The sequence below is a fragment of the Antechinus flavipes genome, chromosome 1, assembly GCF_016432865.1.
Source record: "Antechinus flavipes isolate AdamAnt ecotype Samford, QLD, Australia chromosome 1, AdamAnt_v2, whole genome shotgun sequence".
Classification (NCBI taxonomy): Eukaryota; Metazoa; Chordata; class Mammalia; order Dasyuromorphia; family Dasyuridae; genus Antechinus; species Antechinus flavipes.
The window spans coordinates 708,811,709-708,932,021 of record NC_067398.1 but is presented as its reverse complement, the minus strand read 5'-3'; the positions used below and the strand labels follow the sequence as shown (position 1 = coordinate 708,932,021).

Here is a 120,313-nt window from a genome sequence, read left to right as displayed (position 1 = left end):
ACTTTACAGACAGGGAAACTGAGTCTCATAATCTCCCTAGGCCACTCAAGAGGTTCACGGGGCTTGGTCCCCGCGAAGGCTCTTCACAGACGTAAGAGGGACCCAGGGAAAGAGGAAGGACAGAAGCTCTGCTAGCTGAGATGAGAGGACTTTTTGGGGTCCCCTCCGGCTTTCAATCTTTGGCCCCGTGACCTCTCTGGGCCTCAGCTTCAGCCTTCCTTTTGTCAGAGATCGTGAGCCAGGAGGGGCCTTTCCCGAGAGACCCAGCCTCGCTTAGGCAGCCCCTTCTTTTCAGGGGAAACTGAGATTTAAAGGCAGAAACCGATTTTCCCGAGATTCCCCGAGTGGCGTCAGAGCTAGAGACGTGACTGAGCACAGAGCCTTGGTCACTTCCTCTATAAAATGGGGGGATCCCAGGGAAACGGATTTAAGGGACCTCAAGAAGCTGCAGAACTCCTCAGGAGGTGCTTGCAGACCCCCAGAGGGCCCGGCAGAGATTTCAGGACTGGAGACAAGCGCTATAACCATCGTAGCAATGGCAGCACTGCAGTTACGCCTTCGGGTTTGTACATCTCATTGGATTTCTTACAGACGGCGGGCCGGGGGCCCAGGACACGGGCGCACGGTATTTCCCGGTCAAGCCGGTGGTACCCTTCAGGGGAATGGTCCCAAAGGCCCAGCAAGTGCCCTTTGGTATTAAGATAGCGATGCTGGAGGTTTCTGAATGCAGCCTGGCTGACGAGGAGGAGGCAAGAGAGCGGCCCGGAGGGACAGTGCAGTGGGAACGGAGGTGGGAGGGACACTGAGAATAGCCAGCTGGAAGAGTGGACAGGAACCATGGGAGGGAGCAACTATCATCCCTATTTTTACATTTGGGGAAACCGAGGCAGGCAGGTGTCTCGGTTGGAAGACCCGAGTTCCGATTCTGGTGGGGTCCCTTGCTACCTGTGTGACCTTGGAAGAGTAACCTCCTCTCTGGGCCTCAGTAGGCTGACCCAGGGTCTCTGAGCCAGAGGCTGAGTGTAGTTGTGGAGAAGAGGCTCAGTCTGGCAGGGCCCCTTGGCAAGGCCGGCCTGGGGGCTTCTGACTAAAGGCAACCTTCTATCCTCGACCCTGTCTCCCCCTCCAGATCTCTTGTGTCCGTTTACAGTTAAATGTAGATTTTCTGCTCCCCCCACCTCCCGCCATCAGGTGTAAATTTCCCAAGGGCGCCCCCCCCCCCTCCTTTTTAGCTTTGTCAATTGACTGACTGATTTGGAACTGAATGAAACCTCAGAGCGACACTGTCCAGACTCTGCATTTTATAATTATCCAGCATGTATCTATCGCTTTCACACTGCTTTCCAAGCATTTCATTGAATCCTCACAATGAATGGGAGATTAGTGCTATGACTATTAACCCCATTTTACAGAGGAGGAAACTGAGGCAGACAGCTTAAGAAGTAACTTGCCCAGAATTCCACAGCTGGGAAGCATCTGAAGCTGAATTTGGATCATCTCTAGTTCCAGTGCTATATAGATCCTCACAGTGATGGGAGATTAGTGCTGTTACTATTACATTTTATAGATGAGGAAACTGAGGCAGGCGGCTGAAGAAGTAACTTGCCCAGAATCCCACAGCTAGGAAGCATCTGAAGCTGAATTCGAATTCCAGTGCTATATGGATCCTCACAGTGATGGGAGATAAGTGCTATCACTATTAACCCCATTTTACAGATGAGGAAACTGAGGCAGACAGCTTAAGTAACTTGCCCAGAATCCCACAGCCGAAGCTGAATTCGGATCGTCTCTAGTTCCAGGGCCGTAGCCACTTGGAGAGCTCGCTGCTATTCTAAAGATGAGGAAATCGAGGGCTGGGGCTGGAAAGGGAGAGAAGTCTTGTCCAAAGTTCAGAAGCTAGTGAGCAGCCGGCAGATACTGGAGCTAACTGCCTCTGCGAGGGGCGTCATCCTCAAAGGGAAGGGGGGAGGGGGCTCTGCTCCCCCAGCCCTCTCTCTAGCTCCTCCACAGAAGCTGCGATCTGGCAGAGGAGGGGAAGGGAGGGGGCGCCTGGCACGGGAGGGAGCGCCGGGAGAGGAGGAGCATTTATTTTTAGATAAATTTAAAGCCTAATTTGGGAGGCTAAGATCAATCAAAGTGAGCGATGGCGCGGCCTCCCAGCCCCCTCCCCTCCCCTCCCGGGCCTGCCTCTCGCTCTGGCTCCTTTCTCCGAGTCTGTTCTCCCTCCTCGGTTCCTCCCTCCGGGCCGGGCGCTTCGCAGGGCCGCCCCGCTCGCTCCCACTGCAAGCCGCCCTCAGACCGAAGGCGCCCCCAGGCCGAAGGCGCCCGGCTCTCTCGCGCTGTGGCAAACCCCGTTATTCCAGCGCCCAAGGGCATTGCTGAGCGTTCCGGACGATTCCCTGGAATCGGGGGTGCTCCGCGATGTACTGATCTGAGCCCGGGGCAAAGGGCAGGGGGCGCTGGGGCGCGCAGTTACGGGTCCCCACCCCGCTGCCGCAAAGGCCTTCGGGACCCTCATCCGGCCCGGCTCCTCTGCCCCGATCCTGCCAGCTGGAAGGACTGAAGCAGCACCTCGCTTCCTCCCCCCTCTTATCCTCCCCCCCCCACCCCAGGCTCCCCTAATGTGGGCGGCGGTCCCTTGGGAATCTCGAAAGTCCCCTAACCCCGAGGCAGCAACTCGGAGAGCAGCCTCGTTCAAGGGTCATTGGGCAAAAAGGGCAGCTCTCCTTTCCTCCCCACAGTCCCTCTCGCCCGGCCTCTCCGAGGGCATCTCCGCATTACTCCTTCCCTGGGGGTGGGGGGGAGAAGGTACACAGCTTCTCCCCCAGCTTCCTCCCTGCTTTGGGGGGTCAGGTCTGGAGTCTCCGGGACCCGGAGTGGGGGCGGGGCGGGTACTTCTCTCTGGGCTCTGAATCTGGGCAGAGAGCAAGAAGCACTCCAACTGAGAAGGGGCTGAATAGCGCCCCCCCTCCCCGCCCCCACTCTTTCCCTCTGGATTCCCAGTTAAGCCAAAGTCCAGATTTCTTCCCTTAAAGCCAGCCTGGAGCCTCTAAAACCCCGGCCCCACCCACTAAAAGGCTTTTGCAGCCACACTGGGGCCATTAGCCCTCCGACTGAGAGCTGGCCCAGAGAGTCTGGGCTGGGGGGTCTGGGACAGAGCAAAAGCGCTCTTACCACCTTTGTTTCCTCCCCCCAACTGCGAAGCTTTGGGGCCAGATTCGGCCTTGCCCCCCCTTTTAAAATGAAACCCCCAAATCTCAAAGGCCCAGTAGGGTCCCAGCACTCCCAGTCACCACTTTTCTGCCACATTATGTGTCAGATAGTTCCCTTCCACCACCTGGCCAGGGACAAAGGGACTCCGGGAAGGCCACATGATTTCATTTGTCAGTGATTTTTTGGTAATAAATTTGTAATAAAGAAATGCCTTCAACTCCCCTACAAACACATTCAGATAGAGAGAGATAAATGAGGAGAAGTGGGTAGAGCACCAGCCCTGAAGCCAGGAGGACCCGAGTTCAAATCTGACCTCAGACTCTTAACACGTCCCGGCTGTGTGATCTTGGGCAAGTCACTTAACCCCAACTGCTTCCCCAGAAACAAAAAAACAACAACACATGAGGAGATGCAAGCAGATAGACATATCTAACAGGGTCTGGAGGAAAAGGTCCCAAGTCATCCTAGCTCTGGGAAACCTTAGTGAGAATCTCGACTTAATTTCATTTTTACAGAGTAGAAAAATGAAGCTTGAAGGCCTTAAATCCCACACGAAGGCAGGAAGTTGGTGTTCCAGCCCGTCTGCACACTGCACACTTATGGCTTTCTCAGTCACACTATGTACTAAGGGCTTCTGGGGTTCTCATCTGGGCTGTAACTCAGAGGTTCTGGGGCCTCGGCCTGCTCATCTGCCAAATGGGACCAACGAGATTCCCAGAAGTCATTAGTACCCGGGGTGCAAAGGACTGGCTTCTTAATTCCCCAAATCCCTGCAGCAGCTGGACCCTCAGCGTTCCCCGATCATCCCATGAGTCCATCCGAGAACCAGCTCTTGAGGAAGTTTGTTTCCACTTTTGGGTGTTTGTGTGAAGGATTGTGTTATTTAGGGACGGGGAGGAGCCAGGGCTTACCAGGACTCACTGGGACATCGGGGGGGGGGGCTTCCAGGGGCAAAAGTGACAGAAGCGGTGTTTGGGAACAGTAACTAGAGGGTCCTAGATTTAAATCTGGAAAGGACCTTTAAGATAGATCATCTTATGGAGGAAAAAACAAAAAACCGTTGAAAGGAAGTTAAATGACTTGACTAGGGTCACACAAGGAATAAATGGGGTTTAAATTCAGGTCGATCAACCGATAAACGTTTATTAAATGCCTACTATGTGCCAGACACCGCTAGCACTGGGGATACAAAGAGGCAAAAGACAGCCCCTGCCCTCACAGAGCTTACAATCTAATGGGGGAGGGGCCATGCAGACAACCAAGGACAGACAAGTCAAGTACCGGAGAAGTAGGAAGGTGCTGCTGTTTCTCCTTCGTCCTGGAACAGGACGTGAAATTGGGGAGGTGTCTCGGTGACATGTAGGCCAGTTGGATTTAAGTGGGGGAGGGCTGGGCAAGACCACCTGCCTCACTTTCCCCTCTAGAGCCAGCTGGTCCAGTGGGCAGAGGACCAAAGAGCAGGATGATGGGAAATGGCCCAGGATGCATTGCGGTTGAGAGGCCTTGGGCTTTTTAAGCTAAAGTCTTAGTTTGACTGAGGCAATGGCCAGATTAAGGGGGAAGGCATTGGAATTAAGGGGGGGGGGTGGAAGAGGTTTCCTGAGGAAGTTGGGGTTTTAGGTGGGACTTGAGAGGAAGCCAGGGGGTCAGTAACTGGAATGGAAGGAGGTGTCCGGCACGGGGTAACCAGAGACAATGCTCAGAGGCAAGCGATAGCCTTGTTGGTGGAACCATCTGGGGCCGGATCACTGGGAGTGAGGTGTGAGAGGACTGGAAGGCAGGAGGGGCTTTTGTTGTGAGGGACACTGAATGTCAAATAGAGGATTTTGCTTTTGATCCTGGAAGCGATAGGGAGCCACGGAAGCTTTGTGAGGAGGGGAGGGACTTTAGGAAAGTCCTTCTGGTGGCTGAATGGAGGATGGACTGGAAGGGGAGACAGCTGAGGCAGGTAGAGTCCTCTTCCCCCAGAAGCGCTTGCGAGAATCCAAAATTAAGGTGATGAGGACCTGAACTGGGGAGGGAATGTGTTGGAGGAGAGGAGAAGCTTGTGGGAGAGAAGTGACAAAGGGGAGATTATCGGGCATGGGCGCCATATTGGATCTGCAGGGGGAGGAAGAGGGAGGAGTCCTGGCTGACTCCAAGGGGGGCAGCCTGGGGAACCAGGAGCCATTGACAGTCATAGGGAAGGGGGGAGGGGAGAGGAGACAGAGTTGAGGGGACATGGGCGCCATATTGGACCTGCTGGAAGAGAGAGGGGGAGGAGTCCTGACTGATGCTAGGGGGGGGGCAGCCTGGGGGACCAGGAGCCATTGACAGCCATAGGGAAAGAGGGAGGGGAAAGTACCGAGTTCCATTTTGGACACGTTGAATTTAAGGTTACCGGACATCTAGTTTGTGATTTCTGAAAGACAGTCCTGGAGGTCAGCAGGGAAGTTAAGGAAAGATCGGTAGATTTGAGAATCATCAACATAGGGATGGTCATTAAACCCACGGGAGCCGATGAGATCCCCAAGTTAATTCACAAAAAGGGAGAAGAGGATCCAGGACAAAACTCTCCAGGACACTTGTGATTGGAGGGTGTGATCTGGGGGAGGAGCCAGCAAAGGAGATCCAGAAGCCATCAGAGAGAGGCAGGAGGAGAAGCAGGAGAGAGGGGTGGTGGGAGCTCCCCGAAAACCCCCAGAGAAGACAGTATCGAGCAGGAGAGAGTGATGGGCGTCCAAGGCCACGGGGAGGACAAGAACGAGACAGTCCTGACCCCACGCCCTCCTCTCCTTTTCGGCCCTTCATTAGGAAGGCTGCGTCCTATGGCTGGGACCGGGTAGTATCACCATAGGGGGCTCGACTGAAAACGGGAAGGGACCTCTGAGACCATCTAGTCAATCAATCAATAAACATTTATTAATCGCTTACTGTATATCAGGCGACCCCCTCCTTTTACAGTTGAAGAAAACAGGTCCAGACGGGTTAAGGGGTTTGCCCAAGAACCCACGAGTAATAGATGTCAGGTGTGGGACTTGAACCCACAGAGTTTTTCCTACTGAACCTCAATATCCACTCGACTCCTTCCATTCCCTCGGACCCTGCCAAGGAGTGACATTTTCCCATATGGTGAGATCTCTTTCCCTGTCCCAGCTCTGACATTTTCCCCATCTGTAAAATGGGCTTAATACCTCCAGCTCCTGCCTCACAGGCCCAAATGAAAGCGGGCATTATGGACATCAGCTGGGATCCTCTTCATCCGTGGCTGTGACCCACCAGTGGTCCCGATCCTCTGCATCTTCTCCACCCCCGGACCGTCCCAGATGTGACCATTCCGGGCTCTTTCCCAGCCTTTCCCCTGCCCCACCTCCCCGTCTCTCCCAAATGGCATTAACCTCGGTGAAATTTTTCTTTTGTCCTAATTTCTCTTTGTTGGTTTGATCGTCTGTCAGGCAGTAACCGAGTACGGAGACAGAGAGTTATTCTCCCGGCAAGCAATAAATATTCCCAGAAACAGACCGCCTGCAGGTTTTGTTGTTAAGGGTGGGGTGGCTGGGAAGGGGTAGGGGGTGGGGAGAGAGGAAGACAAATGGGCCTGTTGGACTATTTGAAGAGAACTCTCCTTCCTGGGCCAGCATTGATGACAGAGCTGGAACTGGCATGGGGCAATTAGGGCTTTGCCCCAGGGTGCCGGCTCTTGGAGGGGTGCTTCCTCCTCATGGGTGATTACAGTAAAGGGGCCAACAGCCTCAGATTGATTTGTCTATGGGGGTAGTGCTTTAGGAAGCTGATTTAGGAGCTGAACCACCGCTTTATTACACAACCACAACAGCGATCGCTGCCGCGATCCGGTAGCCGCTGAGGCATCTGCCAGATTTCTAGCTGTGATTCTCTGATCTCATTTGACTCTTTTGACAAGTTCCAAGGGGGGGTGCTCGATTCTTCTCCCCATTTTACGGGAATGGAGAATGACGCTCAAAGCATCTTTTCCCAGGTGAGTGAAATGTATCTGCCCCCGTGGAAGCCCAGAGCCCAGAGGGAGAATCTGAAGTGAAATAAATTACACCCACCCAATCAATCACTCAGCTCCACTTCCCAGGGTGACTTTGCTGGGTCCTTCAAAGGATCCTCCCGAGCGTTCCGGCTGGGAGGGCTCTCGGAGATTCTCCGGTCCACGCTTTCCATTTTATTTTTGAAAATACTTGATTGCTTGTCTTTGCATGGCAGCCACTTCTACGCTCTCCACCTCCCTCAGGAGGAAAGGAAGGCTCGGAAAGTCACAAGGTTAATGGCACGGCTACGATTGGAACCCAGGACCCTCACCTCTCCCTCTCCTGCTTTTTTTTTTTTTAACTGTCCCACAACTACTTCTTAAATATCCCTCTCGTTCCAGACCAATTGCAGTGCTTGGTCATGAAGACCTAGGCCAGAGGGAGTTGAGTGGGAGAAACAGTGACCACATTTCTAAGCCAAAGATCCATTATTTGGGGATCCTCTCTAGTCCTTCCCGGTATTCCTTCCCTCCCTCCCTGTTCCCTTCAGGATTTTGGATGGATCAATAAAGGAGACCATCCAGGTCAGCACCAGGGTTAGCTCTGAGCGGCCCGGAAGGAGCCGGCCAGTTCAATTTCCTGAGGTTTTCTTGGAATATCTTGGGTGTGATTTTCAGATTTCCTTATTAAAGTCGGCGAGGAGGGCTGGTCATCCCTGTCCTACAGATGGGAAATCAGGGGGGCTTAGAGAGAGACTTGCTCAAAGTCATTGAGCAGAGTGCTGGGACCAGGGATGGTGAGAATGGAAGGAGCAGATCCTTGGCAGTGATTTACCCAGAGTCACTTAAACTGGAAGGGGCAGGGAGGCGCGTCCGCCCTCTCCCACCTGGAGAGTCACCTACACAGGGTCAGGGGGCTGTGTCCGCCCTCTCTCACCTGGAGAGTCACCTACACGGGGTCAGGGGCTGTGTCCGCCCTCTCCCGCTGTGCTACACTGCCTGCCCCACACAGGGTGCCTAACAAGGTGCTTATTAAACCCTAAAGTTGTGTAGAAAGGTGATTACAAGAGAAGGCCCCAGGTGACCTCTCACCAGTAGGGGGCTGCGCCCAGTGCTGACTCCCTCTCCAGCTGTTTGGAGGCCCTGAGTACCTGGGAAAAGGGGGAATTCGTTGGCAGGATCATAGATTCAGGATTGGAAGGCAGCTCAGATATCCTCATTTTCAGATGGGGAAATAGGTCCCAAAGGACTCGTCCGGGGAGAAAGGGTCTGGACAATCCTAACCCAAGCCCCCTCCCCGCTTTTCTGCCCCGGAAGGGGGATCTGACAAGGGCATAGAAGGATTCTCGGTTCTCACTTGGAGGAGGGCAGTGGCCCACAAGAGCTTTGGCCAAAGAAAGGCCTCTGACCTGAGGGAGCTCTCCTTGGCTGTCCCTGCTACGGGCCCAGAATGGGCCGGCTAGCTCCGGGCGGGCGCTGGGGACGGGTGCGTGTCCTCCGGAGGCTCCCAGCGGCAGGGCGGCTGGGCCCGGGGGTTAGCGGTAGTCTCCTTCGGCAGGCTTCAGATGAGGCCTCTCTGAGCTCCCTTCCCCTGGTCCCGCAGGTGCCCTCGGACTCCCGCTCCCAGGGCCACGCCGGGAGGGGTAGGCCGTCCATCCATCACCTCTCCCAATCAGGGATGAGTAGCTGCGGCTGCCCCAGCCCTCCACTCGGCAGCCTCCTCCAGACACGGTTTGGTTAAGCCCCCGGCCTCACAATAGTGCGCCATATGGCCGTGGCCCTGGGGAGCGGGCCAGGGCCCCTGAGGAATGCGAGGCCATTATTTGCTGCTCCCTCCCGCCTGGCCCGGCAGCATTGTCAGGGCCCGGGGGGAGCGGGGGCAGCCGGGAACGGAGGAGAGGCTTATTTTGGATTAAGGGGCTGGAGACCAAGTGGGGGCAGCCAAGCGAGAGACAGACGCAGAGATGGAGACAGAAAGAGAGAGGAGAGAGGTGGAGACGGAGAAGAAAGGAGAAGGGGAGAAAGGGGGACAGAAAAGGAGAGAGGGAGAGAGGGAAAGAGAAAGACAGGGAGAGAGGAGAGGAAGGGAACAGAGACAGAGGAGAGGAGAGGGACAGAGAAACAGAGACACACAGACAGACATGCACATGTACACACACACACAGACAGAGACGGAGACAGAGAGGAGAATGAAAGAGAGAGAGGACAGAGGGAGAGAAAGAGAAAGACAGGGAGAGAGAAGAGGAAGGGAACAGAGACAGAGAAGAGGAGAAGGGCAGAGAGAGACACACACACACAGACAGACATGAGCATGTACACACACACACACACAGACAGAAAGAGAGAGGAGAATGAAAAAGAGAGAGGGGCAGAGGGAGAGAGAGAGAGAGAAAGAGAGGGGGCAGAGAGAGAGAGAGAGACAGAGAGAAGAGGAAGAAGGGAGGGGAGAGAAGGGGGAGGGAGAGAAGAGAGAATGAGAGGAAAATGGGGCAGAGATGAGGAGAAAAGGGCATAGATGGGGCATTCATAGAAAAAAGGGAAAGAAAGAAAGCGAAATAAGTGAGAGAATGAAAGAGAGAGGGGAAGAGATGGAGAGAAGAGAGAAAGAATGAGAGAGGAGATAGAAAACAGAAAGAAAAGAGAAGGGGAGAGAAAGGGGGGATGAGAGAGAAAAAGGGGAGAAAAAGAGTGGGAAAGAGAAAAGGGAGAGAGAACAGAGACAGACAACAGAGGGTGAGAGAAACAGATGCAGAAACAGTGAGATGGGCGGGAGGCTGGTAGACAGACAGCCTTCCTCCCCTCCCTCACATCGTAGGAGGAGAAAGCCTGGCAGGTGAACCCGGAGGCTCCCTGCTTCCTGGCCTGGTGGTCAGGGGCCACAAACCTCTGGGGGGGGGCACCAGGTGCTTCTGGTGTCAGTGGCAGGGGAGGCGCGTGAAGTCTCCCAGGCTCCCTGCGTTGCTGCTATCACAGCCCGGGGCAGGGCCGAGACCTTTCAGGTTTGGTGGAGGGGCGGGGGGCGCTCTCCCTGTCCCATTTTGTTGGGACCGTGTCCCTCAGAAGCAGCCTGGAAATGTCCTTGATCTGCCAGCCTTGGAGAAGTGCCCTCCAGGTGACTCCTCTAGCTCCTGCAACTCAAATCTGCCAGAAGAGCTGATTTCAGACCCCTTTCTCCCTGTCCACCCAGCAGCAGAACCCAGACTCGGGCCCGGCCCCCGCTCTCCCCTGTCCCAAATCCCTTGCTTTGCCGAGGTCCAGACGCTTGGCCCTGGTTCTGCTGCCATGTTCCCTTGTGGCGCCTATTACTAAAAAACCCTGTATTTGGTAACTCCTGGTGTGCCCTGTATAATGAGGAGTGACTTGGAGACCCAGGACCCCCTTTAGGAGACAGAGAATGAAGGAACAGCTTGGAAAGGAAGGGAACCCTTCCCCTCCCCCCAAACAAACCTCCTGGACCACACCTAGACTTCGCCCCCCACTGCTGGACATTTTTAGTCAATCTTCCCAGCTAGAGTCGTAACTAGGGCCAGGCAACTGGAGCATTGATGTAGGCTGTGAAAATTTCGAGGGTGCTGGTAGTACTTATACTCCTTTAATGGGTAGAAACAACTGCATTTAACCTTTAGTGAGCAATAATTAGTACAGGGATAGGACTTCTAATTTCATTTGTAAGGGGAACGCTTGGGTGAGAAGACTGCCTTGACTAATGATGGTCAGCATAGTTAGAATAATAGCTTAAAAGAAAGCTGTCCCTCCAGGGGAGCATCCTTTTCCTTCCTCCCTCCTTCTCTCTATCCCTCTTCTCTTCCTCCCCCTCTCCTTTCTCTTTCTCCTTCTTTCCCTTCTCTATTTCCCTTCCTCCTTCTCTCTCTTCCTTTATTCCTTCTTTTCCTCCCTCTCTCCCTTCTTCCCTCCTCTCTTCCTTTATCCCTTCTTCTCTTCCTCCCTCCCTCTTTTTTCCCCTCTCCCTCGCTTCCTTTATCCCTTCTTCTCTTCCTCTCTTCTCTATCTCCCTTCCTTCCTTCTTCCCTCCTCTTTCCCTTTATTCCTTCTTCTCTTCCTCCCTCTCCCTTCTCTATCTCCCTCCCTCCCTTCTTCTTTCCCTCCCTCCTTCCTCTCTTCCTTTATCCCTTCTTCCCTCTCTCCTTCTCTCTTCCTCCCTCTCTCCCTTCTCTCTCCTTCCTACCTTCTCTATTTCCCTCCCTCCTTCAGTCTCTTCCTTTATTTCTTCTTCTCTTCTTCCTTCTCTTCTTTCTCTCTCTCCCTCCCTCCCTTTAGCTCTTCCTTCTCTTTATCCCTCTCTCCCTTCTTCCCTCCTCTCTTCCTTTATCCCTTCTTCTCTTCCTCCCTCTCTTCCTTCTCTCTCTTCGTCCCTCCCTCCCTCTTTCTCTCCCTCCCAGTTCTAGCCTGCTTTCTTGCCACTATTCACTTGGGCACCAGCCTCAAAAATGCCAAGGAGCAGTTTCCCGGGGCCATGAAGTACTTACTGTTCAGATCTTTCTCCTCTAGACCACCGCTATTCTCTGTGCCCACCCTCGGGCCAGAATTGCTTCTGGGACTCAGTTTCCAGCCCTCCTTCCTTTCCTCACCCAGCTCCTCGCACGAGTCCGTCTCCTCTGGCCCACTTGTTGCCCCCAGCCCAGCAGGAGCCTGGGTCCGGAACCCCATGGGCCTGAGGGGTGATGGGGGGGCAGAGCTGGCAGAGTGAGGGTAGGACTAAGGTAGACTGCGCAGAACAGAGAAGGGGGAGTTTGAGGCGGCTCAAAAAGCCCTGATTGTACTTTGGGGGAGGTGGGGGAAGGAAAGAAAATCCAACATCAGAAATACATCCGCATTTTCTTTTTTTTTCCTCTCTTTTTAAAACAATATAGTGCAGACAGCACTTCTCACAGTAGAATATAATGGTCAATTTTAGTACAAAAAAACATTCTCAGAGATTTGTAAATGCACTTAGTGCTTGCACAGGCCTTGCAGAACGCTTTCTGTCTGAGCACGACCGGTGGGCGGGAGGGAAAGAAGAGCTTGGGGCCCGAGAGGAAGGAGGCAAGGGAAGCAGAGGGGCTTTCTAGAACGCAGACCTCCCCCCACCCCCACCCCGGGATTCTAAGCTCTTCACTCCACCAACAGACCTGGGGAATGGCTGGGGGCAGGGAAGGACTTAGGAGGGGTCCCAAGAAAATAGAAAATAAATACCCAAGGACCAGGAAATAAAGCCACTAACTTAGTTGGTGGCTATGGGCGGGGGAGGGGAGTGGGGATGACTCGTGGGACGCCTTTTTTAATTTCAGAAAAACAAAATCTGAGCATGGAAATAAAGGAGATAGCTTGGGGGGGGAGGGGGGAGAATGGGTCCTGGGCTTGCAAAATCTAATGTTTCTCTAATTCCTACTAGGTTAGGGAAGGAGGACGGAGAGTGGCCAGTGGGGGTCTGGGCTCCGACCAAAGGCCTCCCGTGACCCTGAAGACCACCCTGGATGGGGGGGGAGAGTGTTTCCTTCGGCCCCACCTGGGATGCCTCAGAAGGGAGGCCGCCTGGGCTGGGGGAGGAGGATGTGAATACTGCAGCGGAGCTGGCTTGCCCAGGGGAGGGGAGAGGGGGAGAGCAGGGTCAGGACAGTTGTGGGGCCTTCTCGGGTGGCTTTTACTTCTGGGCTCTTTCATTTCTGCCAAGGGGGCTGGGGGATTAGGGGCTGCATCCAGAGTGGACCGCCGGAGACGGACCAGGGAGTCAAGGTGGGGAGGGAGGAGGGTTGTCACAGTCTGGCCCCTCCCCCATCCTTCTCTCTCTCTTCCCCTCCCTCCCACCCCGCCCATTTCCCACGGATCCAATCTAGGACTTGAGGAAGCCCCATCTCCAGCCTAAGCGGGGAGGGCTGGGTAGCAGCCCACAGGGAAGCGAGCAGGAGGGGTAACTAAGACAGGGCGGCAGGGTCTGGTGGTCGTGGACCCTCCCGCCTGGTCTTTGGGGGCTCCGGCCGCCCCTCCTCCAGGCAGCGCCCCCCGCCCCCGTCCGCCAGAGGCAGCACTGAGCGATGCCCCGGTCCCTCCCCGCTCCCCGCCCCCACCGCTTCGGATGCTCAGGAGGTCGAGCCGTCCCTCCCGCCCGGCCGGCCCGGGAGCTTCAGTCCAAAGCCTCTCGGGCTCTCCCGGCCGCCCCGGAAGCAGCTTTCCGGCCCTCGGCCCCGCCCCTCGGGGGCTGCGGGGCGCGGCGGGACCCCTACGGGAGGGCGGCCCGCGGGCCCCCGCTGCCGGCCCGTTTCCCCGCCCTCCTCGTCTGTCGGTCCGGACCAGAGCCCCCCCGGCCCTTATCTGTAGACGGGCAGGCGAATGTGGGCGTGCTGGTGGTCCAGGAGGCGGGGCACCGACACAGTCTCGTAGCCCTTGCCCAGCATCTGCTCCTTGATGCAGGGCGGGTGGATGTCGTTGATGAGGTACTCCAGCGACTGCAGGCTGCTGCTCAGGATGGACGTGTTGCAGACCGTCTTGCTGGGGAGGCCCGACAGCCCGTCGGTCGGGTGCACCGCCAGCTCCCGGGCGCCCGGGCCCAGCTCGGGCGCGGGGTTGTAACAGTCGCTGTTGGGGGTGACCAGGATGCTGTTCCAAGGGGGGGCAAAGTAGGGCCCCACGGAGAAGTTGCCGTGCATGCCCACGCAGTTCAAGGGCGAGGAGCTCACCTTGTCCGCGGCCGCCCCGCTCAGGAGGTAGGGCCGGGCGGCGGCCCCCGCCCCCGGCCCGGCCCCGCCCCCGCACACCTCCGGGGACTTGCTCACCGCCCCTCCCCCGCCGCTGCCGCCGCTGTACAGCCGGAGTTGCTGCTGCTGCGGCGGAGGCTTCTGCGGCCAGATTAAGTAGTCCAGGCCGGCCCCGCCCGCGTCCGGGTAGCCGGCGGGCTTGAGGCCCCCCAGGGCCATGGCCGGCGTGGCCCCCACCACCAGCTCGGCCCCCTTGCGACAGTCGGGTAACATGGCGCTGACGTAGGCCATGGTGGAGCCGGCCATGGCCGGGAAGCCCGCGGGCGTGGCGGCCGCGGCGCGCTTGGCCGGGCTGGGGTGAGCGCCCGCTACCCCCTGGCAGGCCGGCTGCGAGCCCGGCGCCTGGCACTGCTGGTTGACCTGGTAGATGATGCTCTGGATGGAGGGCAGGTTGGATGGCGGCAGCGCCAGCCCGCGCCCGGCCAGAGGGATGACCGAGGCCGCCACCGTGACGTTAGGGGGCGGGACGGGCCCCTCCAGGGCCTTCTGCCCTCCGTGGTAGCCCAAGGGGACGGCGCCGGGGCCTAAAGTGCTCGACACGGGGTAGGGCGCGATGCCCACCTGCACAGCCGCAGGCGACAGCTTCGTCCGCTTGCCCTCCACGCTCTTGACCACGCCTTTGCTGGAGGAGGAAGAGGAGGAGGCGGCGGCGGCGGGGGCCGAGCCGGAGCCGGAGGAGGAGGACACCGCGGCCTTGACTATGGCCAACAGGCCCTGGTAGCCGCCGGCGTGCAGCGGGTAGGGGCTGTAGCGCTGGCCCGTCGTGTCGTACCCATTGACGGTGCGGCTCAGGTGTTTGTGCTGCGGGACGCGGATGTTGGTGGGGAAGATCTTGATGCTGAGGGGGCTGTTGGCCACCTTCTGGGCGTAGGCGTCCAACTCGGCTGGGCTCGGGTACCGCGGGGAATGCATGGAGCTCACCGGCTCGCCTGGGGGACAGAGACACAAAGGCCCGGGTTAGAGCTTGGGACCCGTGCCCGGCTTCCCCGGGGCTGACGGGCCCCCTCCCCGGAAAGCCGACCTACAGGACCCCGAGGCCCTCTGGGGCCTTTCCTCCTGGGTATTACGACCAGTGTTCTGCCCCCACTCTCCCAGGACTGCTGGGGCCCCTTCCTGTTTCCCAAATCTTACCAGGGGAATCCCCACCCCAGGACTTCTGATCTATAGTGACCTGGGTCCTTTCCTCCTGGGTATTATGCCAGTGTTCTGCCCTGCCCTCAAGCTGGGTCTTGTAGGTTCCAATATTCCCTTCTAAACCCTCTGGAGTTCTAGAGCCCCTTCAGCTCCTGTAAATCTGCAGCAGACCAACAAGTCCTTGTTTTCACCACCGGCTCCCTCAGGCCCCAGTGACCATCTTCAAGACTTACTTAACCTAAGGCCCTCCGGGCCTTGGCATCCAAGGTGCCCCTGAGGACTCCCTGCCCTGCTGGGAAACTTTCTTTTCCATCTGTCTGCCTCGATTAGAGAGAGAAGAGTGGGAGGGAACCTCCTTTTGTAGCGGCAGCCATTAGCAGAGCTTGGGACAGGGGAAGCCCTGCACAAACGCCTTTCATTCACTCATTTCTTCACTCATTCATTCATCATCTGTTCCCTCTCTCCCCAAAGCCAGCAAAGGTGAATACACATTACTCTTAATTGGAAGCAAGGGCAGGCCAGGAGAAAGGCTCTTGGGGCCTGGGTTCAAATCCCAGCTCTGCCAGGTACCAGGTCTGAGGAGCAGATGACTCGTTGCGTGGCTGGGGGAGCAGAGTCCAACGACAGAGGGGCCTGGCCCAGGACTGGCCCCACTGGGCCGAGGGGAACTGAGTGGGTGCTGAAGGGAACCAGGGAGCCCAAAGGGCAGAGATTAGGGGTGAGGGCGCTTCAGGCGGGGGGTACAGTCTGCGTAAAGGCCCGGAGGTAAGATGTGGAGGTCAGGGAACAATAACAAGGCCAGTTTTGCTGGAACCTAAGAAGACATGAGGGGGAGGATATGAAATCGGCCTGGAGAGGCGGGCTGGAGCCAGGCCGGGAGGGTTTTAAACGCCAGGCAGAATATTTGTTATCAGGGCTAGGCTTTTTCTTTCTTTTTCACAGTGGAGGGCAGGGGAAAGCAAGAAGAAAAAATGGATTTTGGTTAATTAAAAAAATAGTAATATATCTCTAAACAAAGAAAAATATCTCTATCTCCCAGGCAGAGGAGCTTGTGTTTGCCCTGAGGAACCTCATGAGCTTTCTGGCCAAGTCTTGTCTCCCCAGGGAGACTAGAAGCTGCCTGAAAGCACTGGGTACCCAGAGAGTGCTCAGTAAATGCCCCCTCACCTCCCTGACGTTGGTCCCTGTGAGCCCACTCCCTCACCCTGGTTCCATAAGCTCCGTGACTGGCTCTGGCTCCCCCTTCCCCTGCCATCGGAGGAGCAGAGGCGCGGGGCTGGCCGAGGAGGCTGGCTCCAGTGCTCGTCCCCCGAGAAGCCTCCTTGGGAATCAGCGAGTCGCTGTGACTCCTTCCCGGGGCTAGACTTGGAGCTGGAGGGGGGTGGCGGCCCCCGCCCCACTTGGCTTCTCCCAAGGGCTCTGGGACCCTGCCTGCCCGCCCGCCCGCCTTCTTCCCTCACCCTGTCTCTGCCGCTGACAGCAGGATGAGCGGGTGGCCATGCCTTATTTATGAACTGTCAGTAATGGGGTTGAAGAGTGTAATTTACATGACACATTAAATGTCCGAGCTGTTAGCCAAAACAAACAGCCGTCAACACGGGCAGGACGCCCCGAGACCTTCCCGCGCGACTCCCCTCTCCCCTTCCTGGCCCTCTCCTGCCCCCAGCCCCCGCCAGTGCCCCCCCAGGAAGAACCAAGAGCCTCCGAGGCTTGGGGGCCCTCACCTGGGAGGGGGGATCAAGCCATCTGTGCTGCCCATCCCTCAGGCCGGGAGTGACCCCCACGGTGTCAAGGACAGTGATGCTCCCGCCAGAACCAGAGCCCTCCCTGTGGTCTTAGACAGCTGCCCGAGGCTCGGGGCACTTAAGCAACTTGCCAGGGTCACCCAGCTGGTGGCAAGCATTTAGGTGCCGTCTGAATCTACCACTCTGTCTCTATTGCCCTCCTTCTCCTTTCTTTATGTCTCCCTTTCTCTCTCTTCCCTTCTTCCTTTTTTCTTTCCTCCCTCCCTCCCTCCCTCTTTTCTTTCTTTCTTTCTTTCTTTCTTTCTTTCTTTCTTTCTTTCTTTCTTTCTTTCTTTCTTTCTTTCTTTCTTTCTTTCTTTCTTTCTTTCTTTCTTTCTTTCTTTCTTTTTCTCTCTCTCTTCCTTTTTTCTTTCTTTCTTTCTCTTTCCCTTCCTTCTTCCCCTTTCTTTTTCTTTTTGTCTCCCTTTCCCTCCCTCCCTTCCTCCCTCCATCTTCCTCTCCTCTCTCTCTCTCTCTCTCTCTCTCTCTCTCTCTCTCTCTCTCTCTCTCTCCCCATACATATAATTATACAAACACACAAACATATCTACATGAATATACATGTGCACGCTTTTGTGTGTATTTGCTCTGTATATGTGAGAGTTGGAGCAGTCTGACAAAAGGAATGAGGGTTTAGGGAACTCCCAAATGAAGGAAAGTCTCTCCACTACGTTTGACACCTTTCCATACAGCACAGAGAGGTTAAGCCACTAGCCTGAGGTCACACAGAAAGCACAGGAGGGTTGGAATCTGGGTTTGCTTGAATCCCTCCCGGTCCAATTCACTCTTTACTATCCCACGATGTCTCTTTGTAAAAGCCAATAGGACAGAAGCTGGACCCTGGATTTAACTGGTGGTGCAGGGGAGCTCTCAGATGGAGAAGATGCCTCCACCACTCCGTAGGGCAGCTTTTCAGCGTCTGAGACTGGCTTAGGATAGCAAGAGCTCAGTGGTACATCCCATCTAAACGACGTCTGTCACTGGGGCTCTTGGCTGTCCTCTGTCCCTGCCCACGGTGTGGGAATACCTCCTGGCCTGGCTTCTGCATCCAGTTGGTACTCAATAAATGGGGGTATCGGATGGCTCCCTAGACCTGCCAGCAGGCAGAGGTCTTCTGTTTGGGGATTGCTATTGGCCCTTCTTCGGCCTCCATCCCTCCTCTAGAACAGATCTCCTCCCCTAATGCAGCAGAGAAGGGGTAGTTGGCTCCCAGACCTGCCCCTTTTCTTTTACCATCCCTCTCTCCTCAGCTAGCCCAGGAGGACCTGACGCCAGGAGCCTCGATGGCAGACACCAATGGGCACCGAGCAAGCAGGGGCATCGATTTCCCATTGGGCAGTTTTCAGTGCAATCTTTATCAAGCACTTACTGCATACACTACTCGCCATTGAGGGTACACAGACCAAAGCAGCCTCCCTCTGTCCCCGTTCACGAGCCTCTGGTTCGGGGCAGCGGCTGAGGAGTCCCAGCAGCCTATTGGCCTCCCCCGAGCTTAAGCGGCAATACTCTGCACGTCTCTGACCAGTGGGCACCTTCTGGGGCTTGCCAACCCATGAAGTGCCCTCCCCTTCCCAGAACGATCTCTCTCCTCACCCCCATGCGCAGAGTTCGGGCCGTCCTTTTCCTACAAAAACCCCAATTTTGTGTTTATTCTGTATAGACTTTGTACGAAGAGAGAGTCTGATCCAAACACTCAGCAGACGCCGGCTGAATTGGATTCCTATAAGTGGATGGTCGGGACTACATTTCTGGGCTTGTTCCGACTCCCTCCTTACAGTCCAATTTGTCCCGTACCTCGGTTTCCCCTCTACTCCACAGCCCTTCCACGAATGTTCCCATTCTGGCTTCGGGCCTCCTCCTCCGAGCCCCAGGGAGGCAGCCATGGCCCCTGGGCCAGTTTTGCTCAGGCCCGCCTGGCGCTCGGGGCCCGGGCTCCCCGGCCCGTCTTCGGCTCCGCCAGAAAAGGAGGTCATCGCTCCGACCTGCCCCTGGCTCCTGGATAAAGTTCTTCCTAAGTGGCCTAAAATAAAGTCAGTGTGGAGAATGGAAATGTCACTTGGGCCAAGGGGGGAATCTTTCTCTGAGATTGGATTTAAACTACATTATACAAGCAATTTCATGGGTGCTTAGCGCCACTCCAAGAGTCCCAGAAAAAGGAGGAAAGCTTTCCATTTACCCGCTATAAATCAGCCGCAGCTATAATGAGCACAAAAATGTCACTTTTATGCAATTTTACAGATGAACAAAACTGGGGAAATTAACTGTAGTAACCTACTGTAGTCAGCAAAAGTAGCTGCAGACAAAAAATTATATCTGTATATATTTTCGTGCCCCTCAAACCCTCTCCCAAGCAAGTTTCTGCCATTCTGGAGTGAAAACTCATTTGTCCTTCCCATTATAGTTTCATTTGGAGTTTATCTTGAGCATCCAATGAGCCACCAGCTGTGAAAATGATTAAATCTACAAAATCTATCTAATAGATGGAATAAATTAGGTGTTTAAAACCTCAAGGGGGGAAAATGGGGGAACGCCTGGCACAGAGTCGTCCGTAAAAGGGGGGCCCCTCGGGTCCCCCCGGGCCTCGGCCGTGGCCTGGCTCTTCCCTTAGCCCTGGAGGCCGGCGGGGCCTCGGCCTCCCTCTCCCCGCTCCCGGAATTCTGAGTGTGGCCGGGGGCACGTGGGTAGTCGGGGGGCAGAGGGCGTTGGAGACGGGTGCCGGTGCAGGTTCTGCTGTGTCACCCCGGCCAAATCATTAATATGGAAGAGTCTTCTTTTGGGTTTTTTTTGGTCCACAAAGAAAGTGTGATGGCTTCAGATCAGGGGGCAGTGACTTTGGGTTTTAAAAGACTCTGTTTTGATAATTGTATTCCAATGTAATTGGTCTCCTGTAATCCTTGGTACTTTATTTTATGTATTTACAAATATGATTTTTAAAGGGTCCAGAGGCTTCGGTAGATTGGGGGTCCATGACCCAGAAAAGGTTGGACCGGACAGGATCTCTAAGGCCTGATAATCGGAGGTTCTGATACCTTAAGAGAAGCAGGGGAGCCTGGGGGGCAGGGGTTGGTCCTTGGGGACCTGGGGTTCTCTGGGAACATGGTGGACCATACTCCTCCCCTAGAACAGAGGCCTTCTAAGGACGGGATCCATCTCAGTTTTGCCTCTGTAGCATCAGAGTGTGGCAAGGTGCCTACAAATAGTAGGTGCTTAATAAATGCTTATGGCGTTGGAAAGGACTGAACTGAAGTTTCTGTCACAGGAAGTCCCTGGAGGAAACGCCATCGGCTGCTGAGCGTTGTCCCCTTCCAAGCAGCTCAGTCCTGGAGGAACACCCGGTGGCACCTCCGAGTAAAATGGCCAGACCTCCTCGAGGGCGCCTTCCAGTGCCACATCTAACACCCGGTGGCTCCCTGCCTCGGTTTCCCCTTTGTAACAGCAGGCAACCAGGACTCTAAGGTTCCTTCCTCAGCATCCTCATCTCTTGTACAGACAGTTCTCAGGCTCCCAGAGGCGGCCCGGTTCACTCTGGGAGAGCTCTAACCCTCGGGCTTGCCATTTTCTCTCTCTCTCTCTCTTTTTTTTTTTTTTTTGCCAAAAAAGCAGAAATCGGCGCCTTTGCCATTTCTCTCCAGCAGCTCCCAGTCGGTTGAGGGTTCCTTTCCTGGCCAGCCTCCCCTTCCCAGCCCAGTCTAGCGTCTAGGCCCCTTAGCCTCCCCAAGCTCCGGAGGGCAGCTTGTCGACAGCTCATCGCTGTTGGGGAAGCACCCGAGCCAGGCCCAGATGGCGAGGAGAACGACTCCATTAGAGCTCGGTCCTGGGGGAGAGGAGGGCCCCGCTTGGTGGCTGCGGTCCTGGAGACGCTCACTGGGCTCCCAGGCCTCCCTTCCGGGCCCGGTGACCTCGGGGAAAGGCGGGGGCCCTGACCGAAGCCCAATGGCCGCCCCGTCCCCGCCCCTAGCTGGCCTGCGCCGCGGGAAGTCCTGGCTGTGGGGGCCAAATGCAATTGCACACACTCCATTCCAGTAAGTAATGGCACGGAAAAAGACCTCAGATAAGCATTTCACACGTACTTTATGAAGACGGGCAAACGTTTCCGCATGAGTGGGGTGAGCCTCCCTCTTCCCCGTCCCAGTCTCCCTCCTCCCTGTCCCAACCCCCCTCCTCCTGCCCCAGCCTCCAGAAAAAGCTGCTCTGGGCTCAGGCCAAGCAGGTGAGCTCAAGCCCCCTCCCCCATCACCCTAATGGGCCCATTGCACAGACACTGAAAATACACATCACAGAACTGAGGCACCGGAGGGACACGAGCGGCTCCTAGTCCATGCCCTGGCCAAAGGAGCTTCTGCCAGAACATAGAACAGCTGGCCACCAGCCTCTGCTTGAACACTCCTGGGACGGGGAGCTCATTACCTCCCGAGGCAGTCCGGCTCTCTGTTGGACAGCTCTGACTGCTAGGAAGGCTTCCCCCTGATATCAAGCCCTAATTTACCTCTTCTGTTCCCATTTCCTCTCCGTGGTCCCCTCTCCTATCTTCTGGAACAAGATATTGGTTCTTGCCGTACTGAAACCAGCTCCCAATCTCCTCTGGGCTAAATATTTCCTGTTCTTTCAACGGGTCCTCCTAAAAGGCTCCTTTTGTTTTACAGATGGGGAAACTGAGGTTAAGAACTCTCCCTAGGGTAGGATTTGAACTCGGCTCTAAGCCCAAATCGGATCATTTTTCTATGGAGCCAGCCTTGCATCCAGAATTCTCACTTGACAGGGGAAGAAACTGAGTCTTACAGAGCTGCCGTGACTCACCGGCACACAGTGGAGATTAGAAATCGGGACTGGCGACTCCACGCCGAGTTCGGGGTCCTTCCAGGGCGTTAATTTTATAGAAGTTAGTAAGAAGTGGGAGCTAAGTGCCCTCAAGGAGATCACAGTCTGATGGGGGGGACACCAGTTAGACAGCTGGAGGTGGGACACTCGGGGGGATCTCGGAGGGAAGGCGCCCCCTGCCTCAGTTTCCCTCTCCTGCTGGTGAGCTGCCTGGGGGAATGGGGAATGGGGATCATTCAAACTCGGCTCACAGCCTCCTAACACTAACTCCCCTCCTCCTCTTCCATGTGTCAGCTTCCTGGCCATTCCCCAGACACATAGAGCGCCCCCATTTCCACTCTCTCCCTCACACCCAGAATGCTCCAGCTTTCCCTTCTCCTCTCGGAATCCCAGATTCATTTGGATACATTCTGTATACTTTATGTCACTCCCACTAAAGACTAAGTTCTTTGAGCACAAGGCCAGTCCTCAGTGCTGTCACAGTTGGTGCTTAATAAATGCTTATCACTGATTGACTGTTTGAATGGTTAGGGGGAGGGAGACCTCTTGGACTCTACAGGGGGCACACATTCTGAGGCTCCTTCACCCCGACTACGAGGACAGAATCCTAAGGTTGAGGGGGCTGTTGGAGGTGATCTTGAGGAAGGAAGCCATCTTCCCAACAATCCCCTGGCAGAGAGCAGCTTCTGCCGGGCTCTAGAGCACTTAGTAAGCCCCACTGAATGAAATCCAAAATGCAAATTATCTTGTAATGACTAATATATGTTTCATGTTTACTTATCGTGTATAGATTGATTTTCTCTTTGGATACTGAGCTCCTTGATGGCAAGAACTATTTTATTTTTGTCTCTATCACCTAGCCCAAGAACTGGTATACAGTAAGCATATAATAGATGTTTGTTCGTGGATGATTTCAACTTTGTACTTCCCCTTGTGTCTAACAGGGGGTTCTGCGTGCAGCAGGTGCTAATAAATGCTCACTGAGTTGAGCTGAATGGCTCCACCTGACATTACAGAGGGTCATGCTCCAGCACTCTCACACTTTAGTCTAAGAGAGGAGAGAGCTAAGAGTTCTTGGTGGGTGGGGCTCCTGAGGGACTCCGCCTCCAGGCCCGGCTTGGACAAACAGACATGAAAAAATAGGATGTTCCAGCTCTATGATCATCCATAATTCAAAAGACAGGACATTAGGATTTGGCAGGGAGACTCTGGAGGGTGTAGACATACACACACTCCATACAAGCCAGATACGAGGGATCCCGCCACTGTGGAAGGCTGGCCCCCAGAGCCTTTCTGAACCCCAAGGATGCACACAGACTCCTAAGTGAGGGGCGCCCACTTGTACGCCCCAGTGGAGGCCAGGAGCGCAAGGAGGCTGTCTCCGATCTCCAGTAGCTCATGCTCTGAGGGGGAGACGTCCAAACAAAGCTGGTCAGCTTATGGTGGTTAGGCAGGAGCCACTGCCTATGGGAGCCAGGAGCACAAGGAGGCTGTCCCCGGCCTCCGGGAGCACGAGGAGGCTGTCCCCGGCCTCCGGGAGCACGAGGAGGCTGTCCCCGGCCTCCGGGAGCACGAGGAGGCTGTCCCCGGCCTCCGGGAGCACGAGGAGGCTGTCCCCGGCCTCCGGGAGCACGAGGAGGCTGTCCCCGGCCTCCGGGAGCACGAGGAGGCTGTCCCCGGCCTCCGGGAGCACGAGGAGGCTGTCCCCGGCCTCCGGGAGCACAAGGAGGCTGTCCCCGGCCTCCGGGAGCACAAGGAGGCTGTCCCCGGCCTCCGGGAGCACAAGGAGACTGTCCTTGGCTTCCAAGAGCTCAGGCTCCTGTGGGCAGATGCCCAAACAAAGCTAGTCAGCTTACACTGGTCAGGCAGGAGCCGCTGCCCGCGGGACAACTCACATGCGGGCGCCCGGGCACACCCTCCCACTCCAGCTCCCTCCTCCTGCTCCCAGCTCCATTAAGGCTTGTAGAGGTAATTTCAAAGGCAGAATGGAGACGAGGTCAGCGGCCATTTCTGCCGTTAAGTGAGTGTTATGGGCTTTTTACAGGTGTCTTAAATAGACATTGTTATTAACGAGTATATTAAGCCAATTAAAACCAGAGCCTCAGAGTGGGGCTTAATGTAGCCGGCAGGAGCCGTGCAAGCCCCCTCCCCATATTCCTGGCTCTCTCCCAAGGGCTGATTTCCAATGCTGGGCCTGTCAGTGGCTACCCAGATGACCTTGGGGCCCGGTGCCCAGAATAGCTTAGAGTGCTGGACTGAGAATCAGGAGAGCTTGGGTTCAAATCCTACCCTACCTACTAACTGGCACTGTGACTCCAGGCAAGCTCTTTCAGCCTCAGTTTCCCTATCTGTAAAATGGGACTATTGTGATGATGTAAAGTACTTTTAACCTTGCAATTGGATAAAAATGTCAGGAAGATTGGTTAATTGTTTAGGGGATTCTTTGGGTCTCCCATAATGTAGGCTGGATGCTTCTGGGGTTCCTTCTAGTCCTGAGCTACTCCCGGATTTCTTTTGTGTTAGCCTTTCAGGGCCTTGAAGATAATAACTACTAGTTCTGCATAAATCTTAACATATACTTTAACATATTTAACATGTATTGGACCACCTGCCATCTAGGGAAAGGGTGAGGGGATAATTTGGAACAGAAAAAGCTTTGCAAGGGTCAATGCTGAAAAATTCCCCATGCGTGTGTTTTGTAAATAAAAAGCTTTAATAAAATTAAAAAAACAACGATCCATAAATCTACTCAAGGAAGTAGGCGCCATTATTAACAGATTAGGAAACCGAGGCAAACAGAGGTTAAGTGCCTTGCCCAGGATCTGAATCTGGGTTTTCCTCACTCCAAGCCCAGTGTTCTGTTCACTATTTCTACATAAAAATGGAACTTTAGCCGCTCACTCTGACAGCTTGTACCATGGCGCCTCCCACAGGGTGTAGAGCTAGAAGTCTCAGGGATCATCTCATACAACCTTCTCGTAGCCCCCACGTGGTTTCCCCAAGATCAGCAGGTTACTGGACCTAAAACTGAGTCCAAGTCTTCGCAATCAAAATCTGCCGCTTTTTCCAATCCCTGAATAATCAGCCAGCATCTATTAAGCACCTGCTGTGTGCCAGGCTCTGAGGAGACCCACTTGTCCGGCTGTCTGCCTGCTCTGGGGCCTCTGGGAGAGGGAGGGTCCCCCTCAGTTGCTCTTTTCCAAGGAGACAGAAGCTCCCTCTTGGCACCGGAGGGGTTAATCTGGGCTGCGTGGGGGTGGCAGAAGGGTGGAGAGGTGGTGGTGGGGAAGGCTTCCGACCTCCGCCCCGCCATGGCCAGTGGGCCGCCCCACAAACCGCTGGGGAGAGGGAGACAATCTCCACTCTGTCCGAGCACTGGAGAAGCTGCTGGCTTCGGGCCTGCAACTATCTGCAAGGCCTAAACAAAGAGCCTCAGAGGAGCAAAGAGAAGTAATCCGGAGGCTGGGCCGGGGAGGGAGAGAAGGGCTAAGCCATGAGGAGCTGGACAGGAGAGGGAGAGGCACCTCCCGAGCACCCGGGGCCTGCTCTAGGGCTGAAAGCACAGGATTTGTGGGAAAGAGTCTTGGGTTCGGATCTTGTCCCCGCCTCATTTTTCTGATCCTCAGCTCTCTTAACTGATTAAAAATGGAATAATGACCTTTGCCGATGTGTGTGCGTGTGTGAGCGCCGTGAGTTTTACCAGTGGCAAGAAGGACCCTGGCCAGGGAGAGCTGGGGGTCTGTCCCCTCTGCGGCGCCCGAGATCATTACTGAAACTGGGGAAACCCGAGGGAAAGCAAGCGGTTATTGTCCACCTGCAAGCGCCTCGGCCCAAACGCCCACAAATCTGGGGCTTGGCTTTGGAAGGGACCTCAGAGGTCAGAGACAGAAAGGGAGGCCCCGGATGGGTGGGGCTGGGCCAAGAGCACACGGGGGAGCTTTGGCTTGAATGCAGGCTTCCCCCATCACATCCTGACCCTCCGGGCACAGGGTTCGAAGGCAGATCCCCAGGCCTCCCAGGCCAGGGTCCTTGCTGGGAAGGGCAGGATGCAGAGGCTGGGCCTGGGAGGCGAGATGCACATCTGCATTCTCCTTCATCCTGACATCCCTACCCTTGGAGGTGGCAGCATCCTGAATACTCAATTAACATGACACTAATTAGCTGGTGACATGGGAGGAATGCCTAATGAAGCCACCAAAGGGTGAGCTCTGTGGGAGGGGGAGACGGCCACTGCCCGGGTGCTCTGGGCCCGCGGGATGCAGGAGGGCAGGACTGGGGGAGGGGGCTGCCTCTCTCTGGCACGGGGGCTTCCTGGCTGCCCCGAGGGACTCTGCCCGCTCCTCACGGGGCCCACGGCCTCACGCTGAGACAGGCCCAGAGCGAGGGGAAGCAGAAGGCCCGGGGCACCCACGGCCCTGCTCCGGAGCTGAGGGGGAAGGCAGCCCCCTCCCTGAGATCCGTGGAGGGAGGGGGAGGAGCCGTGGGGAGAGGAGAGAGCCCCCTCCCACCAGCTGCCGATCCCCTGTGTTGTCACATGCCAGAATGACAGGCTTGAACCCCCGGGGGGAAAATTACAGGCCTCCCAATTTCCTCCCAGCCCGTCTCTCCTGGCAGCCGCCAAGCAGCTCCCCAGCGCTGTATTAATGACTGCTTTCTCCCAGTAATTACAGCCGGCTCCTGCCACCACGGCCTGCCCGCCGGGGCCCCAGGAGCCTGGGCTGCCGTCACTACAGACCGGGGGCCTGCTCTCGGGACCCCGGCCCCTTTCTGAAAGGGAAGGCTCTGAGCTGACCCCCGGGAAGCTGGATAGGAGGGGTCTCCAGGGAGCAGCCGGGAGCCTCTCCCCAGGCAGGCCCCTAATTAGCTCCAAGGGCCATCTCGGATGCTCTGCACCCGGCCCTGTAGGTCCCAAGGGAGTTGTTGGGAGGCCTGAGTTCCAATCCCGCTCTGCTACTTAAGCTCTGTGAGATTTTAGGCGAGTCACTCCCTCCACCCTGTGAAGGAGTGAGCTGGGACTGGGCAGAAGTCTCCCGGACCAGAGGAAGCCCCTCCCTGACCAGTGACTGACACCCACAGGGCTCCTGGGAGAGCTGCCCATTTCATCCCTCTCCCCATTTGGGTCTTGAGTCTGTCACAGGGGCTCCATGAGAACCAACCTGGCTCCAAGAGGCGCTGACACAGTGATGGGTTTGCATCCAAGCCCGAATCCAAGAGCAAGCACTTATTAAGCCCCGACTGGGAGCCAGGCCCCCCGCCAGGCACCCGAGGCACAAAGCCAGGAGGAAACAAGCTTGCCTTGGAGGAGCTTCTACCCTTCCGGGGGAGAGACCACTTGTCCACAGTGAAGCAGGCAGACAGATGCACAACCGGAGCACAAAGAGCAGAGGTCTGACGGAAGGGATGCTGGGAGGTTCTGGGTACAGGGAAATGGAGAACCCCTGGGGCCTGGGGTACATTTCAGTGACCCAGCATGGAGAACAAAGGGGGTGGACTTGAGGAAATCGGAGACCCCTCCCAAGTATGGGCAAGACAGGAGAGCAGAGTGCGGAGATGTGTACTGGAGTCAGGGGGCATCCTTTCAAATTCTACCTTTGATGATGATTCTTCCAGCCACGACATTTCCTGTTCTAAGGCCCTTCCCAGCTCTGACATCCCCTGTTCTAAGCCCCCTCCCAGGCCTGACATCCCCTGTTCTAAGCCCCCTCCCAGCCCTGACATCCCCTGTTCTAAGCCCCCTCCCAGCCCTGACATCCCCTGTTCTAAGGCCCTCCCAGCCCTGACATCCCCTGTTCTAAGCCCCCTCTCATCCCTGACATCCCCTGTTCTAAGCCCCCTCCTAGCTCTGACATCCCCTGTTCTAAGCCCCCTCCCAGCCCTGACATCCCCTGTTCTAAGAGCCCTCCAGGCTTGCACAGTCTCTGTTCTATGCTTTATGTATGTAGGGACCCTGCCAGGTACACCAGAACATCTCTCTGGAAGCCATACTCTCTGACTAGAGCAAGAAGTAATGGGGCAGCCCATGCGTACGGCCTGTGGGGCCAGGCTATAATGTATGATTCTGACCTCTCTCCCAAGTCACTTTTCACTAATTTTGCAGATAACCTCTAACTGGCTAAAGTTCTGAAATGAGAAACCCTGCCCCCACGGCCCATGGCCCATGACCCACGAGGAGACAAAGGGGTACGATGGAAGTGGTCGGAGTCTGGCCAATCAGACCCCGCGCTGTAACTTGGGTCGGGACCCCAGCTTCCTCTGGGTCTGTTTCTTTCCCTGTCAGATGGCGCGGGTCACATGGGCTCCCTTCAGGATCTGAATCTGTGACTTAGAAGAGTGAGCTAAGGCTCACTAAGAGCTGATCCAGTCCCCAGGCCGGCCAGGGCCAAGCCTCAGTGGTGATGGCCTTCAGCTGTTTATCTTTCTCAGAGTTTACTTCCTCCTGATCCCTAGCTCTGGATCTCTGGGTCTGGGTCTCTGTTCCCTCTCCTCTCCAGAGAACTTTGCCTTTTCTATCTATCTCTGTCCTCTTCAAGCCCCCCAACTCCCTCTCAATATCTGTCCTCTCTTTCTATCCGTCTCTCATTCTTCATTTCTCCCCATCTATCTTGTCCTCAGGCTCCAACTCTTTCCCCCCAGCCTCTCTCTGTCTTCATCCATCTGTGTGGGATTCCTTCTTCATTCATCTGAACTTTCTTAGCTCTCTCTCATGGTATTTCCATCCCTCTGTCCCTGCCTGCTTTTCTCCTTTTTCCCATCTGTCCATCCATCCATCCATCCATTTATCTATCCATCCAAACATCCATCCATCCATCTATTCATCCATTCATCCACCTAACTATCCATCCATCCACCCATGGCATCTATGTCCTCCTCTCTCTCTCTTCATCTGTCCGTTCTCCCTTCCCTGTGTCCCCCCCCCCCAGCTCTCTCTATGCCCAGATGTCTCCATATGTGGCTGTCTCTCTGTCTCTCCATCCTCACCTCAAGCTGTCTCTCTCGGGCTCCTTTCTGGTGTCCTTCCCCCTCTTCCCTTCCTCCCCCTTTATTGGGTGCTTGCAGGAGGATGACTCGGGACCTGGGCCTACCTTCCATTTCTCAGGCCGCCCTCAATAACAGCTCAATAATTGAATCTGCTCAGCAGGCAAAGATTTGTTTGAATTTTATTGGAATAGTAAATTGTTTTGTTTCTTCCGTATTTTATTAACAGAAATGGGAAAGCCATAGCCCGTGGCAATAACCCCCTAGCTTTCTCTAGTGGACTGACCTGAAGGAGTGGGAGCACTTAAAAGGACTAGGAAAGGGGAGGCTTTCAGCTACTCTTGATTTAAGTGAGCCATTACCAAGAAAACCTATTCTGTTGTAACATAGTTATCTAGATAATTAAAACAAACAAACAAACCCAAGTTCACCGACCTCAGGCTGAGAACCTCGGATCCAACTCAAGTCATTCATTTTTCATATGGGTAAACTGAGGTTCACAAATGGGGAGGGACTTAAACACAGGTACACAGATATACCCACCCCAGAGTAAGGTAAGGGGCTTCTCTCTCTTCCCCTCCTCTCCTTTCCTTTTCTCTCCCCTAACTTTGCTCTTTCTCCTTTCTTCTCCTACCATCTGTTCTTTCTTTTCCTCTCCTCCTCTCCTCTTTCCCTTTTCTTTCCCCTCCTCTCCTTTTCTTTTCTCTCCCCTCCTCTCCTTTCCTTTTCTCTCCTCTTCTCTCCTTTCCTTTTCTCTCTCCTCCTCTCCTTTCCTTTTCTCTTCCCTCCTTTCTTTTTGATTTCTCTCCCATCCTCTCCTTTCCTTTTTTTTCTCTTCTCCTTTTCTTTTCTCTCCCCTCCTCTCCTTTCCCCCCCCTCCACTCTTCTCCTTTCTGTTTCTCTCCCCTTTGCTTTCCCTCTCCTTCCCCTACCATCCCCTCTTCCTCTACCTTCCCCAGAACCCCTCCTTTTCGGTTCTCCTCTCCTCCCCTCCCCTCAGCAGTCACTGGTGGAGCATCTGCTCGGGCAGGGGCCCTGTGCTAGGCACGGAGAGCCAATCCGTCTCCCATGAGCTTTGGTCTCTCTCCACAGAGTGGGGCGGGATAATCCCTGCCCTGCCTCCCTCACAGGATCAAATGAGATAATCTCCTTGAAAGGGCTTTGTCACCTGCAAAGCGCTCCAGAAATGTCAGCTATTATTACTGCCATTACATGAAGACAGGGAAGGCTCCCTCAGACAATACAATAGAAGGGCTGAGACAGGGCCAGGAAAAGACGGGAGAAAAGAGGCTACTTGGGGGAGCCTTCGGCCTCACTCTAGCCTGTTCCCTTTCCTCCTGCTCCAGGCTGAATTGGGAGTCGGGTCCAATGGGATTCCAGTGCTCCAGCTTTATTGTAGTTGGAGCAAGATAGCTCAAGTTTGTATGGACCTCTAAGGTTTGCAAAGGTCACCTCACTGGCTCCTCACCTGGGAGGTAGGGGAACAGGTATTTCCCACCTGTGAAATAGGAGCTATTATTATTCCCATTTTACAGAGGAGGAAACTGAAGGTCTTCCTGATCCTGAGTGCAGCACCCTATCCATTGACACTAGCCACCTGTGTGATCTTGGACTTGTTACTTTCTCTTTCTGAATCCCGGTTTACCCAGCTGTAAAATGAATGGACTCTCTGCATCTGTAAAACGAGAGATCTTTTCTAGCTCTAAATCTCCAAATAATCAAGGAGCAGAGTCTGGGAGGATGAAACAAAGTGGGCATCTCTCCTTGTCCTAAAATACTCCCTTCTACTACTAGAGGGAAAGAGAGGAGGGGAGAGAAAAGGAAAGGAGAGGAGGGGAGAAGAAGGGAAAGAAAGAAGAACAGATGATAGGAGAGGACAGGAAGAGAGAGAAAGAGAGGACAGGAGGAGACAGAAAAGTTCTTAAACTGGGGTCTTCGAACTTAACGTTTTTTGGATAATCATATTTCAATATTCTTGACTTTCATTTATCAATGCATTTTAAAAAATTATTCTGAAGAGAAGCTCTTCTGGGCTTCACCAGACACTATCCAAAGGGTTCAGGTCAAAGAGATGAAGAACTGTGGGCTACAAGTGAATTCTACCAAACACTCTATAGAAACCATTTGGGAAAACAGGTAAAGAAGAAGATCTATACAAATTCCCTTTATGACACAACTGTGGTTTTGACACCAAAACTAGGGAGAGCAAAAACAGAGGGAAAAAAACCAAAAGATTTTCCTTAATGATTATTAATACAAAATTTTAAAATAAAATCCAAAAAAAAGGAGATTGCTGCTGCATTATATCACAAATTACTATTACGTCACAGCTAGGATTTACACTAGGAATTCAGGAGTAATTCAATATTAGGAAAAAACAATAAATATAAATGACCAAATCAATAACAAGACCATCAAAAATCATGATTATCTCAATAGATGCAGAAAAAAAGATATTGTTTTTACAAAATATAATACCCATTTTTATGAAAAACTCTAGAAAGTTTTGGAATAAATGGAGCTTAAAATGACAAGTAATATCTGTTTAAAACAAAAAGCAAGTATTATCTGAAATGGAGATAAAGTAGAAGTCTTCCCGGTAAGATCAGGGGTGAAACAAGGATATTTATTATCGCCATTATTATTAAATATTGTTCTAGAAATGTTAGATATAGTAATAAGAGAAGAAAATAGAAATAGAAGGAATTAAAACAGGCAATGAGAAAACAAAACTATGACTTGGCAGATGATTTGACAGTACACTTAGAAAATTCTAGAGTAGCAACTAAAAACTAGTTGAAACAATAACTTTAGCAAAGTAGCAGCATATAAAACAAATTCATATCCTCAGCATATATTACCAAATACCCCTCCCCCCAAAAAAAACTCAGCAGAAAGAAATAAAAAGATAAATTGCACTAGAAATGATTGTAAATAATATAGAATACTTGGGAGTCTACCAGCCAAGACAAACCCAGGAACTACATGAACACATTACAAAACACTTCACCCATATAAAGATAAATCTAAGCAACTTGAGAAAAAGAAATTGCTCATGGATAGGCTGAGTCTATATAATAAAATGACAATTTAACCTAAATTAATTTGCTTATCCAGTATCATACCAATGAAATTACCAAAGAATTATTTTATAAATCTAAATGGAATAATAACAAAATCTGGAAGAACAAAAGGTCAAGAATAACGTGAAGAAAAGTAGCTTAGTTGTACCAGAATTCAAATTCTATTACAAAGTGGTAATCATGGAAACAATTGGAACTGGCTAAGAAATAAAGTCGTGGATCAGTGAAATAGATTAGGTACATAATACACAGTGGTAAATGATCACAGTAATATAATGTCTGATAAACCTAAAAGTCCGAGCTTTGGGGGCAAGAATTCACTATGTGACAAAGATTGCTAGGAAAACTAGAAAGCAATTTGGCAGAAACTAGATATAGATCAACACCTCACATCAGATACTAAAATAAGATCAAAATGGAGAAATTATTTTTAGATATAAAGGATGATATCATAAATAAATTAGGGGGGCCTGGAAAAATTTGCCTGTCAGATATATAAATAAAGGAAGAATTTATGACCAAAATAAGAGATTTAAAAGGATCACATGAAGTATAATGGATAATTTTGATAACGTGAAATTAAAAAAGATTTTGCCCAAATAAAACCAAACGCATCTAAAATTAAAAGGAAATTTAAATTAACTCTGAGTGTGTATGTGTACGTATGTGTGTGTGTGTGCAGGTGATTTATAGGTTTCTCTGATAAAGGCCTTCATTTCTCAAATATATAGGAAACCGAGTTAAATTTACAAAAATAAGAGCCATTCTCCAACTTACAAATGGTAAAAGAATGTGAACGAGCAGTTTTTAGAAGAAGAAATCAAAGCTATCTCTAAATCACTATTTGATTGGAGAAATGCAAATGAAAATAACTGAGGTTCCCTCACATCTATAAGACTGGCTAATGTGACAGAAAAGAAAAATGATGAATGTTGGAGGGTATATGGGGAAACTGAGACACTAAGTAGAGCTGATGGAGTTGTGAACTGGTCCAACCAGTCTGAAGAACAATTTGGAATTACGATCAAATAGCTCTAAAACTGTGCATATTTTTTTGATCCAGAAACACCACTACTAGGTCTGAATATCAAAGAGACCAAAGAAAAGGCGAAAAGACCTATTTGTACAAAAAAAAATGCTTTTTTTTTGTGGTGGCAAAGAATTGGAAATTATGTGGATGTTTGTCAATTAGGAGATGACTGAAAAAGTGGTATAGGGTTGTAATAGAATACTCCTGTACTATGAGAAACAATGAGGGGGCTGTTTTCAGAAAAAACCCGACAAGACTCATAGGAACTGATACAAGGGGAAGTCAGCAGAACCAGGTGAACATTGTACACAGTCATGGCAATATTGTAACAAATGGCCAACATTGTACACAGTCATGGCAATATTGTAACAAATGGCCAACATTGTACACAGTCATGGCAATATTGTAACAAATGGCCAACATTGTACACAGTCATGCCAATATTGTAACAAATGGCCAACATTGTACACAGTCATGCCAATATTGTAACAAATGGCCAACATTGTACACAGTCATGCCAATATTGTAACAAATGGCCAACATTGTACACAGTCATGCCAATATTGTAACAAATGACCAACCGAGAAACTTGACAACTTCCTTGCCGGTAAAAGGGCTTTTTTACGGCCCCAGGTACCGCTCAGTTCTAGATCTAGGACCTCTGAGGCTCTGTCCGCCTTCTGGGTTGGGGGCAGGAGCTCCCAGGAGGGAGGGGTTATCACCTTTCTCTTCTGCTCAGCCTTTATGGAAACCCCGCCCCTTCCCAGAGGGGCACGCCCTAAGATACCAGGCAAAGATGCTGTCACTGTTTGGGCTGTCTGGGAAACAGACCACGGGGGCAGAGTTTGGCCTTCACAGCGGGAGGCCCAGCTCCCCAGTGGTCCTTATTTTTAGCAGCAGATGACTCAAAGTTTGTATATCAATAGCATTACAATAAAGTCAAATATTTATTAGTGAGAAAGCCCCACACAGCTGAAATAAACAGGACCGTGTCCCAGGAAGGCCTGACTCTCCCGGAGCCAAGAAGCGGGGAGGGGGGCGCCAGGAGGCAGAAAGCCGGAGAGAGCTCCTGCCTCTTTGGGGTGGGCTAGCGGGGGCAGCGTGAGGGAGGAGAGCCCCCGGCTCACCATGGGCCTCTGCCGAACGCCTCAGCTGGCTAGCTCTCCCTCCTTTACCTTCACCTGTCCCAGAGAACCAGGGCTGAGGCGCTCTCCCAAGAGAAAGAGGATGGGGGGAGGGGAGGACCCCGCAGATGGGAACTCCGCAGCTGGACCCGGCCTTCTCCTCCCACACTGGGTTCTTAGCCACAACGTCGCTCCCTTCGGGCTCCTCCCCCGCTCTCCGCACCCCCAGTTTCTCAACTCCCGGGCCGGGGTCCAAGGGCAAGTCTTGGCCAAGTGATCCCCACTGTGGGTGTCAATTCAGGAGGGAGGGCATGGCCCGGCTACTACCTCCCAGCTCAGAGCCCACGCTGTGGGGCTCTTCTCGGGCCTGTTCCCGTCTGCCCGGGATCTCGGAGCTACCTGGGAAGGACCGGCCAAGGTCAGCTTTGGAGGAAAAGCAGACGTTCATCAGGGCAGTGGGGGAGGGGGCCCAGGAGGCGCCGAGTCACTTAAGGACGAGGCGGGGCGAGGGGAGGCTGCGCCCGGATCCCTCCCCGCCAGCGGCCCTCGGGCAGGGAGTGAGTCACCTCACCTTTGGGTGAGATTCACCCCGAATTAATCAAAGGCCTGGCAGGCTAATGGGATTTACCAGCCATGCCGGCTGGGCCTGATCTGGCCCCGCCCCGCCGGAGAACCTGGTACGGGGCCTCGGGGGGCCGAGGCCCAGGACGTCAGGCTGCACAGGAGTTTCGGGGGAGGGGGCGTGGGGGGGGAGGAGCTTGGCGGTGACCCCGTCCCGGCTGCCCAGCTCTGTCCTCCTCCCCTCCCCCCCCCTCCGGTGCTCAAAGGCAAAGGCAGAGGGCACAGGCCACACCCTTCTAAGGGATCCTTGCTCACTTCCCTCGGGTCTCAAGCCTTCAGGGAATGGCCTAGAACCCAGAGGCTCCTTCTAATGCAAGATTCGTAGTCTGATGACTCAGAGCTGAAAGGAACCTCAAAAGCCCTCGAGTCTTGTTTCCTCATTTTTTACAGAAAGGGAAAGTGAGGCTCAGAGTGGGAGGTGAATGGATGGAGGGATAAAGGTTAGAGTAGAGCTCTGGGGCTGGGCCTCTGGTTCCTTCTACCGGTATCGCCTCTGCCGAGAGATGGGCCAGGACATGAGGCACCGACCCCCGTTGGCCTCCAGGGTTTGACAGTGAGCTGAGAGGTGCCAGGTCCTCATTTGGCACCCCCTTTCTGGACTTGGGGAGTAGGGGAGGATGCTGTTCCTGCCTGTGCCTCGTTGGGGGAGGGAGGGGAATCAACCTACAGTGAAGGGGGGGATGCTGCCCCTGCTTGGAGGGGAACAGACCTCTCTCACTCATTAGCCCGGACCAGGCCTGCTTGTTTTGGTCACCAGCTGAGCTGGGGCACTTGTGGGAAGGCCCGAGGCCGCCTATTTAATTTGCTTATCTCTCCATCCCTTCCTCCCTCCTCTCTTTTCCTGGTCTCTTTAATTACCTGGTAAGTCAATGTCACTTTCAATAAGTCTAGAAGAATCCAAGTTGCCCAGAGCTCTGGGTCCAGCCTGGGGGGAAGGGTGTACCAAGGTGGGCCACCAGCTGATTCTCCTCTGCAGGCAAAGGAAGCAGTTCTAGGACCAGCTGCCTCAGCCCCTCCCATCTCAGGGCCTCCTTGCCCTTCTTCCCCTTCCTGTCCCTCTTCATGTTCCCATCCCTGCCTCCATCCCCACTTCCCTCCTTTCTTCCCCCCTTTTCCCCATCTCAGGCACTTTAGGGAGCTCATCCCCAGAGGTACCTTGGGCTAGCTTCCAGAGTGTGCAAAATGAGGGGTATGGAGCAGGCCAGGGAAGGGCTTTTTATCATTCTGGACTCCTGTAACCATCAGCCTGGTGAAGTCTGGGGACCCTTTCTCAGAAGGACAAAATTAAATATATCAAATAAAATTCAGGAAGTTGTGAAGGAAACCAGGGGGCAGAAAGACATGATTTTCACTAGCAAATTCACAGAGCCCTGTGGACTCTAATTAAGAACTTCTGATCTGAAGAATCTTTTTAGGCCCTTCTAGCCCTGACATCCTTTCCTAGCTCTGACATTCCCTGTTCTAAGGGCCCTCCCAGCTCTAACTTTGTCCTTTATTCCATCTCACAAAGAGTGACTATATACCTTTCGAAGGCTAAGCCTTCTATCTGATCAAGTAACTCCATCCCATCCTGTCTCCTCCAGCAAATTGCCTTCCTGTCATCCCACTCTCACTTATTTCAATCTCTCCCTACTCATTCTCTTCAGCCTACAAATGTGCCCTGTCCCTCCCATCCTGAAAAATCCTGCACTGATCCTTCCATCCTCAATAACTATCACCTTATGGAATTCTTCCGTCCTTTGTAGCTAAACTTTTCCAAAGGCTGTTATTATAGGCCTTTCTCTCCTCTCACTTTTCTTAACCCCTATAATCTGGCTTCTGACCTCATCATTCCACCCAAGTTGCTCTCTCCAAAGTTACTTCTTAGCTGCCAAATCCAGTGGCCTTCTCTCAAACCTCATTTTCCTTGACTTCTCTGCCACCACCTTTGACACTGGTGAGCACTCTCCCCCAATATTCTCTTCTCTTTAGGGTTTCAGGACCTGTCTTCTGGTTTTCTTCCTTTCTACCTGTTCCTTCTCGGCCTTCTCAGCTGGACCCTCCTCCAGGTCAGACTATCCATAAGTCTTCCTCAGGGCTTTATCCTGGGCCCACCTCTTCTCCCACTATTCTACTTCACTTGATGAAGCTCCCATGGATTCAGTGACCATCTCTACATAGATGATTCTCAAATCTACTTGTATTGCCTCAGTCTCTGATGACTTCCAATCTTAAATCTCCAGTGGCCTTTCAGGCATCTTGAATTTAATATGCAAGAGACATCTTAAAGTCTTCATGTCCAAAACAGCTCACTCTCTTTCCCCCAAACCCTCTTTCTCTCTTATCTTCCCTGTAGTAATAGGGAAGGCACTACCATCTCTAGTGCCCCCAGTTCCCAGACTAGGAGGGAGTCTGAACTTCTCACTGTCTCTCACCCTCCCAGCTTCAATGTGGTGCCAAGGCTATCAGTTTCACCTCTGCAGCATCTCTCACCAATTTCACCTCTGCAGCATCTCTCATCATTTTCACCTCTGCAACATCTCTCACCAGTTTCATCTCTGCAGCATCTCTCACTAATTTCACCTCTGCAGCATCTCTTATCAGTTTCACCTCTGTAGTATCTCTCATCACTTTCGCCTCTGCAGCATCTTTTATCACTTTCACCTCTACAGTATCTCTCATCAGTTTCATCTCTGTAGCATCTCATCAATTTCATTTCTGTAGCATCTTTCATCGATTTCACCTCTGCTGTATCTCTCATCAGTTTCATCTCTGTGACATCTCTCATCAGTTTCACCTCTGCAGAATCTCTCACCAGTTTCATCTCTGTAGCATCTCATCAATTTCATTTCTGTAGCATCTTTCATCGATTTCACCTCTGCTATATCTCTCATCAGTTTCATCTCTGTAGCATCTCTCATCAGTTTCACCTCTGCTGTATCTCTCATCAGTTTCATCTCTGTAGCATCTCTCATCACTTTCACCTCTGCAGCATCTCTCATCAGTTTCACTTCTGCAGCATCACTCATCAATTTCACATATATAGCACTTCTCATTGTTTCATCTCTGTAGCATCTCTGTTCAATTTCACCTCTACAGCATCTCTCATCTATTTCACCTCTGTAGTATCTCTTGTCAGTTTCACTTTTGCAGCATCTCTTATCACTTTCACCTCTACAGTACCTCTCATCAGTTTCACCTCTGCAGCATCTCCCACCAGTTTCACCTCTCATCAGTTTCACCTCTGCATCATCTCTCATTAGTTTCACCTCTGTAGGATCTCTCACCAGTTTTACCTCTTGTGTAGCATCTCTTATCAGTTTCACCTCTGCAGCATCTTTCCAATGAACTCCCTTCTCTGCCCACCTTATAATGCAGACCTTTATTATCTCTCACTGCTGTGAGGGTCTGTGAGAGATCCCCTTGCCTTCAGTCTCTCCCCACTCTAGTTCATCCTCCAAACACTAAAGGGCTGAAGTGCAGGTTTCTTCCTGTTTCTCTCAATAAACTGCGGTGGCTCCCTATCACATGCAGGAGCAAGCATAGTTTTCTGTTTCACACCCAGTCCCCTCCACCTTTCCTGACTTCTTACACCACACTCCTCAACATGTCTCTTTGATTCAGTGGCACTGACCTCCTGGCAGGACCCTCTATCTCTCAGCTCCAGGCATTCTCTCTGGCTGTCTTCCCCAAAATGCTCTCTCTCTTCCTATTTGCTTCCTGGCTTCCTCCAAATCCCAAATAACTCCATTCTGCTGCCTTCATTCTATTTCCTCTTTATTCCGCATTTAGCTTTGCTTATTACCTTCCCTATTAGATGGCAAGGTCTCAGGGAGCAGGGCAGGTTTCTTTTCGTATCCCCAGTGCCTGGCATTCAACAGGCCTTGTTAAGTGTTGACTGTCTGCATGACTAAGCCCTGCTACTTGGGGCTCTATGAGGTAAGACCCTTTGCCCATGTGACCCTCTGAGATTCCTCCTTTTATGATTCTAAGCTCTGTCTTTCCCCCAGATCTCAGCACAATTTAATTAAGCTGAGCAGAGCCTCCTGCTCAAAGCAGAAATCTTGCTCCTCCAGCCTCTGTGGGCAGAGTTCAGTGGGTGGGAAACTCAGTGCCTCAATAAACTAGCCACGCGGTGGGACACCGGGCACCTCCAAATGTTAACACATCCTTCCTTCTTCCTGTGGCTCATACTGGACTTCAGATAGAATCGATGATTTTAGGGCAGAAGGGACCTAAAAACCATGAGGCTCATGCCCTGCCTGGGCAGGTGAGGTGTTATTATACCTTATCTGTTTACATATACCATCTGTTTACTATACATATATCTGCACATTGTACAGATGAAACAACGGAGGACTAGAATCAGATCCAGCAAGCAATGGGCTATATCGGATTAAACGGGGGACAGATAAAAGCAGCTAAGATTGGGAGAGAAAAGGCTGAAAGCAGCCTTCGCCATTATCTAATCCGGGTTCTTTAAGTTTCCCTTTCGCAGTTATGGGAAGCCTAGAGACAGACCCCTTCTCATCTTTTTCAGTGCCTGAGATGAAATTCAGAAGATTACAAAAGAAAACAACTATGTTGAAATAAATTATCCAAATATTAGAGAAGCGAATTCTGGGATCTGAGTTACCAGCTCTACCCCACCCTCACCTACCCCATTTTACAGTCACTTTTAAGTCACTCTCTCCAGACCAGGAAAGCAGCAAGAGGCAGATCCCCTTCATCTCAAGGCTCCTCCTGCTCTCCCTAAGAAGTTATCTAGACTAATCTCATTTTACCAAGGGTGAAGGCTAATCCCAGAGGTGGCCTGCTCCACATGGGCTGAAAGTGAAGGCACAGGCAGAAGTCTGGCCCCCAGGGGTCCGAGCTATGGGCTGAGCTCTCCTCCCAGAGGACGCCCAGTGGGGATGCCGGGATACTGTTTCTATCAAACATGGGCAGGTGTGAATCTGACCTGAGGTCCAGGGGCTTCCTCTCCACCTCTCCCAACCCCCACACTTACACTTTCGGAGCTCCAGGGTCTTGTTGGGGCAGGGGAGGTGCTGAGGGGGTGGGTTCTGAGTCCGCTGCAGACAGGCCAACATGGTGGAGAAGGAGATGGGGCCCGGGGCTCACGGAGTTCTGTCACACTGCAAGGTAAGAGAAGAGCTGGTTATTGGAGGGCTGCAGTTATAGGCCAGGGGAGCGGGGAGAGACATTTCTAATTCAGCTCAAACAGGAAGAATGGAAGACCTCAGAACTCAAGTCTAAGAAATCTTTTAATTTCATCAGCCCAATCCGCCCATTTTATAGATGAGAAAACAGGTCCACGGACTAAGGCAGCTTGTCCAGGATCACACTGATACAGTAAGTGGTAGGCTTAGCATTTGAGCCCCAACCTTCTGACACTAAATCTAGTGTTTTTGTTTTATTTTTAAAATAACTATTTCACCGATGCTCTTGTTAGAATTCTCCTCACCTCTGCCAAGAAGAGAACTGTCCCTTGTAACAAATAAGTGTGATTAAATAAAATACAGCATCCCATTATGATCTCTCCCCCCCCCCCCCATTCTACAACCAGAGTCCACCAGGCTTTTCCTGAGGGGGAGGTTTGCTTTTAGGCCAGAGGGCCTGGGTTCAAATGCTTCCCCCTCATGTGGACCATACCCCAAATCCTTTCACCTTCATCTATTAAAAAAGGAGGGGATTAAACCAGAAGACGTTTGTTGATGCTTCAAGGACCACCACCTTCTTGAATTATGAGCCAACCCCTCCCTCCCTCCCCGATTTTTGACAGAGGGGGAAACCAAGGCTCAAGGATGTTTTGATTCTAGATAGAATGGAGCTGCCAACTCCCAAGCCTTCTCCCCCACAGAAGAAGACGTGGGACTGACCTCCTCAAAACATTGGGAGCCCCTTCTAGAGAAGGCTTTTTTCTTTTCTAAAAATGCTTTTCAGTTTACATAACTGATCCCTCTTTTAATGAGCAAAGTACAAGGTGTGTGGGAGGTTACCCTCGTTTTTCAGATGAAGAAACTGAACCTCGGAAACGTTGTGCCACGTGTACAGTCACAGACTGAGAGAAGGTTAGAGCTGGACAGAGACCTGAGACTTGCCCCCGGGCCCCATGCTGCGCCCTCCCCTGAGTCATTTCCCATCATCCCCACTCTGCCTCGACTCCCTTTACAGGGTTTTTAGCCCATCAGGTCCTGGAACAGTCCTGGAGAGGAGGAGCCTGGGGCAGGAATCGGCTTAGAGTCTGATCTCCTGTCGGTGCTTCGTTTGTCCATCACCGTGTGCCAGAAATATGGGTATAGATCTATAAACACAGCTACGCCTTGTTTTCCCCGTTGGATCGGGGGCTTCCCCTTCCTTTGCCCTTCTAGCCCTTAGCACAATAGCCAGCGCACAGTAGGCACTTTGCAAATGCTCGATGACCGAGGGTGAATGGCTGGGAGAGTCTGCACTGCTCTGAGTCCCTTAGAAAGGGGCAAACAACAGCAGCCTCTGCCTCTCCGCTGGGTGACTGTATATAGTGCCGAGGTTTTGCAAACCCCAAATAGGGCTATCTCCTCAAGGCATTATCGTGCTATGTCTCCTTCCGATGGATGGGGAGAGGGAGAGCCGGGGTAACAGAGAGCATGGCCAAGGCAGGTCACATCCAGGCCTTTCTGGCTCCAAGGCCTCTGGGGCCCTCCTGCCCTCACCCCCAACTCCCCCTGCTTCCTCTCCTGCCCCGGGGATTGCCAGGGGACTGGCGGGGCTCCAGACAGGGACATAGTCCAAGCTTCCCACCTGGGAACAAGGGAGTACTGGGAAAACAACATGAGGAGTGTGTGTGTGTGTGTGTGTGTGTGTGTGTGTGTGAGAGAGAGAGAGAGAGAGAGAGAGAGAGAGAGAGAGAGAGAGGGAGAGACAAAGAAGGGGGACAGACAGACAGAGAAAAAGAGAGGGCCTTGAATGCTCTGTGGTGACCAGGGAAGGGGTAATCTCTGCAATGGTGAAAAGGCTGGGGGAGGGGTACAGGAGGGTTGTGAGCCCAGCCCCCACATCCTCAGGTCCCAACCTGTCAGGCCCTGCTCTGTGGTCCCCCCCTTTCCCCACGAGCTGACATTTGACTTTCACTCGATCTCACACCCCCCTCCCACTACAACAGGCAATGTTTCTATGGTGCTTCAAGGCTGGCCAAGCCCTTTCCAGGCTCTATCATTTATCCTCACAACAATCACCCCAAGACGCAGGTATTACTATTATCATACCATTTCACAGTTATGGAAGCTGAGGGACTGAGGCGGGATTTGCCCCCAGCTGCCATCTTTCCTTTTCTCTATATTCCATTTCCTTCAGTGTCTCTTCTCTTCCTTTCTTCTTCATCTCCTTTTGCATCTCCCTCCTCCCTTCACCGACAAAGACGCTGAGATCTGGAGTCAGAGGCCCGAGTTCAAATCCCAGGTTCGCCATAGATTGCATGTATGACCTTGGGCAAGGCCTTTTCCCTGAAGGCTTCAATTTACAAGAGGGAGTCAGCTAAGAGCAGGGGGTCAGCTAAGAACAGGGGATCAGCCTCCCACAGAAGACGGGAGCTTCCAACACACTGATGTCCTTTCCAAACAGAATACGATCCACGTTAGGTTATTTACTTTTTTTTTTTTTTTTACTTAATTTTTACTTATTTTCTGCAGTATTTCCCAATAAGTTTCATCTGGTTTGGGCCCATCCTGCGTGTGGCTGAGTGGGGGCCATCCCGGGCTGCCTCCAGCTCTTGGGGTTCCCTCCGCTCCATCCTCCCCCCCCGCTGCCATCATTCTGTTCCTTCCGTCTCTCCTTCCACTCCCGAAGAGCGGGTCTCTTCCTCTGGTCCCCTCTGCAGGCTCAGGATGTACTCTGCTGGGCTGGAAGCAACGTCAGGCCTTGAAGCTTTTTCCTTCTGAGATTCTCTTTTATTTTATTTTTAATTTCTCAGTAGTATTCTGTTTTCAGCACTCATTTTCGTAAGACTTTGTGTTCCAGATTTTTCTCCCTGCCTCTCTCCCCTCTCCCTGCCTCTCTCCCCTCTCCCTACCTCTCTTCCCTCTCCCCTCCCCAGGACAGCAGATTGAACATGTGGGATCCTCTTAAACATGTTTAAACACGTCATGTTGTACAAGAAAAATCAAACCAAAAGAGAAAGGAAAACCCCCCACGTGAGAGCGTGTGCTGGGGGCCGCAGCCACGCTCCGCAGTTCTCTGGCGTGGAGGGCGCCCCCCCTCCTCCTCGTGGGGCGTTGGCGGGGTGCCGGACGCAGGGGGTCTCATCTGAGGGAGCTGCCGTGATCGCCGTCCTCGCACTGGGACCTGCCCCCACGGACCCTCCCCAGGCCACAGACTGAACCCCAGCCCCAGCCGCAGACCGGGCTCTGGCCAGTGACTAAGCCCTCATCCCCGCCACAGGCCGGGCCCTGGGCCTCTGGGCACCGGATTGGGGAGGCCCAGGGTCATCCCCTCGGAGCTCGCTGGGCAGAGCCATGTTCGAGCACCTGCTGTGGAGGCCCCGGCTGGGCCAGGGTCCCAGGGATGACAGACACTGAATCCTGGTCAGAACCAATCTTAGTGTTCTCCTATCCACATCCTCTGCCTCCAGAGGGGTCTGCCTCGTGCTCGGAGGTGGGAAGGGTCTTACCCGAGGCCCCGAAGGGCCAGAGCCCCTCTGACTTCCTTGTACAAGGATCGAGAGAGTCCAGTCTGACTCTCCGTGGCAGACGCTGCGGGGCTTGGCCACTTCCTTCTCCGGCTCCTTTTACAGATGAGGAAACTGAGGCTGGAGAGCGTCCACAAGCGCTCGGTAGTGCTCACTTCATCCTGACGGGGCAGGCAAGGAGGCCGGCGGCCTCCCCGACCCTCCTCTCGGCTCCCCCCGGGTCCTGACTCACAGACAGCAGGGCTGGAAGGCAGCTGAGGGAGGCCAGACGGCCTCCCGGGCAAGTACCCGCTTGTGGCTGGGAGATCTGAGGTCTCCCCCGGGCTGGGGCTCTGATTAGACCTGTATGATGGCAGGCAAGTTGCAACTCTCAGGGCCTCAGTGGCTTCATCTGTAAAGTGGGGCCATTAAAACCCTGAGCTACCTTCTCGCCAGGGTCAGATGAGGACACAGGTCGGAGCCTCCCCCCACATGCCCAGGCTGTGATTACTGTTATTAATAAGAACAACACGAAACGCAAGAAGAGTCTTGTTTAATCCGAACTCGGCGCTGGAACAAAGCTACTCTCCGACCTAAAGACCGGGAGAGGGAACCATAAGGATCCCGAGGATCCGAGATTTCCGGGGGAAGGCGTCATCCTTCATTCCCTTATTCATGCTCCCATCGGGCCCCTCTTAGAGAAGCTCGAGAGAAGGAGGGTTCGAATGCTGACTTCCGCCTGTTTGAACTGCCTAAGTTTGGGCACTTTCCTCGTCTGTAAAATAAGAGCAGAGCCGAGGGTCTCCCTGGTCCTCGGAAAGTCTGACATCAGTCAGCAGAGTCCGCTCTGGTGGAAAGAAAATTGGAGCCGAGGCAGAGATCCTGGATTCGAATCCTGGGTTTCCCCCTCGTGCGAGTCTCATCCCCGCCCTCTGACTTAATTTCCCCATCCAGAAGTGGAGGAGTGAACGAAGTGACGTCTGGGGTCCCTTTTTGGCCATTTTTGCAGTAGAAGTTTTTCTGGTGGCCATCCTGTAACGAGGGTGGGATGCACGGGGCTTTGCCCGTGTTCTGACATCTGGGGACGGCCTTCTCCTGGCCTCTTCCTTGACCTGAGTCCCTCACTCAGCCCTCCTGTCCCAGAGCTTGCCCGTGCAGGCCGTTATCCCCCCCCTGCCCCCTTGAAAGTTAACTTAATTTGGGGCTGCTAGGTGGGGCACCAGCCCTGAAGTCAGGAGGACCGGAGTTCAAATCCAGCCTCAGACACTTAGCTGTATGACCCTAGGTGAGTCACTTAACCCCAACGGCCTCAGCCAAAGAATTAAAAAAAAAAAAAAAAAAAAGAACTCCATTCGCCCTGGCTACTGGGATTCCTGGTGTTTTGAGTTCTGGAAGCCCCTTCCCCAACCCACCCCCCTACTCAGGACTCGGCCCGGCTTCTCTCCCCCACCAAAGCCCCAACCCCTTCCTTGGGATCGAGGGAAACGGAAAACTCGGCATTCCCAACAGCGGAGCTGGAACATAATCCTAGATTTGGGGGAAAAGAAGAATGGGGAGTGGGAGCTGGGGGGGGGGATGGGAAGAAAGGGAAGTTATTTAATACTAAACAGGTGTCTGCAGCCTGAGATTGCAAGGCCTGGGCTAATAATGAAGTATTCATGAGGAAAAGCCTTTTCCCCGCGACTTCCTTAAGATCCTAATTTCACAACAAGCTCCTTGTTACGAGGCAATTATTGCAATCTTGTATTTCCCGAGCCTCCGCCGAGCCGAGATGGACCGGCTGAGACTCCCATCTGTCCTGGCCCTGCTCGCTCGCTCGCCGGCAGTGAAAGACAATCACGGAACTACCTTTCATTATCCCTATTCTACTCGCAGCAAAGGTGCCGGGAAAGAAATGATTTCCTCTGAAAGGGACTTTTATTCAGTTTCAAAACCAATTTTCTCCTATTACTGTCTCAAAAAAAAAAAAAAAAAAAAGGAGGGAGGGGGAGGGGAGGGGCTGTTTTTATTCCCCACATTACAGGCTGTGTTAATGCAGCTCGGGCTGGCAATAAAAGCCACGGTATCCATTTTCCGGCTTTGATTTCTGGTAATTTTAAAATATGCCATTACAATCAGGCAGAAATTATACAGTTTAAAAAAGGAATGAAGCGCTGCTTACAGAAAGGATGAATGCACTTGACTGCTGAGAGCCGGGAGCCTGTCCTCGGGGGACTCGAGAGGGGAATCGAGCTTTGTTTTGGGCGAGTCCCCTACACACACACACGTCCAGGCAGCCCCCATCTGCTGGAGAGCCCCCCACCACGTAGTCAGACGCCCAGCTGGGAGGTGGGAGGGAATGGGGGCTCGGAGCCACCTCGGATATTTGTTAGGTGGGAGAGAACGGGGGCTCGGAGCCACCTCAGATGTTTGTTAGATGGGAGGGAACGGGGGCTCGGAGCCACCTGTGACATTTGTTAGATGGGAGGGAACGGGGGCTCGGAGCCACCTCTGATGTTTGTTAGGAGGCGGGAGGGAAGGGGGGCTCGGAGCTATCTCGGATATTTGTTAGGAGGTGGGAGAAAACGGGGGCTCGGAGCCACCTCTGACATTTGTTAGATGGGAGGGAACAGGGTTCGGAGCCACCTCTGACATTTGTTAGATGGGAGGGAACAGGGTTCGGAGCCACCTGTGACATTTGTTAGATGGGAGGGAACAGGGGTTCGGAGCCACCTTTGATATTTGGTAGGAGGTGGCAGAGAACGGGGGCTTGGAGCTACCTCTGATATTTGTTAGGAGGCAGGAGGGAGAGAACAGGGGCTTGGAGCCACCTCTGACGTTTGTTAGATGGGAGAGAACGGGGGCTCGGAGCCCACATTTGCTAGCTGAGCAATCCCAGGCACATCACAGCCTCTCCAGGCCTCAGTGTCCTCATACATAAGATGAGAATCCCTCACTCCGTCCATCAGCATTTATTAGGACGAGAAATGAGGAAGAGATGACAAGAATGACTTGGGTCTGGGGCGCTCCTCCCCGGACCATTATGAAGCTCACACGAGAGGCCAGAAAGTGATTTCTTTTTTTCCTTTGACTCCCCAGGCCCGACGCAGACTAGATGCCCGACCGAGGCCGGCTAAAGGGCCGGCAAAAACAAGGAACTGGGAAGGGCGATTATGTGGGGCTCGCACTGTCGTGACGGTTGACCCAGCTCTTCCCACAGACTCACCGGCTGCCCTATTCCCCCCACCACAAGTTTATGCCTCACAGTTCTGTTCCGAGATTCGGGATCCTGGCTGCCCATCCGTCCGTCAGAGCTCTGACTCAGGAGAGCCAGGCGACAGCCGTGTCCCAACTGGAGTCTTAAGAGACAGAACCTGCCTTAACGGGCCATCCCGCCTGACCACCCCTGGACCCGCATGGTGGCCACGGGGTATGGGGAGGAGGGACGACCTGGCTTTGAGCCCCCCTCAGACACGTCCTGTACAGCAGGCAAGTCGTTCATCCTTGATAAGCCTCAGTTTCCTTATCTGTAAAATGGGGGCACTTGTCTCACACAGGTTTACTGTGTGAGGAGTAAATGAGATTGATTTTCATATATTTGTACACAGACAAATGTGAGCCCTAACAGACACACAGATGTCCACGTGTGCACGTGTGTGTGTGCCACATTTTGTCATTTTTGAAATACCATCTAAATGTCAGGTACCATTAAAATCTAATGATTACTGTAAAGATCCAGAGCAGGTTGGGGCCTGCATTGAGAAACAGCATCAGTGTTTTCCCTCCCCGAATCATCCTCAGAACCACAGAACATCAGAGCTGGGAAGGGGCTTAGAACAGGGGATGTCAGGGCTGGGAGGGAGCTTAGAACAGGGGATGTCAGGGCTGGGATGACCTAGTCCACATTTCCCATTTATGCTCAAAATAAAGAGATTGTGGCCCAAGGTTGTCCCACCTCCCAGAGCCACCAGATGCTCCGGTCTCCTCTGGCCTCTTGCTCCGGTCCTGTCCTCTCTCCATCAGGGCCGGCAACTGCCTGGTGCTTCCTCCCCTTGGCCTTGGGGAGGCCATCCCTTCCCATCAGCTGATGGCCCCAGCCTCGGCAGGCTTAGTCGGCTCCATCTGTATGGGCACTAATTCCAATCAGCGGGATCCGATTTAGCTCAGCTGTTCTGGTTCTTCCCTTGAGCAGGGAGAATGCTCAGCAGTTTTCTGGCCCGTCCCGGGAGCCCAGAGCCCGCTCTCCTCCAGCCATCCCCGGCTCCGGCGCTCTCCGTGGCCAGCCCTGCCTCTGCCGTCATGGCAGCCTTTCTCCAGCTTCCCAGACCGTCCTCCTGACTCGGCTCCGGAACCTGGGCCAGCCCTGAGACCTTCAGCAGCAGCCCTCCCCCCAGAACCTCAGGCTTCATGGGCTGTTAATGTGGAAGTAACAATCCTCGCATTAACTGTCCCAGGAAGAAGCGATTTTATCTCACATTGTGGAAAATGGGCTCTTGTTGTTGCCTGAATCTCTTCGCCTCCCTCACCTCCCCTGCCCCTACGAAGGCCAGCAGCAGCAGCCAAGGGGGACGGGCCGAGGGGGAAGGTCTGCGAAGGGTCTTTAGAACCTGTGATGTCCGGGCCGCTCTCTGGAGGTCCTTCAGACAGGCCTCGGTCTCAGCAGGATAAAGACGAGAACGGTCAGGAACAGAGTCCAGAGTCTTTATTCTGGCCCAGGCTTGAGCTTAGTGCAGGAGGCAGGAGGCAGGAGAGCCACCAGGAGGATGGTCGAGGATGGATGTCTCATCTCCAGCCCTCTCAGCCCTTAAATACCCTATTACACTGACATCATTTCAGCACACTGAGCATGTGTGAGCTAGAGAACCATGACATCACCGTGCTAAGTACTAAGTATATGTGAACTAGAGAACCATCATCTCATCAGTCCCACTGAGTTAACACCTTGTAGTCAGCATCCTTGTCCGGAGTTCCGGCTCTCTGCAAGAGCATAGCACTGTCTTATCAACATTGGAGGGGGCTTAGAATGGGGGGGTCAGAGGTGGGGGGGCTTTAGCAGTCCTCCAGGCCAGGAATTTGAAAACTCTATTTCCAATTAATTGGTTTCCTTTGGATTCTTATACACCTTAATCAGACAGAGACAGAGACAGAGACAGAGACAGAGACAGAGGGAGGGAAAGAGCAGCAGAGCAAGACAGCCCCTTGGGGGAGTGGACATAACACCCCCAATGAATCCACAGAGGAGAATGGAAAGGACTGAGCAGACCCACGGGCCCCCCAGGAGAGGGGGAAGCAGAGCCTGGAAGTGCCGGAGGAGAAAGCTGTTGTCCTTCTTTCCTTCCTTCTGGGACAGGAGCAAAGAGGGAGGCTCTTGACTTGGGTGTGAATCGGATTTAGGGACGGCAGGGCCGAAGCCTCTCAGAGAGGAAGGTGGTCAGCAGGGCCCGGCACCCGAGGGCAGCTTCTCTCTGACTCGGGGGGCAGCTCCTGGCCATTGGACGCAGGGGTTCCTCACCTGCTCCCCACGCGGCCTGTGACAGCACGGGGAGGTCACCCCCTTGCAGGAGAGGCCCACGGGAGGGGAAGGAGCCGCCGTTCTCCGGAATTCCCTCTGGCGTCCCCTCCTTAAAGGCCTTCCCGGGCTCTGATCCATACGTGGACAGACCTTTCTTGGGTGTCTGCACTGGGTCTCGCTCCCCATCGGGTGGGTGGACGGGTTGATAGAAGGGACAATTGAGACCCTAGAGGTCAAGGTCCAGGGATTTGCCAAGGAGGGTCAGCCTCCAGGTCTGGAGGGGCCTCGGGAGCCCTCTTGTCCAACCTCCTCATTATAGGAGGACAGGGAGGGACCGGGATTCCGGGCTAGGGGTCCCCCTGTGCACCCCCGTTCACTGTGAGTGAGGAGAAAGGGGTTAGGATGCTCGCAGCTGGGAGGGACCCCCAGTTCAATATCCCCCCATTTACTGGGGAGGAAACGGCTCAGCGGAAGGCACGATTGCTCAAGGTCATGGGGGTCACAAGGGGCTGGGGCGCACGGGAAACCACATAATGGGTTTTCACATCCTCTGCGGCTTCTCCTGCCCAAGGTCACGTGGCTACTTCAATAGCGAACCTGGGCTTGGCCTGAGGGGTGCGGGCTGCCACTGCCCCTCCCCGAGCCCACCCCAACACCCTCTGGGAAACCCAGCCCCCCTCAGATCGTCTCCCCCCAAGCCCAGGGAAAGCCCCCATCGGGGCCTGCCCCTCCTTAATCCGGGGGAGAGGATTGCCCTGGGAAGCTGCTGCTAATTTTGAAACCCTATCTCCAAATCGGACTATTTATAAGCCCAAGGTCTTTGTGACTTTAATAAAAAGGGGGGGGCCGCCGAAAGCCCCGGTGATAGAATGCTCTGGCACCTTCTCTGACACCGGGGCCGATAAGGCCCCTTATCTGAGGGCTGCGCCTCCGAGAAGGTCTCCTCTGCCAGATAACTCCTCCGCAGCTGTCGATAGACCCTTTCAGAGGCTGGGATTTAGATAAAGGAAAATGTGACAGGAGGGGGAAAGGAGAGAGAGAGAAAGAGAGAGAGAGAGAAAAGAAGGAACTTTCAAAGTCTGAGAATGAATTGAGTTTACCCGGCTTGCCTTGAGAGAACAATGAATAAAAGATGGATGGTGGAAGCCTGCAGCCTGTATTTTTTATTAAAAGACTGGGGGGAAATCTGTGGGTTAGCCCCAGCCTCCATTTGTCATCTTCCCCTGCCCCTGGTCAGCTCCAAGGCTGCTGGGAGGGGGCTCCCGGAGAGCGGGGCCCCCATCAAAGACGGGTCTGGCCAGAGCCCAGCTTCCTGGCTTGGGGTTAATCTGGTCCCATGGGGAGGGGAACAAGCCAAAAAACAAACAAACAAACCAGGAAAAGAAACAGAAGCTTAAGCCCATTCCAATTCTTGCCAGCACCTGCTGGACCCAGCCAAGTCTGGGGGTCTCTAATTCAGGGGCTTGGGGATGGGAAGAAAGATGGGAACAAGGCAAAAAAGAGAAGGGGGGGATTCTCTCGGGAGATCATCCCAGGAGACTAGGAGTTCATGGCTGGAGGACAGGGATCCTTGACCGTGTGATCTTGGACCAGCAACTGTCCTCTTTGGGTCTCAGTTCTCCCCAGGAAAATGAAGAAGGAAGTGGGGTGGAGAGGTTGGGACTGTTGGATGTTCTGGACGCCCGTCTCCTGGAGTTGAGAGGCCTTGAGATAGCCCCCAATTCTAGCCTTATGGGTCTATAAATAAAGGGTCCCTCTCTCCTCATTCCAAAACAGATACAGTCAAGTCGTGCCAGACACATGAGAAATGGGTCCACAAGGACCCCTTCTTATCAGGGGTCAAGCACACACTGACCAAATCCCTTAAAAACAAGGCTCCCCCCCAAACAGTGGCTACGGCTTACTCTGTCTGTCTCTCTGTCTTTCCCTCCCTCCCTCTTTTTGTCTCTCTCCCTTTCTCTTAAGTCTCTCCTTCTCTCTCTTCCTCCCTTTCTCCTTCCTTCTTTCCCTCCCTTGCAAAATTATGATTTATCAGTAAACATAAATTATGATTCATTAGAATTATGATTAAATGATTTTATAGACCTACATACCCAAGGTCAATAAAAATTTCTCAGGCAAAAAGAGGTCATAAGTGGAAAAAGATTAGCATATTCCCACAGCCCCGCACAGGACTTAGCACACAGTAGGTGCTTCATAAGTACTTGGCTGAAATATGCAGCAAATATACGCCAACTGAATCCAAGGTAGTTTGGTGGATCCTGCAAGCTGGAACACTCAGGAAAAGCTTTCTGCAGCTGTAGGGCTTATGCTGAGTGTTAAGAGCTTGGAGGTGGAAGAAGGCTGAACTCAGAGGTAATCTATTCCAACCCCCTCATTTTTATAGAAGAACAAACTAAATGATATGAGCCCCAGAAAAATAAAAATAGATCATCATGTAATCTGCAGGATTACAGACCCAGAGCTAGCCGGCCTGAGGATCAATAAAGTCCGACCCTCTCATTCTTCAGATGAGGAAACTGAGGCCCTAGTAAGGTGACAAGTCAACAGACATTAATTTCGGGCCTACTGTGGGCTGGGCACTATGCCCTCAAGGAGCTTGCCGTCTAATGGGGGAGACCACATGAAAACAATTATGTAATACAAGATCTATAAGGTAAATTGGAGATAACTGTCGGGGGAAGATGGTGGAAATAGTGGCAAGAGTTGGAATCTGAACTCAGTTCTCCTGACCCGGACTCCTTCCACTCACGAAACACACATTATCCCGAGGGCTTCCTATGAGCCGGGCACTGTGAGCATCAGCGGGGACACGGCTTTAAAAATGACCAAGTCTCTGACCCCAGGGACCTCATCCTAAAATTGTTCAAGGATGCTCGTCCCGGAGTCATTCTGGGGAAGGACTGGGAGACCGGACTGCTTTGTGCTCCAGAGACAGAGCCCTGCCTGAGATCCCAGAAGGGCGGCTCCTTTTACCTCCCCCAAACTCAGGTTCCCCATCTGTAAAATGGGGAGATTCATAGCACCCTCTCTCCCCCCAAGACTGCTGCAGATGGGATAGATGGGGTATACATGTCAGCTCTTAGCCTATCAACTCTTAACCAAAATTTGTGAAACGGGAAAGAATCGAACCTCCCCTTCTCACAGAAGTTTAGCCCCAGTTCCTTCTTCCCAGCCTGAAATACTCATTTATTATATGTATATATATTAATGTATATTAGTAGTAATAGTATTAATATATAATGTTTATTTATATATTATTACTATTAAATACTAAAATCTATATGCCAAATCTTTGTGCCCTTTTTACAGATGAGGAAATCGAGGCAGACAGGTTGAGATTAGGCTAGCCAGGGCCCGAGGCGGGATCGGAACTCAGACCGGGGCCTCCTAGGAGCATGCAAACATCCCTGAGATGCTCGAAGCAGCCACGCAGGCCAGCCCCGGCCCGTAGCTCCCCCTCCTTCCTCCCCAAATCCAGAGGGCAAGTGAGTCAATTAGCGGAGGCGGCTGCCTGTGGCAGAATGAGTTAATACGGAACAGGAAAGGTCACTCCTCGTAAGTTACGAGAAAGCATAAAATCCAACCTGGAGCCCCACTTGGGCCGCCACCTTGCCGAGAGGCTCCCATAAAACTCGGGCCGGCCCTGCCCGCCCCCTCCCCGGCTGGAGGCAGCGGCTTCTGCTCCCCCCACCCCCTTCCTCTCCCGCTGGCTCCCTTCCCCCTCCCCACGCTGAGCCCCAGGCCTTTCAGGGCACCCTGTTAATAATTAAATGTTAATCTAAAAAGCAATTTGAGCTGCGGGGCTCCGCAGATCTGGTTAGAGATTGCATTAGCATGGAAGCAGCAGGGCAATTTCCCTTCGCCCCTCTCCTCGGATCCTTAATGTCCACCCACCTCCGGGCGCCCAGGCTGCTGGGCCTGAGGAAGGTGGGGCCGGGGGGCCGGGGCGGAGGAGGAAGGGACGGTTCCCCAGCTCCACCTGCGGCGGACTCGGGAGGGGGGCCGGGGACAGGGCAGGGGGCGTCCTGCCTGGAGACAGAGCAGGGGGTGTTCTTCCTGCCCCCCTCCCTCACCAAGGGTCCCCCCCCTCATTTTACGGGTGGGAACCTGAGGAAAGGGAGTCAGAAGCTGGGGCTGGATCGCCATTCTGCGCCTCGCCGGCTGAGCCCTGGGACCGGCCCCAGAAGCGCCCCAGGCCGCAATCACAGCACCCCAGAGCCAGCCTCCCCCTCCCACTTTTGGCTCCACATTGACAAGCACGGTCACAGATTCAGATTGAGGGACTCGAAGAGCGGGTTTCAACCCAAGTCCCGGAGGACGAAGCCGGAGCCAGGAGGCCCTCGGGACAGAGAACGTCCTGGGGAGGGACCTCAAACAGAGGCTGAGAGCGGGTCTTGGAGGCTGTCCGGAAGTCCCATCCCCGACTGAGAGAAGAACAAGTCTCTTCCCTTCTAGAAGATGCTGCCTTCCCTCTAGCCCCCTCAGCCTGCACTGCAGAAGCCTCCCTCCAGCCCCCAGAGAGAGGTCGGGGGCCCTCTCCATCCTCTCCCGGACCTCCTCCCCACCTCCCTTCCAAGATCTCAATTAACCAGGGAGCTGGCTGGGGCTTCTGGCTCCTTCCACTGTTTAATTACAGAGCCCATAACAAGCTCCCCAAGCCCAGGGGACTGACTTTGAAAACGCTTTTGAAGTCGACTTGACTTCCCGAGTCAAAAGGGAGGTCTTGCTGGGGAGGGGTGGGGGAGGGGGCAGGGAGGGAGATTTCCCCCTCCTTCCCCGTGGTCTCCTCCCCAGAGGCCCCCTAAGACAGCCCCCCTTCCTCCCCCTCTCCCAGCCCCCTAGGTCCGACTCATAAAGGTTAGTGATTCCTTCCCTGAATGCCCATCCTGAGGGGATGGTTCAGGGGGACAGGTGGTGGGATTGGGGGGGGCTCCTCCCCGGGGTGAGATTGAGGGGCCAAGAAGCTCCAGGGTGATCATCCAGCCCCATCCTCCATCCCACAATGGCCACAGCAGGTAAACCGCTTCCATCTGCCCGCCTGGGGGAGGCTGGTGGAAAACCCCGGATTTCTGCCTGCAAAGGTCATTCAGTCCAGCTCTCTGTCTCTCTGCAGGCGGGAGCCAGGAGGTCGCTGGCCAGGTTTGGGCAGTTGGGAATTAAATTCCCTGCTCTCTCTGGCGGTCCAGGGGAGGCTCCTGGGGAGTCTGGGGATGAGAACCCATCTGCCTCCCTGTCTAGCTCCGGGCCACGCCCGAGGAGAGTCACCTTTTCCCATGATGCAGCTCTGTGAGCCCGAGGACAATTCTGTTCCAAGGAACGGGGGCTAGAAGCAGAGCTGCAGGGGGCCTGAAAGGCGGCCCTCGGGGCCAGCTGGAGTACCCCAACTTGTCCCAGAAAGGGCCCCCTCCCCAACATCCCTCACCAGCGGCATCCAGCCCGGCTTGAAGACCTCCCGGATGGGGAGCCTCCAGGCAGCCGTAACCATGGCCAAGTTTCCCTTCACCTCCAGCCCAAACTGGCCCTTTGCACTCTGACCCATAGTTCCGGGTCTGCCCCCTTGAGGTCAGGCAGGACCTACCTAATCCCTGAGCCCCCAAGACACTCCTTGGGACCCCCGGGGCCCAGATTCAGTGACTGCTGCATTCGGTTCCCTGGTAATGCATCGGGGCGAAATACACTTTGCAGATGAGGAAGCAGAGATTCAGAGTGGGTTCTGTTTGTGGCCCCCACAGAATTCGAACCCAGATCTTTGACCTCAGAGCTATTTTGTTGAAGACATCTAGGGAGTTCACATTCAAAATCATGGCGGAGTAAGAAGCAGAAGGGAGATTTTAGCTCAGTTCCCATCATTCCAAAGCCCACACTCTCCCCTACCCTACAGTTAAGGAAGATTCCCTCCTTTGAGGCCTTGAGCAAGAGTTTTCCCCTCATAAAGCCTCAGTTTCCTCACCTGTAAATAAAAATCGCTTACCTTGATTCAAATCAACAAAATATACATTTGTGAAGCATTCCTATGGGCCAGCGTCAGGCCTCCGAGCTACAGATAGTTTTGGGGGGGGTGTCCATGATCAGTGATGTTAGCTGAGTTATTCTCAGAACACCCTCATTAGAGTTCCCATGTCACAGGTGAAATAACTGAGACTCCTGCTGATGGTAGCCGACTGTAAGTGACAGAGGGGCCTTTAGTGGTATTTCTTCTGACTCTGAACTCCCGGGGATTTCCTAAAAGGGGGAACCAATTCCTGGCCGGAGTGGCCGGGGGTGGGAGGAGGAGGCGGAGGGGCAACGACAGCCCTGCCAGGGAAGAGGGGGCATCTCACGGCGCAGGGCGACGCTCAGGGAGGCACAAGGTGGGGACATAAACTAGGGATATATAGACAGTCCAGAGCTTGTCTTCAGGAGTCTGAGCGGGACCCGGAAGAGGGGGCACCTTGAGGATCGGCGCTGAACAGAAAAAGCGCAAGTGACGGCGCAAAGAAAATGGCATCAGAGACAGGTCTGAATTACCTGGCGATGGTTACAAATGATCTGATGTGGAAAATAAGGGATCGGATGTGTACTTAACATGGGGTGGCCACCCCCTCCCCAAGCCCCAAGCCGGGGCCCCCCCTCAGTGACTGGGTCTGGGGGCGGACTCTGAATCCTGGGGCCCGGCCGGGCCAAGGCAGAGGTTCCGCTCAGGCCCAGCATTCCCAGCAGGGAATTTCCAGGTAACGAATGGGCTCGACTATGGGTCCTGTAAGATAATTTGGACAGTCGTTGGTGAGATAAGTCCCGGGGTTCGAGTAGGATGGGGGTGTGGGAAGGGGAGAAGCTGCGTAATTATGGCATTATGGCCACGCTGCTCAAAATGAGGCCTTTTGGAAAAGAAATAATCTATATAAAAAGACATACTACGAAAAAACCCTGACATGGAGGAGAAGGCACACGCGTGTTCTCGACAAGCCAGATTCTGAGGAAAGCGACCGCTCCACGGGGAACGATCCGCGCCAGCGTTCTAGGCGGGCCACGGGCCAATGGCAGCTCTGGGACGGCGAGGGGAATTTGGCTAGAACGGATTAACAGCGGACGGAGATTCACCCGCACAGAGAAACAGAAGACTCGGTTCATCGACGACCTCAGGGAGAGCGGAGGAGATGAGACACACACGTGAACGGTAGAAGGGGAGAGGATGAGACGGGCACGGAACTAAAATGGCTCAAACCTGAGCTCCCAAGAGCCAGCTGCGGTCGGCCGGGAGAAGGGAGAGGCGGGCAGTGGCTTTGGGACGGAGCTGGGGCTGGATCTGCACGGGGGTCCTTCCTGGGGTTCCGGGGGCAGGGATTGTCCCTTCCTGGGGTCCTCGGGCAGGGACTGTCCCTTCCTGGGGTCCTCGGGCAGGGACTGTCCCTTCCTGGGGTCCTCGGGCAGGGACTGTCCCTTCCTGGGGTTCCGGGGGCAGGGATTGTCCCTTCCTGGGGTCCTCGGGCAGGGACTGTCCCTTCCTGGGGTTCTGGGGGCAGGGACTGTCCCTTCCTGGGGTCCTCGGGCAGGGACTGTCCCTTCCTGGGGTCCTCGGGCAGGGACTGTCCCTTCCTGGGACCCCTGGTTCCCCTTCATGTTCAGATGCCTCGGGCGCAGGGACTGTCCCTTCCTGGGGTCCTCGGGCAGGGACTGTCCCTTCCTGGGGTCCTCGGGCAGGAATTGTCCCTTCCTGGGGTTCCGGGGGCAGGGACTGTCCCTTCCTGGGACCCCTGGTTCCCCTTCATGTTCAGATACCTCGGGCACAGGGACTGTCCCGAGCGGGAGCTCAGGACACAGGAAGGTTTAACAAATGTCCCACCTATCCCAGACTGACTAGGAGCACTTCCCCAGGCACTCAGCGCTGGGGGCTCCCACAGTCCTCCAAAGACAAGGACCCCCTAGTCTTCCTACGGATGGCATCGCACAAGCTCCAGAGGTGACCCCCCACCTCCCCTCGGCTTGTCCCTCCCCCTTCCCCTCTTCTCTCCCCCCCCCCCCCCGTGACATGAGCAGGGCAACGAATGTCAGATTGAGCCCGAGCTCACCCCCAAGCACTTGTTTCTATGTTATTATTAAGGCACAAAGTTAAGTCCTGGGAATGAGGAGGAAGGGGGCCCGGCCTCTGCCCTCCCCGGGTGCCCGCTCCACCGAGGGGACAAATACCGCCAAGGAGGCCTGAGAGGGAGATTCTGGCAGTCGGGGGCTGGGCCGGGCGTCTTCTCCGGAGAGAATGTCCCTCAGAGCGAGGGGCCCTCCGGGAAGGCCTTCTGGAAGATGAGGGGCTCGTGGGGCTCGCGCCCTCCACCTCTGGGCCTGACCCAGGCTGTGCACCCGGCGCCCCGGCTCTGCCCTCTGCCGGACAAGGCCCACCCCCCGCCCCCGGCCTGGCATAGCTGCCCCTGGAACTGAAGTGACTCTGAAAGCCCAGGCTCTGGGACGTCACCCAAAGGCCCTGCTGAAACCCGGAGACACGCGGCAGCTGCGGGGAGGGGCCCTGCCCAAGGCAGGCTGGGAGAACCACGGGGTGACTGACCCCGGGGGCTGCAGGGGGATGCCTTGGCAGGACGGGCAGTGACCCAAGCCGGCTCCGGATGACACGGGGCTCCCCCAAACCAAGGACCAGGTCCTGGAGCCCGGCCCTCCTGCTTCATGGGGGTGTCCCCAAGGACTCTGGGGTAATGGTCCCTGCCGGGGCCCTGGAGACGGAAACGCTCTGGGGGGCGAGGGGGGCAGCTCCTGTGGCATTCCTGGGGGGGCGAGGGGGACGGAGCATTACCCACGTGGCCGGGCTTGGGCTGACGTGCCCCCTGGCTGGGCAAACTTATTTCTGCCGTTCTTGATTCCTTGTTGTGCGTGATGGCTCTGGGCAGATTCAGGGGAGATGTTCCGAGGGATGCGCTTGGGGATGAAGGTGACACAAAAATAAAAGATAACGCCGAGGTCTCTAAAAAGACTCGGCCCCAGCTGGGGGTGGGAGGCCCTGCTCCCGAGTCACCCCGGGCCGAAAAGACTTTAGAACAGGGAGGAAGATTCGGGCTCTGTGTTATACTGGTTCCCAGAGAATGTCGGAGCCGGGAGGGCCCTCAGAGAACGAGGATGTCGGAGCTGGGAAGGGGCTTGGAGCAGGGGATGTCGGGGCTGGAAGGGAGCTTAGAACCCGGCTTACATCTCTGGGAAGATCCTGGGAACACAGATCTAGAGCGCTCAGAAGTGCCCAGGAGTGAATGAAGTGACTCTCGCCTCACGAGCCGCCCGTAGAGCCTGGGGAAAGGCTGCTGACCCTGCCGGCGGAGGGTTCCGATCCTGACCCAGGGAAGGCTCCTGAGCGCTGCAGGCGCCTTCTCTCTAAACCAGCAGCACAGTCGTAAGAGCCGCAGAGCACTTTGCCTAAAGAGCAGCCGACAGAGCTCCGGGCGGGGTCAGGAGGGCCTGGGGGCCAATTTGGCCTCAGACGCTGCTTAGCTGCGGGACCACAAGCCCCCTGACCTGTGCCTCTGTCTCCTCACCTATCAAACCTTTCTCTGGGCTGGTGGGAGGGTCAGGGCAGGTGATGCAGACAAAGTACTTTGGAAACCTTAAAGCAGCGACACCCCAGAGCCACTGATACACTCTGGAGTTCTAAGGTCCTTCTCAACTATGGCGGTTTGTGTTTTTTATTTCCAGGTCACTTTCTGCTCTGCCATCCCCTGTTCTCAGCCCCTTCCCGGCCCCGACATCCCCTGTTCTCAGCCCCTTCCCGGCCCCGACATCCCCTGTTCTCAGCCCCCCGCCCCAGCCCTCTCACCCCCTGCTCTGAGGCAGGGCCCTCGCACTATTGGCCAGCCAGCTCCCGAGGGCCGGGGGCTGAGGGGAGCGGGCCAGGCCGGGCTCAGCACGTGGAACGCTGGGGGAGTCACGCCCGAGAGGGTACGGGAGCACGTGTGTGTGTGTGTGTGTGTGTGTGTTACCACAGCAGCTCTATGCAAACATGTTAATTTGTTTTCATTTTTTTCCCCCTTCCAGGATAATTGGGTGAGTTTGAAGTCTCCGCGAAGCTGCTGATTATAGTTATTTGGGTGGTACACGCTCGCGTGGAGCTCCCTCCTTGGCGGCTCTGGAGATGCTCGGGGGCTGTAATTACAAGTGCAGGAATAGCTTCCAGGGGCCCCACGAGCCCCCAGCCTCAGGCCCACAGGAAAGCCTCGGCCCAGACCCCCGTGGGAGTGCTCCCGGGCGGGGTCCTCAGAGGGGCCCCGGGCCCCTGTGGTCGCCTTTGTCCACGGAGGGGAAACCGAGGCTGGGTCCGAGGAGGTCACGGGGCTCTGCCAGAGCCAGAGCTGGATCAAGGTCTTCTCGTTGCAAATCCCACGTCCCTGACCTGCACCAGTCTGTCTCCCACAGCCCTGCGAGGGCTTGCGGCCCCCTGGGAAGAAGCGGGGAGGAGGCTGGGCAGGGACTCCCCTGGAATCTCAGGGGGAGGGCTTTAGAATGTCTTCTCAGCTCCCCTCATTGTTCCACCCACATTCACAGACTCATGGGAAGGCAGAGTGGGGAACTCAGAATGCCAGAAGTGGGAGAGTCCCTAGGGCATAGAACAGGGGATGTGGGGCTGGGAGGGGGCTTAGAACAAGGGGAGTCAGGGCTGGGAAGGGTCATAAAAACCATACATTCTACCCCCTCCCCGCATTTTGTAAAAGAGACTTCCCAAAAGCCAGGAAGAAAAGGGATTTGCCACAGATAAGAACACAGGCAGTTAATGGGAATAAAAAAGGAGGATTCATACCCTAAACCTCCGTTTCCAAATCCCAGTTCTCCACCAGTTCCCTCCTTCCAGGGCCGGGCATTTCTGCCCATTATTCCTGGCAGAGAGCAGAGGGCCAGGTGTCCGGGGCAGGGGTCGCTTGCCGGGGCAGGGGTCCCTCGCTGGGGCAGGGGTCATCCTGGTCCCTCAGGCCAGCTTCTGACAAGTTCACAAGAACTGAGAAAAGGGAAAGTTCGGGAGGAGAAAGGAGAAGGATGGGGGCTCGGAACACTGGGGTCTACCTGGGATGTCGTGATGGGGAAGGTCCAGAAAGACTCCTGAGGACCAGGAGAAAAAGGCTGAAGGAGGAGGAAGATGACCGGTGAACCCCCGAGACGTTTGCCCATCACGGCCAGGGCCTCAGGTGGAAAGAGGAAAGCAGGGGAGGTGGCTGCGGGGACCGGGGGTCCAAGGATCCCGGGGGGGGGGGTGTGAGACCCTTCCCTCGGCGCCGTCTGGTGAATGACTCTGGCTCCCAGTGGCGAACCAAGGCGGCGGCCGGCCTAAGTCCCGGGCCGGGCCGGCCCCATTCCTCAGTAACCCGCTGCCGCCGTGGACCACCCGAGGGAAGGCTCAGGAGAGCCCCGCTCTCCCCCGGGCGCCTTTGCGGCAGGCCCGGCCAGCCCTGCCTGGCTGGGCAGGGTCTCCCCCCACCTCCCTCGCTCGCAGCGGGACAAAGGCAGGCTCTGTTCTCCCCGAGGCCGGGCCCATTTGTCACTGGGACGGGATGCGGTCTGCCGGGGTCAGCCAGGCTCCCCAGCTCCCCTCCGCCCAGCCCGGGATGAGCAAATACAAAAGCCCCCGTGTCTCCCAATCTCCCTCCTCCCCACACTTGGCCTGTTGTCGTGGCCTCAGGAGACCCCGTTCTCCGGGGAAGATGGTTCTTTTCACAGGGTGGGGGATGGCCGGGTAACGGGGGAGGGGGAGGGGAGCGTGGGCAGCTGCTGAGGCTGCCACTCGGAAGCTCCCACCCCTGCCTGCCAGCCCACCGCCCGGCCTTCCCTTCCAGGAGATCCGGGGAGCACGGCCTACGGGGAGGCGCAGATTCTCCCCCGTCCCCTTCCCTGGGGGTGGGGGCTCAGGGTGGCAGGGGAGCCGGCCTGGGGGCCCAGCAGCTCCCACTCTGTAAGGCTTGCAGCTGCCACGGCGCCATCCCCGGAACACCGTTCCTCTCTCCATCTCTCTCCTCTCCATCTCTCTCTCTCTCACATCTCTGTATCTCTCTCTCTCTCTCTCACATCTCTGTATCTCTCTCACATCTCTCTAATCTATATATCTCTATATTTAGATCTCTTATCGCTATAATTATCTCTCCATATCTCTCTCCATATATCCATCTCTCTCTCTATCTCTCTCCATATATCTATATCTCTCTATATCCATAGAGATACACGCAAATATATACATGTATATGCACACGTCTGTGTTTTCAGACACAGATGTATATATTTACGGACACGTGCACAACATGCATGTATACACGTTACATGCATGTTTATATGTGTATGTATGTAGTTAGTGTATGCACACACACACACACACACCTCCCTAAGAGCGAGCACTTATATACATAAATGATGCTATTTCCCCCCAATTTACAGCTGGGGAAACTGAGGCAGACTTCAAGTGACTCACCCACGTCACCAGTGTTAGTGTGTGAGGAGGAATTTGAACGTGGGTCTTAGTGACTCCCGATCTGATTATCCCTTCTGACCTTCAGCCTCCTCTTTGACAAATGAGGCCCCCGAGTCCCGGGCTCCGAAGCCGTTGGTCCAGTCACCGGGCTCCGAAGGCGAGACCTCCAGCCACAGCATCCGAGAAGCTGGAGCGACCCCTGGGTGCCAGGGAAGCCCAGGGGCATCGCGACCAGCAGAACCTCTGAGACCCCGGGGGCGTCCCAGGCCCGGGTCACGCAGACAGAGCGGCTTCCAGAGGGGAGTGAATGCCCAGCCTTCTGGGAGCAGGAGGTCTCCCCACAGGGAAGAGCATCCTGGGGTAGCAGATGCCGGCAATTAGTCACTTGTCTAACAGGTGCCGAGTGACAAAGCTGGAGTTAAAACGAACCTCAGAGGCAGCCACAGACAGCCGGTGGCCAAGTCCATAGAAGGCCGGGCCTGGAGTCGGGAAGCCCCGAATCCAAGTCCAGCCACACAGACACTTCCTAGCTGGGTGACCCTGGGCGGGTCACATCACATCTGCCTCAGTTTCCTCAACTGTTAAATGGAAATCCTAGCACTTAGGGTTGTTGTGAGGGTTCAATGACATTTTTTAAAGAGCACTTAGCTTTTTAATTTTTTTTATGATCTATTATTTTAATTAATTTATTTTGTTTTCTTAGCTGGATGACCCTGGGCAGGTCACATCATATTTTACTTCAGTTTCCCCAACTGTTAAATGGAAATCCTAGCACTTAGGGTTGTTGTGAGGGTGAAATGAGTTTTTTTAAAAGCACTTAGTTTATTTTTTATTTTGTATGATTTGTTATTTTATTTGATTAGTTTGATTTATTAATTATTTTTTTATGATGCCCAGAACATAATAGGAGCTATATCAATGCTTATTTCCTTTCCTTTCCTTTGCTTTACAGATGAAGAACAGGCAGAGAGGACAAGCATTATCCCCAGGGTCATTTAGTTAATTAGCTGAACTGGAATTTGGATTTGAGTCATAAGGTCCATCTAGTCCACACCCCTCATTTAACTGGGAGGAAACTGAGTCACAGAGGGCTGCAGTGACTGAGGATTCTGCTCTAGGACCGAAGGGACTTCAGGGGAATCCAGCCTTTGGAACTTAGAGGGAAGGAAAAGTCTTCAAGAGGGCCAATGGTCCTCGGTAGGAAGGAGTCAGTGAGGACCTGAATGCAGGTCTTTGGGACGAGGCACAGAACTGAAGTCCTTCCCCAGAAGGGAAGCAGGAGCCGGCCTCCCGGGACTCCTCCTACTCCTGAGCCTTCTCTCCATCTGGAAGTTCCTTGGCTCGTATTTTCCAGGCTGCCAATCCAATCTGACAAGTGCTAATCAGGTGCCAAGGAAAGTGAAAGGCCGGAGTTACAAGTAAAACTTTAAGCAACTCTGCCCTCAGGGAGCTTCCATTAAGGGCTTCCAGCCCCTCCCAAGGAAGAAAGAATCCACTCTCACTTTTAGTCCCGGTATTCGTACCTCTCCAGGGCTTTCCTTAGAAATTTAATTACAATGTGGGAAAGGAGAGAAGGCACTTTCTCTTCTTTGAAGAAGCGTGGGATTATGGGTATGAAGTACAGCATAAAATGTCCCAGGATCACACACAGCTCTGGAGGGCAGACTTTTGTGAGGTGCTATACTTTGGGGGTTAGTCTTGCTAAACTTTCCTCCCTCCTCTTTTATTCTTTGTTATAAAGACTGGTTCTCTGGGAGGAGGAAGGAATTTATTGGGAATCCAGGTGATTGCTTTGAAAAGTTATTCATTTCTTAAATAAAAAGCTATAATAATAATTTTAAAAAGTTATTCATTTCTTTTAAAGGGAGAAGTGAAGAACGTGCTCTCCTCCTTGCCATCCCCACTCGTCTCCAATTTGTCACTCCCTGACCTGGTAGATAACAGCTGACATGTCCAAGCCTTAGATTTCCTAGGGGACTCTCGAGAATCATATGCACAGATTATGTTTGAAAAAATAAATTCTTATTATATTCTTTGTTCTTTTATTACCAAAATTTCTTGTATTCGTCTTCCCAAGCCCTCCCAGAAAAATAGCCCTTATAACAAAATATTAAAAAAAAAAAACTTTCAAAAAGCTACACAAACTTAAGAAATGTATTTTAAAAGGTTTTGGCCTTACATGCAGCACTCCCAGGCAGCAGGTGAAAGGGGGATGGAGGGAAAAAAGGTACCTTCTCATAACCTTACTATGGGTCTATGAAGAGATTATAAGAATTGAAAGAGAAAGAACAGAGACTGTCAGAGCAGGAAGGGGATTAGAATATGGAATGGGAAAACAGGGAGGGGCCTTAGAGCAGGGGATGTCAGGGCTGGGAGGGGCCTTAGAACAGGGCATGTCAGGGCTGGGAAGGCCCTTAGAGCAGGGGATGTCAGGGCTGGGAGGGGCCTTAGAACAGGGGATGTCAGGGCTGGGAGGGGCCTTAGAACAGGGGATGTAGGAGCTAGGAAGTCACTTAAAGCGGAGAACGTTGGCCCAGAAGTGCCTTAGGGATCATAAGTGGTTCAGTGGATAGAGCACTAGTCCCGGAGTCAGGAATGCCTAAATTCAGATAAGAGCTCAGATTTTTCCTAGCTTGACCCTGGACTTAATTCTCTATTTACCTCAGTTTCCTCATCTGCAAATCTCTACTCCAGGATTGTGAGGATCAGCAAAGGTAACTGTACAGCACCCAGCAGTGTCCAGGATATAGAAAATGCTGTATAAATGTTGAGGGGGCCACTTCCTAATGTTACAAAACTGCGCCCTCCCCCACTCCCCCCGGAAGTCCCGAGGCTTCGAGCACCAGAACTGAATTTAGGAAAAGCCCGGCCCGACTCCGGCCCTGCCCTTCCTCCTCCACCCAGAGGCGCCCGGAGCTCAGAACTGGGGCTGCCCGGAGCCTGTCTCGGGCCCGACAGGCAGTGGTGCTGCCCAGAGCGGCCTCCAGTCGGCCACCAGACTAGAGCAGGGATGACCCGGGCGCCCAGAGGAAACGTAAGGCTTCGCCAAACTCTTTACATTTGGGGGCGTGTGAATGTATCTAACCTGAATTGACTTTATTGGCGCGGCCCCGGCTTTAAAGTGTTTTCCCCATCCCGTGCCTCGGTTTCCCCATCTGTAAAGTGATGGGCCTGGCCTCGGAGGCCTTCTCAGGTCCCCCCACTCTCCTCCCGTCAGGCGCAATGGTGGCTCGCTCTCCCCGACGTCAGAGGCAGGGGCAGGCGCCCGGGGCGGCCTTTCTTCCCCCTGGGCGGACGGAGGCTCCGTCCCGGCGGGGTGACCGCGGCCTCTGCGAGGGGGGGCGGCCCCCTTCCAGCCGGAGAAGGGGGCCCCGCGTCAGCTGCCGGGCGGGGGGGGGGCTCCCGCTCTCCCCCCGCGGGAGGGGGCCAGATGAGCAGCTGAATGCCGAGTAATTAAAGCGAGCGCAGAACAATGGCGGAGCTGGGAGAACGCGGAGTTTTTCCTTTATGTTTATAGCAATCGCACCAAAGTGTACAACACGGAGAGCGCAGCTGACAAATGAGATGAAACAGACAGGATTTCCAGTTGGCTTTTTCCCGGCGCTGATTGGCATTAATTGTAAGCGTTTGCAAAGCAGAGCGCACGGGCTGCCACTCGCTCGGAGCGCGCGCGCCGCTCCCGGGGCTTTAATGATCGCGCAGGAGGCCCCCGAGCCCCGGCCGCGCCCGGACCCCGGCCCCGCCCACCACGGAGAGCCGCACGCGAACCGCCCTCTCCCGCGCGCAAGGGAGGGGCCCACCCACTCCCAGAACTCTGAGCCGGATCTAGACCCCGCTAGAGAGGGACCCGAACGGAGCCTCCGGGAGACCGGGTCTCGGCTACGGAGCCCGGGATGCAGGATGCAAAGGGACCTCTCGCGGGTCATCGCCTCCGATCTCCTCGTTTTACAAATGGGGAGACCGAGGCACGGAGACAAGGGACTTGGCCAAGTCGCCCAAGCAGCCTACGCGGCGGAGCTGGATTCGCCCTCGGTCTCTCCAGAGGCCGAGGATTCCCATTCCTCCTCCACAGATGAGCCAAGAATGCCCCAAGACCACCCAGAGAAGGAAGGAGAGCAGCCCTGGGGCCAGAGGCCCACAGAGTTAGGGGCAGAGCTGGAACATAAGCCAGGCGGGGGTGGGGGCCGGGGAAGGGATTCTGGCGCCCGGGAAGGAGCGGGGGACCTGGGTTCGAAGCCCACCGCTCTGCCCTCTTGGATCCGTCTCTGTCCATTTCTTTAGAAAATGAGGGGTCTGTAAGGTCACCGGGGGGTCCCCCAGATTAGGAATCAGGAAGCCCCTCGTTCCAGGGTGGCTTGGGACAGAAAGTGGCTCCTCCAGGAGTCTGGGAAATGGGAATAATAGAGCCCCCGCCTCCGGGAGCCCAGCAAACCTCATTCTAGAGTGGCTCTTTCTATCAGCCAGGCCCAATTCCGGCTCTGAAGCCGAGGACGAGGCCCGCCTCGCCCGCCGGGCCTGGCATTGGCAGGAGCCGCTCACCCCGGGCCAGGGCGCTGGGGCCCTTGGCTCTGGGAGCTTGGCTCCGACCTGGCAGACCTTGGCTGGCTTTTCATTTCAAAGCTGAATTGGGTTTTTTCTTGGGGGGGGGGGGAGGAAGAGATTGGGATTTTTTTTTTTTTTTTTGCATATGGTAGCACAGATGGAGGCGCGATCTATAAAAACTGTTTGCAATTAAATTCCCACTTTGCATGACTTGATTTGTCAGTTATCTGGAATTAGATCGTAGACTCGAGCGCTGACAAGGAGACGAACAGAAAACGTGCTGGGGGCAGCTGGGGAAAGGCCCCCTGGGCCGGAAGGCAGCTCTGGGCCCCGGAGGAGAGGGCCCACGGGAGGTGCAGAGAGCTGGGGCCCACGGGAGGTGCAGAGGGCTCCCCCGCTCCCGCCAACAGTCACTGGGTGGCGACGGAGCTGGGCATCCCCGGCCGGGCTTGGCCGCCGTCCCTCGGGGTGATTTGGCCGGCAGCGGCCGATGCCCTGTCAGAGTAATGAGCGAGTCCTTGGGGAGCTAATCACTCACCTCCCCGGCAGCAGCAGGCGTGGACGGCCGGGGGACGGAGGCCGAGGGAAGTAGGAGCAGCGGCAGGCTGGCCTGGGGGACCCGGAAGGGCACCTGGAGGGGCACCCGGAGGGGACGGGGCGGGCAGAGGCTCAGGGCCTGCTCTGGGTGCTACTTTCAGGCTCTCCCCACCGACACCCTGGGAACCGGGGCCTAAGGCTCCATTCTACAGGTGGGGGGACTAAGGCCAGGAACATCCCCAAGGGTGGACGCCACGCAGCTCGCCAAGACTTTGCCTCCCCAACCAGACAACATGGGGTGTGTGTGTGTGTGGGGGGCGGACACACAGGATGGGAGAAGATTCCAGCTCCAGCACCGATGCTCCCAGATCGAGGCCGGAGGCCCCCACACTGTGCAGGTGAAGACACTGAGAAAGGTCACACACAGAGAGGTGTCACACACAGAGAGAGGTCACACACTGAGAGAGGTCACACACTGAGAGAGGTCACACACTGAGAGAGGTCCCCCGTGGGCTCCATCCTCAGTGCTCCGCTGCCCTCGTCCCTTGTTTGGGATCGGAGCGGTGCCGCGGAAAGCGCGAGGGACCCAAGACGCAGGGGCCGGATTCGGAGCCTTTTTCAAGCCCTGACCAACTACTCCACAGCCACATGACTCTCAGAGGGAATTCTCGACAGAAGGGTCTGCCCTTGCATCTACAGAGCTGGAAAGCGAGGCTCGAGGCCTTCAGTGGCAAGGGCACACCGGTGTGCTGACTCCCTCTGGGGCACCGCTTCCACACCACCATGCTGTCTTAACCTCTCAGGACTTCACCTGTAAAATGGGTTCATCACACCTACATCAGCCACGAGGTGGGGGGTGGGTGTCACGAGGCCTGAATCAAAGGAACCTGGGTCGTGCTCTTTCTAGGCCACAAAAAAGGTGCCAAGTTGCACTGGCAGAAGTCATTGCCCCACCTGGCAGTTACTTTTCCCATCAGTGAAACCACAGGCCAGTCCCTATAACCTCGGCTGGGACGACATCACTTTGTGGATTCCCAACAAGATTGCAGATTTTAGGCTGGGAGGGACCTGAGAGCCCCTGGGCGCTTCCTGCCTTCCCACTCGGCCTGCCTCCCACCAGACACTTAAATCTCCTCACTCCGAGCATTTGTACCGGCTGCACCCCATGCGTGGAGCACCATCCTTGGTCATCTCTGCCTCATGGCTTCCCTGTCAGGTGCCAGCTAACGTTCTCACCTTCTCCAGGAAGCCTTCCCTGACTGTCAGGTGCCAGCTAACGTCTCACCTTCTCCAGGAAGCCTTCCCTGACTGTCAGGTGCCAGCTAACGTCTCACCTTCTCCAGGAAGCCTTCCCTGACTGTCAGGCGCCAGTTAACGTCTCACCTTCTCCAGGAAGCCTTCCCTGATTTTGCCTCTGAGCCCTGTTTCCTGTTTCCAAGTCTATGACTCCTTTGCGTAGCTATTTCCCATGGTGTCCCCCATTAAAGCAGGAGCTCCTTGAGGGCAGGGACTGTCCTGTTTTATTTAGCATCCCTCATCCTCATCAATCCCTGGATACGGCGGATTTGGGCTTTTCCCAGGAAGGAGGGCCGGGAGATCCCAGGGCCCCCACCCCTTACTCCTTCTGATCCCCTCCCCCCAGGAAGGGGCTCTCGCCTTAAGTCATCCTAAGCCTTCATTGTTTGGGTTAATAAATGTATCATTTGGCTTCAGAAAATTCTTAGATCACTAATAATTATTCCCCGATGAAAAGAAATAAAGACCTGATACCCGGCTCCTTCCCCCTAAGTCTGTAAAGAAAAGTCATAAAAATAGCTTGTTATCTCACCTATTGAGGCTCCGACTGTATGTTCCTGCTAATTGGGTATAACATCCTTGTCTTGTTCTCTCTGAAGCCGAATCGGGAAAGTACCACTGCTGGGAACTAATTATATCTCGGGACTGCAGACTACCGCTTGTCTTTGCCTTTATTGAGTTAAAAAATGGTCACTCACCTTAATCATTCATATCCCTGAGCACCAGGGCTGCAGGAAGCCGAGCGAGCCTGTTCTGGGGGAGAAAATGGAAGGCCCGGCTCGGGGCGGCCGGGGAGGGCTGACTCCTGCCGGGGGAGGGGCACAAGCTAAGCACCTTGGCCTCCAGGCCCCAAAGGGGGCGATGGGGGGGGGGCAGAGATGGGAGCTCCGGGGTGGGGGGCCCAGTCCCTTCCTGCCTCTGTCTCGCTCTCCGCTCCCCTTTCCCCTTTCCAAACTGGGGCCCATTCTCCTGCCTGCCCTGCTTGACCAACTCTTCCAGGCTCTAGAGTAAGAGGTCGCACACTTGTGACCTTGGCCATCCCCCTTCCCCTCCCTAAAAGGAAAGGGCTGGATCGCACGGCCTCCGAGCCCCTCCAAGTTCTGGAGCTGCCGGGCTCCCGTAGCCAGCCCTGCTTTGTCTCCCCGGGGAAGGGAAAGCTTCCGGACTCCACGTCCCACCTCTGAGGCCGGCCCAGCCGTGGCCCCGGTCACAAGCCTGCGGAAGGCTCCCGTGACACAATTTATATAACGCCCTTTGCAAAGCTTAAAGCACTCTCTCCTCATAGAGGCCAGTTACTGTTAGGAGGATGGAGGCTGCGTCCCTTTATTAATTTTCCGCCCCCCTCCAGTGGCCAGGAGGAAAGGGCAGGGGTCCGGAGACATGAACTCTTCTCCGGGCTCTGACCTTCTCTGGGCCTCAATATCTCGGTCAAGTTTTAGTAGGGGCGCAGACTGGAGAAGAGAAGCTGGCATTTTCCCAATTCTCCCATTTTACAGATGGGGAAACAAGGCTTTGAGTAAAGGCAGGCTCGGAGGTCCCTCTTGAAACCAGCATCACAGGCTCTAGAGAGCTCTCAGAGGCTATCACAGTGGAAAGATTACTCACTGTTCTTGTCCCGGGCCTGGCACAAACTCAAACTCCAGTTGCTTCAGGAGAGACATGAGCTACCCTGCCTTGTCTGTACCCCAAGAGCCTGGCACAGTGTCTGGTATACAGAAAGCGATTAATAAGTGCCCGTTTATCGGCTGATTGGCCAGGGATATGTTGCTCAGCCTGAGCCCTAGAGCCAGTCATGGAGCTCAGAGTAGGTGCTAAAGGATCTAATACTGGCAAGGGAGACCCCCTGCCCTTGTTCTTTTACAAATAATGGGACTAGGAGCTGGTAGGACAAATAACGTTCTCATTATTCCATATTGTCAACAATGTTTTGGTGGGCTAGCCTGGGAAGCTATCCACCATTCTAATGAACATGTGAATGGGAAAACGCAAAAGTTCTGGGTTCCACTATAAGTGGAACAATATTTGGCGTGAAGATCTTCACAGTAGTAAAAAGCATTTACTGAGCACCTACTATGAGCCAAATAGCCTGAAAGGGATTGAGATTACAGATAAATCTCTTTATTCCTCTTCAGCCATAGCATTAGCAGTGTTTTGGTGGGCTAGCCTGGGAAGCTATCCACCATTCTAATGAACATGTGAATGGGAAAACGCAAAGGTTCTGGGGTCCACTATAATGTGGAATGGTTCTTGGCTTGAAGAACTTCACAGTAATAAAAAGCAGCATTTACTGAGCACCTACTATAGGCTGAACATTCTGAAGGGATTGAGAATACGGACAAAAAATGAAACGGTTCCTGCCCTCAAAGAGCTTATTGATGCCCCACAGAGGAAGGCAGCCAGAATAAGGAATACTGAGAGGGGCAATGAAAGGGGGGAGGTCACAGGATGGGACAGCTGCCTCCCCAGGTTTAAGGGCCAGGACAGCAAAGGAGGAAGACATGAGCTGGGCCGCTGGGTCCTGAGGGCCAGACTGGGAGCAGTCAGGGGGATTTACAAAGAGTGGGGGCAGGAAAACCAGCCTGAGATCTGAGATCCCCCAAAGGGAGCAAGACCACCTCACAGGCACAGAGCGGGATCCCTGCCTGAAGTCTTCCAACAAAGGCTGGACGACCCTGTCAGAGAGGATTCTTGTTCCAGTGGGAACTGAAGAGCTGGCCTTTGAGGGCCTTCCGCCGAGGGATTCTGAGAGGGCCTCTAGGGATGGACAGGAATTATCAGGCCAAGGGAGGCCAGCCAGGCTCGTAGAAATTCTGTGAAAGCAGGAGATCAAGCTGGGGGGAAGGGGCTGGGCACACACCGGGGGGCTCTGCCCTTAAGTACTGCACGATGTGCTGCATTGATCTCACAAAGATCTAGAATCTGACCCAGGCAGATTTCCTTCTGAGATCATAAGCACACACAGGATAAGGGCTCTCTCTCTCTCTCTCTCTCTCTCTCTCTCTCTCTCTCTCTCTCCTCTCTCTCTCTCTCTCTCTCTCTCTCTCTCCTTCCCTTCCTTCCCATCCCCCTTCTTCTCTATCTCTTCTCTCCTCTTTCTCCCCCTTTCCTCCCCCTCTCTCATTTCTCTTTTGCTCTCATTAGTCTCCCTCTTCTCATTTCTCTCATTCTCTTTTCAATTCCTTTCTTTCTTCTGTTGTTTCTGTCTCTTTCTGCCCTTCCCCCTCTGCTTTGACAAATGCTTCAAACAGAAACCAGGGGAGAAGGCGCTCGCAAAGTCCACTTTGCCCCAGCTGGTCTAATTTACTTAAAACCAGGAGCCCCTTTTCTCCCTGAAGCCTCCCTGACTTCCCCGGCCCTTTGCGGGCCTCCTTCTCTGAAGAAGTCCAGTCTGAATAATGATCTCAATTAAGACAAGCACTCAACACTGTCTTGGGTGGCTGGTGGTTGAAAGTTGCTTGACAGCTGGGGACCAGGCCTTAGAATAATTTCAGAGCCCTGCAGAGCACCGAGTGCCCCAGAAGGAAATCCTTCATTCACAAGGAAATCCTTCACTCACTCAAAGCTATTTCCCGTGTTCTTGAGAGCCTCATGGCGTGTCAGAACTAGAACCTCCTGGTTTGACAGAAGGGACCAATGGCCAATTTGCAATGTGTGAATGCACGCCAAGGGACACAGAAATGAAGCAGGGTCATTGGGCCTGGGGAAGCTGAGGCTTTAAAGACTGGGATGGGAAGTGAGAAGGAGGAACTTCATACAGTAAATGGGCACACTTCCGGCCCCCATCCCAGGCCCGGCACGGGACACGTCCAGGCTCGGCGCGGGACACGTCTAAGCTCTAAGGGGCTCAGGGGCGGCAGGAGGGAAGGACTGGAAGGCAGGCAGTTGTGTGGGGATGGTGAGCCCCCTCTGACAAGAGCTCCAGGAGAAGGGGCCGGCGGGTTCAGATCCCTGCTGTCATTACTTACCATCAGGGCTGCCTTGGATAAGGGTCCAGCTCACTGGGCCTGTGGTAAGTGCTTTAAAAATGCCTGTAGGCTAATGGAAGCACTAGGAGGTTGTCTCTTCTGCAGTAAAGTAAGACAGAGGATCCCTTCCAGCTCCAGGAGAAAGGGGAAATGATTTCTCGATTAAGGGCTGGGGGGTTTAAGCTGGGGCTGGGCCTGGGAGGGGCAGGAAGGGCCCGGGGAGAGGAGGGGGCTCTGGGGTGAGTTGGAAGCTGGGATTTACGATGTAAGTGGGGGAGCCTGGGAGGAAAGAACAGCACGGAGGCTGCTGGGCCAAATCAGGAGGAAGGGACAAGAGGGCGGTCGGGTAAGCGGAGCAGGCTGTGCAGGGCTTTCTGTCCCGAGGAATCACTGGTGCTCTTGGAGCTGGGGAGTGACTCCCAGTCTGTGGAATCTGCCTCCTCCCCGGCTGGATGAGAGGGAGCAGGAGGGATGCAGGGGATACAGAGGCCGGAACCTGAGGAACAGGGGCGGAAATAGGAACGTGACAAGGACCAGCAGGTTTGGGGGGAAGCAGGTGATGGAGGCCTGGGAAAGGGGCCCCCTGAAGGTTGGGCCTACCTTCCCCTGCCCAAGGTGAGAGCAGACAGCCAGAGGGGCGGTCTTCAGAAGCACCCTCCTTAGCATTTGGGGTTCCTCCTTGGGGAGCCGGTTGGGGGTTGGGAGGGGGCGGCTTTGGGATCTCTGGTCTGAGGAGCCAAGACAGGAACAGCTGCTTGTAACTCCTCTACGGAGTGGCAGAACGTGCCCGTTCTCTGCCCTGGCTGCTCGGCCCACCCTGGGCCCCTCAGGGCCTAGCCACAGCCACAGGGAGGAGATCTTGGGGTGAGGGGAGTCAGCAGAGGCCATTAGGGCCGAAAGGGGCGCTGGGAAAAACTTCCCATCCATCCTGCTCACAGAGGAAAGCAAGACAGCTCAGAGGGGCACAGGGGCTTCTGCCTCCAAAGCAGCGCTCCTTCCCAAGGGCCCATCTTGGGGGGACTGGCCTGGGGTCCTGGGTAGCTTCTGGGGGATCCTGGGCCAGTCACTTAACCTTCTCTTAACTCCAGTCTTGTCATTCGTCCAACAATAGGGACCTTCTCTTCTACAGGGTTTTGTTAGAAAAGTCAGTGCCGTGAGAACCTAGAAATGGGCGTGTGTGTGTGTGTGTGTATTCAAATACACTCATTATACTATATATACACAGACAGTATACACAGCATATGTGCAACAAATATACACAATGAATGAGCACACGTGTGTATATATGTATATAAACATACACAGTACACATATATTATATATAATGATATATAGCACATATTCCCAACGTATGCAATATGTGTGTGTGTATGTACACGTATAAACTGTGTGTATATCTGTGTATGTGTACATGTACATACACTTTGTGTAACAAATACACATAGAGACCATGGGCAGTACACACACACACACACACACACACACACACTACATGTAGCATAACCGCTCGGATACAAAATATACACAGCGCTTACACGGGTACACTCTGTGTATATCTGTGTATGTGTATATATAATACACTTTGTATAACAGATATACATAGAGACCATGGGCAGTACACATACACACACACACACACACACACACACACACTACATGTAGCATAAACGCACGGATACAAAATATACACAGCGCTTACACGGGTACACTCTGTGTATATCTGTGTATGTGTATATGTAATACACTTTGTATAACAGATATACATACAGACCATGGGCAGTACACATACACACACTACAGGTAGCATAAACGCACGGATACAAAATACAGACACGGGTACACTCCGTGTGCATGGGTGTGTGCATCTCCCGGGCCCGGCGCTGCGCTGCGCATGAAACAGCGATTAACGCGGCCCCAGGTGCCCGCGCTCCGGCTCTCGCAGGACCACCGGAGGGGCTGCCGAGTCCATTTTGCACAGGGGAAGACAGTCCCAGAGGAGCGGCTACTTGGGCCCGACCCGACAGCGGCTGGGGACAGGGCTGGAAGGAGAACAGGAGTCTCCCACTCGGGGACAGAACGCTCAGAACCCAGAATCCGGCCCTGGGGGTCCCGCCCGCCTCGGTTCTTGCTTCAATCAATCATTAAGCGCCTACTGTGTGCCGCGCATGGTGCTGACAAAGCCGAGAAAGTCCCTGCTCTCCGAGAGCCTTCGTTCTCCTGCCGGGGCCCAACAGGTTTCCTGCAAACCCAAACCCAAAGGCTGCGGGGAGGGGCGGCGAGGGGACCCCAAGGGGGAGGCGAGCCTCCCAGCGGGGCGGACGCTCCCTCCAGACCCGTCTGGCCGGAGGGCAGTGAGGAGGAAGGAATCAGCCCACCGCCCGGGGCTCCGGAGCCAAACAAAGAAGTTTGCACTTTCCCCTAACAGCCGCCGCCGGCTCCTCCTCCCCGCAGCTGTCCAAACCATCAGCCTCCAGCCCCCGGAGACCACATCAGTGCCCGCTCCCAGAAACCCCACCGGCTTCCTTCCTCCGGTTCCGGGATCAAATAGAGACGGGGCCATTTGTCTCCCTTCTCACCTGGCTCCCACCCTCCTTTGTGGCCTCCTCCACACTGCTCCCGGCTCCCTTTCACTACGGCTTCTCCAAATCCTGCCGAGCCCCAGCCTCCCGTGCCTCCTCCCGGCAGGTAGCGGGCCCTTCCCCAGCTGCCGCCCTGAACCAGTTCTCTTTCCCTTTGGATGTTTGTGTCCTCTCGTGCTAGTCAGGTCAATAATCCAGAACAGGAAGACGGATACCTCGGAGAGCCATCTGGACAACCCTCCCTCCCCTTTTCCAGATGAGAACACTGAGGTCACAGGCTTGTGGATCTAGAACCAGAAGGGACCTCGAAGGCCATGTAATCCAGCCCTTCACTTCAAACTGCATGGAGGGTCATGGCCTGCCCGAGGTCCCATAGGTAGGAAGCCTAAGAATGGATCCCAGAAGCAATGGGGAGCCACAGATTCTTCTTGAGTAGGAGAATGGCTGTTTTCTTCCCAGGTTTAGGTTTACGGATGAGTGTTAATGGCTCCCCAGCACTGCAGGGCCCTCCACAGTTAGGGAGACCAGGCAGAAGGGGGGCAGTCTGTGGCCGAGGGTGGCTGCCCGCCCATTCACTGATCATAGCCCCCTCCCTCCCGCAAAGCCCCCTCTCTCCCCCTCCCCTCCCCCCTACAAACTAAAACAGCCATTAGGCAGATTTCAAAAGATGTCAGTAGCTTATAATTATACAAGACATCCTTCTGAGATAAAAGTGATTACCCTGGAAGCAAATCACTTAGCAACCAATCAGGGGCCCAGAGAGCAGAGCGGTGACCAGCCATCCATTCTCGCCTCATCCCTTTTTCCCTTGCATCCAAATACAAACACAGATAAAGGGAAACACAATAGCTCTTGACACGCAAATAGGTTAACATAATAAAGCCAGCTTTAGCCGGCTCACTCGAGGGAGAAAAGCAATTCTCAGGCAGGCAGGAGGTAATAAAACAGGGCTTTTGTGTGGCTGCCTCCCCCCTCCCTCGCCCCAGCCAGCTCGGCTGCATTAGCTGATAGGAATCACAGTTTGATTGAATTACCTTTCATGAATATTAGCTTTTTTGAGGAATGCAAAGACAGGGAACAGGAAGCCGGCTTACCATTTCCATCCAGACTTTTCTCCCAGAGCTCCCGACACCTGGGGCTCCCGAGGAACCCCGCGCTTGCTCGGAGGCCTGGGGCTTTCTGGGAGATGGAGCCCGGTGGGGATTAGGAGAAGGGCCCAGCAAGCAGCAGCATGCAAATGGACGAGTGCTCACAGGCCCGCAAGCACTCTGGGAAACCGGGCTTGGGGGGCGGAGGGGATGCTGGGTATGCACTTCTGGGGGGAGGATTGGGAAGACCCTTCCTCTTGGGGCTTGGTTTGGGAAAGGGCTTCGGTTTCCTTCTCTGGAAAATGAAAGGGTTCATTTATTTGTCCTCATTCGTTCATTTATTAGGCTCCTATCATGTGCCAGGTACCGTGCTAAGTCCTGGGGGAACGTGGACCAAAAAGTTGAAACAGTTCCTGCCTTCAAGGGGTGTGTGTGAGTGTGTGAGTGTGTGTGTGAGTGTGTGTGTGTGTGTGTGTGTGTGTGTAAAAGGGAACAAACACATTGTTACATGTTAGATCAACAAAAGCTGATTTCCAAGGAGCCTCCCAGCTGGAACATTTTCTGTTCTCAGGCTCCTCCTGGTTCTGATATTTCTCATTCTAAGGTCCCTTTGGGCTCTAAATTCCATTCAATTAAACTTTCATTTTAATGTCTATTGATTCTTTGTTCGGAGCTCTCCAGTTTGCACCTGTGTGGAAGATGTGCATCTGAGCACAATACCCTGAAGAGCCAGTCACCCAAGGGACTAGAACTGCACCCAACTGGCACAGAACGTACAAGTAAACAGCAAGCCGGAACCGTCGGGGCAAGTTGCGAGGGCTCCCCCCATCCCTCCCCCCTGCCCTCGCCAGACACCTGGTCCCCGGGAGCCCTGAAGTCTGGCCAATAGTCCGCATCAGCTCTCTCAGGATCTCCCTAACCCCTGCCTCGGGGCCGGCCACCCACACCCTGGGCAGGAGGAGGGGCTCCCGGGAGAGAAACTCCGACGTGAGCCCGGCCAGGTCCAGGACAGCCCCCTTAGCAGGGTAGCTCCGGGTGAAGCCCCAAGTAGGCAGGGATCGAGAACCTACAAGGGTCCTTTGCCAGAAGGAAGAGGGGAAGGAGGCTATCCTCTTATTCCCTGATTTCCCAGAGTCCTCAGAACAGCTGGGCTCATATGGGAGCCACCCCCTCCCCCAAATCCACCACCACCTCTAGGAATGACATAATTACAGCGTCTCATGTTCCATCCCAAGGGAAACAAGAGAGTTAAGAGCTGCAATGGACCCTGGATCCAATGGGCCCGATCCCCTCCCTTTTATAGAAGGCCCAAGGCCACAAAGGCAGTACAAGTGGAACATTCGAACCCATGTCTCAACCTAATGGATTTTTTCAGTACAGCAACTAATAAAAGGTAAAGCCCTCCCCCCCTTCTCTTATAAAGGCAAAGTCTGTCATGAAACTCTCATACTGAATGGCTCTGTGGGCCTGTGTTGTATATGTACATACACATATATGAGGGAGGGAAACAGAGACAGAGACACAAAGGGAGACAGAGACAGAGACACAAAGGGAGACAGAGACAGAGACACGAAGGGAGACAGAGACAGAGACACAAAGGGAGACAGAGACAGAGACACGAAGGGAGACAGAGACAGAGAGACAAAAGGAGACAGAGGGAGACAGAGAGAATACAACTGGTGGAAATCTCTTTGGGGGATCAGGGTGAGAAGCCAGGATGCTCCCATCTTCCCCTATTATTGCACAGAGAATCTCCATGAAGGACTTCACAAGTGTCCTGGCCGTGAACTATGGTTCCTGTCAGTGACTGCTTTGTACAACTGGAAAAGTACAGGGTTCTAATCCTGCCTGTTCATTTCATGTGCCTATGACTATAGACACTTCATGGATCTACAACCTCCCTGACCTCAGTTTCCCTATCTGTAAAACGATCATTTAACAAAATAGTTTTGGGGATCCCTTTCCACTCACAAGCTATGATCCCATGGCCTTGGCCAGGGATGGGGAGGTTGGATGATACGGAAACACAGAATTTAGCTCCTGATGAATCATCAGGAAACTGAGGCTCATGACTACCAAGTTTCTGGGCAGGACTTGGAACCCAGACCCTCCGACTCCCAGGCACGTCATTTCTCTATTCCTTCAGGAATGTCTTTGTGGGCCTGCATCCCCACACAGAAAGTAGGAGCGATAACACTTTGTGCTCCCCACCACGCACGCTTGGTGAGAGGATCCAATGGGCTAATGCATGTAAAGTGCTCTCTGATTACATTAGGGGCTCTGGGGGGTGCCAGTGGGCAGAGGTATTCTTTCCATACCCCCCCCTTCCTGGCACAATTCTCCAAGTAACAAGAGAGCTGCAGAAACAGAAGGGAATGCCTGAAACTGCCAGCTTTTCCCCCCTCCGACTTGGCTGGTGAAAATGTAAATATGCAACAGAGAGACTCCAACTGCTTTGCTCCTGTTTTTACATTTCTCTGAACAGCTCTGGGGGCTGCCTGCCTGCCTTGCCCGCCTGCCTGGCGAACGACGGCGAGTTTGTTTCAAAACTCAGCAAAGCTGCCAGGAAGAAGGGGAATCCAAACAGTGGCCTGGGTGGGGCCTGAGGGAGCTGGCTGGCCTGGCTCTCCTGGGCCCCGGGAGCTTTCAGCCGTAGCTCCCACCACCTTCCGTGGGAAGATGCAATAGCTAACCCCCAGCTACGCTGTATGGACTCCTTAAATGAGGAGCATTTTCTGGGGGAAAATGAAAGTTCTTTGAGACCGAGGCTATTTTCTTTTTAATTTTGACTCCCTCTTTCCTAATGCTAAATGCACAGATTTCTAATCCTTTCCTAGAAATGTGAAACCTAGTTTTACGGAGCTTGGGTGGTTAGGGATCACTAGGAAAGGGAAGCTAGCTCATGGCTCTCTGCTCTGAAAGCTATTTGGGGAGCTGGAGGTAAAAGCTGCTCTCCAAAGGAAAAGTCCCCTTTCAAGATCTCAGCCTCTTTCTAGCAGTCACACCTTCTGTAGAGACCCAATGCTTAAGAGATCACGGAGCCCCCACCTATTGCTGCTCTTTCTTCGTGGGCACTACACTGTGTTCTCAGGTAAATCCTTTTTTAAACAGCAAATGTGGCTCCGGAGCTGTCAGAAAAATGAGGGAAAGAGGAGACATGTGGGTCTGGCCACTGCTTTCTGACATGAAACTTCGGGATTCTTGAAGGAACTGGATCTACCTGGATCCATGGTCAGCTAGATAATAAAAACTCCTGGGATCCATAGTCAACTATAGAATAAAACCCCCTGGGATCCATGGTCAACTATAGAATAAAAACCCCTGGGGATTCATGGTCGACTATAGAATAAAACCCCCTGGGATCCATGGTCAATTATATAATAAAACCCCCTGGGATCCATGGTCAACTATAGAATAAAACTCCCTGGGATCCATGGTCAGCTATATAATAAAACCCCCTGGGATCCATAGTCAACTATAGAATAAAAACCCCTGGGATCCATGGTCAACTATAGAATAAAAACCCCTGGGGATTCATGGTCGACTATATAATAAAACCCCCTGGGATCCATGGTCAACTATAGACTAAAACCCCCTGGGATCCATGGTCAACTATAGACTAAAACCCCCTGGGATCCATGGTCAACTATATAATAAAACCCCCTGGGATTCATGGTCAACTATAGAATAAAAACCCCTGTCCTTAAATGTCCCTTGGTGAGAAAGGAAGGTTGACCCTTGTCTTTATTAAAAATTCAAGGAACATCAAGGTCCCCAGTTTTCCCAGCCTTGATTGAGAAATATCCAAGGATAGAGGTTCCCCAGGTTATCATGGCTGCCAATCCTAAAGCACTCCGTCTTCTCCATGTAAATATGAGGGCTGGAGAGAGTCCGACACTTAGCACTGGGCCCAGAACACAGCAAGTGCTTAATAAATGCTTGTCGGTTGAGCACAGTTGAAGAGCTTGGCTCACTCTCCCTTTTGATCCTTGTTTATCTTGGTATAAGAGTAAGCGGTGGGCGAGTCCAACTTTGCTGTGGATTCTGCCTATTTTCTCCCCCACTAATATTTTCAATCACAGAACCAGAAAGAGCCCCCAAATCACGGCTTCCAACCTCCCCTGCAGGTGTCCTCAACGAGCCTGCTGGAGCCTGAGGTAAAAGTGACAAGTTTCTGAGGCAGGATTCAAACTCAGACCTTTCCAGAATCCAGAACCGCCCCGGGTCTACTCCACAGAGCAGAAGCAGATTGGGCCGGCACCTGAGATTCCTGCTACCTCTTTGACCTTGGGTTAGAATCCCTTCCGGGGTTCATTCTCATCAGAAAGGGGGCGGGTAGGAGCGGATGGCCACCAAGGCCCTCACCACAGCTCGGAATCCAGATGCCAGCAAGGAACCTCGGCCAAGAGCTCCAAGCCCTTTCGGCTGCCTCGGGTTCTAAAGTGAGTGCCGGGGTGGAAAAAGCTTACTCCTGGTTCTGCCTGGGACTTAAGTTGTGACACAGTGGGCAAGTCATTTCCCCAGAATTGGGCTGGGGGGGGGGGCTGCCTGGCAAGGGATGACCTCTAAGAACCCTCGCAGAGCTACCATTCTGAGAGGAAGGACTCCCCGGCCCCCGCACGTCTCCCCTCAGAACAGATCCAGAACAAGGCAGAGCCCTCAGCTCGCCGCTAGTTAGAGATTCTCTCTCGGGCGAAGTCCAGCCTGGCAGAAGGCCACAGCACTCACTGCCCTGGAAGGCAATCCAGGCTGATCCCCTCTGCCCGCCCCCCGGGCAAAGCCCTGAGCTTAACGTGCCGAGGTGGGGGCTGAGAGATCAGCTAAGAGACTGGGGCGCCTGCCCCTCTCCCTGCCAAAGCTCTCGGCAGATTTAGGTCAGCTCAGCCTACTGAGCCCTATGCGGTCCTCCTCCCAGGCACGGAAGGTCTTTCTCTCCTACCCCCGGTGTCCAGCCGGAGCCCAGCTTTCAAGCCTGCCTCCCTGCCCCCTCCAGGTCGGATCTGTCAAGCTGCGTCGCCCAGGCAACACTCCGTGACGTCACAACCGCTGCCTGTGACGTCACACCGCAGCGGAAACCTCAGGATCCTGGATACAATTAGATAAAAGTCTAGCCGGGTCAAGAGGACGAACTTTAATTTAAAAAAAAAAAAAAAAAGGAAAAAAGAACACCCCCCCCCAATTGGTAAGGGAGTGGGGGGGGGGACTGTCGTAGAATCGGCATGGTAGAAGCGCTGGAGCCTGAGACACTGGGGGTGGTGCATAAAGCCACCTCTCGCCCCCTCCCGCCTTGGGGCTCCTCCCCCCTTCTTCCCCCACCAGATGTCAACCACCTACCCCAGCGCTGCACCTGTGCTGCCTCCCACCTGCATTCCCTCTCTCCCCACGCCCCATTCTGGTTTCACAAGAGCCGGAGCCCCTGCTTAATATCAGCTTGGATGCTGGGGGGGAGGGGGCTGAATCACACCGAGCTCCCCGGCTTGCACCTCCACCCCGACACACAGACTTTGGAGGAGGTGATGTTCTAGCTTTCAAGGTTCCAGGATTCCCTCGGACCGGGGACCTTTGTTTGATGGCTGGGGTTGGGGGGCGGTGTGTGCTGAGAAATGCAGCCTCAGCACCTCTCTCTCGCTTCCAGAATCCCCTAATTCTATCGGCTCTTAACGCCCCTTGCCATTCATTTCCCCAAAAGGAGCGTCGGGCCCCAAGTTCGGGGGTGAACGGAACGATCTCCCCTCTCCCTCGGGTGGAACAGGAAGAACGGAGGGGTCGCCCAGCCCTGGTGGAGGCCGACAGGGTCACAACGCAACCCTTCCATTCAGCCGCAGCTGGCGTCCCCCTCCATTACACGAAAGATCAGGCTCGGGGAGAGGCGTCTGCCCCGTCCCGGCAAGTTCCCCGGACTCAAAAGGAGGGCAGCAAGTCCTCCAGTCCTCCGGCTGGGTCAGCGCCCGGAGCTCACCCCCAAGCTGGTACCCCCCAAACGCTCGTGCCCAAGGCTGTCAGCACCCCGAGAGGAGGCTCATTCTTTTGCCCTGCCCGACCCCCTTGAGGGGGCTCAGAAAGAGGGGGCGCCCCACCTGGCTGGTTCCCGTTGGTCCCCTCACCGGCCCCTCCCTCCATCTCCCCGGATTTACCGTGTCTGCCCGAGGCGTCGTCGCCGGATGGAGCTGGACTCAGCGGAGACTGGCTGCTGTCCGGGGCTGAGCCATGAGCCGCGAACGGCCGCACGAGGCAATCCGGGCGGAGGCTTCGGAGCAGCGGCCGCCACGTCGGAAGCGGCCGACCGGGGGCTCGGAGCGCACGCACGCCTGGGGCCGGCCGGCCGCGGGGCTCCGGCTTAGCGGGGGGTGCGGGGGCCCGGGGAGCCCCTCCTGCTGCTGCTGCTGTGGGCCAGCTGGTTGCGGACTCCCGGCTGCATCCCGGCCCGGCCGGCCGGGCAGAGGGGCCGCCGCTCTGCCCGCTTCTTCCTCGGGCGCTGCCTGGCCCCGGGCCCAGTCCAGCCGGCGGGGCGGACTTAGTTAGCTCCGCGCCTCCGGACGGCCGCCGGGGGCTCCCGTCTCCGCAGCGGCGCAGCCGGGCCGGCTCATCGGCGCGGCCCCGGCGCCCGGCTCTTTGTTGCTTCCTCCCGGGCCCCGCGGGGGCCGCTGCAGCAGGGCCCGCTCCGGTCTGAGGCGGCTCCGGCAGGCACGCGAGGGGCGCGCGGGCGATGGCCGCAGCGACGGAGGCTCCGGTTCGGCCGGCGCCCCTCCTCTCTCTCCCTCTGGGCCCCGGAGGATGCGGGTGGGGGAGGGGAAGGACGGAGGGAGGAGCAGGCGAGCGGCGGCTCCGAGGCTGCCTCGGGGCTGAGGGTCCCCGCGAGCTGCTCCCTGGCTTCCCCTACTCCTGCGGCTCCTTTGCTCTTCGCTCCGCGCAGCGGCAGAAGCAGCGGCGTGCGCCGGGATCTCACGAGCCCATGGCCCCGGGTGGCGCGCGGGGCTCCCGGCGGGCTCCGCAGCCTCGCACCGCCGGCTCCACGATCCTCGCGGGCGGTCGAGGAACAGGTCTTCCCGGTCCGGCCCGGTCCGGCTCTGCCTGAGAAGCCGCGAGAGAGCGAGCCAGCCGGCCGGCCGGCCCGCCCACCCTTCCCCCAGTCTCCGACCGAGCTGCCGCGGCGCTTGCAGCCGGCCGGCCTCCGCTCCGCAGCTCCGCTCCCGCCCGACTGACAAGCGCGAGCCCCAGCCGCGGTCGCCGAGGCTCGCCCCCCACCCTCCTCCTCGGGGACAGCCAATCGGCTGCGGCCGAGAGGCGGTTACCAGGGTGACGCGCCGCCGCGTCCCGGGAGGGGCGGGGCCAGGGGCCGCCACGCGTTCTTTTCGCGGCAAAATTCAAAGACCAGTAGGGCGGCTCTCCAGCTCGGACCTCCGCACCTCAAGCAAGCCGACGCCACGAGGACTACCACTCCCAAGGTGCACTGCGGCCACGCCGGGTCGAGAATGACCAGCACGACGGAGCGAGGCGTCCTGGTACTTGTATTCCCTCTCTTTGGGGCATTCTTACCAACCCTCAAAGGATGCCCAGGATCCCACAGCTGGGGCTTGGCGGGTTCGCCGGAGTAACCCGCTCTGCAGCAGCCACCTGGCTGCCACTATCTCCCGGCTTCTCGTCTCGCTCCTATGACCCGCCTCAGTTTTTCCTGGCTGCAAATTGTCTTTCATTTTGTAAAATAGACTGAACAGGGATTGCTGGTGAATCTCAAGGCAGTGCAAACCTTAAAAGCGTCTTATAAATAAACGTGAGTAGATCTAGTGCTGCTGTTAACTGAAACGAAGCGCATGGAGAAAAGGCCGCGAGCACAAAAGCCTTGCTCTTGGCTCTGAGGCTTGGGGAGACACTTCCCTCTCCTGATGGACAAGGAGCAGCTGGGAAACTGACTCAGTCCTCTTCAGGGCCCGGATGTCACCTTGGAGTTCTGCCGCCGCCGAGAGCTCTTCCTACGCATGAGCTCATTCCTTTCACCTCTCTGATGTAATCCTGTCCTAGTCTCCTTATCCAAGGAGGAACCTCTTCCCAGCCCCAACAGTAAAGTTACTTATACTGGGATCGTCCCCTCCGACCTCCCAAACAAGGTAATAAAAATAACGTAAAATCAACATAAATATAAAATCAGCATATTTTTTAAAATTAAAAATAAAATAAAATAAAATAGGTTGTGTTTAATACAGTCCTTAGGTGGCAAGAACACATATATACACACAGATACAAATATATGTGTACTTATATATTTACATACTTCATGACGCCTACAAGCTGTGTATACACGTTTGTATGTATGTACGAATGTACACACATATTTGATCTACCATCTGAAACCCCTTTATAGATAGTAGACCGGCAGTCCATGTTAGCTAGCACTGCAGATAGATTGGCTGGAGGAGGGGCTGGCAGGATCCAGAACTGAAGTAGGCCATTTTTTTTTTCCTACTTCCAAGAAGGGTATTGACCTAGAATTGTTTCTTTCTACCACTTTCAGATAGCTCTAGGAATGAGTCTAGTTCAGAACGAGAACTGCTTCCCTGATTGTCCTAAAGGGAGATGGGAACCCTTAGCTTTTTGGCCAATTTAGCACATTCTTATCAAGCCCCAGTCACCCAAAGGTCATACCAAGTAGCTGGTAAACTACTTTATCCATGAAAGCAGCAAACAGAAATCAGAGATTATAACATTATAATGTATTAGAGAATACACAACAGTATATGAGCTTTTCAGAAGGGAGCAAGAGGAGCTCTCACCTCAAACTAGGAGAATGATTTCATCAAGGAACAATCTACTCAGCATTTTCAAGAACTGCAGGTGTTGGAAGTCAAAGGCTCATAAGTGGGGCTGTTTTTCCCCTAAACGTATTCAGCCTCTCAGTCTACTTTTCAAAGGTCTCTGCGCTCTCTCTCTCTCTCTCTCTCTCTCTCTCTCTCTCTCTCTCTCTCTCTCTCTCTCTCTCTCTCTCTCTCTCTCTTTCTGTCTCTGTCTGTCTCTGTCTCTCTCTCTCTCTCTCTGTCTCTGTCTCTCTGTCTCTCTCTCTCTCTCTCTCTCTGTCTCTCTCTCTCTCTTGACCTATCTCACTCAAGGTCTTAAAGAGTTTGTCACACACTGAAGTGAAGTTACCGTCCTACTCCCTACTTTGTGCTATGTAGCAGCTCAACATTCTCTCATCCAAATGGGAGTCATGTCACAAATGAGCATCGCAGGTCAAGGCAATGCACCTCAGGCTTTGTCAGAAGCATGGATATAATAAAAAAAAATGATAGTAGGCACTGTAATTTCACCAGCTTGGAGAATTCTAAGTGGAAATTCTTCTAAGTACACAAGAACTGGTCTACTACTTAGACCTAGGATTTGTGGGAAGGGACCAGCTAGCCTCTTGGCTCCCTTGTTTGACAATTGTAGACACATCTGAGACCCAGAGAAATGAGATTGCATTGCCCAAGGTCACACATATAGTAAATAAATACTAGCAAATTCTTTGTTCAGGCCATTTCTTTGGGACAGTGGATAAAAAGAAGTCAGGAAGACCAGGGTCCAAATCTTGCCTCTGATTCTTAATTCTATACTTCAAATTCTACTCTGATATTTGTCCACTGATCCTATGATCAACTCTTAGACTTTATCAGTTTCCTCATCTGCCAAATGGGGTTAATAATCCGAGTACTCCCTCACAGGGTTGTTTTGAAACTCAAATCAGTTAATGTATGTAAAATATGCAAATTGTCAAGTGCCTTGGGATTACTTACTCCACTGAGCTGCAACAATGGATGATGTTTCTATAGGGTTTTAGGGTCATGAAGCACTTTATAGACATTATCTCATCAGTTTATCCTTGCAACACCCCAGTGAAAAAGGGAAATATAACTCGTATGAGAGATGAGCAAAGAGCTTTAAAAAGACAAGTGGCTGGCCTAAGATCTTCTGACTTCTCTGGTTGGCCTGTAGTTATCTGTATTTCTCTCCTGGCTCCCCTCCCCTTCTCACCCCCTATCTCTGTGAAATTGGTGAATAGCTCAGGTGCTGTCCATGGTCTCAAAACCAAGCTAAGCTATTTTACCATCTTAGGAGTCCAAAGAGTCTCTCTGGTCTCTTTACTTCTTGTGCTTTAACTAACTGGGCTCAGGGGTCCATAAACTCCAGCCCAGGAAGTAGATTAGAAGCAAAGATGATTCTTTCCACTTTAAAGATAGGATACAGAGACACAGAGAGATTAGATGATACCATGGGTCACCCAGCAAATCAATAGTGAAGCTGGGATAAAAACTATTTTCTCAATGCTGGTAGAAGTCCTAGTCTTTGATATCGAAGGCTATGGTTTTATCTTCATTTTCAAGTTTTTCCTTGAAATATCTACCTCACAGGGTTGTTATGAAGATCAAATGAGCTGACATGTGTAAAGTGCTTTGCAAACTTCAAAGTGGCTTTTGAATGATAGCTATTATTTATTGAAAGCTGAAACTTACACTCACTGTCTATCAATAGGGCTAAGACTGGGGATGTAATGGTAAATGTTTAATAATTAGCTATCAAAAATATGGAACCGCACGTTTTTAATCTGCGTTAACATTTTCTCCATTTTCTTAAGACTAGACGATCAACAAAACAACATAATGGATTTCCAAGGGGGTAAATGGTCTCACCAAAAAATGTATTCATTGGTTCCTGTTGGAGCGGATTCCGGCACCTCCCTGGGTAGTGGAGAGATATAAGGACAAACAAGAAAGAAATGACTTGTGGGTGTGTTGAGAGAAGCAAAAGGAGAAAGTAGCAAGATGAGGGAGGAGGTAAAGATGGAAAGAAAATGGACAGAATTGGGACTTGGGCTAGGTAGGGCAAGCAGTGACTTAGAGACAGTTGAAATGTTTGTGTTTAATGCAACTTCTTAGAAATGCACATTTTAAGTGCCAGAAAATTCTACTCTCCATGACCTGAAGGTATTTATTTTGGGATGTCAACCTATATATGACTTAAAGACTCAAAGTCTTTGATGGATGGTATACAAGGTGCAGTGGAAATTTCAAATCCTGACTCCCTGGGGGTACACAGATGACTTGTCCTGACCCTGAAACTGAGATTTGGGCAGGGCCCTGTTTTTTAGGTCTGAAGCTGACAGGATCATAGATCATAGAATGTCAGAATTGAAGGAAAGGGATCTTACAGATCAGAGGATTTAGAGCTGAAAGGGATTTTTGAGACCATCTAGTCCAAACCTTTTATTTATAGATGGGGAAACAGATTCAGTGAAAAGCAGAACTAGTCAATTGAAAAACAAAGCTGAGAGTCCAGGTTTCCAGAATCCCAGGACTGTGCCCTTTCTCTTGCATCAAATCTGAATAATAATGCTACTTGCTTATTATAGAACTGCTTTCAGAATGTTTGCATGTCTACTATTTCATTTAATTGGCCTGTCAGGGTGGGTAGAGCAGGGGTTAGTGTGCAGTGATGAGAGATCCTTGAAGCCAGGAGTTCGGAGGTGTCCCGGCTCCGATGTTTGCCAATTGATGGCCTTGAGCAAGTCATGGAATCCTCTCTGTGTCACACATTTTCATTGAGCATTTATTAGGCACCAACTATGTGCTTAAGCACTGGGGAAACAAAGACAAAAAAAGACTGCTGTCCCCAAGGAGCTCATATTATGATAGAGGCTACATGCAAAAGAAAAAAAATGTACAGGATGTATACAGTTTAAATGTTAGATGATATCAGAGAGGAGGCACTGGGAAGGGGTTGAGGAGATCAAGGAAAGATGGTCCTGAAGAAGGAGGAGGGATTTAGGTCTTGAAGGAAGGCAGAAAAGGGGGGCAAAGTGAGGGGGGAAGAGCATCCCAGGTCTACGGGACAGCCAGGAAAAATATGAAAAGAACAGTAAATGGGTTAGTGTAACTGGATTGTAGAGTATATAAAGAAAAGTCTAAGTAAGAAAACTAGACAGGTAGGAAGATGCTAGGTTGTGAAGGGCTTTAATTTGATCCTGGAGGTAATAGGGAGCCACTGAAGTTTAATGAGTAGGGTGATGATAAAGTCAAATCTTTAGGGAACTCATCTAGGAAGATAAATAGAGGATGAATTAGAATGGGAAAAGAATGGGATGCCAATTAGAAAATTATGGCAATAGTCCAGAAGAAGAAGAAGAGGACCCGAAGTGGGGTTATGACTTTGTGAGTGGAGAGAAGAAGGGTATTCAAGGGCCAGGGCAAAAAAGGAGGCAGAAATAAGACTTGGCAACAAATTAGAAATATGGGGTATGTGCAAGAGATGAATTGAGGATGACACGGAGACTGTGAGCCTCTGGGTGACTACAAGGATGGTGGTGGCCTTAACAGTAATAGGGAAATCTGGAACAAATGGGGATTAGGAGGAAGGATGAAATAAGTGCAGTTTTGAATATGTTGAAAGCTTGAGATGACCTATGGGACATCTCCAGTCAGATATTGGACATCATTAGTTCAATAGGCAGTTGAAGCTCCAAGATTGGAGGTCAGAAGAGAGGTTAGAGTTAGAGAGGTAGATTTGAGAATCAGGAGATAGAGATAATAATTAAACCCATGGGAATTGGCTTCCCTGGATTTCTTTAAGTCTCAGCTAAAATCCCACCTTCTGCAAAAAGCCTTTCCCAATTCCCTTTAACTCTGGTGCTTTCCCTCTATTAATTATCCCTAATTTATTTTGGCTACATCTTGTTTGTCTGCCCTGTTAGATTATAGCTCCTTGAAGGCAGGGACCATATTTTTGCCTTTGAAAAAAAATCTCCAGCACTTAGTACAGTGCCTCAAAAACAGGAGCTATTAATAAATGCTTGCTGACTTGAATTCCCCCACAGAGAAAGTTTAGAGGGAAACAAGAAAAAGGAGGGGCTACTCAGGGGTGAGTTGGAGTGAGTGCTTCTGGGGGCTGCTTGTTCCATTTTCAGGGTGAGCGCTTGGACCTCGGAAATCAGCAAATTCTATAAATCAGGGCCAGGTTTACTGTTTTGTTGTTTATCTAGATTTAAGAAAGTGATGGAGAAACATGTTTAAAGTGTGATGTTTATATATTTTTTTCTGGAGAACTGGGACTTAAATATTTAACAGCACGCTCCTAAGACCCTACAATTAATGACTTTGAGCTGGAGAAAGATCCATCCAATGAGACTGAGGAAGGGAGAGCAGAGAGGATTCAGGAGAAGGAAATAATCCGTAATGTTGGAGTCTTCAGGGATCTCATGGATCCGAGATAAGGTCATTAGATGGGACACCATCATGTTGGAATATTTTTTGTTTCAGACTTGGGCTTTCATGCTTGTAAGGAAGTCCCTTCCTGTTCCCAGTCGAGGCAGAAATGCTATCTGTGCCTTAGAGAAGAGCCTGGAACCTTAAGAAATTGTGACCCACCCAAGGTGGATCTTATCCCCAATAGGTGTCAAAAGTGGGATTTGAACTCAGATCTTGGTGCTCAGTCTGGGTCTCTTTTTACAAGGATGTACTATGTATACCAGAGGCAGAAATGTTGTCTGTGCCCTAGAGAGGAGCCTGGAACCTTAAGAAATTGTGACTCGCCCTAGGTGGATCTTACCCCTATTAATAGATGTCAAAAGTGGGATTTGAACTCAGATCTTGGTGACTCGGTCTGGCTCTCTTTTTACCAGCATGTACTATGTATATCAGACACTGTGTTGGGTATGGGGAGGGGGAGGATTATTCACTCCACTCAAGGAGTTTACATTCTCTCTCCTATTAAAGGAAGGGGTTCATTTGATTGGGATGGTTAAAAATGAGGTCCAGTGTAAAGAATGTTGGTCCTGGATCACAGGGGTCTCTTTTCTTGACTATATAGGCCATAGAGTCCAATCCCTCCCCTTATTTTACAGAGGGGTAAACTGAGGCCCCGGGAAATGAAACGCCTTGCTCCATCACCCGGAGACAGCAGTGACTCCCAGGCTTCCCTGCTTCCAGCTCCTCTGTTTGGATGGGGATCTGTTTGGAGATGGTGTGGGTTGTTTCCCCCATGATCCTCCAGTAGCTTTAGGAGCCAGTCTTGTGGGGGAGGGGTCCTACGGCTGAAAAATCCATCTACCTGGTGTTAAGCCTCCCATGTAGGACACATCTGCCTTTATTTAGGGCAGAGACTGCCCTTGTTTCAGGTCAGTGCTGAGATGGTTGAGCCTTCCCTCCCGGGGAAAGCGCTGAGCTGAGATTCCCTAGGACCTTGCAGTTTCTCTTCCTTCCTTTCCTTGCTCTATTTCCCCCTCTCCAGCCCCTTGGGGGATATTTACCTGGAAACAGGCTCTGTCTCTGCCTCAGGAGCTCAGCTCCTCCAGCTGCCTCCTCTGCCCCCTCCCCTCCAGCCTCTGCATGTGACATCACAAGTGGTTGCTGTGGAGATGAGTGTGATGTGGAACGTGGGGGATTCTGACAGGTGGGGAGTCAGCAGCAGCAGGTGAGCATGTGACCTGAGCTCAGGCAAGGGCGGGGAGGGAGGGCAGGCGCTCTGGCTACCCAGATGGCCCTGGCAGAAGGGAAATGAGAGGGATGCTGTCTAGAGAGGTCACGGGCAGCTTTCCCGAAGGAACCTGGGAAACCTACAGCTGGGCTGCTCTGGGATTTCTGGGCAGGTCAGCGCTTCGGGTCCTGCTGAAAGCAGAGACAGAACGTCTGATCTGCAAGGGACCTTAGAGGACAGGATGGCGCAGCCGGGGGGGCCTTGGAACAGAGGATGTCAGAGCTAAAGAAGATCACGGAGCACAGAATGTCAGAAGTAGGAGGCCCTTGGAGCGTGATTTTGGAACCGGAAGGAACGCGGATCGGAGAAGGGTCAGAGCTGGCGGGATCTCCAGCTAGGGGATGTCAGAAGTGGATGGGTCCTCGGGACAAGAGCTAGAGAGGCCTTGGGGCGAAGAAGGTCAGAGCTGGGAAGGAGCCAGCAGAGAAGTCTCCGACTCATCAGGGACAGTTTATCTGACCTGGAGGAGGAATCGTTCTTCTTTCTGGAATCCTAATGGATATGGAGGGGAAAATCACAATTAGATGGCTATTTAACTTCCCAAGTCGAATATCAAAAATCATCCATGGAGGGCCATTTAATCAAGTCCCGTGCTGGATGTAAGCGAGGAGACTCGTGCGTGCCATGGGGACCGCCGGCTCAGAGAGGGACCCCCAGGGCCGGGGACACACAACGTCCTGCCATTTGGCTTTGCTCCTCCGGGGCCGGGCCGGGCTGCTTCTGATCTCGGCACCTCCATGGCAGAGAGTGGGAATCTGCACCCGGTGAGGGAGGAGAGCAGACCTCTGTGGAACTAGGTTAAATCCATACAGAGACACACCCACGTGCAAGTTACCCAGAGAGATGCACACATATACACACTCACACTCACACAGACATGCAATCACACACATTCGCACTCATTCCCACACGCTCACACATACACTCACACTCACTCACATACGGTCACACACTCACACACATAATCACACACACACATAATCACACACTCACACACTCACACAGACTCAGTCACACACAGTCACTCACAGACTCACACGCACACACATACAGTCACACAGACATGCAATCACACATATTCACACACACAATCACACTCACACATTCACACTCATACCCACACTCACACTCACACTCACTCACACAGTCATACATACACATAATCACACTCACACATTCACATACCCACAAACACACACACACACATAATCACACTCACACAGACACACAGTCTCACACACATAATCACACACACACACACACACAGACTCAGTCACACACAGTCACTCAGACTCACGCACACACATACAGTCACACAGACATGCAATCACATATAATCACACTCACACAGACACACAGTCACACACACTCACTTACACACATAATCACACACAGACACAGTCACACACATAATCACACTCACACAGACTCAGTCACATACAGTCACTCACAGACTCACGCACACACACACACAGACATGCAATCACATATAATCACGCACACATTCACCCTCATACCCACACACTCACATATAATCACACTCACACAGACACACAGTCACACACACACTCACTCACACACATAATCACACTCACACAGACACAGTCACACACATAATCACACTCACACAGACTCAGTCACATACAGTCACTCAGACTCACGCACACACACAGACATGCATATAATCACGCACACATTCACCCTCATACCCACACACTCACAGATAATCACACTCACACAGACACACAGTCACACACACACTCACTCACACACATAATCACTCACACAGACACAGTCACACATAATCACACTCACACATTCACACTCATACCCACACACACACTCACACACAGTCATACATACACATAATCACACACCCATTCACACATACCCACAAACTCACACACAGTCACACACAATCACACTCACACAGACACACAGTCACACACATAATCACACACACTCACACACACTCACACAGACTCAGTCACACAGTCACTCACAGACTCACACGCACACACATACAGTCACACAGACATGCAATCACACACATTCACACTCATACCCACACATACTCACACACAGTCATACACACATAATCACACTCACACATTCACACTCATACCCACACACTCACACACTCACACACATACATACACATAATCACACACACATTCACACATACCCACAAACTCACACACAGTCACACATACACAATCACACTCACACAGACACACAGTCACACACATAATCACACATACTTACACACACTCACACAGATTCAGTCACACAGTCACTCAGACTCACACACACTCACATACACACACTCACACTCACAGACATGCAATCACACACATTCACACTCATACCCACACACACATACACTCACACTCACTCACACAGTCACACACATGTACACATAATCACACACACTCTCACACATACACAGACTCAATCACACACAGTCACAGACTCACGCACACACATAGTCACACAGACATGCAATCACACATGATCACACTCACACATTCACACTCATACCCACCCACACACACATAATCACTCACACAGACACAGTCACACACACACTCACTCACACACACATAATCACACTCACACAGACACACAATCACACATTCACACACACATAATCACACACTCTCACACAGACTCACACAGTCACTCAGACTCACACACATTCACACATACACACTAACTCACACTCACACAGACATGTAATCACACATAATCACACACTCACACAGACTCAGTCACACACAGTCACTCAGACTCACACACACACACATACAGTCACACAGACATGCAATCACACATGATCACACTCACACATTCACACTCATACCCACCCACACACACATAATCACTCACACAGACACAGTCACACACACACTCACTCACACACACATAATCACACTCACACAGACACACAGTCACACACACATAATCACACACACACACACACAGACTCAGTCACATACAGTCACTCAGACTCACGCACACACATACAGTCACACAGACATGCAATCACATATAATCACACTCACACAGACACACAGTCACACACACACTCACACACATAATCACACTCACACAGACACAGTCACACACAATCACACTCACACAGACTCAGTCACACACAGTTACTCAGACTCACGCACACACATACAGTCACACAGACATGCAATCACATATAATCACACTCACACAGACACACAGTCACACACACTCACATATAATCACACTCACACAGACACAGTCACACACACTCACTCACACACATAATCACACTCACAAAGACACAGTCACACACATAATCACACTCACACAGACACACAGTCACACACATTCACACACACATAATCACACACTCTCACACAGACTCACAGTCACTCAGACTCACACACATTCACACATATACACTAATTCACACTCACACAGACATGTAATCACACATAATCACACACACATACAGACTCAGTCACACAGTCACACATAATCACAGTCACACACTCACAGTCACACTCATAGACTCATACATACACACTCACACATACACACTCTCACACATTCACTTATATACACTCACATCCACACACTCACACACACACAGACTTACATCCACACACTCACACACACATAATACACACACAGTCACACACACATAATCACACACACTCACACACAGACTCAGTCACACACAGTCACTCACAGACTCACAGATTCACACAGACATGCAATCACACATTCACACTCATACCCACACACACACTCACACACAGTCACACATAATCACACTCACACACACAGTCACACTCACACACTCTTACACATTCACTTACACACACTCACATCCACACACACTCACACACACAGACTTACATTCACACACACACACATAATACACAGACACACAGTCACACACACACACATAATCACACACACTCTCACACACAGACTCAGTCACACACAGTCACTCACAGACTCACACACACTCACACTCATAGACATGCAATCACACATTCACACTCATACCCACACACACTCACACACATAATCACACTCACACACACACTCACACATTCACTTACACACACACTCACACACACAATCACACACTCTCACATATGATCACACTTACATACTCATTCACATACAGTCACATACACTAAAACACTCTTACACAGTCACACACACTCACTCACACAATCACAACACACACAAATCACACTTATACATTCACCCACTCTTACACACACACACTCTCATGAACTCACTCTTACACACACTCAGAACAGATCCTGGAGGTCACTGCTAGAGACAGGAAGCAGGTCACTGGCGGATCCCGAGGCCGAAGGCTCCTCTGGTTTCCTGCCAATATCTTCCTCCCTCTCTCTCCCCCGTCCCCCCCTTTCTCCCCCCTCCCTCCTGTGCCTGCCCCAGGCTCTAAGCTAGCCGGCTGCTCCATCTCCCCAGCCTATAACTCAGCATTAGGAGGGAGACGTGTCAAGATGGATTTGCTACGGTTGATCGGGGGGAACTTCCAGCCTGGGAGGGAAGGAGCTGTCCTGTGTGCTGGGGATGGGGGTGAGGGGATCCAAGTGGGGCTGGGGGTGGGATGGTCCCCAAGAGGAGCTTTGGGGGGAGAGAGGAGGGCAGGGGACCTCTTCTGCAAAATGAGCTTTGGACTCAATAGCCCTGAGATGCTTCCAGCTTTAAAGCCTCTCCCTGAGAATCATTAAAGATCAGCACCCAAAGACCCCCAGTGAGAAGTTCCAGCACTGTATAAAATGAGAACCAGCGACCCTTGAGTCCTTCCAGCTTGAAAGCCATTTGGAGAATCATTAAAGATTAGGACCCAAAGACTCCTGATAAAAGGTTGCAGCACCGTGTGGCCCGGAAGCCCTGCATGTCCTTGATGGTTATTGCACTCTCTGGGACCTCAGTTTCTCCATTTGCAAAAATGAAGGGTTTAGACTGGCCGGCCTCTTGGGTCCCTCGCAGTCCTAGATTTATGATTTTAATATCCCTGATGGAGTGAGAGGAGAGAGAACATTTCCTGGAAAGCTGAGGGTTGGGGAGGGAGACAGGGCCTGTGTCGCTATTCTTGGGGGATGTGCCTTCTAGAGTCCACGGGGCAATCGGGCGTTTGGCCAGGGTCGGGGGGGGGGGTCAGGGGGCCCGAGGGTAGGTGGGACGAGAACTAGGATCTGTCCCTTTCCCGCTGCCCACTTCATTAGGAATTCTGAGGTCAGGCACTCTCCGGGTTCTTCCCCCAGTGGCCCCAGGAGAAGTTCAGCAAGTTCTGGGCCACTCAGTCCCCGTGTCCTCTTGCTCATCGCCCTCCCCACGTTGGAAGGCCGAGAGACTGCTTTCCCCTGCCCTCCTTGCCACAATCTAGGCCAGAGATGAGAAGACATTTCCCATTGGTGAGCAGCACTTAGATTTTTCAGAGATAATTTAATCAGGGCTATTAATAAGCAGGAAAGAAAGAGCTCTTTATATTCCTCGGGAAACACACACACACACACACACACACACACACACACACACACACACACCCATAACATCATTATTCACCAAGGGAAGCCCCCACCTGTGCTACCTTGAAATGCTCCTGGGGCCTTTGATGGGGGAAGGAAGAGAGCTGAGGAGGAGGAGGAGGAGGAGGAGCTCGGAGTGGGGGGAGGGGGCGACCGAAGTGCAGCTGGTGAGCTGTGGGTAGAGGGATGGCATTAAGGGAAATGGGAAGGACTCAGAAAGGGAAAATTGATCCGATCCAACCTCACCACACAGAAACAAATGAGAGAGAGAGAGAGAGAGAGAGAGAGAGAGAGAGAAACAGAGATAGAGACAGACAGAGACAGAGAGAGACAGAGAGAGAGACAGACAGAGAGACAGAAAAAGAGAGAGACACAGACAGAGACAGAAAAATAGAGACAGAGAAATAGAAACAGACAGAAAAACAGACAGACAGATGGACAAGGACAGAGAGACAGAGTCAGAGAGGGAGGGAGGGAAAGAGGAAGAGAGACAGAGAAAGACAGAGACAGAGACAGGGACAGAGAGACAGAGACAGAGAAGGAAAGAGACATGCTAGAATCATAGATCCTCTAGGACAGAAGAGATCCTAGAGATCATCTTCAATTTGTCACCAGGGAAAACTGAGTCCTCTAAAGGGAAGAATAGTTTTGAAGACTATGGAAGACCTCCCCACCTCCTTGACCCATTCCTCAAGCTCAGCACCCACAGTTGAGTGCATCACAGTGAAATAAGCGTCCACGAAGGAGCTCAGGATCTGGATTTGAATTCTGCCCTTGCTCGGGAAGAAGGATCAAGTAACAATTCACTTTTCCCAGGACCCAAGTCCATTCCTAATACTTACTTGCACTGCACTGGTCAGTTCCCTTAACTTTGCTTTCCTCAGTTTCCTCAGCTATCACATGAGATCTCTAAAATGTTCTAACTTTGGGTCTCTGACGCTACTTCAGTCTTTCCAGCCCCAGAGCTATGAATCTAGGCTGTATCTAGACCCCTCATTTATAGCCCTGTCTGAAGGCAGGGGGATAGCTCCCATGACCTCTGGTTGGTTTCTTTCCTGAGATACTCTTTGGGGTTATTTTGATATAGGGCCCAGCCTGCTGCAAAAGGGAGGAATAAGCTTTACAGGGATTCAGGTGGTTGAAAAGACAGACAGCCCCCCCATCTTAGCCCCCTCTTTCCCTGGACTGGCCGCCCCAGGTCTCCCTTTATAGGAAAAGTTATTGACTTATCAAGGTTAGAATATATTCAGCCAGGGATAGAGCCGCACTCCAGCTTGTCATTTGTAGGGTTGTTTTCATGGCAACAGGGCCCCCTCCTGCACATTAAATGGTTCAGTTGTGCAAAGTTCAGGCATTACATAAACAGAGTTAACAAACAACAGAAGAAATCAATGGCTGCCCAAGCGTGGCCCAGAGAGATAGCATTGATTGGCCCCTGCTATCGATAGGCTGGATCACAGCTTCCTGCCTCCCTTCCCATCCTGCCCCGAGCCCAGCTGCCACTCAGACCCCAAGCCCTTCCATTCGGAGGCTGTCTGCCGGAAGGATGGGGCCGCCCGCCGGGCTTGGCCATCGCCCCAGAAAGCACCTTTCTAAGTGCAGCGGGCGTGGGCTGGGGTTAGCCACTGCCCAGACCACACCTCCCCTCGGAGAGCACTGGGCAGGACACCCAGTTCTATATATTCCAACAGGGACCGTAGAAAGTGAGTCACAATTAGGTAGGGGTCCTTTTTATAAATGTCCAGAGGCCTAGGAGGTTTTTCCTTAGGGAAGGGGTGAACTAATAAGTCAAGATTACTTTCTAAAAGGATTAGACAGAACTCTTATGCACAATGAACGAGGTGGACTGGAGCCGGGGGGGTTGGACGAGATGGGTTGGAAGCAGGGGTTGGACGAGATGGGTTGGAAGCAGGGGGATGGACGAGATGGGTTGGAAGCAGGGGGATGGACGAGATGGGTTGGAAGCAGGGGGATGGACGAGATGGGTTGGAAGCAGGGGGATGGATGAGATGGGTTGGAAGCAGGGGGATGGATGAGATGGGTTGGAAGCAGGGGGATGGACGAGATGGATTGGAAGCAGGGGGATGGATGAGATGGGTTGGAAGCAGGGGTTGGATGAGATGGGTTGGAAGCAGGGGGATGGACGAGATGGATTGGAAGCAGGGGGATGGAGGAGATGGATTGGAAACGGGGATGGAGGAGATGGATTGGAAACAGGGGGATGGAGGAAATGGATTGGTGACAAAGGAACACACAAATGAGATGACTACAGGGAGGCGAGCCAGCCCAGCTGAATCAGCAAGGCACCCCGAGGGAGAGATAGGAAGCAGCATGTGACAAGCTAGGCGAGCCAGGCACAGCACCTCCATCATGGCCCCCACTCAGCTCAGCTCAGAAGCCCGAGACTGAGAACAGCAGAGCCCTTTCTCCAGCCCTCTCCTCCTGGGAGCCCCGGCAGGCTGGGCCCCGCTGGCAAAATAACCACAAAGAGAACCTCAGGGAAGAAAGCAGGCAGCGGTCACGGGAGACATTCCCCTGCCTGCAGACCGAGCTGTAAATGAGGTGGCTAGACAGCCTGGAACCACAGATTTGGAGCTAGAGAGATTGAAGTAGCAAAAACCTCGAGTTAGAAGGGATCTTCAATGTTATCTCATTTTACATTTGGGGAAACTGAGACCCAGGGAGCTGAAGTGATTTCCCAAGTCAGCCCAGCCCCATCCCACAGAGCTCTCTTTATGGTTTTTTCTGCAAGTATTTCAGCAGACCAGGAAAGAGCATCCTCATCACCCACTAAAGTCCCTGACACTCAAACGGTTCAACATCAGAAACGGATAGGGTTCTATCAGTGAAAATGATACCTAGGGAGTGCATTGCCATCTGCTCTGGAGCTGCGCCCTCCCAGCCAGGGATACCTTTCTATCTGATGTGCATCTCCTAGGGTGGAGTCCCTCTGCCCCCATTAGCATGTGGGCTTCTTGAGACTAGGGACTGCCCATCTTTGCCATCTGGATGCCCAACCTTTAGCACATGGTGTTTAATAAATGCTTTTAAAATGAACAAACAATGAATACAATAATAAAATTCATTCATTCATACTGTGCGTTGAGGTTTCTGAGCTCCACCCAGGACCTTCTCTAGAATAGACTCATAGCATCATGGGTATCTTTTTACAGATGAAGAAACCGGAAAAAGGGAAATCTGGCTTGCTCAAGGTCAAAGAGGAAGTAGTAGGACTGTGATTTACCTCCTCCCACCCCAGTTTTTAAAAACTAAATCCAGGTTGGGTTTTTCCCCCTAATTATCACATATTACTTCCTATCCTACACCCTTACCTCTGCCCTCTCCTTCCCCATCAGCATGGTCTCAAATTCTTGGATTTGAACACCTATCTACATTTCTGTGCAGTGGAACACCTAGCCTGCAGGATAGGTCCTGGAGGAGAGAGCTCCTGTTTCCCCAGGAAACTTTCCTTCTGCCTCAGAAATGCCCTCTCCCCAAGCAGAAGTGAGATAGTCTCGGTTGGTAGGCAGAAGATGGGTGGTACCCAGTAGAGTTGGGATTGCCAAGTTGGGGTTGATGGGTTCAGCTATCATACTCTAAGTTTTCCCTTTCCCAGACTACACATCCTCAGTTCTTTCAACCCATCTTTGTAAGAAGTGATATTAAGGTCCTTCTTCACCTTCTTGGAAACATTTGAGCTTATTAATGTCCTCCCTGAATTACGTCAAATTCCCTCTTCTTGGAAGCCTTATCTCTTAACAAGCCAAGGTCACCTGATATTTTTTTTGGTTGCCTCAAAACACTGCTTCATGTTGAAGTTTGGAATCCACTAAGACTCCCAGGTCATTTTCAGAACTGATGTCTGATTATGTGGCCCTCATCTTGTACTTGGGAAGTTGGCTTTTGAGATACAAGTCTTTAAAACATTAAATCTATACTAAATTTAACTCAAGAACCTAAATCTGTTCTTGGGAAGTTGACTTTTTTACTCAAGTCTTTACACTTATCTCTATCGAATTTAATCAGTGTACTTGTATTTAAGAGATTGATTTTATATACCTAAATGAAAGCCTTTACATTTATCTCTACTGGATTTAATCAGTGTATTTGTATTTAAGAAGTTGATTTTTTGTACCTAAATGAAAGTCTTTACATTTATTTCCACTGAATTTAATCAGTGTACTTGCATTGAGGAGGTTGACTTTTTGCATCAAAATATGTCTTTACATTTATCTCCACATAACATAATAAATATATTTTATACATTATTATAACATAACATATAATGAAATAATTTAATCTTATTTGTTTCAACTCCGTGTTTAGCACAATGCCCAGCACATAGTAGGTGCTCAATCGGTTTCTTGACTGATCAATGCCCTAGCCTGCCAAAGTCCTTTTGCATGCTGACTCTGTCTGAGCTATCCCTCTCAGTTTTATGTGCTCTTCAGATTTTATGAGTATGCTAATTTATGCCTTTAAGTTAATAAAAAGATTATACCAAGGAGAGAACTCTGGCAGAGCTGTTGGAGACCTCCTGTTATCCTGACATGGAGTTATTTAGGACCCTCTTTGATCCAGTCCTCCCACCATTTCTGAATTCATCTAGTTGTATTATTGTCTACATCACTCCGTCTTCTCCCGGAGAAGAGGACGAGACACTGACTCAGAAGCTTTGCTAAAATCTAGGTAAATGATAACCACAACATTCACCTCATCCATTAGTTTAGTAAATCCTGTCAAACAAGGAAATGACCTGTTCTGGAGGAAGACAACTTGGTTCTCTGTGATCAAGGCTTCCCTTGTGTTCACCAACCATCCCTTTAAGGATCTGTCTTAGTATATTTTCCCCCTAAGAATTGAAATCAAATTTACTATATTTTTCAGGCTCTGTTCGCTCTCTTTTTTGGAAAACTGGGACATCTTCCTATCGTCATTTGTCACGGCTTAGTGATGGAACCGGGACTTGAACCTGAAGCTTCAGGACGCCTCTCTTTGTTCTACCCGGCTTTCTAGGAAAAGCAGGATTCCGGGGATCCAGAGAGGGGAAAAAAAAAAAAGACATGTCAGCCACGGGCTTCTGGGACAGGAGCAGCAGCTAACCTCAGCACACCTCTCTACGATTTATTTTCCGAGTTTAAATATTTATTTACGCACCCCATTTAATCAGGAGATAGTTAGTAATTAGCGGCAGATTTGTGTCTCCTGCCTTCTTTATTATTTATTTTAGCAAGCGGGGGACAGCTTCCTTGTTCAGAGCCCGTGCCCGCCCTGGATTTCAATCAGCTAGGTCCACGGAAGAACAGTCCCTGGGGACCCCCGGGCAAAGACACCCCCTTGCTATGATAAATGATCCCCCCAGAAAACAAAATGGTGCTGACCAGCTGCTGTGTCTGGAGCTTACTGAGCCTCATTGAGTGTGGGTTTGGGGGTGGGGGGGGGAGAAGAAGAAAGGCTGAGCTGTGGGGGATGGGGTCCACATTCTTAGGATTCTCAGACTAGAGAATTCTAAAATTCCATAATGCAGAATTCCAGGATTATAGAATTCTGTGAGGCGCATTGTTCTAGAACTCTGGGGTGGATGGGAACTCCGAGGACACTTTTTTTTTTTAAACCACGTGACCATAAACAAGTAATTGAATGTCTCTGACCCTTGGTTTGTTTATCTGTAAAATGGGGACATTCACACTATCTCGCAGAGGAGTTGTGAGGAAAGCTGCTTTTGGGTAGAGTTAGAGGCAGATGGGTGGCAGAGTGTGGAGTAGAATGCTAGATTTGCCATCAAGAAGACTTGAGTTCAAATACTTCCTCAGGCCCTTGGAAAGTCATTATTGTTGTCTCAGCCTCTGTGGCTCCATCTGTGGAATGGGGATAACACCAGTGCTGACTTTGCAAAGTTATTGTGAGGATGTCAAGGGCTTTGCAAATCTTAAAGCTTTCACCATTGACATCGTCTTCACCGACCCATGGAAAGATTAATTATGAAAAAATTCCACATTAATAGATTCTATTCCTTTCTCTATTATCTCCTAGCCCTCAAGGGCTCTTCCTCCACTGGGACACTCTTAGAATGTCCTACTCCCTGGCCACTCTTTATTTCCTGTAGCCTAGTGGCCCCCTGCCCTCCCCCCACTCCCATCTTATACTTGAAATCAAATGTTCAAACCCAGCTAGTATGTCATCTGACCTTTTGTGCCTCAATTTCTCAATCTGAAAAATGGGGGTAATAATTCCTGCTGTATTTACCTCATATGGGATGTACACCCACAGTTTGGCAATTATCCCCTCTGGCTCCTATTAAGCCAGGGTCAGATCAGCTGGAGGCTAAAGATCCAGGATTATTTAGAGAGGAAGACAGACTCCCCATCTCTCTGATCAGCCTCGCCCCCACCTCCAGGGCTTTGCACAGGCTTTCTCTTATGGCAAGAAGGGTCTCTCTCTCCTCATTCTTGCCTCTTGGAACCCCTGCCTTCCCTCCAAGCTCAGCTCAGGGGCCTTCCTGGCCACTTTACTCCACCTGTCACACTTATTATGAATAGATCTTGTCTTAACCCATCCTACAACTAACTTCCCTCTTGATCAGTCTCCCATTCCTCCCATAAAACACCTGGTCTCCCACCTCAGCCATGTCTGGGATGCTCTAGCTCCTTCCCTCTATCTCCCAGCTCTTTACTAACAAATGGCCATTGCTGTGGACCCACCTTGGGCCTTCCCTCCCACCTGCAGCCCCTTCTCTGTCAGGTTCGCACATAATGGTGGGTACCTTGTTTCCTCAGTTGTCCTGGGATTCCTTTAAGAAGGGGCTGTTTTTCCCTTTCTTGTCTCCTGTCCCAGCCTCGCAGAGGCTACTTAATAACTACTTTTTAAATGGCTTCTGTCTACGCCGGTACAGCCAAGAAGTCAGAAGAGAAGCTGGGACAGAGCAGGGTGGGAGGAGGAGGGAGGCGTCGGGGGGGCCACGTGGCCGGGCTGGGCCCCTCGGTGCCTTTCCAGGACGGTCAGATGGTCTCTGAGAAAGTAGCACGCTTCCCCCGGGCTGGCTGCCAATTAGGTCTGGGCCTTAACGAAGCGGCTGAACCCCATTATCATGTTCTTTTTTGGGATGGAGTCATCAGCCCCCAGGGACCCTTCCTTCCAGGTCACAGTCTTTAATGAGGTCAGGGGAGAAGGGAGGCTCTGGGGGATGGGCTGAGGTAAGACCCAGATTCAGGGTAGGGCACCTGTCAGGATCTCTGAGGATCAGGTCTGCCCCCCAAGGAGGGGAAGGAGGGGAATTATGGGACATCGCAGTCGGAAGGGAGGGGGAGATTATCTGGTCCAATAAACGTTTGTTCAAATGAACTGGATTCTTTCGTTTCATAAGGCGGGACCTCAGGGGACCTTATAATATGGGATGTGAGCACTGCAAGAGACCTTAGATATTGGGGTGTCTGACCTCCTCATTCCACCGATGGGGAGACTGAGGCTCCAGGGAAGGAGGACATTTACCAATCACAAAGTGAGCTAGTTAGGGGTAAATCCAGGAGGCAGCCCCCCCAGCTCTGACATCCCCTGTTCTAGGCCCCCTCCCAGCCCTGACATCCCCTGTTCTAAGCTCCCTCCCAGCCCTGACACCCCTGTTCTAAGCCCCTTCCCAGCTCTGACATCCCCTGTTCTAAGCTCCCTCCCAGCCCTGACATCCCCTGTTCTAAGCCCCTTCCCAGCTCTGACACTGGACATCTGGGGAGAGTCTCAGGCCGACCCTCAGGCTCCATTCTGGCCTCCGTAGCTGGGACACAGGAAGAGCGAGTCCTCTGTTAAACCTCCTCCCGGCGGGGCCTGAGAGGAGCCAGACCACCCCTCCCTCCGAACCCCAGGGGCCAGCTGAGCCCCTGCTTCCTTCCCTTCCCTAAAGACATCACACTTCGGGTGACTTATTGTTTAACTTTACAAGCCCCTCTGCTTTTATGAGGGTTATTTATAAAACTCCCGGCTTTGATCCGGGTCATAAAAAAACAAACATTGTCTGTCTTTAAATGTCACCGGGGATTAGGGCAGCTTTGAAGTCACCTCCAGGCCCGAGAGCTGATGGGGCTGCTGCTTTGCCTCATGGAAAGTGGCCCAGACGCTCTGGTCCGGAATTAGGTGGTAGGAAAGGGGGAGGGAGGGAGGGAAAGGGGGGGGGAGAATCCTCGGCCAAACTTGAGAGTTTCTGGGGGGGCAGAAATCTGGGGAGAAGGGGGGGTCTGACTGTTGGCTACACCGGGGAGGAATCCAGCCCCTCAGCCCCCAATCCTCTCTCCCCCCAATCTCTACCAAGTTACTGTTTCTCCAGAGAACTAATCTAGTGATCTCACTGGTATCCAGATGTTTTGAACATCTGTCTCATTTTGTTAATATAGCATCGTGGGGGGATGAGGTGATTCCCTACCTCACCCTCAGTCGGGAGGGAAGGGAGCGGGGAATTTGTTTTGTGTGGAAGGGGGGAGTTTTTCTTTTTTTTGGCAGGAGGGGCAGATATATGTTGCCCCAGAAAAGACATCTGTGGGTGGGAAGAGTTTATCCTCGACTCACTTCCCCTGAGCCGGGCCCTGGCTCCCCCAGCATCGCCTGCGGCTCCCTGCTCCGCCTGGGGAGCTGCCCCCCCCCCCCAGTCTCTGCCCCCTTCCTACTGAGGCGGCTCAGCCACAGGAAGGGAGATCAAGCTCAGGAGGGGCTCCCTGTCCTCTGATGGCCGGCTCGGGCTTTCCAGGACCGAGTCTGTGATTCTGTGAGTTCTGAGGGCTTGTGACCACGCGTGTGTGAGTGTGTGTGTGTGTGTGTGTGTGTGTGTGTGTGTATTTCTCAGTGTACTGTATTTGTGTTAGTCGCTTGGGAAATTAATGTTCCCTTGGAGATTCCCTCATTTTCTCTTTGTCTTTGTCTCTGTCTCTCTGTCTCTGTCTCTCTATCTCTGTCTGTCTCTTTCTTCATCTCTCCCTCTCTCTGTCTCTCTCTGTCTCTGTCTCTCTCTGTCTCTATCTCTCTGTCTCTGTGTCTCTCTCAGCACATGCAAACACTGCAAAGCACATGCATGTATATATACATTTCTATACATAGTTGTTTGCGTGGCTCTTGTGCAAGGCACACAATAGTTGTTCCCAACTATGTGTTTCCACACGTGTAGTTTGCGTGTCAGAACAGACACAACATGTATAAGGCACACGGGTGCAAACGCACCCATGTGTAGTTGTTTGCATGTCACAAATACAACATGTGTGCAAACACACACACGTACACGCTTACACGCCTGGTTGTTCGTATGTGGCTTCCCCAGCCGGCTCCTCGGGGTCAGGGATGAGTTTTTGCCTTTCCTCCTCTGCCCAGCCGATTTCTAACTGAGTCAATGAATTATGTAATTGAATAATCAATGTCCCTCCTAAAATGTGGCGCCCAGAAGTGAGCGTCCTCCTCCGCACGCGCGGGGAGCTCCTGGGCTGCTCTTTTCTCTAAGATGAAGAGGTTGGACAGATGGCCCCCAGGTCCCTCCAGGCTCCAGATTTTGTGAGCTAATGACAGTAGATGGAAGGAAGGGCGCCTGGATTCTGGCAGTGGCAACTCTGCAACCCCGCCTCCATTCGCTTCAGGATCCCCATTATCAGAGGAAGGGAAGGGGAAAATACTCGTTAGCCAGCACTTATTAAGCATCTACAGTATGCAGTGTCCATGCTGAGGACTGGGATACAATAAAGGCCAAGGCAGTCCCTGCCCTCAAGGAACATGCGATCTAATGGGGGAGACCACTTCAAATAGCCAAGTGCAGATGCAGCATCAGCTGGAGAGAGTCTTGAGAGGGAGACGCTGCCACCGAGGGGGTTTGGGAAAAGCTTTTGGGGGGGCTCGGCCCCCAGGCTGAGTTTAGAAAGAAGGCAGGGATGTCAGATGAAAGATAGGCCATCAGTCAGTCAACACTTATTAAACATTCTGTGGTAGTGGTGGGAGGAGGAGGGGGAGAAGGAAGAGGAGGAAGAAGAGGGAGAAGAGGGAGAAGAGGAGGAGAAGTGGTAGCAGTAGTTGTGATAGTAGCAGCAGCAGTGGAGATGCAATAGTAGTGGGGTGGTAGTAGTAGCAGTGTAGATAGGTATAGTAGTAGTAGTATTGATGGTAGTAATAGTAGTGTAGATAGATATAGTAGTAGTAGTGCAGATAGATTTAGTAGTAGTTTTGGTAGTAGTAGTAGTAGTGTAGATAGATGTAGTAGTAGTAATAGTAGTGTAGATATAGTAGTAATAGTAATAGTGTAGATATAGTAGTAGTAGTGCAGATAGATTTAGTTTTGGTAGTAGTAGTAGTGTAGATAAATATAGTAGTAGTAGTAGTAGTATAGATAGATATAGTAGTAGTATTGGTGGTAGTAGTAGTGCAGATAGATTTAGTAGTAGTTTTGGTAGTAGTAGTAGTAGTAGTGTAGATAGATGTAGTAGTAGTAGTAGTAGTAGTAGTAGTAGTAGTGTAGATATAGTAGTAATAGTAATAGTGTAGATAGATATAGTAGTAGTAGTGCAGATAGATTTAATTTTGGTAGTAGTAGTAGTGGAGATAAATTTAGTAGTAGTAGTAGTATAGATAGATATAGTAGTAGTATTGGTGGTAGTAGTAGTGCAGATAGATTTAGTAGTAGTTTTTGTAGTAGTAGTAGTAGTGTAGATAAATATAGTAGTAGTAGTATAGATAGATATAGTAGTAGTATTGGTGGTAGTAGTAGTGCAGATAGATTTAGTAGTAGTTTTTGTAGTAGTAGTAGTAGTGTAGATAAATATAGTAGTAGTAGTAGTAGTATAGATAGATATAGTAGTAGTATTGGTGGTAGTAGTAGTGCAGATAGATTTAGTAGTAGTTTTGGTAGTAGTAGTAGTAGTGTAGATAGATGTAGTAGTAGTAGTAGTAGTAGTGTAGATATAGTAGTAATAGTAATAGTGTAGATAGATATAGTAGTAGTAGTGCAGATAGATTTAGTTTTGGTAGTAGTAGTAGTGTAGATAAATTTAGTAGTAGTAGTAGTATAGATAGATATAGTAGTAGTTTTTGTAGTAGTAGTAGTAGTAGTGTAGATAAATATAGTAGTAGTAGTAGTGTAGATAAATATAGTAGTAGTAGTAGTAGTGTAGATAGATATAGTAGTAGTATTGGTGGTAGTAGTAGTAGTAGTAGTAGTAGTAGTGCAGATAGATATAGTAGTAGTATTGGTAGTAGTAGTAGTAGTAGTGGTAGTGTAGATATAGTAGTATTGATGGTAGTAGTAGCAATAGTGTAGACATAGTAGTAGTGGTGGTGGTAGTAGCGGTGGCAGTAGTGAGAGAAGTAATAGCAGCAGCAGCAGTTGTAGCCGGGAGCATTTATATTCTGCTTTAAGATCTGCCGAGCACTTTACAGACACCATCTCATTTGCTCCTTGCACCAGTTGAGGCCGTTATTCCCATTTTATAACCCAGGAGCCCCAGGCTGGTCGTGAAACAATTATGTGCCAGACCCGGCGTATCCGGCAGAAGTGAGACAATTCTAGGGTCCTGGTCTGGACACCTGAGGGGGAGGGGGAGAAGGAAAGGGGCTCACAGAGGGAGGGAGCCTTAATTTGGGCTTCCATGAGGGAAGGGGGAGGTGTAGGTATGTGAAGGGGAGTGGGAGGGTCACCGAGTTAGTAGAAAGGAGCCTTAGATGCCATTGGATTGGTGAGGAAACTGAGGCTCCAGATTGCAAAACCAGGACCTCCCCCCTTCACTTCCCCCACTACTCCAGACCCAGAATTCTCTTTGGGGGACCCCGGGGCATTGGATTTGGGATTCTGTCCTTCCTCCCCTTCCTTTCCCACCCCCAGTGTCTCCTTTCCTTTGACCCCCTCCTCCCTGTTGGGCTCTTTGGGGTCCATTCTCTTTGACCTTTTTAGGAGACAGATGAAAAAGCGTAATTCAGGGAAGGAGAAGCTTCCCAGCTGAAGAAGCCGAGGGTGTCCCTGGGTAAAGGGCAATGATGTGGGGGCTTCCCTGGCTTCCCTCCTTCCCATCCCCTTCCTCTTTCTCCTTTCCTCCTTTCTCTCTCCATTCCCTTCCCTCTTTCTTCCCTCTTTCCCCCTCCCTCCCTCCTTCTCCCCCTCCCTTCTCCTTCCTTCCTGGGTTAGGGCCCCTCCAGTGAGGAAGCTGATTACAGCTATTACCTCTGGCCTTAATTTCCAGTCACTTTTATCTTACCTCTCAAAAGCAGCTAGAGACGGAGGCTCGTTTTCCCTGTGGTCCCTTTCAAAGCTCAAAGGGGGAGTTTTCGGGGTGTGTGAGTGTGTGGGTGTGAGAGTGTGTGGGAGTGTGTGTGCCATAAGCAGTGAGTTTGCATGTGAATTTGCATGTGTGTGTATCCCTCTGTATTATTATTGTAGAGCTTCTGTGTGTGAACCTGCCCTGTAGCTCTGTGCATATACCTATTGCCTAAATGTGATTTATCCTTAGAGAGCTGTGTGTGTGTCTCTGTGTGTGACTGTGTGTGTGTGTGAGTGTGAGTGTGTATGTGTGTGTGTATGACTGTGTGTATATGTGTGTGAGTGTGAGTGTGTGTATGATTGTGTGTATGTGTATATGATTGTGTGAGTGTGTGTGAGTGTGAGTGTGTGTGTCCTGGTCTCTCTTATAGCTGTAAAATTATATATATATATATATTATATAGTATATTATTGTGGGAGTAAACCGTGTCTTTGCATTGTGTTTACAGAACTGTGTCACGCCCTTGTCTCTGTGGGGCATTTGGGTAGAATTGTACCTGTGTCATTGTATTGTTTTTCTGGAGCTCTGTGTGTGTGTGTGTGTGTGTGTGTGTATGTGTGTCTTTCTGGGTTGTCCTTGCAGCACTGTGTGCGGGTCTGCATCTTTGCACGGTATTTATAGAGCTTTGTGAGCGCACCTGTCTCCCCGAGTCGCCCTTGGCAGGCTGTGTGGGTGTGTAGATTCTGGCCCCGGTTCTCAGGACAGCCCCAGACAGACCTGCCTGGGTTAGAGCTCTTCCCATGAGCCTCCCTTGGTACCAGCAGGGAGAAGCGGGCATCCCTCTGAAGCACCCCCCCCATCTCCTACATTGAAAAGAATTGCACCGTCACCTCTGAATGGTGGGAGGGAGGGGGAATGAATAGTGGGAAGAGGTAGGGAGGAAATCAGCCTAAGAGCTTGCCTCCTAGGGAGCCCTGGATGGATAAATGGATTTGAGAAGGGAGGGAGGGAGGAGGAGGAGGGGTGCATTAATTACAGTTGCTTCTATGGGCACTGCTGGCGCAGTGGCTGCCAAAGGGATGGGGATGTGGGCAATTCTCTGAACCATGTTGATCAGGAAGCACTCAGGCTGCGGCGGCAGGGAGCCCAAGAAATGGGCTCAGTGAAGCTATTACCCAGCCAGGTCCCTGGGGAGCCAGGAGAGAGAGAAGTCCATGGGCCTCCTCCCCTCTTCCTGCCAGGTGAAGGGATGGGGCAAGAACCAGCCCTGATGGACTGAGGCAGAATCCCTGTAGTGTGGTACCAGACTTCTCTTCCCATCTCCATGCATACATTCATTCAGTAAGGACCTGATAAAGTTTTAAAGTAAAATGTATTTTTTCAATGATTTTATTGCCTCCTCCACATGGAAAAGAAAAAACCCAACTCTCAAAACAATATGCAGTCAAGCAAAACAAATTCGCACATTTCCACAGTCCAAATATTATGTCTAATGTGTACGTATACACACGCAGACGCTAGTTGGTCATTGTGTTCATTTACGTTCTTAAGTCTTTCAAAGTGCAACAAGCAATTATTTATGATAAACTCTTACTGTGAGAAGCACAGTGCTCAGTATCGGGGAAAGAAAATAAAATTTAGATAAGACCCAAGCTGCCCTTGGTGAATTTACAGTCTCATGGGGCATCAGAATCAGCCAACACAATTTGGGAGGTCTATTGGAAAGAAATGTGCATTTATTAAGCACCTACTATATGCCAGGCTGCACACTGAGCAATTTCAGATATTGTTTCATTTGATCTTCACAACAATCCTGTGAAGTGGGTATACTGTTATTATCTAACAGAGGGATAATCTTGGGAACCAGGAAGAGAGAATTGGGAATCCTACCTAGGCTATTTCTTAGCCATGTGGCTCGGAACAAATCATTTTAATCACTCTGAACCTCATGAAGATGATAATAATTGCTGTATCTCTGATGACCCTTCTCTGGATGGTTGACAGGATTCAATGAAATGATGAGTGAGAAATTATTTTTGTTGTTATTGTTGAGTTATTTCAGACTGATTCTCCATGACTCCATTTGGGGTCACAAATCTTAAAATTCTGGATTTGTAGTCAGAGGACCTGGGACTCAGATCTTGACTCTTTCCCCTCTGGTCTTGCTGTGTTCTGCTCCCACATAACTCTCTACCGCATGGCTCATGCATCCTAGGTAGTATGGTCACCAACGAGGAAGAATAGTGCTTTCCTCAAGAAGCCCCCCAGTGCTAGAACTTTTGCTTTAGAGCTGGGAAAATACTCCCTGAGGGTGATTTCTCCACTGAGCAGATTCACCTGGTTTTACCCCATGGTTCCCAGAGGGGCTTCTCTAATTCTCAAGGTCTGTGGTTCTGAGAAGGTTCTGGGCAAGATCCAGATCTCATTTATCTCTTTTGACTCAGCTATTGACAATGGGCGCCAGTTATCCTATTGACTTCTCTGGCTGAAATCAGTCAAATCTGAGACTCCATGTCTCATCCACGAGTTATCTTAGAGTTCCCTCTGAGATTGCTTTGGAACTTACGATCTTCTTCTAGCTGGGATTAAGAGAGAAAAGATTTGGGCTTTTTAAGAAGAGGACCCAGCATAGAGTTTGGGCTCATTGGTTCCCTTCTCTGTCAAGCTAGGTGGTGCAGGGGGTTGGGTACTGGACTTAGAGTCACAGAGACCTGAGTTTGAATTCTCTCTCGGATACCAACTGTGTGACCCTGGGCAAGACATTTAACCTCAGTCAGTCTCAGTTTCCTCATCTGTAAAATGGGGATAATAACAGCACCTATTTCACGGGATTGTTGTGAGGACAAAATGAGAAAATATTTATGTAAAAGCTTTATAAACTTTAAAAATGCTATGTTGTTATAGTATATATCTATATTATTGATAATGATAAAGTCCCTTTCATCTAATGTTCTATTTTCTAAGGCCCCTCCCAACTCTTACATTCTTTGTTCTAAGACCTCTTTCAGCCCTGACATCTCCTATTCTAAGACCCCTTCCAGCCCTGACATTCCCTGTTCTAAGATCCCTCCCACTTTTGACACTCCCTGTTCTCAGACCCCTCCTAGTTCTGATATGCCCTGTTCTAAGCCCCCTTTCAGCTCTCACATTCTTTGTTCTAAACCCCCTTCTAGCTCTGACATTTTATGTTCTATGTGCTGAGATTCCTTCTAGCTCCAACTACCTGAGTTCTAGATTCTCACTTCCTTTCCAGCTAGGTAATCCTATTGTTCATATCTCTGAGCACTTCCTATCTTTCCACGACATTAAGAAAACCGGGAGGGCAAGTTCCCCCCCATTTCCTTGGGTTCCCAATTCCTCTCCCGGTGCCTTAAATACAGGACACATGGTGAAGTTAGTGCCCAGTCATGAGAGCTGTCTTCTTCCCATCCCAGCCAGTCCTAGCGACCCTCTGGCCCCAGCCCAGCCCCAGTGGCCAAGTGCTGGACAGATCCCATGGGTAGAATGGAAGAGAGTAGACTGGTTCCATAGAGACGCTTCTTTCCTCCCCTCCCCCCTCGCTGAGCTCCCTTCTTCTCCTCAACCCCCTTAATTCCCCCTGATGGCCAATGTACAGGTTCAGCAGGGCGTGAGATGTTAACACAGCCCTGCCTCGGAACTGCACGGGCAGCCCCATTTGTCAGAGGGCTGCCGTGCACCAATTAGCGAGAGCCAGTCTGATTAGTCATCTTCTCATTGCAGATTTGGGGGAATTAATCAGGCCCGGCTGGGCAGGGAGGAGGAGAAGGGGGGCTGCTCCGAGCTGCTCCCCTTTTGATGCTCCCCCTCCACTCCTCTGCTCTGTTCCAAGATAGGAGGACCCCGTTAAGAGAAGGGAGGATGACTTCTCTCCACTCTCAGGAAAAGCCTGGGAAGGATGCTCCCAGAAGGACCGGAGAAGAGGGGGCAGGAGACAAGTCAATGGCTTCCTGTTAACCATAAAAGACGGCCATTAAAGACCATCTGCGATCTCATTCTCAACTAGTTTTATTAATTTCTCCTTTTCAGGAACTCTACGGCTAGCTGGGCAGGACCCAGCGTCTCCCTAATTTGATGCTCTCAGCTTTCACCGAGGGTGTCCATCAGAAGGAAGGAACAACAAGTTCATAACCCCAGTCCGTTTACCTGGGATCCAGAGGTCCTACATAATCTTGGCTCATTCACGGGAACATTACTCTGTGTTACAGAGCTCCACAGCATCTGTGGCTAAGGGAGAATCTTGGAACAGTTTCCACAACTCCTAGTTCCCGGCATAGAATAAGTGCCTCATAACCTCAGTTTCCTCCTCAGTAAAATGGGGATAGGATTATAATCCACTTGACAGGGCTATCGTGAGGAGAAAATGGAATATCCATCAAATAGAATATCTGTAAAATGGGGATAGGATTATAATCTACTTGACAGGGTTGTTGTGAGGACAAAATGGAAGATCTATCAAATGGAATATCTGTAAAATGGGGATAGGATTATAATCCACTTGACAGGGCTGTTGTGAGGAAAAAATGGAATATCTATCAAATGAAATATCTGTAAAACGGGGATAGGATTATAATCCACTTGACAGGGCTGTTATGAGAATAAAATGGAGTATCTATCAAATGGAATATCTGTAAAATGGGGATAGGATTATAATCCATTTGACAGGGCTGTTGTGAGAATAAAATGAAATATCTATCAAATGGAGCATCTGTAAAATGGGGATAGAATTGTAATCCACTTGACAGGGCTGTTGTAAGTCAAAAATGGAATATCTATATGATATTTTACAAACATTAAAGTACTATATAAATATTAGCTATTAAAATACCAATAATAATAACAATTGTTTGCTGTTTGAGTTTAACCAATAATTTTCCCACTTACCACGATGTTCTGTTTGCTTTGAGCTATCACTTCATGGGGTCTCCTTGGGCTTCAACTTCCCCATCTGTAAAATGCAAAAAGAAGGGAATGGAAGAGTTGTAGATCTATATAGACCAAATGTAGATTCCCCTTCCTCCTCTCTTTTTTCCCTAAAGATTGACCTAAGCAGCATCCTTGGGCCAACTCCATTAAGACATGACCAAGGAGTCATATGGAGGCAAATCTCAAGATCATTAATTTTCTTCCTCCTGCTACTCGTAGGAGACATCTGAATAGAGCCTTTCTTGACTGTGATTGAAGGTGAATGAAGAACTGGGTATGGAGTCTGGCTAGAGTCCAGGAGAAGGAAGGTTAAAGGTTAGACATTATGGAGATAGGTTCTGGCATCTTGGGGATCGGCTCTGTTCCGGGAGGTTGTTCTACTTGCTTTTGGGAAAAATGCTCCTTTCATCACTCTTCACCCCACGGATACCTTGGAGAGCTGAATATTAAGTCACAATGTTGGAACTGGAAAGGACCTTAGAGATCCGAGAGCCCCTCACCTTCATTCTCTAGATGGGGAAACTGGAGTCCCAGAGGACCAGAAGGGTTGGACCCCAGCTTTCATAGATAAATAACCAGGATGGTGATCAGACGCCTTCCAGTAGAGTTGGGACAATCACTTCTTGAGAATGTGTTTTTCAACCCACGATTCTGGAATTCTGACCAGGATCTGGAGTGTTCGGGGAGACTCATGGAAGAGATGGGACTACTTGGATTGGACCTTTGAATCGGGAAGATTTGTTGAGGGGATTAGGGAGATTCTTGGAGACTGAGGTCCTACATTGACTGGAAATAAGAAAATTCAGCTTAAGGCAAGACTCTTTACTATGGGAATAAGATTTTTTTAATGAAATAATGATTTTCTTTTGCCACCCAAGATTTCTCTTTCCCAGGCACATAATTCCAGGCAACCCTGATTATGGAAATGAAAGCTTTGACTGTAATAATGAGAGAGAGATGATTTTTCTACATGGCTCTATAGAAGGTTCTACGTCCACTGTTGGACTCATTTGAGACTCAACAATGCTGGATGCTGGGTGGTGTTCTTAACTCCATTTTACAGATGAGGAAACTGAGTCTCAGAAAAGCGAAATTATTTGTCCAAGAACAACAATGAGAAAGTTTAAGAAGATGAATTTCAACACAAATCTTACTCCCGAGCTTGATGTCTTACTCCCAGTGATAGAGATTTAGTATTAGATGACATGGTCAGAAGCTGTGTTGGAGCTAGGATTTGAATTCAGGCCCTTCCTGATTCCAGACCATACTTCTTTGTACTATACCAATGTCTTATAGATCGCCCTGTTTGTTTGAAACACTGTCCCCTTCCCCTTTCTTGGTCCTATTGGGGAAATCGATCCCATTCTTCAAGGTCTAATCTAAGATCTAACTCTGGGTCCCTCAGCTTCTACTTCTCCAGGCTCTCTGAACCTGCTGCTGTGTAACAGGCAGGATTTGAACTCAGGTTTCTACTCCAAGACCATGACTTTTCCTCTAACCCTACGCATTTGTACCTGTCAAAGGTCTCTTTTAGTAATAAACCTCATGACCCTTTAGCTACTTCTTTCCATTGATCCTCTGTCTTGGATTAAGTGGGTTTGTTTTGATGTTAAACATCTTTTCCTTCTCTTATTCTGCTTGTTCTGGGAAGACAGAAACGGTGTCATTTTTCATCTTTGCTTTCTCAGACCTTGCAAACGGTAGGTACTTAATAAATGCTCATCAAATTGACTTTCATGATGAGATCCTAGATTTAGAGGTAGATGAGGTCATAGAGGCTATAAAGTGCACTGATGAGCACTCTCTTCCCACTTTTCAGATGGAAAAACTTTCTGGGGCAGAATGAATCTGAGAATGAATCAAGAAACCCCCAAGTGAAATCTCCAGCGGGAAGACCATTGGATGTGTATTGGGAATCAAGGAGCAGATCCTAGTTCAGTCACTTGCTGCCTCTGTGATGTTGAGCCTCAGTTTCCCCTCTGTGGAATGAAGGATCGGTAGCTTTTAAGTCTATGACCCTCTGATCTCACCGCATGGTCACGTGTCCCCAAAGACACTATGAGCTTTGGGTAATCCATCTCCTCCTCTCCTCCGCCGCCCGACAGGCTGTCCTGGCCCAGGATGAGATCATGGGGCCATCTTCTCCAGCTCGAAGGGCCCTGGGGAAACGCCGTTGGCCATCCCCAACGTCAAGCTCGGAGGAGGGGTCCCCGTTTGGAAATTAGCAAGCCGCGGCAGCCGTGGAGTCTCCCGTTATGAAGATAGAGTTATTCCTTAATATCATGTGGCTGCTGTGACAGTTTGTTAATACCATTTACAGCGTGCTGTAATTACATCAAACGCACGCTTTGGCGGCCAAGCCTTCCTGGCCGCCGGTGACGCTCTGGAATGTTCCCCAGGCCCGGCTCAAAGGAGCCCGGAGCACCGTGATCGGCCCCTTCCCCTCGGGGACACAGGCAGGGGGCGGGGAGCCTTCAGAAGTGAAAAAGGAGGATAATCCCTTCCTCTGCTTCCTCCATCTAACCCCCTACCCCATCCAAACCCAAGGTCAACTCAAGAGCCTCTAAGGTGTCAGGTCTCAATCTATACCCTGAGGAGTCCGAGCTGATCGCTGGACCGTAGGCTTGGATCCAGAAGTAACCTTAGACTACTACCGAGTCCAATCCTTTCACCTTAAACAGAGGAAACTTGGCTAAGGCTCAAGAGCTTGACTTTCCCAAAGTCAGCAGCGTTAATAATAACCCTTCCCATGTATAGAGTGATGTAAGAGTTAGGAAGGGCTTAACGCGTATCATCTCCCTTGATAGTCACATTAGCTGTGAGGGAGGTGCTCTTATTATTATTCCCATTTTAAAGATGAGGAAAGTAAGGCACAGAGAAGTGAAATGGACAAATCTCTATATCTCTGTGCTGTTATCCGTCCTTAGGAGCATCCTTTAATTTCTATACTGTTCCAAGGGGATGGAGAGAAAAATGGGAAGGATATTTTGCCAGGCTGGAACTAATGTGGGGCAGCTGGGGCTTTGTTCTGGCTTTGATGTTTTGAAGGGCATTTTTTCTCTTTTGGCAGAATGCTACTTTTTTCCCTCAACTTCCTGGAGCTACCCCCTTTCCCCCCACCTGTCTCCATTACACTCCTCTCTCATGCTTATTTTGTTCAACAGGACATATTGTGCACCCCGGCTCAATTCCCTCCCCTACATGTTGCCAGATCTGAAGAGCTGTGTCATATGGATGGGCAGTGAGAAGGAGAATCAGGTCGCTTCCCAGAGAGCAGGTTTCGTCGCTTCTCTCCATCCCCCCCCTCCTGAATTCTAGCCCTCCCTTTCTGCCATGTTTTCTGAAGCCCTCCTGTGTCATTAATGGACATCCCCTTCATCTTGCGTCTCAGAATCTAACTTTCTTCCCATCTTTTCCTGCTCACGGAAACCTACTTCCCCCTTGAAGATGTCATGTGTTTGGTCCCTCCCTCCAAAACTGGCTGTTTCTTCTCTTACCCAGGACTCCTTCCTGACCCCCAGAGCCACCGGGAGGATGTGACTTAGTCCATGTTCCTGGGGGATCCCCAACCTCTTCTTTGCCACCATTATTCTGCAGCGGCTTTTAGAGCCTCCTCCTCCTGGCCAGATTCTTGTACCCATCATCCACCTCACTCCTCTTCTCTAAAAACTATCTCCTGGGCTCAAAGCCACCACAAGCTTGGCCTCTTCACACACGCTCGGCCTTCCGATTTCTGAACCTTCTCGACTCCCGTGACCTCTAACTCGGGTCCGCTTCGTCCAGGCACTAAAGTGGGCAGACTCTGCCACAACACTCTCCTTCTCTCAGTCAAAACCACACAGTAGATTAACCCTTTAAGGGCAGGGGCTGGATTCACTGTCTTTGTAGCAGGGGTCCGGGTGCCTAGTAAATGGCAAATAAAGACGTGTTGAATGGAATTGAACAGAACTGATATGCCCAGCCCTCCTCCAGGCTCAGCCCTCTTTAAAGCCCTGCCACAACGTGCCTTTTTTCTTTCTGAGTGCCATCCAGGGGAATGCTCCGGAGCTGAGCAATAACCTTGGCAGGCATGGCTACCAAAGGGTGAAGGGAAGACTTAGCTCAATCCTAATAAGTGTTGATTAAACACTTACTCTGGGCTCCCTATCACGAGGCTAAAAAGACAAGAATGATATAGCCTTCCAAGAGTTTGTGCTCTTTTGTGAACTAGGAGACACACACACACACACACACACACACACACACACACACCACAAACACACTTAAATACAAGGTAATTTGAATAGAGATTCCAGATAGAGAAAGAGAAAGAGACAGAAGCAGGAAGAGAGAAGGGGGAAAGAGATGAAATACAGAAACAAGAGGTGGAGAGAGGAGAGAGGCAGGGGCAGAGAGAGACACACAGAAGGAGAGATGGAGACACAGAGATAGAGAGGGAGAGAGGAGAAAGAGAGAGAGAAAAAGAGGGAAGAAGGGAGGGGGAGAGAGAGAGACAGAGAAAGAGACAGATGGAGAGAGAGGAGAGAGAGGAGAAAGAGAGAGAGAAAAAGAGGGAGGGGGAGAGAGAGAGAGAGATGGAGAGAGAGAGATGGAGAGAGAGGAGAGAAAGAAAAAGGAGAGAGATTAAGAGAGAGAGAGAGAGAGAGAGAGAGAGAGAGAAAACACTAGTTCTTAGAGATGGTGTCATACATCTTGGGTTCTAATCCAACACTTTCATTTACTAGCTGTCAAGCTCTTTCCCCTCTCTGAGGCTCAGTTTTCTCATCTGTAAAATCAGGAGGTTAGTCATGATGATCTCTCAGCTCGAAGTCTAGGATTCCGGGCTGAATATCATGCCCAACAAAAATACTAATGGGCGATTTCAGGAGATAGTGAATCCCTCATGGGTGCAGGTATTCAAGGTGAAGCTGGATAGTCACTGGTCAGATATGCTGGGAGGGGGATTCTTGCAGCTCTATGGGTTGGACCGGGAAGCCACTGAAGACCCCACCCGAGAGTCTGTGGTTCTCTAAAGTAGCTTGGCCTTGGGAGGATTGCTTCATTAGCTCCTTATTGCTTCCCTAGCTTGCTGTGGCTCCATCCTAGCTCTCCTTAGCACTTTATGTCCCCCTGTGGGGATGTCAGCTCACGGAGGGCAGGGACTGATTTGATTTGATATTAATATTCTCGGTGACTAGCACCATGTCTGACACATTGTGGGCACTTGACAAATTCTTGTTGATCGAAGGCTTGGCCACGGGCAAAACTGGCCGTCCTGTAGGAGGCTTTCATTTATTTATTTATTTTTTTGCTGAGGCAATTGGGGGTTAAGTGACTTGCCCAGGGTCACACAGCCAGGAAGTGTCTGAGACCAGATTTGAACTCAGGTCCTCCTGATTTCAGAGCTGATGCTCTATCCACTGCACTATCTAGCCACCCCTCTTCTCTTCCCCCTGTAGAAGACTTTTTCAGAAACCTTTGATAAACGAACTGGGCGGAATCTCACTCTGTGAAAGTTGTTCCATCTCGCCATTCGGGCCCCTTGTTTTTCGGCTCCCCAGGGTCCCCCCGGCTGTCTCACGCTCCCTCCGCGCTCAGCCTCGTTTCCTAGGCTTTAAAGTCCACCCGAGAGCCCAACTCGGGAGCTTCCCCCCGGGGGGTCCGTTTGGGAGCCATTAGCCCCCAGGCAGCGCGGGCCGCCGGCTGGCTGCTTCCCGGCATCCCATCTCCCCGCTCTCCTCCGATCAAGAGTCGGGTGACATTTGGCAAAAGTTGCTGATGAGGGATTGAATGATTAATCGTCATGACAACCAGCCCGGGTAATGACAGAGATGAGATCGCGGCGGAGCCGCGCACAAAGCGGGGCCCTGAGTGCCGGGGTGGTAAATTACTAGGCATGTCACTGTTTGGGCTTTTGGTGAAAGCGGCCATGCGTTCCTAATGAGAGGTTAACTGTGTCCCCGAAGTAATTACAACCGATTGAAGAGGTAGTCGGTAATTAGAGGATTAGCGGTAATGAGCCTCACCTGCACCGGTTGCCATGACGACGGATGGGGAGGCAGCGGGACGAGCCCTCCCCAGGAAAGGAGGGAGGCCTCCTCCGGTCAGGGATGCTCCGCCCTGACCATCGAGGCCGACCCACTTCAGGACCGGCCAGAGACCTCCACCACACTCCCGGGGGCCTGGGAGGCCTTCGGCCTTCGCAGCGGGGAGACCCGAGTTCTGATCCTGACTCTGCCTTAGCCCGGTCCCTTCTTTTCTTTGGGCCTCAGTTTCGTCATCTGTCAAATGAGGCTTTGGGTTAAATAATGAACCCTCACGGGCCTCAGGAAACTTGGTCTAAGGAGGGCATTGGACCAGAGACATAAAACGTTTGTTAAACTGGGGGCAGATGCACGCAAGCAAAGTGGTCCCTCTCCTCATGGAGCCACATTCTGGTGGGAAAAGCTGGTGTGTGAAGGGAGAGCCGGAGGGGAGGAGGGAGAAGGAGAGTGGAAGGACATGAAACGAACTAGATGATGATTCCCTTTGGGCCGCAGTGTCCCGAAAACCGGATTTCTACTTGACGGTCCCCCCTCTTAGCCTGTTTCCGAATTAGATGTTGGATTAAAGCTCCCCAAATTCCCTTCCAATTCTGTAACTGTGATCATCTGATGGTGAGCAGCTCGGACCTCAGTTTCCTCATCCAGAAAATGAAGGGGTTAAACTACACGTCTTTGGGATCCCTTCTGGCTCACTGCCGCTTAAAGTTTGACCAAGCTCTTTCTCTTTTCTTCAGCTTCCTCATCCCGGACGTGATCCAGTTGGACCGGAGGCCTTCCAGGGAACCTTTCATCTCCAAACATGTGATCCCGTGGTCTAAGATGCCGTAAAGCATCCAAGGCTTCCGGTGATTGATTAGATCCCTTGGGACCTCGCTACGGGAATTAGGGCAGGGGGGAAGCTTGGTCCCTTTGCCCCAAGGAAAATGAGCCTTTCCCAAGAGACTCTTGGTGAAGGTTCCTTGAAGGTCATTGGGGAAGGGGCTCCTGGATGCTCCTAGAAGAGGGGGCAGACTGAGAAGCTGCTAGTCAAATGGTATAAAACTTCCCAGTACACTGTCTTTGATTATTCCATCCATAAATGATAAGCACCATTCATTTCCAAGCCCTCATTACGAATTTATGGCCCTGTTTAATGTGCTCGCTAACCGACATCCCCCGTTAGCATGGAAATATCGAGCCAGTTTTTTCTGGAATAGCTGAGGAGGGCTGACCCAGCTTCCTGCAGCTGCTGAGCTGGCCTGGCCCGGCCCGGGAGCTTCATGGGATCTGAGAGCAAGGGCTCTCCGAGGTCACTGAGTCAGGCTTCCTGATTTTACGGCTGAGGAAACTGAGGGAATTGACCCACAGGACTATTAACTGCAACTAGGAGGGATGGTAAGGATCACCAGTGCAGCTTCATTTTCTGGAAAGGGTAAACTGAGGCCCAGAAGTCAAATGGCTTGTACGGAGTCACGCAGCTGGTCTGAGGCGGTATTCCAGCTCAAGAATTCAATGTTCTGTTCTCCACCTCACACTGCCTCTAAATCTAGGAGTTTTCCTTCAATAGAAATCAAAAGATTTCTAAAGAAGTGAAAGAGACTTAGTAGTATTTCAGACCCCATTTGGGGTTTTCTGGCAGAGAGACTGGCGTGGTTTGCCTTTTCCTTCTCTAGCTCATTTCACCAATGAGGAAACTGTGGCAAATTGGGTGAAGTGACTTGCCCAAGACCACTCAGCTAGGAAGTGGCCGAGGCTGGATTTCAACTCCAGGCCTGGTGCTTTCCATACTGTGCTCCTTGTATTACCCACAAAAGCAACTTAGGCTATTACAGTAATACCTGACCTTTAGCAGAGCTTCAGACCCGTGATGAGTTACGTCTTCATTTTCTGATTTGATCTTTACAATAGCCCTGTAAACAGCTGCTATTATCATCCCCATTTTATAAATGGAAGAAATTAGAAGAATTAACGTTCTTAGGATAATAGCCAATAAGCCCAGAATCAAACCCACTTGTGATTTTTCTATGGACTCATGTGTGCCCGATGGCTGAAGACAAC

The 120,313-nt window shown here is 52.0% G+C and overlaps 1 protein-coding gene across 1 annotated transcript; it reads right to left on the bottom strand.

The window, feature by feature from the left end:
• Window positions 1-13,246: 13,246 nt before the first annotated feature.
• Window positions 13,247-81,341, bottom strand: FAM222A (family with sequence similarity 222 member A). Its single transcript, XM_051973005.1, has 3 exons — window positions 81,181-81,341; window positions 39,495-39,621; window positions 13,247-14,867 (listed from the first exon to the last, which is right to left on the bottom strand). The coding sequence occupies exons 2-3, from the start codon at window positions 39,574-39,576 to the stop codon at window positions 13,492-13,494; spliced, it is 1,458 nt and encodes a 485-aa protein (XP_051828965.1). The 5' UTR covers window positions 39,577-39,621; window positions 81,181-81,341; the 3' UTR covers window positions 13,247-13,491.
• Between the last annotated feature and the right edge of the window lie 38,972 nt (window positions 81,342-120,313).

Coding starts and splice junctions, on each gene's coding strand:
- FAM222A (XM_051973005.1), bottom strand. CDS start 39,576: ATGTTGGCCTGTCTGCAGCGGACTCAGAACCCACCCCCTCAGCACCTC. Junction 14,868..39,494: donor GACCCTGGAGCTCCGAAAGT/GTAAGTGTGGGG, acceptor TCTGTCCCCCAG/GCGAGCCGGTGAGCTCCATG.